Consider the following 144179-nt stretch of genomic DNA (forward strand, 5'->3'; position numbering starts at 1 on the left):
CAGGTTTCGAACCTGCGACCGTAGCAGTCGCGCGGTTCCGGACTGAACGCCTGAACCGCTAGACCACCGCGGCCGGCTATTGGACCGGAACCTGTCTTGACAATCACCGAGGCTATGATCAAATTAGAACTACGGAATTGGCTTAGGAAACAGCAGGTAGGATATTGGACCAAGGTCCATAAACAAAAACATGGTAAGATAATGATGCCCTAGTCATGTTTTAAAAGAAGCTCTGTAATCCTGGGATTGAACAGGAAAGAGATCAAACTCATGACTGGACTGATGACCGGCCATGGGAACTTCAAAAAACACCTACACACAATGGAAGAGGACCCTAAATGTAGGATCTATGATGAGGGTGAAGAAACTGCATCACGCCTAATCTTTGAATGCATGGCATTGGACAGTAAAAGACACAGAATCTTCGGAACAACTAGACCTGAAGAAATTGTGTCTAACAAAAAACTGGTAGATGGACTCCTTGCACTATTTAAGGGCACTGGTTGGCTTTACTAGATATACAGGGAGCGATACCGCACAATAAACCTAGTTTCGGTGCGGGCAGTGGCGCGTCAGACCTAAGCTGTTTTAGCTCTCCTGTTAAAATCAATCAATCAATCAAGATTAGCAATATCATCAGCGAATCTTAATCACTGATATTCTTCTACCCTGAACCTTAATGCCACTCCTGAACCTACATTTTATTTCCGTCTTAGCTTGTAGGATGTATAAGTCCAACAGTAAGGTGAAAGACTTCATCAATCCCTGTACTTTGTTCTTGGTCTTCCACTCTTCTTGTTTCTTCTTGTGTATTACCTTTATCTAAGGCTTATACCCATTTTCTGAGAATTCGGAACACCTTGCACCACTTTGCATTGTCGACCGCTATTTTTAGTCCGACAAATCCTGTGAAGTTGTCTTGATTTTTCTTCTGTATTGCTTCCATTACCATGTGCAACGTCAGAACTGTCTTCCTGGTTCCTTTACCTTTCGTAAAACCAAACTCATCGTCATCTAACACATCCTCAATTTTCGTTTCCATCAGGCTGTAAATAGGATACTCACACGGACGTTGAACATTGATATCTGCTTACTTTGGATAAAATGGCATGAAGACATTAATGAAAGTTTTGACCGCCTCGCTAAGAGGAGCATTACGACTGAAGTTCTGAAATGCACGTATCCCTTCACTATGACACCGGCCACCTGGTAGCCATGCAACTGGAGGTCTCTTTTCGTTCATGGTTCACCTCGATGAAGCTTAGTAGACCTCATGTGGACCTCTCTCACCCGCATGAGACTGGGATATGAGTGTTACCCCGCCCACATATACAGGTTGAAAATCATTGCTTCTGGACACTATGACCAGGACACATCGGCAGTGGCCGATCTGAACCACGTCATACTGGCGTGTGCCAGGTATCCTACTCAGGTGGTCTTGTATAAAGAATTGGTTGCGTCAGGCTACCCCCCCCCCCCTCCCCCTTACCAGTGTAACTGCTTCACTTCATCGGTTCGATACATGTAGGTATTATTTGCTCATCAACTGTTTGAAAGACGCCGGCATCCTGCTTTGTCCTACAAGTTGGTGGCTCTTGTCCTCTGGTTAGAGAAGTAGGACGTCTGTTTCTGTATTTACTTTGCATTAAGAACTTACCTTTGTAAACGACACCGTTGTCCTGTTTTTGATCATAAGTTGCCATGGATGTCATTCTCCTATGGAACCGGACCAGTTCAAAGCCTGGGTCGTAATTTTGTGTTTTTTAATTTATATAACGAGCTTATCTTTGTACGTCACATTTTTATGATTGTTCTGTTATTTTATATAATGAGCTTATCTTCGTACTTCACACTTTTTTAGCGTTGTTCTATTGTGAAAGTTGCACTGATGTTAGTTTGACACTGTTCTAACTGGTGCTGACTGTCGGATGTTCGTTCTTTTAAAGTTTTGATTTTACGTTAAGAACTTATGTTTGTACATAGAACTCATTGTTGTTCTACTGAGGAAATTGCTATTGCATTAAGGACAGATGTAGAGTAAAACTGCGAAAAAATTTGAATTTTTTTATTGGGTAATTTTTTAGATTGATTCTTTAAGAATAACATCGCAAACATTAATAATCTAATTATGGCTACAAATAAGTTTTAAAAGAGTTTGTTTGGGCGTCTGCAACTGCCACGCCGCTCTTCGTATGCTGTGATCCTTAACTTCTCTACACTAGAAATTTTTTGTGCGTTAATTTATCGTTCACACAATCGAAACTAACTGCAGATAAGTCTAGTTTGCTTGTTCCTTTGTCAACGAAGCGTGACGGGACAAAGCTCAGGAAGCAAAAGAAAAAATGCAAAAGATGGCTGCGAAAAGGAGGCAGGAAAAGAGATTACGGCAGGAAGACGAGGAAGAGAATAAAGATTATGGATATGGACAGCATTAGTCACTAGAGATACAGCAAAATTTTCAAAAATTGAAATAAAAACTTTAAATGTGAGTTTCTGTAAACTGACTTTTTTGAGCTGTACTGTACCTTTTCTCACGAACTATAAAAACTAACATCCTAAAATTTAGCATAGTACTTAGATATTACTTACTGAATAATCCTGTGCAGGACTTTTACGTTATCTTTTCTCTGAGAAAAGTACATTTTTAAAATTTGAGAAAAATAGAGTAATCCTGAGTAACAAAACAGAAAAATTAATTTCAAAGCGACTATGACCTTAAAGGAAAATCTGTTCCACACATTTTATTAGTCTCGTATGCAGATGTAAACTGCGAAATTTCAGTTTCATTGCTTGATTAGTTTACGAGAAAAGGTAATTACAGAAACAATGGCAAACAACAATTCAAATTCTTGTAAACTGTTTGCCAACGCGCATTTTCAGACAAAACTTGCACAGCATATCAAACATTACGTTGTACACAATAGTCTCAAGTTTTACTATTTCAGCTGTAATATTTTTGGAGATATACACTCCTGGAAATGGAAAAAAGAACACATTGACACCGGTGTGTCAGACCCACCATACTTGCTCCGGACACTGCGAGAGGGCTGTACAAGCAATGATCACACGCACGGCACAGCTGACACACCAGGAACCGCGGTGTTGGCCGTCGAATGGCGCTAGCTGCGCAGCATTTGTGCACCGCCGCCGTCAGTGTCAGCCAGTTTGCCGTGGCATACGGAGCTCCATCGCAGTCTTTAACACTGGTAGCATGCCGCGACAGCGTGGACGTGAACCGTATGTGCAGTTGACGGACTTTGAGCGAGGGCGTATAGTGGGCATGCGGGAGGCCGGGTGGACGTACCGCCGAATTGCTCAACACGTGGGGCGTGAGGTCTCCACAGTACATCGATGTTGTCGCCAGTGGTCGGCGGAAGGTGCACGTGCCCGTCGACCTGGGACCGGACCGCAGCGACGCACGGATGCACGCCAAGACCGTAGGATCCTACGCAGTGCCGTAGGGGACCGCACCGCCACTTCCCAGCAAATTAGGGACACTGTTGCTCCTGGGGTATCGGCGAGGACCATTCGCAACCGTCTCCATGAAGCTGGGCTACGGTCCCGCACACCGTTAGGCCGTCTTCCGCTCACGCCCCAACATCGTGCAGCCCGCCTCCAGTGGTGTCGCGACAGGCGTGAATGGAGGGACGAATGGAGACGTGTCGTCTTCAGCGATGAGAGTCGCTTCTGCCTTGGTGCCAATGATGGTCGTATGCGTGTTTGGCGTCGTGCAGGTGAGCGCCACAATCAGGACTGCATACGACCGAGGCACACAGGGCCAACACCTGGCATCATGGTGTGGGGAGCGATCTCCTACACTGGCCGTACACCACTGGTGATCGTCGAGGGGACACTGAATAGTGCACGGTACATCCAAACCGTCATCGAACCCATCGTTCTACCATTCCTAGACCGGCAAGGGAACTTGCTGTTCCAACAGGACAATGCACGTCCGCATGTATCCCGTGCCACCCAACGTGCTCTAGAAGGTGTAAGTCAACTACCCTGGCCAGCAAGATCTCCGGATCTGTCCCCCATTGAGCATGTTTGGGACTGGATGAAGCGTCGTCTCACGCGGTCTGCACGTCCAGCACGAACGCTGGTCCAACTGAGGCGCCAGGTGGAAATGGCATGGCAAGCCGTTCCACAGGACTACATCCAGCATCTCTACGATCGCCTCCATGGGAGAATAGCAGCCTGCATTGCTGCGAAAGGTGGATATACACTGTACTAGTGCCGACATTGTGCATGCTCTGTTGCCTGTGTCTATGTGCCTGTGGTTCTGTCAGTGTGATCAAGTGATGTATCTGACCCCAGGAATGTGTCAATAAAGTTTCCCCTTCCTGGGACAATGAATTCACGGTGTTCTTATTTCAATTTCCAGGAGTGTATTTGTGTTTAAGTACAAGAATGCATTCTGCCCTACATATGTTCTTAATGTGATAATTTTGTAACTACCGTTGGCTGTATGGTCATTGCTGCCCGAAGTGTAGTGATTGAGAAGACGGTAGAGCAAGCATGGGGTATGATAGTCTCTACGCTTATTGGCACATAGCCATTATAATTGTTTGTAGCCAGGAGTGATATGGTCGAAAAATCGAATGTTACAAATGTATTGTGCACAAGCATTCATCGCCAGTCCAACCTGCATGAGCTTTCATATGAAAGTCCTTGGAGAATAGCATCACCATAGTCGAGTATAAGGAGTATAAGTGACTCTACAAGCTTCTTCTTAAGCTCAAAAGGAAACACTTTTTTGTATTTCTCTAGTGATACTTTCTTACAGACTGCAATTGTGTATTCAGTCCAGTCTAGATGATGGTCCAGAATTATCAGCAAGTACCTTACAAAAGAGGAAATGCTTATATCTGGCCGTTTAGGATCAGTGAATGAAGAGATTCTCTGTATTGAGGGGTAATGAGTCTTTTATGAGCGACCAAGATTGCTTGTGTTTTAGATGGGTTAAGTTTCAAACCTAATTTCTGCGTCCGGACTGGCATGTCAAGTAAATCAGCATTCACATGCTGTATTGCTGTACACCCGTTTGTTGGGTTTGCACTTAGATATAACTGGAGATCATCAGCGTATAAGTGATATTTACAATGGGAGAGAAGAGTTGAGAACTCATTAACATATAACGGGAATAGTAGTGCATGCCTGGTTTGGTTTAGCGACAAAGCTCACTTTCATTTGGATGGGTTCGTCAATGAGCAGAATTGGCGCATTTGGGGGACTGAGAATACGTATTTCTCGATCGAGAAGTCTCTTCACCCCTAACGGGTGACTGTAGTGCGCAATGTGCAGTCACGGAATAATGGGTGCGATATTCCTTGGTGGCACCGAGACTACCGAACAATGCGCGAAAATTTTGGAATGTGATTTCATCCACATTATCCAAAGTCACCCTGATTTCGAAAAGATGTGGTTCATAAAAGAGAGAGCTCGACCCCATCTAAGCAGAAGAGTGTCTGATGTGCTGGAGTAGCACTTTGGGGACCGAATTCTGACTCTGGGATACTCAAAGGCCACTGGCATGGGCCTCGATTGGCCGCAATATTCTCCGGGTCTGAACGCATGCGACTCCTTTTTGTGGGTCTATATTAAAGACAAGGTGTACAGCAATAACTGCAAAAACATTTCTGAGCAGAAAACAGCCATTCAGGAGGTCATCGACAGCATCTATGTGCTCACACTTCAGCGGGTCACGCAGAATTCGTTTGCGTCACATCACCGCCAAGGATGGCAGGCACATCGGACATGTCATAACCTAAATCTGAATATCTGTAGTGACGTTTACGTTTATTGTCTTATATTTCAATAATTGTCAGCCTGTATTTTCTTTGCTGCTCATATTTAACCCATTTCTTTTGGGAACTTCGTATATATTATTAAAACTAAGAGTTTTGACCCCTGTCAGCGCAAAACTTGAAGTTAAATGGGAAGAGGAGAGACGTGGAAAAATTTATTTTGTAATCTCCCATACATTACCATCCGACCGTCTGGCTGCCGGGTGACGTAACAAGACACTGACCAATCCGAGTCCGCTATCCCAATCTGGCATACCTTTTGTAAGTAGACTGTTTAGGTTTTTACGTTGGTAATGCCACGTAGTGCTCTGTATGAAAATCGCTGATTGGACTCATTGTTGGATTATCCGCTAGTGTAGCGTTGGGCAGTATGAAACAAGAGGAAAGATCTATGGAATGAAGTTTTGGTTTGGACTGCAGTACCAAATGTCACACTGAAAACAAAGCCTGTCCTTACCTTTTGTGTTATTCCGCCATGTGTTTGTATACCCTTGTGTACTTGTGTTCTTCCTGTCTTTATGTGTTTATCTGATAAGAGTTATGTTGTAGAATTTTCTAATACGAAGCTACATTCACTATGGTGAGGAGTACTGGTATCCTCAAATACTTTGGAAAAATGTTTAGATATTATTTATTCTGTTATGTTTTCCTTTAATGATCATATGTCAAATTAATGTTTGAATATTCTCATTTCTCACTTATTTACTTATGTTACAATTCCTGTAATACTCATGTATATGCTTATTTCTATTCTTTTGTAAAGCCTGTATTATTGCAAATGTCTGTAGTATTATGTTCTTTAATTATGTTTTCTGTACCTTTATAATTGTATTCTTATGCCGTAAATTTGTAATTGTATAGACACCAGTTCTTCAAATTAAGTGAATAGTAGGTATTCATTTTACTGCACACATTTCTGTTGGTCATACTGTATGTGTAAAACCTCAGATGCTAAATGACTGTCTTAGTGTTTGGACGAGTGTTGATAATTCACTAAGGAACTGGTTAACGGCATTGCTGTTTCTAAGGACATTCCAAAAAGTTTGTGAGTGAACAAGTAGTGGTTCATGGACTTGCTGTATTATCTGCAAGACTCTTCGATGGTGATTGTGCACCCGCACAGTCGCAACGGATGGCTGCTGGCCATCTCTCCACGGACTACAGTGGGTCTGCACCTTTGATGGCCCACCGATACCATTATCTCTACAAGAAATACTGTGGGTCTGCTCTGTCCTTCGTTGGAAGGACAATACTACTTCTAGACTGCATGGAACTCCACTACTTCCGTGCGCATTGTCTTTTATTGCTCAGACTTTGTGCATAAAACTGCAATTACTACTGTGATGAATGATCAGAACTGTCTTTATGGACTGTGAGGACAATTTTTGCTTTTGACCAACAGTGTATCAATAAGTGTGTGCGTTTGATATTTTTGCTATCGTTAATATAAAAAAATTTAGCAAATAAGTATTGGCCACTGTCCAAAACAATTTGTAAAATTTTTTGTGGGGAGCAAGGGGGGTATGTAAGTAGGCTGTTCAGGTTTTTATGTTGGTAACACACGTTGTGCTCTGTATGAAAATCGCTGACTTCACTGTGTGCAGTCTATGTCTGGTTGGACTCATTGTTGGATTATTTGCTAGAGTAGTGTTGGGCAGTTGGACGTGAACAGCCCGTAGCGTTGGGCAGTTGGTAGTGAGCCGCCAGTAGCGGTGGATGTGAGGAGAGAGAAGCCAGAGTTTTGAGAGGTTGCTGTGAACGGAAGATCTGGACGTGTGTCCCTCAGAAAAAGGAAATTTGTTTAACTGGATGTCATAAAATTTTATATATATATATATATATATATATATATATATACTTTTGAACGCTATTAAGGTAAATACATTGTTTGTTCTCTATCATAATCTTTCATTTGCTAACTATGACTATCAGTAGTTAGTGCCTTCAGTAGTTAGAAACTTTTATTTAGCTGGCAGCATTGGCGCTCGCTGTATTGCAGTAGATCGAGTCACGAAGATTTTTGTGAGGTAAGTGATTTATGAAAGGTATAAGTTATTGTTAGTCAGGGCCATTCTTTTGTAGGGATTATTGAACGTCAAATTGTGTTGCGCTAAAATATTGTGTGTCAGTTTAGTGATGATCAGAATAAGCAAAGAGAACAGTCTGAGAACGTTGCGTTTTTCTCAGCTGTTTAAAAATCAAATAATGCAAGGGTTTTTCCAGCGCTGTCATTCAATACATACAAGGGGAAGTTTCACTTTGTTATTCTACGCTCCTTGGTTGTGAACCAAGCTGTGTCAAGTAGTGGAGACGCTGCCGTGGAGTGCCAAAATTGCTGTCACAAATCGCAATCGAAGCAATATTTCTATACATCAAGAATTCACATTCTCCATGATGTTTTGAAGGACAGAAAAGTGTGCGCAAAAGTTTAAAAGTTTGTCCCGCACAACTTGACTCTCAAACAAGAACGACGACGCATGGATGTCTACTGCAACTTGATTGAAATGCGAATCGTGAACAATTCTTTTCTGGAAAAAATCATCACAGTTGACGAAACTTGGTGTTAGCAATACGAAGCTAGCACAAAACGATAAAGTACAGAAATTCGTATGAATTGTCTACGCTTTGACCACATAACCGACATTCAAGTCATTTTGAGGAGCGAGTTCAACAATATCCCAAAAAAGAACTTTTCTTCTGTTTCACGTGGTTGTATTAACGTTCTGTGCGTTACACTTAAGCCGAGTGGAGCGGGGAGGGGAGGGGGGGGGGCGTGTAAAACACTTTAAGCATTAAAACCTCCATCTTGACATTTCTGTACTCGTTATTAATCCAGTCTCGAAACATCGACGGGATATGCTCCACGCTGGTGTTCTATTCAGCCTTCCTGCAGTGAACGTGAACTGTGATCTTTACAGTGCAATTGACAGTAACAACGCGTCACGTAAACGCCAGCCAGCGCTATTATTCTCTCGTAACGAAGTCAGCGTTGTTCATCAAGCTTCCATTAGGGGGCAATATACTGCGTCATGGAATTTCGCTGCTACGTCACGGGGGAAGAGCTACTTTCTTTCACCCTATTACGCGTGAGCAAAGATAACGCGAACAGGTTGTGCGAATTCGGTGCTAAAGCAAATATAATCGTGAGACATAAAATGAGTGTCTTCGTACTCAAATCACGGCGTGCTAAAATATGGTAATAGAAATAATACAATCTGTGATCCAAAAATTTCACTGAACAAAATACGGATCTTTTCAGAATTCATATATGACAGAATATTTGAGAAATGACTAATAATTGTTAAGGGATTGGTGCGTATTGGTCTACAATGCAAGGCCCAACCCTGTACAGATAGTATTATGGATTGTGAACAAAAAACTTCGTATGAACATATGCCGTATTCCGAATGATTTCTTAGATAGAACAGATTTAGTATCACTTCTGGACGTATTTCTTGAAAAACTTTAAAATCACACACTCCAGCGAAAACAGTACAAAATGAAATTATATTAATTTTTTTACAAAAAAGGCCCTATTCATTTTTTCTACTCGACTAATAGTTTGTGCGAAGTGAGCGCGAATATACTGAATGTCTGGCGCATCGTGCATGCGCTGTAGTTTAGGTAATTTTGGTATGCTGATTTGACGTAATTTCCCGACGTAGTGTCCTGTATCAATTTTTTCGTCTCAACTTCTTCTACACTACTGTGGTATATTTAAACAATGACATTGTGTAAATAATACAGGAAACAAATAAGAATGTATTCTACCTTGGAAACCATTTGGAACACGGCATATGTCCATATGAAGTTTTTTGTTCAGAATAACTACCATCCCTCGAGGTATCTACCTTTCCACCTGACTCACTTTGTATATGTTTTGTTTATTATTTCCCAATATGCTCTAATTTATTTTGTAATTATAACCAAAATTAAAGAAATAGAAAGTGTTACACCATGAAGTATTTGTCCAGTACTTAGGCTACCAAACAAACTTTGTGAAGCTGTTCATCATATCACAGTTGATATCAGATTATGAAGTGTTGTAAGGGATCCACTTGCACGTGGAGCCCGATTTTGTACTATAATTCATAAAAAATGGCCTGAAACGGTTGTCGTATGTAGAAAAAATTATATCTTTGACACCACTGAACCAAAGATATTGCCTGAGTGGCAGAATCGATTGTAAGTAGGAGTGTGCACAGCGCAGTAACAGTTGCCGTTGCACTCTGTTATAGTTAGGGTACAAGACTTAGAGCTAGTGGCTAGCTGTGAAAATTTAGTTGTTGGTCTATGGACTCAGCATAACACAGTTTTTATAAAATGAAGCGATGAATGATATTGTTTGTGCTGCTCACACAGAGCCAGTAAATGTTAGATCGTAGTTATTTCTATAAAAGTGTAAAGTGTGTATTATTAGTTTGTATGACTATAAGATTAACAAGAATTAAAGTGATACTGATCGTTAACAAATAGTGACTATTGTCCATGGCAATTATAGAAGAATAATGAATTTATATTGTAACACAAAGGAAAAGCAACTAGAACAATTTGTAAGGTAATGAAATTTTGTACATTTAGTTTTAAGTATGCAGCAATTCGGTATGTGGATTTGGCTGAATTTTATAGTACTTGCCCTTGAATGTAGGAACCAAGGATTTTTCATTAGATTTAATGTATAGGTTGATTAGGTATATTCGATTTGTAACATTTTGTGTGTTTTGTAATCCTGATACAGAGAAGTTAAATTTTGGAATCTATTTTGTCAAACGATGTCAGACTTTTTCTCATATAACGATCAAATGGTTCAAATGGCTCTGAGCACTATGGGACTTAACATCTGAAGTCATCAGTCCCCTAGAACTTAGAACTACTTACACCTAACTAACCTAAGGACATCACACACATCCATGCACGAGGCAGGATTCGAACCTGCGACCGTAGCGGTCGCGTGGTTCCAGACTGAAGCGCCTAGAGCCGCTCAGCCACACCGGCCTGCATATATAACAACCCAAGTGTTTTTAATTACCACAGTAAGTGAGAACTGTAGAACAGTTGAGAAGTTCACTGATTTTGAAGTTAATGTAAAATGTTTCATATCATATTTTGTGTAGGTGAAACTTTATTTCGAATACAATTTTCAAACTGAAGCATTCGGTTTTATCATATCCCCTTATCAGTACCTCATCCTCTTCCATGTCATGTTTATTTAAATCCAATCCCATCCAATCCAATGAATATTTTTCTACAAGAAATCATTTTTCAATTAGAATCAGAAAATTATATTAATGTGCCAAAATCAGAAAAATATTAATGTTCGTAACAGTTTAAATGCGGGCAGTATTGCAGAGCGCTGAGTTATATCCTATGTTTTCACTGAACATTTGCAAGGTTATTCATTTATCAGCCAATCTGTTATTCGTACGAAGCTACTTTATGGCTGGCATTGCACTTCGATGAGCCAAGATTGCATATTTTCAGTGCGTACTGTTGAGAGAACAGAATACCAAGCTTGCATCCGTTGCGACTCTAGAGCTAAGGAAAATTTATCTCATTGTTTATTTGAACAGGTGCTCACGAGACTGGGTAAATTTCAGAGGGACTGGTTTCACTACGGGGATTGCGAATTGGTTTACCAGATTAAGTTGTTTAACTTTTTTGGATTACAGTAAAACTGATTAAGCACACAGTTTGCTCAACAACACACCACACAGTAAATTTGCGTAACACAAACACTACGCATTGCATATTCATTCGCAAACAAACACATAAATTTACAAAGAACGTTACAATGTATTTTAACCGTTTTCTGCCGTTATTCCTTAGTTACCTCTAAATTTGTGAAGGTGTATTCCGTTTTTGAAAGTAAATGAAAGTCAAATTCTTGTTTTTTCCAAAACGGTTTTCGCTTCTTTTATTTGTGAAACATTTTCAGAGGCCTGTAATATACGTTTGTTTTTGTGTATAATAAATGAGTTATAGGTACAGTAGTTGCAAACGTGTTCCCATATTAGGTTTTCTCTTATTATCTTGTTTTCAGGTTAGAAACGACTTTTGCAGCTTAAGTTTCGTGAAATCAAATCATCTTTGGCATTACTTACAATTCCTGGTGTTGTTAATTCATTTGTGTCGTCCTCAAGACGCATTTACTCGGTCTCCATACTCCAGATGGCTGATTTTCTGATGATTAAACTTTCATTTTATTGCCATCATTGACAGCAGTACGAGATGTGACCCCCCCCCCCCCCCCAAATACGAATACACCCCTGTATTCATTGTGGCGTGGAAGCAAACGGCCTCCGAAAGTCACCATGAGGAATTTATTGCCATGCCTGAAAGACATTCTGTGACAGTTCATGAAGATTGCTTGCTAGAAGCTTGTATGAAAATATACGTCTTCCATCACATTCCAGATATGCTTTACAAGTAACAAATAAGAGAATCAGGCAGGCCATTAAAGGAACCATACGTTGCTCAAAACTGTAGTAACAAGTTTAATGTTGCTATCATGTCAGTCCTCAGTAGATGTTAACATTATACTAATGACTTTTAGATTAAGACCGTCTGTATGCGGCTGAATAAACACAATTTGTGGTTTGGAAAACTAGTATTGCTTTTATTAGTTGTATACGGACGGTCCCAACATAGAAATCAATAATACAGTTCGGTAGTGTGGTGTGAAATGCAGTGTGTAGCCTTGCATTATCCTGCCAGATATTCCGCGGTCAATAAAATCTTGCTGCAAACAACATCATATCGTGACTCATTATTCGATATCCTGATAGTCGAGTGAGCAACAATATCTGTTTGTCTTCTTGGGTGCTGGTTGCCTGGGACTACTGAGATCCTGTATAGCATTGAGTATGACTTACGATTCCATACTGGCATGACAGTAGTGCAATCCGACCAGAACTTCAAATTAGCGGAACAATAAACTGCAGCGCTAAAATGTCACGATCCTGTCGCTACCGTATTGCGACTCTTGTTAGTATACACTGGTCAGCCAAAACGTTATGACCACCGACCTACTATCGATATAAACCCGTCCAGGCGATAGCAGCGTCACCTGGCGAGAATGACAACTAGCCAAACACACGCACGGTGCATGTAGTATCAGTGAGCGAGCTGTCCGTGTGTAGAACGGGTAAGGCGCGCAATCTATCTGAGTTTGACAGAGGGCAGAATGTGATGGCCCGGAAGCTCGGCACGAGGCTTTTGGAAACTGCGCGATTTGTCGGGTGTTCGAGGATTGCTGCGGCGAGTGTCTTCAACACGTGGCGAAACCAAGGTGAGACCACGTCCAGACGTCGTGGGATTGGGCAACCACCATTCATTACAGGTGTCAGACGTCGCAGGCTGGGCAGACTGGTAAAACAGGACAGACGGCGAATTGTGGCTGAATTAACATCAGACTTTAATGTTGTGCAAAGTACAAGAGTGTCTAAACAACCGAACACTCCTAACAATGGGCCTCTGCTGCCAACGACCCACGCACGTGCCATTGTTAAACACCACCACATCTGTAACTACGACTGAAATGGGTACGTGACCATCGGCACTGGACCTTGGTGCAGTGGCAGAGCGTTGTACGGTCTGGTGGGTCCAGATACCTTGTTCATCAAGTCGATGGGAGGGCGCGAATCCGTCGTCTTCCAGGGGAGCAGGTCCTTGACACGGGACGGAGACAAGCTGGTGGCTGCTCCATTATGCGCTGGGGAACATTTACCTTGGCATCCATGGGTTCAGTGCAACTCGTGCAAGGCACCATGGCAGCCAAGGAGTATCGTACACTGGTTGCAGACTACGTACAGCCTTTCATGGACGATCCTGTTTCCCGACGGCAGAGGCATTTTTCAGAAAGATAATGCGCTTTGTCACAAAGACAGGAGTATGATAGAGTGCTTCGAGGAACGCAGTAGCGAGTTCCAACTGATGTGCTAGACCCCCCAACTAGCCAGATATGAATCCGATCGGACAACCTGGGATGTGATTGAATGTGGCGTCAAAGCTCATCGCCCCCTCCCTCCCCCTCTGCTCGGAATTTACGGGAATTAGGTGACGTGTGTGCAGATGTGGTGCCAACTCCCTCCAGCAACCTATCAGGGCCTCATTGCTTCCACTCCACGATTCGTTGCAGCCGTTATCCGAGCCAAAGGTGGACATAATGGCTATTAGGTGGGTGGTAATTCAGCACAATATAGAAAAATAGTCATATTTTTGCAAAACTGTCAGTCACCATGAAATATTCCGTGACACTGTAAAAAATGACCCTTATTCAATGTGATAAATTTTGAAGCAATCGATGTTCTTCTTCAAACACAGAGCTACTACACACTTTTCACACTGGACTACCGTAAATGTCTTGCAGTTGACAAGCTTACGGCGTCGACGCTTTTCCGTCACTTTTGGCCAATGACCAACACCATCTCTCCGTACATCAACTGTTGGCTGAGCTGCAACGGGAGACTTTTTCACTTCATTCTGAGGACTGGATGTTGGTCTACCTCGCTTTCCTTCTGTTGCTCCTACTTTGCAGAGACTTTTCCCAACGGCCATCGAAAATTCAGACAATTTCAGTGTTTTTAAACCTGTGTTTTGCTTTGCAACACGCTTGTAGAGAATCCAGGCATTGATGGTTGCAACATCTATTAGATGATAAAATAGTATAAAGTACCATTTTCGCAACTCATTACAGTTTTGTACCGTCCAAGCAGACTTCATGAAGGTCCACACCCCCATATATTTGTTATATTCTGTATCACATAAGGAACACATATCACTTCCCTCTGTTTTTTCTTGCGATTGTACCTTTCGGCTGCACACCTCGGTAGTTTCCCTGCATACGTTGATAGTAACGTTACACATTTATTGTCTTTCCACACTACAGAGGATACATCTGTTCCACTTATGTTTGTCATATACTCCACACGTTACCCTTGACTCCCATCACAAACCATCATCCCTTAGAAGTTTACGGTTTGGAATTCTGTTTCTCCTAACAGTTCCCAGAGACAAAATTCCTTGAGAAGCGAAATATTCATTAGAGGTAAGGATGTGTAGTAGTTGTCAAAGTACAACTTATGACCCATATGCTTGGGAATAGATCGTTCTAATCTGACAACCACATTGCTACTGACACCCAAGTCCAGTTCATCTTGCAAGCGGTGTATTGGAAGATTTTCCTGTCCGGTATAAATTTCAAAATCATAAGTGAAGCCAGATACACCACAAAATATGAAAATTTTGTAGCCTCATTTGTGTGGCTTATCAGGCATGTATTGCTTTAGATGGTGCCTTGACTTTGTTGGACGAATTTCATGCAGCTTGTCACAATTCGGCTGGTCGTGAGGAATTTCCTTGGTGTTGCCATTGAAATGCAAAAACTGCCTCAATTTCTCAAATTTATTCACTGACATTATTTCACGTATCACAATTAAGCCCACGGCTGGGTTCCAATACAGCCTAGTGTTTCTTTGCAGACATGACTCATGATACAATACAGATTCGTATGAATTTTGCTAGATCTTCAGAATTCGTATTATAAGGCTTTGTTGGATCTTTTTGAACACTGTATAATATTGTTTGTTCTGCAATGTGATTCAGTAACCCATCTGTAAACATATATTTGAAGAACTGAAATGGTGTTTGCAAAGCATAAGCTTCATCTGGTAGATAGAGGTTTCCCTTGAATATTTTTTATCAAATGGAAAATCAAAACTACACAGCTTCCATGTTACATGATTTCTTCTCAGCTTTTTCCTTGATGACTCAGATTTATCATTCATATTAGGCATATGAAGCAAGGAATCTGGTGCTGGAACTATGGAGACATGTGAAGTGTCATTATTACAACCGTCTGATTCAGAGTCTGTTGGACAACGTTCCTCAATATTGTCAACTATTGTGTCTATGTTTACAGTTGGGTCAGCAATTGAGTCATCAGATGAGAAATCATCTTCACTTCCAGAAGGCACCTCAAGGACGATAAGAATATTATCTTCCTCTAACCTTCTTTTCCGACCTTCGTCGTCAATGAATTGTAGGTCCATACCTCTAAAAAACATCCATTACTACTTCCATTAGCAACCAAAACTTTTATTTAGATTCAAATAGCGATTATCTATGTAAGAAACAACTAAAAAATAAATGAATCTGGCAATTACTGTACACAGTAAAAAATACCTTTGTTTCATGTTGTAGCAAAAACGCTACACTTATACTTTTGACATATTTTCCCCACTAGAACCAAAAGAAAACACAGATTCAACATTGATATCTATAATTCCATACATTTTCTGTAGAAAAATAATTCTTGAAGCCTTCAAAATTCCGTATTTGCTTCGTAAATGCACACACTAATTCAGTATCGGTAGACAGCCGCCATTACAGATCACAGAACACGTTTGTCAAAGATACAATAAACAATACAATAGAGCCAGAATGAGATTTTCACTCTGCAGCGGAGTGTGCGCTGATATGAAACTTCCTGGCAGATTAAAACTGTGTGCCCGACCGAGACTCGAACTCGGGACCTTTGCCTTTCGCGGGCAAGTGCTCTACCATCTGAGCTACCGAAGCACGACTCACGCCCGGTCTCACAGCTTTACTTCTGCCAGTATCTCGTCTCCTACCTTCCAAACTTTACAGAAGCTCTCCTGTGAACCTTGCAGAACTAGCACTCCTGAAAGAAAGGATATTGCGGAGACATGGCTTAGCCACAGCCTGGGGGATGTTTCCAGAATGAGATTTTCACTCTGCAGCGGAGTGTGCGCTGATATGAAACTTCCTGGCAGATTAAAACTGTGTGCCCGACCGAGACTCGAACTCGGGACCTTTGCCTTTCGCGGGCAAGTGCTCTACCATCTGAGCTACCGAAGCACGACTCACGCCCGGTCTCACAGCTTTACTTCTGCCAGTATCTCGTCTCCTACCTTCCAAACTTTACAGAAGCTCTCCTGCGAACCTTGCAGAACTAGCACTCCTGAAAGAAAGGATATTGCGGAGACATGGCTTAGCCACAGCCTGGGGGATGTTTCCAGAATGAGATTTTCACTCTGCAGCGGAGTGTGCGCTGATATGAAACTTCCTGGCAGATTAAAACTGTGTGCCCGACCGAGACTCGAACTCGGGACCTTTGCCTTTCGCGGGCAAGTGCTCTACCATCTGAGCTACCGAAGCACGACTCACGCCCGGTCTCACAGCTTTACTTCTGCCAGTATCTCGTCTCCTACCTTCCAAACTTTACAGAAGCTCTCCTGCGAACCTTGCAGAACTAGCACTCCTGAAAGAAAGGATATTGCGGAGACATGGCTTAGCCACAGCCTGGGGGATGTTTCCAGAATGAGATTTTCACTCTGCAGCGGAGTGTGCGCTGATATGAAACTTCCTGGCAGATTAAAACTGTGTGCCCGACTGAGACTCGAACTCGGGACCTTTGCCTTTCGCGGGCAAGTGCTCTACCATCTGAGCTACCGAAGCACGACTCACGCCCGGTCTCACAGCTTTACTTCTGCCAGTATCTCGTCTCCTACCTTCCAAACTTTACAGAAGCTCTCCTGCGAACCTTGCAGAACTAGCACTCCTGAAAGAAAGGATATTGCGGAGACATGGCTTAGCCACAGCCTGGGGGATGTTTCCAGAATGAGATTTTCACTCTGCAGCGGAGTGTGCGCTGATATGAACCTTCCTGGCAGATTAAAACTGTGTGCCCGACCGAGACTCGAACTCGGGACCTTTGCCTTTCGCGGGCAAGTGCTCTACCATCTGAGCTACCGAAGCACGACTCACGCCCGGTCTCACAGCTTTACTTCTGCCAGTATCTCGTCTCCTACCTTCCAAACTTTACAGAAGCTCTCCTGCGAACCTTGCAGAACTAGCACTCCTGAAAGAAAGGATATTGCGGAGACATGGCTTAGCCACAGCCTGGGGGATGTTTCCAGAATGAGATTTTCACTCTGCAGCGGAGTGTGCGCTGATATGAAACTTCCTGGCAGATTAAAACTGTGTGCCCGACCGAGACTCGAACTCGGGACCTCAGGCTGTGGCTAAGCCATGTCTCCGCAATATCCTTTCTTTCAGGAGTGCTAGTTCTGCAAGGTTCGCAGGAGAGCTTCTGTAAAGTTTGGAAGGTAGGAGACGAGATACTGGCAGAAGTAAAGCTGTGAGACCGGGCGTGAGTCGTGCTTCGGTAGCTCAGATGGTAGAGCACTTGCCCGCGAAAGGCAAAGGTCCCGAGTTCGAGTCTCGGTCGGGCACACAGTTTTAATCTGCCAGGAAGTTTCATATCAGCGCACACTCCGCTGCAGAGTGAAAATCTCATTCTGGAAACATCCCCCAGGCTGTGGCTAAGCCATGTCTCCGCAATATCCTTTCTTTCAGGAGTGCTAGTTCTGCAAGGTTCGCAGGAGAGCTTCTGTAAAGTTTGGAAGGTAGGAGACGAGATACTGGCAGAAGTAAAGCTGTGAGACCGGGCGTGAGTCGTGCTTCGGTAGCTCAGATGGTAGAGCACTTGCCCGCGAAAGGCAAAGGTCCCGAGTTCGAGTCTCGGTCGGGCACACAGTTTTAATCTGCCAGGAAGGTTCATATCAGCGCACACTCCGCTGCAGAGTGAAAATCTCATTCTGGAAACATCCCCCGGGCTGTGGCTAAGCCATGTCTCCGCAATATCCTTTCTTTCAGGAGTGCTAGTTCTGCAAGGTTCGCAGGAGAGCTTCTGTAAAGTTTGGAAGGTAGGAGACGAGATACTGGCAGAAGTAAAGCTGTGAGACCGGGCGTGAGTCGTGCTTCGGTAGCTCAGATGGTAGAGCACTTGCCCGCGAAAGGCAAAGGTCCCGAGTTCGAGTCTCGGTCGGGCACACAGTTTTAATCTGCCAGGAAGTTCCAATACAATAGAGATTTAAGAGATTTAAGAAACAACAATGTTACACATAAGCTCAAAGAAGTCAAGGAGACACTCTGACAAAAGCGCTGCTGCCATCTGTTGGAATTCTACAGATCTACAAGCAAATAACTTACATGTAGGAAACATCCTACATTATGCAGTGTAGGGTTCAATCTTTTTCTAGCGGTCCCCTCCCACTTGGCAGTCCCCTTCCGGAGATCCGAATGAGGGACTAGTGCGGTATATTTTGCAATTGGAGAGATCAACATGACACTTTTTCACTTAAAGGTCACATGTCATGTGGACATACATTAAGTGTCTTTAGCACAGTGGTTTCCATTGCCTTCTGCATCGTCATGCCGTCGATTATTGCTGATTCTTCCGCCTTTTGGGGGCAGTTTCCCACCACAAGGGCCAATGAGTGTCCTGATCTTCCGTCCGCTCCTCCGCCCTCTTTGACAAGGCCGTTGCTGCAATTAGAGTGACTTCCTACGCCGGAAGTCTTCGGCTGTCATTTGCTGATGATCATTATTCAAAATTTAAGTAGTGACGGTGTTCGAACCAGGACCGTGGTCGGGTTTCGATTACGAAGCAAAGACGCCACCCCTAGACACTTTCATGGCGTTGCAATTTTAATGGTAAGCAGTGCAGATGGCGGAATTTTTGAGTGAATTCTATAGTTTTATATGCCAGCAACGTCAGTTCCTTAATGGGAACGAGTGTAAACGGATCCGCGATTTTTTCCATACACGATGCATATCGTAATGTCTTTAACGAGGCAAGACACTTCTCTCTCAGTTATTTAGCATCACGGAATAATTAAATGTCGTCTCTGAAAACTATGGCGCAAATGAAATTAAACACATGGCTGTCTGTCACTGTTACGTCAGTGAAGTTGTTCAGAATGCGTCTGCTAATGATCTCGAATGTATTATGTGATGGGAGAAATTAACATGCATAGATATCTACGTACTAGGCGTCAAGTGCATTCTGTCGTCACATCATCAGATGCCTGTGCAACCTGCATGTCGTGCATACTGCGATCGTCAAAGGGGGGAAACTGAGAACCAGAATGTTTATTCATTTATTCAATCCTTTGGGCTATAATAAATTTTTGTGTCACTTACAAAATTTAGGCCTGGGCGGTGTGGCCAAGCGGTTCTAGGCGCTTCAGTCTGGAACCGCGCGACCGCTACGCTCGCAGGTTCGAATCGTGCCTCGGGCATGGATGTGTGTGATGTCTTTAGGTTAGTTAGGCTGAAGTAGTTCTAAGTTCTAGGGGACTGATGACCTCAGATGTTATGTCCCATAGTGCTCAAGCCATTTGACAAAAATGTAGTTCTTGTGGCATTACACGTCTCGATATTTACCAACACATTTAAATAAAAATGGAAATTTTAACATCTTGTTACTTCCCCGCCTCCCCTGGAGAAATTTTTGCAGATTTCCATGGTATTATGTGTTAAGTATTTTGTTTCCGTGGTCGGATGCAAATTTGCTGAGAACATACACAATATTCATCTACCATACATACATCTCAAGCACGGAACTAGCAGATGATTTTCTTCAAGATATCGTAATTGAAATGAATATATGTGCACTGTCAAAACACACGCCACTTTACGTAGACACTTCGCTGATACTGGCGGCTAAACTAGGTAAAGCAAGACACCCACTCCCAAGCTATGTTGAGTTCCAAGTAAAACGTTATCAGCGTTGGTGTAGAACACGGGAGCGCAAAGTCTTCTGCTTATGGGCTGGTTTCTGACGGCTTGACTCTAGCCCTGCTCGAAGGGCCACATGCCACGAAGAGAAAAAAAGTGAAGAATTTAGCGTACAGAGAGGCAGTCCGATTTGGGGGGATGTGTGCATCTGGGGTTGAATACATTCTTTTGTCTAAAGAAGACAAAAATTTGGATTATTAATAGAGTGCACTTGGTTTTTGTAGTGTAACGACGTATGTTTTGTATAAATGATTTTCTTTGGACATATGACCATGTGCAGACTTCGTCACCTACGTCAGTTACAACACACTTCAAAATTATTTAAACTCTTTTTAAATTGTCTCTGAATGGTTCTTGAACGAAACTGTAATTAAAACATCATCATTTGAGTCGTATGCGCAGAATTACGTCACTCAGTCCTATTGGTTTGGGCAAACTTTTTTTCAATTTAGATGTCGTTTGTTTCTTCTCAGAAGTTATATTAATGCAGGTTATCTAATTTAACAAATATTATACCCACAATGAATAAACTTTCAAGACTCAAACTCGCGATGAATATTGTCAAAAATTAATAATCATGTCAAATAAATCAGTCATCCTTCTTCCTTAATATAATTCTTCATAAATAAACTCTCGGAACACGTATTTAAACTTTTGTAGTATACACTACTTTATTATCTTCATACATATAGGCGTGAACCTGAGCCTTGACAAGATAGGACTGAGCATTTGCACACGATTAAACTTTCTATGACGTCATTGTTGTACAAAACATTAAAAAATCTCAATTTTTCAATTTTTAGAAGCACGACGCAACAACTCGGTTTCAGGATCTTCTGTTGCTCTTTGGCTGTCGACCCGCGACGTATAGTGGCCAGCAATTTTCTCTCTAGTCCCGGCAACGAAGATGCTGTCTCCGTTCGTTGCGCCGCCCTCTCCGTACATGAAACATAACAAATAAATACAAAACTTTAGATAATTCACAGCCATTACAAATATTACAAAAAAAATACATAAACAAAACTAAATTAAACTTATATTCACCTGCAAACTGGGCTGACACTGGTGGAGGAGTGACGCTTCAATTTCGCGTCCCACTACACTTTTCGATGAAGGGACAGTACTGAACCTGCCGAAAGTAGTTCGTGAGTTACAACAAAGTTGCCTTCAGCACCATGGATAAAATTAAGATATTCCAGAATGAGATTTTACCCGTGAAAGGCAAAGGTCCCGAGTTCGAGTCTCGGTCTGGCACACAGTTTTAATCTGCCAGGAAGTTTCAATTAAGATATTGTGTGGTGTCAGTTAGGTTGATACTTTCATTAGCTGTGAGACCATACCGGGTACGTTTCTCTTACTGATTCATCAGTTTTTCAAACAAGTGTGTTCTATACCGTCTCTTTGACTCATCGTTGCTCTTATAGGCGAGCTGATTTCCGGACAGCAGATTTAGGCTCCATCAAGAACGCATTTCGCAAAGAACACACTGTACGAAAGTGCCCTGTACTCGTTTTGCAGTATTATGTACCAAAACATAATTAGGTTTTGTTATCGTCTGATCGTTTTTGATTTGCAAAATCAATTTGCTGCTTCCTCAGCAAATAAGTTTTGGAATAAGTCTTATTTTTATGCACTACATTCCCTTTCCAGGGGAGTTATTTGGGCTAATGCGTTATAGGACTTCGACCTTTTCAAGTAAAAGACTGTACTGTTTCTCCTGGGTGGACATGAATGTGAAATGTACAGATTACATGTTTTTACGATAAGTATTGTATTAGTAACTTGCGAGTTTTACCAAGGAACAATATACACTTCTGGCCATTAAAATTGCTACACCAAGAAGAAATGCAAATGATAAACGGGTATTCATTGGACAAATATATTATACTAGAACTGACATGTGATTAAATTTTCACGCAATTTGGGTGCATAGAGCCTGATAAATCAGTACCCAGAACAACCACCTCTGGCCGTAATAACGGCCTTGATACGCCTGGGCATTGAGTTAAACAGAGCTTGGATGCCCGTGCAGCTTCATCACGATACCACAGTCCATCAAGAGTAATGACTGGCGTATTGTGACGAGCCAGTTGCTCGGCCACCATTGACCACACGTTTTCAATTGGTGAGAGATCTGGAGAATGTGCTGGCCAGGGCAGCAGTCGAACATTTTCTGTATCCAGAAAGACCCGTACAGGACCTGCAACATGCGGTCATGCATTATGCTGTTGAAATGTAGGGTTTCGCAGGGATCGAGTGAAGGGTAGAGCTACGGGTCGTAACACATCTGAAATGTAACGTCCACTGTTCAAAGTGCCGTCAATGCGAACAAGAGGTGACCGAGACGTGTAACCAATGGCAGGCACCCCATACCATCACGCCGGGTGATAGCCAGATAGCCAGTATGGCGATGATGAATACACGCTTCCAATGTGCTTTCACCGCGATGTTGCCAAACACGGATGCGACCATCATGATGCTGTAAACAGAACCTGGATTCATCCGAAAAAATGTTTTGCCATTCGTGCACCCAGGTTCGTCTTTGAGTACACCATCGCAGGCGCTCCTGTCTGTGATGCAGCGTCAAGGGTAACCGCAGCCATGGTCCCCGAGCTGATAGTCCATGCTGTTGCAAACGTCGTCGAACTGTTCGCGCAGATGGTTGATGTCTTGCAAACGTCCCCATCTGTTGACTCAGGGATCGAGACGTGGCTGCACGATCCGTTACAGCCATGCGTTTAAGTAACAGCTTTTGTGCACTAATTTTGTAGCTACAGACGCAGACAGAAGAATGGGAAAGGAGGATCAGTTACTTTTCGTAGGTATGTGCAACGAATCTGAAATTGCAAATGTCATATAGAGATGACGCAGTTTATATGTTGAAAATCGAGACATGATAATACACAGCCTTGTATCGTAAAGAGAATTTCTGCGTATTTACGGACATACGTTTACGAGAGAAGTGGCAGATAAATCTGCAGCTGTTTCTGAGTAAACTGCCAGCCAGTGTATACATATCGGTGCTATGTTCATATGCAGATAAAATTTATACATGAAGACGTATTACTTTCCTCCAATTTATGCAGATTCTCAAACTCTTCCGTGTATTAAGTGTTTCTGTACGAGATGGTTTCCTATACAGCGTCATTGTGACGCAATTAATTAGAACTGATCCGATAATACGAATCCGTGCAATAGAAAACGTAAAAAAATAATGTTGGCTGTCACTTCTTGTATTGTTTCAAAATTCGAGCACTGATCTTTTTCACTGAAGCGCCAAAGAAACTGGTATAGGCATGCGTATTCAAATACAGAGATATGTAAGCAGCCAAAATACGGCGCTGCGGTAGGCAACGTCTATATAAGATAACAAGTGTCTGCCGCAGTTGTTAGATTGGTTACTGCTGCTACAGTGGCAAGTTATCAAGATTTAAGTGAGTTTCAACGTGGTGTTATAGTCGGCCCACGAGCAATGGGACACAGTTTCTCCGAGGTACCGATGAAGTGGGGATTTTCCCGTGCGACCATTTTACGAGTGTACCGTGAATATCAGGAATCCTGTAAAACATCAAATCTCCGACATCGCTGCGGCCGGAGGAAGATCCTACAAGACTGAAGAGAATCGTTCAACAAAACAGAAGTGTAACCCTTCCGCTAACTACTGCAGATTTCAGTGCTGGGCCTTCAACAAGTATCAGCGTGCGAAACATTCAACGAACATAATCATCTATATGGGCTTCTAGAGCCGAAGGCCCACTCGTGTACCCTTGATGATTGCACGACACTAAGCTTTACACCTCGCCTGGGCCCGTCCACAGCGATATTGGACTGTTGATGACTGGAAACATGTTGCCTGGTTGGACAGGTCTCGTTTCAAAGAGTATCTAGCGGATGGACGTGTACCGGTATGGAGACAACCTCATGAATCCACCGACCCTGCATGACAGCAGGGGACTGTTCAAGTTGGTGGAGGCTCTGTAATGGTGTGGTGCGTATGCAGTCGGAGTGATATGGGACTCCTGGTACGTCTAGATACGACTCTGACAGGTGAGACGTACGTAAGCATTCTGTCTGATCACCTGCTGCCATTGATGTCCATTGTGCATTCCGGCGGACATGGGCAATTCAAGGAGGACAATGCGACACCCCACAAATCAAAATTGCTACAGGGTGGTTCCAGGAACACTCTTCTGAGTTTGAACACTTCCACTGGTCACCAAACTCCCCAGATATGAACACTATGGAGTATATCTGGGATGCCTTGCATCGTGCTGTTCAGAAGAGATCTTCACTCCCTCATACTCTTATGGATTTATGGACAGGGATGCAGGATTCATGGTATCAGTTCCCTCCGTCGCTACTATAGACATTAGTCGAGAGTAGTAGTAGTATAATGGGGTCCTCAGCCTATTTTGATATCAAATTGATATGCAAATTCATTAAATTGATCAATTAATCACCCCCGCTCCCACCCACCCCCGTCCACCCCTGACCACCGCCACCCCTGGATGATGTCTCAGCCTGCACGTGTGTCCCAGCCCTCCCCACCCTTCCCCTCCCCCCAACCTACCCTATTGGGGGAATTTCGAGTTTTGGGGGCAATTCCGAATTTTCGCTGTACACATGAACTGTCATTTCAGAGGACATGATATTAACAGAACTTATTGATGGAAATTGTTTATAAAACGGGAATAAATAGTAGAAATCGGAAAAGAAACGATTCAGAGAATGGGAAATCTGAGAAGGACATAATTTGCATTTCATAAGACATGGGTACTCTTGTTTAACTTCCGATCGTTTCATCGCTTTATATATTGCGATCGCAAAGTCATTAAAACGCTGCGCGATGCGCTGCTGACCACCGTCGCCTAGTGTAAGGACTTCGCTACTGTAGCTTCTGAGTGGCCACCAGCTTTCCCTTATAGCCCGGTCCACACGCAACGATCTGTCTGCGCAGACATCGGCGCAGATGTCTGTGCATGCAAAAGATCGCTGCAAATGTGGTGCGTTCACACGACACAAACCTCAATCTACTACTCGCCCGCCATCTGTCGGTGTAGAAAAGAAATATCAGTGGCAAGCGACTACGCCCCCCGTAAACGTCAAAAATTTAATTTAATTATTTTCAAATATAGAAATGGAGGAACATCTGTTGTGGTCTGTGTTCGCAACTTGTGTTGCAAAAAACATTCAGACCAACCGCAGGAAACAGAGAAAGTGGTCAAAATGGTGTAGACAGTGGCTGCTCAAGCGAAAGCAGTTTTCTCACGTAAATTTACTGCGAGATTTGCAGGGCGAACCTTAAGAAAGCCAAACAGATCAAAATACCATAACGTTGGCTGGTATACTTGATCTACTCCTACACCAGATCTTCTAGATTTCTGAACTTTGGATAACTCTTTTCGGTAAACAGTTCGAAACGAATTTTTCAATTAGAGCATTGTATGGTGCTGTCTTTTTGTCTCGGTCACTATATTCTTTACTTTTAATCTTCCACAAACTTTTTTTTTTTTCTTTATTGTATTTCAATTCCACATCGGGGCGGGCTGGCAGCAGCATATGCGCTGCTCTTCAGCCGAAAGACATAGAACAAAACAAGAGAAGACATTTAAAAACAGCAAAGGAGAGAAGAAGGCGAACATAGATATAAAAAGGGAGAACATCATGGAAGGCAATATACAAAAAACGGGGTGACTGTAAAATGGAGATAAAAAACTGTTTAAAAGTAGCACACACAAAAAGCCACACACTGCGACGATTAAAAGAACACAAGGCACAGTATGACTGGAGCATAAAGGTGTTGACGGATGGCATAGCACACAGCGTAGCACTGACGGCGAACCTCAAGGCAGTACACAAAATCACACCTCTTGACGCACACGAGAAACAGCACGAAACACAACACTGACGTGGCACACTGATGATGAGCAATACAGAGGATCTGCCAGGTTCAAGGAGATGAGGGAGACCTGAAGAAGGGAGGGAGGGGAAGAGATGGGGGAGGGGAATGGGGGGCGCTCGGAAGAGGGCCAGGTAGGGAGGGATGTGGGAAGGAGAGAGGCAAGTATGGGGTGCAGGGTCTCAGGGGAGGGGGGGGATGGAGGAAAATCCGCTCTGGGAGAAGGAAGAAAGAGGAGAAGGGGGCCCTGGGGAGGGGGGGGGGGAACAAGGCCGGGTTATAGTTGGAAGGAAGGGTATATGTCACGGCGAAGTTCGTCATCCGGGAGGGGAAGGCGTTGGAAATTGCCCTGATGAAGGAGATGGAGGGTGTGGAGGTGGAGAGAGGGAGGGATACAGCGATAGAGGCGCGGCAATGGGCGGGGGGTGGAGAGGAAGGAGGAAACCAGAGGGTGGGGGGGATCAAGCCTGCGAACAATGTAAAGGATGCGGAGATGTTGGAGGAACAAGAGGAGGTGGGGGATTCCACAAACATGGGTGGTTTCTATATATTTCAATGAATTCACTAACAAACTCTCGAGAACACTGACGAGTATCAGCCATTTTAATGCCATGTGCGCACAAATACAAACACTAGACTGAGCAAACAGCTGTTTCGCGCCAGATTTGCGGCGATCTCCTGTCCACACGCTCCAGCTTGTCTGCGCAGATGTGGTTTGATTCCACAGATTTGAGAGGTTTCGCTCAAACCTCCAACTCCAACTTCCAGGTTTGCACACACCTCAGGTTGGTGCAAATCTTCTGTCCACACGCAACGATCTGTCTGCGCAGATGTGATGTGCGCAGACATTTGCGCAGACAGATCGTTGCGTGTGGACGGGCCTTATCAGGCAGCAGTCCCTTGCCAGCGCTGGAGGCGCCCCACTGCCGCCCCGTCCCCTTACTAGCTGCGAGCAGCTACATCCAATTTGCGATCCACTTGCCGACAAAAGCAGGATGTTTTTGGAAAGGGGCCTCTACTTGTTTCACAGATTTTTTTGTGTCCCCTAGCAACTGCCCGCATCAAGTAGAAAAAGGACGCAAAGTTAACGTCTTCCTCCCCAGTGGAACAACGAACCCTCTGCCATGCACCATAGGTGGCTAATGGAGTACGTGTATAGATACAGATACAGATGTCCATAGCTGGGACGTACAGAAGGCGGAGTGCTGGTGCAGTGTTGAGTGAGGTCGTTCCCGGTGTTGCGCAGGTTCTGCACGGAGCGTGACTCGGTGGATTCCTGCCGCTGCTCCGTCAGCGCCAGGCCCCAGCTGTTGAGGCAACGACCGCAGCAGTGCGCGTGCGCAGAAGCCGTCACAAACAGGCCACTTTGCCGCTGTACGCCTCAATTATCAGAGCAGGGCGGAATGTCGCCTTCATCCTCCCGACTGCGAAGCTGATAAAGCAGCTTCCCGACGCGTAGCCAATTATATCATCAAATCGATACAGCTGCCAATTATAATTACCTACTTCATAGTAACAGAAGGGCAGGAAATGTGTTGTGAGAAGAGCAGCCCGCCTTCGGACCAGAAACGTCCACAATAGGTCCAATTCTTGCAGTAAGACAACTTGACGGGTACTGTTACGACTATGGAAAGGATGCGACAATAGACGGCTATCTTACAAGTGAACCTCTCCAACGTACCCCCCTCAGATTTAGTGGTAAAAGGACCGAGTCGATAGCCCGTCAAAACCTGAACACAGGTCACGTATAAAGACAGGTGCAACATTCAATAAATTGTGACAGCTATGGTGCCGCGGTTAAGTGTTGCCATTTCTATACAAAATGCCGGCATGGTAGCATAGCGTGTTCGGTCAGAGAGCTGGTTAGCCTGTGTAATAAAAAAACTGAGTCGAAGGATCAACAAACGAACTTTAACGGACGTCATGTGACGTCCGCAACGACCAAACACAACGATCAACAACGAACAAAATGGAAAAAAAGAAAGAAAAAAAAGTGTTTACGGTGATGAATTGCGAAGCGGACGAACCGGGTTCTAAAACATCTCGTGCCACTTATTTTTATTTTATTTTTTCACAGCTTTATGAACTGTGCGTCCGGCCACTAAAATGTTTGTTCTCTTTCTATAGTCTTGGCAGTTATCATTTTATACGAGAGTGAGTCAAATGAAAACCTTAAATATTTTTAAAATATTATTTATTGTGCAGAAGTGGTGAACAGCAGTATCACTTTTCAACATAATCTCCCCCACGCTCAATGCAAGTCCAAAGTGCATAAATTCCTTTAGCAAAAAGTTTTTTTTGTAGTCCGCGCAACCACTCACGCACCACGTGGCGTACCTCTTCATCAGAACGGAACTTCTTTCCTCCCATTGCGTCTTTGAGTGGTCCAAACATATGGAAATCACTTGGGGCAAGGTCTGGTGAGTATGGTGGATAAGGAAGACACTCAAAATGCAGGTCTGTGATTGTTGCAACTGTTGTACGGGCAGTGTGGGGCCTTGCATTGTCATGTTGCAAAAGGACACCTGCTGACAGCAAACCACGTCGCTTTGATTTGACTGCAGGCCGCAGATGATTTTTAGGAGATCTGTGTATGATGCACTGGTGACAGTGGTCCCTCTAGGCTAATGCTCCAAAATGACGCCTTTTTCGTCCCAAAAGAGAGTCAGCATAGCCTTCATTGCTGATAGTTCTGTTCGAAAGTTCTTTTTCGGTGATGAGGAATGGCGCCATCCTTACTCGCTCTCTTCGTTTCCGGTTGGTGGAAGTGAACCCAGCTTTCGTCCCCAATAACAATTCTTGCAAGGAAGCCATCAGCGCCGAATAAGTTCTTCACAAGCATCAACACGTCGTTCTCTCATTTCAGGAGTCAGCTGCCGTGGCACCCATCTTGCAGACACTGGTGCATCTTGCAGACACTGGTGTGCTGACCCATGACTAATCTGTAAACATACTGCAATGTTATTCAGTGTGACTCGGCGATTTCCCTTGACTATGGCTTCAACTGCTGTAATGTTATGTGGAGTCACAACTCGTTGTGCCTGACCTGGACGAGGAGCATCTTCAACTGAAGTCACACCATTTGCGAACTTTCTACTCCATTCGTAGACTTGCTGCTGTGACACACATGTATCAACGTACTGAACCTTCATTTGTCGAAGAATTTCAATAGGTTTCACACTTTCACCACGCAAAAACCGAATAACAGAACGCTGTTCTTCCCTGGTGCAAGTCGCAAGTGGGGCGGCCATCTTTATACTGATACTGCGCCGGTATGTGTGCATCTGCACTATGCTGCCACCTACAGACCATTCTGCACGCTGTTTGTAGCACGCTTACCAACTTACAGCATAAGGGCGCGAAATTTCGATTTGTTATTACAAATTTAAGGTTTTCGTTTGACTCACCCTCATAGATTGGTTATAGAATATAAGTCATGTGGTGAGAATACATTACCGTCGCAAGTAAATGTGATGAATAGTGAGAGCGGGCGTGATACCAAAAAGGCGTCTCACAGAAACGAAAACAACAAATAAAGGGATGCGAACTATGTTACAATAAAGGAATTCAAGAGTCGAAACTTCCAAAACAGAAAGCAACTTCAAAAACGTTAAAAACATATGTTCTGGGAAATCACAGAGAAACTGAGTGATTGTGAAACTCTTGCGTTCATTTGTTGAATCTTATATGACAAGCTGTTACGTTTTCATCATTTTCTAGGGAGTGATCAGTCACATTCACATTCATACGAACACCTAAATCGGGCAAGGTGGCATACAATTTAGGTGCGTCGATAACAGATTCCTATCATATGACACACATACTGTCACCAATGCCGTGTATGACACACCAGACGTGTTTTCCGGTGAAAGATTCGGCTCACTTGTCGCCTTGTCATCAAAAGTTTGCCGTTCCCATTCGAAAGCCACTTCCTTTCGGTTGTTAAAACTCTGCTGTTCGGCGACACCAAATTGGTGTGAGCGTAGCATCGCGCAGTGGCGACAGCACTTTAGTAGAAATGGTTCAAATGGCTCTGAGCACTATGGGACTTACTTAACATCCGATGTCATCAGTCCCCTAGACCTTAGAACTACTTAAACCTAACTAACCTAAGGACATCACACATCCATGCCCGAGGCAGGATTCGAACCTGCGACCGTAGCGGTCACGCGGTTCCAGACTGAAGCGCCTAGAACCGCACGGCCACTACGGCCGGCTAGCATTTTAGTATCTTTTGCATTATGTTGGTGCTTCATTTAGGTAAATATATAAGTACTTGTGCCCTTTCATCATGGCAGACGAAAAAGACGATACATGATTATTTACGATGAATGCGCGGAGCAAAACTTGGAGATTGCCACTACATGGCATACGTCTCATGATCCGGTTGACAGACTACCCGGTCACATAAAGCAACACCAGATAATAGGCCTACGTATTTCCGAAACGAATAAACGAAAACGAAGAGACTGCCATGTATGTTCAAAAAAAAAAAAAAAAAAAAAAAAAAAAAAAAAAAAGAAACAACAAACCTAATGTGCAAGTCCTGTGGAGTTGCGGTAATCTTGGAGACTGTTTTGCTGCATATCATATGAAAGAGAAATACTAAATACCAAAGACAATGCAAATAAACAAATATATGAAACAAATAAATTTTCTACTTAATTACGTAGGCCCATATATATATCTTCGAAATTTCATGAAGGTAGGGGAACATGGTTGAGAACTTACGAGAATTAACGATGAGATTAGTAAAACGTAACAATTTATAATCTTCCGATAATGTCAAGAACGGCCGGCGACAAGCCAAGTAATCCGAATTAGCGCTGCCGGCGCCAAGCGAATAAATTTGTACGAGACGTGCGGTCGGCAAAATGTTAATAGAGTGATTGGGCAGAATCAACTATCATTGTCGGTCCCTTCCTTACACCCCTCTGTTGCAAACTGACGTTACACCACGACACAGACACAAGTTTGAATACAGCGGAAAAAGTGCACGAGGAAGTTTTGAACACGGCGCGCCTGCTTGGCAGTCTATGAGGCCGTTGCTTCTCGTCTTTCCTCAACGTTGCACTTTGTTAAGGTTGGAGCGTTCAACTGTCTCTATTTATTTATTTTTCACAGTTCAATACACCTTCTTCCTGTTTTCATGCTTGATCTGTGTTCAGTTTTTCACGGGCTGTCCACTGGGCCATCTTACCACTAAAGCTGAAGCGGGTGCGATGGGGAGTTTCCTTTGTTGGAAGTGAAGTAGGCACATTACAGAACCATTTGTTGCAAAATACCGACGTTAATTATTGACAGCAATGTGAAATAACTAATAGAATTCGACCTTGGGAAAGATCAGTTTGGTCCCATGAGAAATTTATAAATACGCAAAGGCGTAACACTGATCGTAGACGATAGTTTGAAGAAAGGCAAACCTGCATTTATTGCGGATTTTCAGAAAGCTGTTGACAATTTTGACTGAAATATTGAAATATAATCCTTCAAATTCCAAACACAGCAAGGTTAAAATACAAGGAGCAAAAGATTATCTACAGCTACCACAGAAGCTAGAGTGCAGTTGTGAGTCGAAGGACATGAAAGGGAACTGAAAATTGAGGAGGGAGTGAGACAGAGTTGTGGATTATCGTAACTGGTGTTATTCAGTCTATACAATGAGCAAGCAGTAAACAAAAAATGAGGAAAGGGAATTAACGTTCAGGGAAAGCACAGGCAGTCTTTATGCACTGACAGGCTGGGACTCTCAAGAACTGCAGAAGGTGTTTGTAAAAAAAGCGCACTAAAGCAGCAGAAGGGATCAGCCACTAGTTCCAAAGAGCTACCTGCAGTCGCGCTAGCACAACGAGTGCGCATAGGGAGATAAAAAGAATGGCATACAATGGATGAGCAACTCCTCATGAGATACGTAATCCTATAATCTAAGCTAAGTGGTGATTGGACAATGAACGACTGGAAACGAGCGGTTTGGAGAGATGAATCACGGTATGCCCTGTGGCAAACCAATGGAAGGGTTTGGGTTTGGCGAATGCCTGAAGAACGTTACCTGCCATCTTGCATAGTGCCAGAGTGACGTATGGAGGAAGTGGTGTTACGGTATGGGAGTATCTATCGTGATCTGGTGTGGCATTAGTGCCCCATGTTGGTCCACATTTTATTACATTTCATCATACAGCAGAGCAAGGTTCAGGCTGCTATAAGGGGCACTGAAATGAAAAAATGACAGGTGGAAAAATCTAAGCAAACCGTTTACTATTCCAAAAATAATCGCCATAACTGTTAATGGAAATGGAAATGAGCATTTGGCGTCATTGGCCGGGAGGCCCCTTGCGGGGCAGGTCCGGCCGCCTTGCTGCAGGTCATATTACATTCGACGCCACATTGGGCGACCTGCGCGCCGGGTGGGCATGAAATGATGATGAAGACAACACAACATCCAGTCCCTGAGCGGAGAAAATCTCCGACCCAGCCTGTTAATATATTTATCTCACTGTTAGACAAGATGGTCAACTCCTTCATAAAAAAAGAAAAAAAAATGATTGCGGTTGCCCGCGGAATCATGACTATACCCAGGCGTGCACTCTCCGACCGAAGCAAATCGACGGCCACGAATATCTTTCTTCAGGCCTCCGAAAACATGGAAATCGCATGGGGAGGGATGAGAACTCTATGGAAGAAGTGTAATGTTTTCCCAGAAACACTTCAGCAGCGCACTCGAAGGGACAGGCGCTCCAGCTTCAGGAATGTCATGGTGACCTCTTTCCTTGGCTGCAAGGGCCAGTTGCTCACTGGCTTCCTGGAACACAGTGCAACAATTAACGTACACAGGAACGTGGACACATTGCACAAATTGACTCGCGCTAGCAAGTCCAAACGCCCAGGAATGTCGACGAACGGCATCATTCTGTTGCTGGGTGATATCCACCCATATGATGCCAAGGCTGTTTCGAGTACACTGCAGAATTTTCGCTGGAAAGCCCTAACACATCCTCGGTACAGTCCATCTGTCCCATTTGTTTGCTGCAGACGAATAGCTGTACAGCTGGGTACAGTCATGGTTCCGTAGTATGTCACTATTTTACTTTTGTAAGCCAGTAATGCTCGTTGACGCAGTAAACAAACCATACGGTGTATATATACATATATATATATACATATATATATATATATATATATATATATATATATATATATATATATATATATATAATGTAATAGGATCTTCCCACGTCTCTGTTGTACACCTCACATATTTGAAAGGTGCGATAGGCAATAATGTCTCTATCATCGAAACTCTCAAGTCTTCCTACTTTGGACACTTTGTCTCCTGGATACCGTACTACGGCTACAGTAACCTAACCATTACATCTACATCTACATTTACATGCTTACTCTGCAATTCACAGTTAAGTGCTTGGCAGAGGGTTCATCGAACCACAATCATACTATCTCTCAACCATTCCACTCCCGAACAGCGCGCGGGAAAAACGAACACCTAAACCTTTCTGTTCGAGCTCTGATTTCTCTTATTTTATTTTGATGATTATTCCTACCTATGTAGGTTAGGCTCAACAAAATATTTTCGCATTCGGAAGAGAAAGCTGGTGACTGAAATTTCGCAAATAGATCTCGCCGCGACGAAAAACGTCTTTGCTTTAATGACTTCCATCCCAACTCGCGTATCATATCTGCCACACTCTCTCCCCTATTACGTGATAATACATAACGAGCTGCCCTTTTTTTCACCCTTTCGATGTCCTCCGTCAATCCCACCTGGTAAGGATCCCACACCGCGCAGCAATATTCTAACAGATGACGAACGAATGTAGTGTAAGCTGTCTCTTTAGTGGACTTATTGCATCTTCTAAGTGTCCTGCCAATGAAACGCAACCTTTGGCTCGCCTTCCCCACAATATTATCTATGTGGTCTTTCCAACTGAAGTTGTTCGTAATTTTTACATCCAGGTACTTAGTTGAATTGACAGCCTTGAGAATTGTACTATCTATCGAGTAATCGAATTCGAAGGGATTTCTTTTGGAACTCATGTGGATTACCTCACACTTTTCGTTATTTAGCGTCAACTGCCACCTGCCACACCATACAGCAATCTTTTCTAAGTCGCTTTGCAACTGATACTGGTCTTCGGATGACGTTACTAGACGGTAAATTACAGCATCATCTGTGAACAACCTAAGAGAACTGCTCAGATTGTCACCCAGGTCATTTATATAGATCAGGAACAGCGGAGGTCCCAGGACGCTTCCCTGGGGAACACCTGATATCACTTCAGTTTTACTCGATGGTTTGCCGTCCATTACTACGAACTGCGACCTTCCTGACAGGAAATCACGAATCCAGTCGCACAACTGAGACGATACCCCATAGGCCCGCAGCATGATTAAAAGTCGCTTGTGAGGAACGGTGTCAAAAGCTTTCCGGAAATCTAGAAATACGGAATCAACTTGAGATCCCCTGTCGATAGCGGCCATTACTTCGTGTGAATAAAGAGCTAGCTGCGTTGCACAAGAACGATGTTTTCTGAAACCATGCTGATTACGTATCAATAGATCGTTCCCTTCGTGGTGATTCATAATGTTTGAATACAGTATATGCCCGAACACCCTTCTGCAAACCGACGTCAGTGATATAGGTCTGTAGTTCGATGGACTACTCCTACTACCCTTCTTAAACACTGGTGCGACCTGAGCAATTTTCCAATCTGCAGGTACAGATCTATCGGTGAGCGAGCGGTTGTAACTGATTGCTAATTGGGGAGCTATTGTATCAGCGTAATCTGAACGGAACCTAATCGGTACACAATCTGGACCTGAAGACTTGCCCGTATCAAGCGATTTGAGTTGATTCGCAACCCCTAAGGTATCTACTTCTAAGAAACTCATGCTAGCAGCTGTTCGTGTTTCAAATTCTGGAACGTTCCATTCGTCTTCCCTGGTGAAGGAATTTCGGAAAACTGCGTTCAATATCTCCGCTTTAGCGGCACAGTCGTCGGTAACAGTACCATCGGCACTGCGCAGCGAAGGTATTGACTGCGTCTTGCCGCTTGTGTACTTTACATACGACCAGAATTTCTTCGGATTTTCTACCAAATTTCTAGACAATGTTTCGTTGTCGAACCTATTAAAGGCATCTCGCATTGAAGTCCGTGCCAAATTTCGCGCGTCTGTAAATTTTAGCCAATCTTCGGGATTTCGCGTTCTTTTGAACTTCGCATGCTTTTTCCGTTGCCTCTGCAACAGCGTTCGGACCTGTTTTGTGTACCATGGGGGATCAGTTCCATCTCTTACCAATTTATGAGGTATGAATCTCTCAAATTGCTGTTGCTACTATATACCTTGGATCTTATCATTATTTTGCAAAGTAAAATTCAGAACACACCCACAAAACACTGAAGGACCGTGCAAAAACACTTGTCCATTGACACCATTTTCAGTGCTCATCTCGATGTTATCTACAGCTTTATACACTGTAAGATGCGAGAACGCCTTCTCCTCCCATATTAATGGGGCATCTCTCAGTAAGTCGTCAAATGAGATTGAGACATTATTGCCCATCGCACCTTTCAAATATGTGAGGTGTACAACAGAGACATAGGAAGATCCTATTACATGTCTACTATGCCTTTGGTTCTTAGGACGAGGAATCATTGCAAAATAAACGAGTATGAGTATGTGTGTGTTTGGGTGAAAGGAGCACTCAATTGTTATAAGATTAAACTTGTTGGTGATCTACCTCATTATTATAGAAATTAAATAAAGTTCCTTTCCTTATCCTTATCTCCCGTGAGATTTTTTTTTAACAAAAACATTGATCCACTTATGCAGTCTGCGTTTGTTGCAGTGTGACATTGAGCGGGACTTAGCCGCTGGCGCGCTCAGCAGTAGTCGCGCCGAGCTCGCATTGCTAGTAGTGGCTTGAGCCGTTTGAGAGGAAGGTATTACTAGGCCCGTCCGAGGCTAAGAGTCGGCAACCGGAAGTAGATGACTGTGCTCGCTCCTCGCAACCGGAAGTTGCGGTTACATCACGTGGTACTACACTACTGGCCACTAAAATTGCTACACCAAGAAGAAATGCAGATGATAAACGGGTATTCATTGGACAAATATATTATACTAGAACTGACATGTGATTACATTTTCACCGGCGTTGCCAGGTGAAACGTTGTTGTGATGCCTCGTGTAAGGTGGAGAAATGCGTACCATCACATTTCCGACTTTGATAAAGGTCGGATTGTAGCCAATCCCGATTGCGGTTTACCGTATCGCGACATTGCTGCTCGCGTTGGTCGAGATCCAATGAATGTTAGCAGAATATGGAGTCGGTGGGTTCAGGAGGGTAATACGAAACGCCGTGTTGGATCCCAACGGCCTCGTATCACTAGCTGTGTAGATGACAGAAATCTTATCCGCATGGCTTTAACGGATAGTGCAGCCACGTCTCGATCCCTGAGTCAACAGATGGGGACGTTTGCAAGACAACCATCTGCACCAACAGTTCGACGACGTTTGCAGCAGCATGGACTACCGGCTCGTAGACCATGACTGCTGTTACCCTTGACGCTGCATCACAGACGGGAGCGTTTGCGATGGTGTACTCAACGACGAACCTGGGTCCCCGAATGGCAAAACGTCATTTTTTCGTATGAATCCAGGTTCTGTTTACAGCATCATGATGGTCGCAACCGTGTTTGGCGACATCGCGGTGAATGCTGATTGGAAGCGTGTATTCGTCATCGGCATACTGGCGTATCACCCGGCGTGATGGTATTGGGCGCCATTGGTTACACGTCTCGGTCACCTCGTGTTCGCATTGACGGCACTTTGAACAGTGGACGTTACATTTCAGATGCGTTACGATCCGTGGCTCTACCCTTCATTCGATCCCTGCGAAACCATACATTTCAGCAGGATAATGCACGACCGCATGTTGCAGGTCCTGTACGGGCCTTTCTGGATACAGAAAATATTCGACTGCTGCCCTGGCCAGCACATTCTCCAGATCTCTCACCAATTGAAAACGTCTGTTCAATGGTGGCCGAGCAACTGGCTCTTGATGAACTGTGGTATCGTGTTGAAGTTGCATGGTCAGCTGTATCTGTACACGCCATCCAAGCTCTGTTTGACTCAATGCCCAGGCGTATCAAGGCCGTTATTACGGCCAGAGGTGGTTGTTGTGGGTTCTGATTTCTCAGGATCTATGCACCCAAAGGTTTATAATGTTCTAGGGTATTCCGAATCTTTGAATTTTCTGCCACAACTTACCTCTGGATGTACTGACAAAGACTTTCTTAAAATCAGCAAATAGTATTGCCATTTATAATGCCAATACTTGTCTATGGGTTCTTTCGGTATGAATAGCTGGTCAGTAATTGAACGATTCTTCACAAATCCCGCTTGTTTCTCTTTTATTATCTCTTTTAAATATGGTTCTAATTTTTTCTGGAGGATCTTGGAGAACACTTTATAGGCAGTGGTAATTACTGAGATGCCGTTATAGTTCCTGCGTTGTTATTTGTGACCCTTTTCATGAATTGGTATTATTGCCGCTTCTGTCCACTAATCTGGCATTCGTTCTTCATTCCAGATGTTCGTAACAAGTTTGTGTAATTGTTTTGCAATTTTTATTCCTCCCTTCTTAAACAATTCAGCTCTTATGTCATCTTCCCCTGGAGCCTTATTGTTTTTTAGTATTTTCATTGTCGGCGGCTCCACGACGGGATTTACACACTCATAATTACGTTGTTGCCCCATTTCCGCACTTCTGCCTATACATTTAGAAGCTCCTCAAAATATTCCCTCCAAATTTCCATACCTTTGGATCTTTCCAGAACTATATTGCACTTTTATCTTTGACGCCACATATCCGTGGTATTTACCTTTTTCTGAAAAATCTGATTGATCTGTAAAAATCATGTTTCCCTGCACTTTTATCCTCCTCTGCTCTTTTGATTAAACTATCCACATGTTCTCCCTTTTTCCTTCTGATAAGATTTTTAGTTTCTCTATTAACATTTTCATATTCTTCTTTACTTTCAACGGACTCCTCTTGTAGGTGTTTTTCCTTTGCAGCTCTTCTTTCTTTCACTTTTTGCTTACATTCTTTCGAAAACTATGAATTTTTCGTCGTTCTTTTTCTTTTTCCGGATACTTATAGTGCCGCTTCTTCCACATTTGTTAATATCATTTGCCAGTGGTCTTCAACGTCAAGATTGTCTCCAATTGATAGAACATCAAATTTGTTTTGTAGCTTAATCACAAACACCTGTGCTTTCCCGTTATCCTTCAATTTGTCAATGTTATGGTCTTTCATGCTCTTTCCCTCCATTTGGCTTTTCTATGGTTATTCTTTGGCGTACCTCTGTTACGACTAGATAATAGCCTGTGCTTGCCTCGGCTCCTCTTATGGTTTTCACACTCATTACACTGCTTTCATGTCTTTGATCTACCAAGACATGGTCTATTTGGTCTTTTGTTCTTCCATCTGGTCATACCCAAGTTACCTCGTAAATATCCTTCCGAGGAAAGCATGTGCTCATAACCTTTAGGTTAGCTGCAGTTGCACAGCTTAGTAACCTCACTCCATTATCATTACTTTCAACATGTAGACTTTCAGTTCCAGCTATTCCTTTCCAACTTTAGCATTGGCATCTCCCACACTGAACTTCATATCATATCCTGGTGTCTTACTAATTACCTCTTCAAGTATTTCATAAAAACTATCTTTCTTTTCATCCTCCGCTTCCTCGGTCGGAGCACATAATGTAACTATTGTTATATTTGTGAATCTACCTTTTAGTCTCATGTCAACTATTCTATCATCAATCGGTTGGAAATCAATTACTGCCACTGCTAAAATTTGCTGACCATAAAACCTACACTCTTCTGGAACTTTCCATGTTCCGATCTGCTGTAGTATAGAATGTGCCTGTCCGTTTCCAGTTTTCCTGTTCCTGGATGTCTAATTTCTTGCAGTGCTACAAGATCTATTTCATATCTGCCGAGTTCTTATGACAGAATATTGAGAGTTCCAGATGTTGTCAAAATCCTAATGTTCCACATTCCAACATTGTTCGTAAGGCCGGACGCGGTGGTCTAGCGGTTCTAGGCGCTCAGACCGGAACCGCGCAACTGCTACGGTCGCAGGTTCGAATCCTGCTTCGGGCACGGATGTGTGTGATGTCCTTAGGTTAGTTAGGTTTAAGTAGTTCTAAGTTCTAGGGGACTGATGACCACAGCTGTTAAGTCCCATAGTGCTCAGAGCCATTTGAACCATTGTTCGTAAGTCGTTTTCTATATTCCTTGTTTCTGCTTCCCTCCGAGGCATTTGCCTGACGTTTCGTAATAGGTTCTTTTTTATGGGACGTGTTGTTAGCCCAGTGTCCAACCCCCAGTCCAGTTATTTTTTCGCGGTGAGTATTTTATTTCTACACTATCGTCCGACTCCACTGGCGGCAGGGCCAGCGAGCTTTCCCCAATTGCAATGGGGACGTGCCCGATAGAGGTAACTGGCAAATCCCCACACGGGGCACTTGCAACCTACTGTATGTCTTCAATTATTTGCTGGGTGTATTCCGATCTCTGCCTTCCTCTACAGTTTATACCTTCAACAGCTCCCTCTAGTACCGTGGAAGTTATTCCGTGGCGTCTTAGCAGATGTCCTATCATCCGGTCGCTTCTTCTTGTCAGTGTTTCCCATAAATTCCTTTCTTCGACGATTCTGAGGAGAACCTCCTCATTATCAGTCCACCTAATTTTCAACATTCTTCTGCAGTACCGCATCTCGAACGCTTCGATTCTCTGCATTTATGCCCACTGTTGTCGTTGTTGGTTTGATGTCACAGTAACTCACTTCTGTCTTACCTTCCTGCCAGCTGGTGTGGCCGAGCGGTTCTAGGCGCTACAGTCTGGAACCGCGCGACCGCTACGGTCGCAGGTTCGAATCCTGCCTCGGGCATGGATGTGTGTGATGTCCTTAGGTTATTTAGGTTTAAGTAGTTCTAAGTTCTAGGTGACTGATGACCTCAGAAGTTAAGTCCCGTAGTGCTAAGAGTCATTTGAACCTACCTTTCTATTCACAACGAATCCTACTCCCGTTATACCAATTTCTGCTGCTGTTGATATTAGTCTATACTCGCCTGACCATAAATCCTTTCCTTATTTCCATTTCACTTCGCTGAGTACAGCTATATGTAGACTGAGCATTATCATTTCCCATGTCGGATTTTCTAGGTTCCCTACCACGTTCAAACTTATTTTCCACGTCCTGTCTCGTATAACGTTATCCTTTCGTTGGTTATTCAGTCTTCTTGTCGCCTGACCATAAATCCTTTCCTTATTTCCATTTCACTTCGCTGCGTACAGCTATATGTAGACTGAGCATTATCATTTCCCATGTCAGATTTTCTAGGTTCCCTACCACGTTCAAACTTATTTTCCACGTCCTGTCTCGTATAACGTTATCCTTTCGTTGGTTATTCAGTCTTTTTGTCGCTGTCACCTCCTCCTTGTCATCCCCTCCCAGAGATCCAACTGGGGAACATCATGACACTTTTCAGTAACAGGCCAAATGTCCTGTGAATATGCATCATATGTCTTAAATGTAGTGGTTTTCACTGACTTCCTGCAACGTTATGCCACTGATCATTGCGGATTCTTTTAGGGGCCGTTTCCCACTCCAAGGACAAGAGAGTGCCCTGAATCTCCGTCCGCTCCACCACCCTCTTTCACGATGCAGTTGGCAGGACCAGGTCACTTCTTATTCTAGAAGTCTTCGGCGGCCATAGCTGACGATTTTCATTCAGAATTTAAGTACTGGTGAGGTCTGAACCCAAGCCCCAGTACGTTTTGATTACTAGTCAAATACGCAACCCTAAGACTACAGGTGCCTTACGTCATTATGAGACGCAATTATATAATGTCGTTGTTAATTTGGATAATGAAGTAAGTCCAAATGCATAAGGCATACTGACATAATAAAATTGTGGTCAATACATCTCAAAGTGCTTAAGTGCATCCACTGTCAGCTTCGTTTCACAGTGCTTTTATGCAAATTGTAGCTGAACTTCTACGATGTTTGGAATGTAGCACAAGAGGTACTGGCAGAAGTAAAGCTCTACGGGCGCGTCGTGAAATGCGCTTGGGGAGCTCATTCGGCAGAGCACTTGACCCGCGTAGGGCAACAGTTTGATTCCTATTTCATGACAAAGCTTTACGTGTTGAGAAGTTTCAAATCATTGCACTCTCCGTTGGGGACTGTAGATTCATTCTAGGGACATTACTCATTGGATGTAACTTTAGAACTTGTAGTCTGCAGCCTCCATAAGACGGAATGCCATTGACGAGGTAGCTTCATCTACTCTTCGCTGCTCTAGAAACTTACTCGACTGTAATGTACCCACGTAAATGAGAGAATTCCACTAATTAACGGCCCTGGAATGTTCCAGCAGTATGCTGAAAAGGAAGAAGGAAAGAAGTAGACTGAGATTTAACGTTCGGTGCACGACGAGATCATTAAAGACGGAACAGCAGCTCGCTTTATGCGAAGACAGGGAGGGAAATGGACCGCGTTCTTTTCACTTGAAACGTACCGACGTTAGCCATAAGCGCTTTAGGGTAACCACGGAGAACATAAAACTGGAATGCGAGTCCAGTGTCTTAAGACTGCACCACTTCCCTCGCTGCTGCTGTGTGTAACTAGACCGAAACATCGCCTTCCGTTTTAATACAAAGATCACTTATCGTCCACCGATGACCTCAGCAGTTTGGTCCCATAGGAACTTACCACAAAATTTTCACTTCTCGTCCACACGTTAGACCGTTTGTCATCTGGATGGCTGTTGTTTCAAAGGAGGTTCAGATGGTATGTGATACAATTGTTACATCCTGGCTGTACTCTGCCTGAAGAATCTCTGTTTATACATGTTAGTCTGTATTTATCGTACTGCGCACCTAGTTGCTGTTCCCTAACGTATGTCATACATACTTTATCCCAAAAAATTATCAAAGGCACATACATTATATCATTTCTCTGTGTTTTTCTACGTAACTCAGTCAATAGATGTTTGCTTGTTCAATGCGAAAGACAAGCAACCAGCCATCACAAAAAGGGGGGTTTATAAACTCACATGCCGTGAGTGTCAGTCTTGCTATATTGGACAGACGGGGAGGTCAATCTGCACCTGGCTTAAAGAACGTCACAGAAGCTGGAGATTGAAGAAACCTGATTCAGCTTTTGGGGAACTTCACCTGAACAATAACCACAAATACATAATAGATGTACAAGTCTTACAACAGAGGAAAAGAGGGCTAAACTCAACCAATTAGAAATTTTACAAATTAAAAGACAGATGTGTACATCCCTACACCGATTATTAAACGATCAAACCCAATTCATTTATTCACCTCGTTTAGACGCGTTTGCAACCCCAGGATAGAAACAAAACTGTGGACCTCAGTCCATCACTAAATAAACGCTCTTGGCTGATGCATAACTTTAGTCCTGTCACGTTAATTTAATTGCTGAATTGGGTTATTACATATCTAATTTGTTAAAAAATGGCCATTGACGTAATTTTGCATTGAGCTATGGATTGATACCTTAAGAAATTGAGGTGATTATCTTTGCCTTGTTATCGTGTTTATCTGTGCATTATCGTGTTTGGGAATCAGTAATGTACTTGAAAATGGGCTTATAACCCGAAACCTAGGTTGTGCAGTAACATTAATAATAAAATTTGTGAAACAAGGCAAAAACAGTCTTTGTTTAGTACACGCATTAATTAAACGCAATGGTTTCCATCTTCCCCTGATTTGGATTGCACAATAATGTAAATAAAAATGATCCTCAATAATGTATTACCACTCATATGGAATTATCTACGTTTTATGCTGTATAGAAGATGATAATCCAATCAACCGTCACAGTGCCTCCGGATGGGCGTAAATGGAACTTGTCTTGTTTTCACCACTTTTGCCAGCTGTCAGTTGCTTGTGAACATAAATACCTGTAATCGGCAAAATGTAACTGTGATCTCTATGGTGGTGAGAAGTGCGTATGTAATGTGAAGCGACTGGTGGATATGTTGTAAAAATTCAGAAGCATAACGTATGTTATAATTTCATAGATTATGTAACAAGAGAGTTTATCAAGTGAAAATACTGTAATTGTTAAATATTTTCGTATCAACTTCTGTTCATCCTCTTACAGATCCGATGTTAACAGCATAGCCCCGTCGAAACCGATCATCCAGTGAAATGCTTTTTTAGCGATCTTGACCTGAGAAGTTTTCTTCAGTTACCATACACTGCAGACCGCGTCCAGACTGATAATGTCAGGAATATATATAAAGAAAGCTAAAAGGTTAAAAGTAGCCATGTACGATTTGTTTTCAAAAAACGTCACAAAGTATCCCACGAAGTCAGCGACAGCTGTTCCCATTATCAAAAGAATTGCAGATGACTACATTCCGCAGCTTGGCATGTCGGTGTCCGTTTATCTGAAAAAGCATTCAACTTAACAGATAGAAAATGGAAAGTCTCCTATAGCAAAACAGCAAATTTCATTTAGAAAGTAGCCCCACAGGGAGAATAATTAGGGAATTTAGTAGATTTATATGTAAATATGCACCAAACAAACAAAGTGGGTAGATTATGCAGCACCATTTGAAGAAATAGTCAACGCTCTAATCAATCGAAGACATAAAGTCTGAAAATGAGTCCCTCATCATACTGTGGGACTTTATTTTACAGCTCCGTCTTGATCACACAAAAGCCTTTACACTTCACTATCACCGGTTTCGGCTACTGACATCTTCAGATATGTTTTAAAAAAAAGACAGAGATGTAACCAACTAAGTTCAGTTTGTTGAAGCTAAATCTGTAAAAGGCCTAGTGCTACATAAGATACATATAAAATATTTTCATGATTAACCGCCATGCACACCAGCCATGGATACTATAAAATATTCTGGTGAAAACATCACCGTCAAATTATACATGTAAGTACATAGTAAGTGCTGGTGATGATCTGGATGCGTCTGATATTTATACAAATAACTGAGACCAGCAGAGAGCACTGTAGCTAGGATACGTGAGTAACCAGTATCGAAAATTTAATAGTTAAAATGCAATATGTGTAGTCATTAATTAAAATGAATGCGTATGGCTAAATGAGCGTCTAATAATAAAACATGTACTGATATACAATATGTGCACATTAAAAGTGCAAATAGTAATAATGGGTAGCTTCTAGCCTTGCAAAGTAAAATATACTACTAGCCATTAAAATTGCTACACCTCGAAGATGACGTGCTACAGACGCGAAATTTAACCGACAGGAAGAAGATACCGTGATATGCAAATAATTAGCTTCTCAGAGCATTCACACAAGGTTGGCGCCGGTGGCGACACAAACAACGTGCTGACATGAGGAAAGTTTCCAACCGATTTTTCATACACAAACAGCAATTGACCGGCGTTGCCTGGTGAAACGTTGTTGTGATGCCTCGTGTAAGGAGGAGAAATGCGTACCATCACGTTTCCGACTTTGATAAATGTCGGATTGTAGCCTATCGCGATTGCGGATCATCGCATCGCGACATTGCTTCTCGCGTTAGTCGAGATCCAATGACTGTTAACAGAATATGGAATCGGTAGGTTCAGGAGGGTAATATGGAACGCCGTGCGGGATCCCAACGGCCTCGTATCACTACCAGTCGAGATGAGAGACATATTATCCGCATGGCTGTAACGGATCGTGCAGCCACGTCTCGATCTCTGAGTCAACAGATGGGGACGTTTGCAAGACAACAACCATCTGCACCAACAGTTCGACGACGTTTGAAGCAGCATGGACTATCAGCTCGGAGACCATGGCTGCGGTTACCCTTGACGCTACATCACAGACAGGAGCGCCTGGGATGGTGTACTCAACGACGAACCTGGGTGCACAAATGGCAAAATGTCATTTTTTCGGATAAATCCAGGTTCTGTTTACAGCATCATGATGGTCGCATCCGTGTTTGGCGACATCGCGGTGAACGCACATTGGAAGCATGTATTCGTACTGCCATACTGGCATATCACCCGGCGTGATGGCATGGGGTGCCACTGGTTACCCGTCTCGGTCACCTCTTGTTCGCATTGATGGCACTTCGAACAGTGGACGTTTCATTTCAGATGTGTTACGACCCGTAGCTCTACTCTTCATTCGATCCCTGCGAAATCCTACATTTCAGCAAGATAATGCACGACCGCGTGTTGCAGGTACCGTACGGGCCTTTCTGGATACAGGTAATGTTCGACTGCTGCCCTGGCCAGCACATTCTCCAGATCTCTCACCAATTGAAAACGTCTGGTCAATAGTGGCGGAGCAACTGGCTCGTCACAATACGCCAGTCACTACACCTGATGAACTGTGGTATCGTGTTGAAGCTGCATGGGCAGCTGTACCTGTACACGCCATCCAAGCTCTGTTTGATTCAATGCCCAGGCGTATCAAGGCCGTTATTACGGCCAGAGGTGGTTGTTATGGGTACTGATTTCTCAGGATCTATGCACCCAAATTGCGTGAAAATGTAATCACATGTCAGTTCTAGTATAATATATTTGTCCAATGAATACCCGTTTATCATCAGCATTTCTTCTTGGTGTAGCAATTTTAATGGCCAGTAGTGTACATAATTGTGTAAATGCTAGTATATAAAAGTTTAAAAATAAATTCCTGTCTATAAATTGAAATCTTTCAGCATGACAAAACAATTAACCATAACCGTAAGTGTAAGGTAATTAACGAAACAGTGACTATTAATTAAGAAGTCGATAGTCGATAATACGTCCGGAGTGGGAGCTCAATGGCGCCCCTCGTGGCTCCTCTGTATGACGTTTTTGTTTTCCTGCGGCGGAGCTCGCGGAAGATGGCCCAGTCTTCCCGCCGCCGCTGGAAGGCGCACGCTGCTGCACACCAAGCTGATGAGACGCTGGACGCTGCTCAAACTGGTTCGTTTCCCAGTGTTGCCGTTTTCTGTGTACGTAAATCTCCATTTCCTCGAGTAGGTTTAGTAACCGCTCCTTTGGCGCCCTATGCAACATTTTCATATTATCCTCTATGTTTCGTGCCGAATGTTTTTCACTGTCCTAACGTGTACCGAAAGCGCTATTATTTTGGTTATACATTTGCTTTCTAAAATGAGTTTTGAAATTCCTTCCTGTCTCAGACGCCCTTATTTCCAGTCAAACAAGTAATTACGCAGACGTTAAAAATGATTCAAATGGCTCTGAGCACTGTGGGACTTAACTTCTGAGGTCATCAGTCGCCTAGAACTTAGAACTACTGAAACCTAACTGACCTAAGGACATCACACACATCCATGCCCGAGGCAGATTCGAACTTCCGTCCGTAAGGGTCGCGCGGTTCCAGACTATAGCGCATAGAACTGCTCGGCCACACCGGCCGGCGCAGACGTTAAATTTTTATTATTAATATTAATGAGAAAACTGCTATCTATAATATATTTAAAAATCTATAAGGTTATTGTTAATAAAAATAAGATTCTGACTCTTTGGGGTAATAATAAATAGGAATCGGCTATATAAAAAACGTGTAGACGCAATGTGTAAAGAGACTTGAGAAATTTGTCACAGTGGACATCATATTGCGAGTAAAATATTTGTTTAAATATCTTCAACATTTCGCGGTCCTGTCAGCAACTGTATAAATATTAATTTTAATTTTAATAATCAACAGCCTCAGTTGCACCGTTTACGTAGAATTTACCTAGGTTTCAGTCGGGATAACCCAACCTTCTTCAGAATAACAGGAACTACCGTTAGTCCATAGTGGTCATCATCAAGTTAAAACTACAAATTCATAAATTATCGTCAGACTATAAAACATATCTGGAACTGACTCGGCCCCACTTCGCAGACGCGACGGCAAAAAGGTCTAATTCAACAGTGATTCTATATATATATATATATATATATATATATATATATATATATGTGTGTGTGTGTGTGTGTGTGTGTGTGAGAGAGATACGTTACATGAGAGAGAGCCGCTGGTACACTGGTGTGCAAGACTTAAAGACGAAAGCTAGTTTCGCATGGTGTGTCACTGCCAAGAAACATAGCTCACTGAAACTTGGATCATAGCTACACAGATCTGCTACAGTACAGTACAAAAGATAACTGAAGGAAATATATAAGTATTGGAACAAGGCGTGTGTGCAAGACTTAAAGACGAAAGCTAGTTTCACATGGTGTGTCACTGCCAAGAAACATAGCTCACTGAAACTTGGATCATAGCTACACAGATCTGCTACAGTACAGTACAAAAGATAACTGAAGGAAATATATAAGTATTGGAACAAGGCGGATTCTGCCGCAAAGTACCGTTATCCAAAATGGCGGCGATGACGTCATCCAAATTGTCGGCGATTACGTCACCCAAAATGGCTGCCATGGCTTCAGCTGATGACGCAAGTACCGTTATTCAAAGTGGCATATTTTGGCGGGAAGTTTGAATCATGACGGGAAAGTGCCACGTGCCCCTCTCCCAGAAAAATAGAAGTTCCAAGAGGATAACGCACCACACCACGGTTATCTATACTAAGTAAAGAAAATCATGGCAAGATAGCTCACTTAGCCTACCTCGGCTAACCTAAGTCATTCGACCGCCATCTCGTCCTACCAACTGATGCCAAGTTTGAATTCCAACAGGATAATGCATCAGACGCCAGTTATCTCTACTAAGCACAGAAATTCACGGGACGATAGCTCACTTGGGCTACCTTCACTAAACTAAGTCACCTGACCGCCACTTCCTCCTATGAACTGGTGCCAAATTTCAATTTCAGCAGTAAACAAAGGTCACTTGTGGTTTCACTGCTAAGCTAAGAAAATGGCACGAAAGAAAGGACACTTGTACTAACCTCCGTCACCCGACCGCCACATCCTCCTGTGGATTCGTGGGAAAAAAGGAGTAGGAGATAAGTCTGTATTGTTTAACCGATTTTGTGCAGATGTCCTCGCGACGAGGTCCAGACTCCAACTGCCTTAGTACACATCGCCACCAGCAGAGGGCGCTCTCATCTGTGACGTAATCCAATATGGCGGCACCCAATGTGTTCACCACGAAGTCCAAAGCACAACTGACTTAGTACATTTCGTCGCCGCCAGAGGGCGATACTGTGGCGTCAGGTGATGACACAAGTACCATTATTCAAGATGGCTGCATACATTTTTTTCGCCGTGTGCTCTAGGACGTAGCCACTGCACGATTCCATTACGTAATCCAAGATCGTCTGTTTTCTCTCTCACGCGTTTATAACGGGATACGCGGCGTGTGTATGGCCATCGAGCGTGCGACTGATGACGTCACAGCCTCCAGCCCGCATGTTCATACTCCCGCCACAGATAGTCTTCTGGAAATATCCTAACGAATGTAAGTGAACATATGTGACACCCACATCACACATCTAATGTATAAATTACCTAAGTACTTAATTCCATTTCAATTTTAATGATATTCAGTAACTGAATGTACCGTTTCAATATTCAATGATCAAATGAGAAGTTCCACATTTTCCCACTAGGAGGGCAGCATTCTCCCAACTGCCTTAGTACACATCGCCACCAGCAGAGGGCGCTCTCATCTGTGATGCAATCCAAGATGACACTCAATGCGTTCACCATAAGTTCCAGAGCCCAACTGACTTAGTACGTTTCGCCGCCGCCAGGGGGCACTACCATAACATCAGGTTATGATGCGACTGCCATTATTCAAGATCTACTACACATTGACACTACCAGAGAGCGCTACAGTGAACTTGGAATTAATTTTCGAGAATGCCACGCCCACCTGGACTTGGAAGGAAATACTTAAAGTCTCCACTACGATCCTCAACCGACCGCTATGTCCCCTTACCGACCAATGTTGTCGGGCTAACTTACACTAACATTCACTAACATGTACTAAAGTGTGCTAATCTGCACAGCACATGACGTCATGCAAGATGGTGAGGTGGAATGGTGGGAAACCGACTCTACCTATTATGGACATAAGTCTTTATTATTTTGCAAGCAATGTCTCCACCAAGAGATCTAGACTCCAACTGCCACCAGAGGGTACTGTCATCCCTCCTGTGACCAAACACCAGATGGTGGTCTGTAGGAGGAAAATGGCGCAACAATGACTCAGCCTGCCCTGAACTGCTGTATAGAGTAAGGAAGGAGTGCACTCTATTTATTTGGCAACATTTTAATTAGGGAATGAATATATTTATCGCACTGACACAAAACACTAGCCCTGATGCGCTTGGGGTCACAATACACAGTCTGCAGACATGCAAACAACTCCTAGTTTTCTGAAATAATTTAAGTACAGACCTGTCAACTGCTCCTAAATAACGCAGTACACATATGTGCAGATACCAAATCAACTCGTAAACTGCCCAAATAGCGCTGAGCACAGCCTACAGGCCCTCTCGCTAAATAATGCAACAGACACGCATTCAACACATGCCACAGCCCCGTGAAGTGATGCGGCTGTTAGCTGTCAAAGCACACACGCACATCGGATCAGGACTGCACACACTGTCACAGCCACGACCCGCCTCCGGACATGGGGGAAAGTTGTCTCTGGTTGGTTGGTTGGTTTTGGGGAAGGAGACCAGACAGCGTGGTCATCGGTCTCATCGGATTAGGGAAGGATGGGGAAGGAAGTCGGCCGTGCCCTTTCAGAGGAACCATCCCGGCATTTTCCTGGAGTGATTTAGGGAAATCACGGAAAACCTAAATCAGGATGGCCGGACGCGGGATTGAACCGTCGTCCTCCCGAATGCGAGTCCAGTGTCTAACCACTGCGCCACCTCGCTCGGTAAAGTTGTCTCTATTTCCGAGTATACAGTCACGGTTATCCAGACGTCACAGAACTCCAAGGCGCGTTCACGGCTGTCTCATACTCGAGACACCTCAAGGCAGCACTTGTCTTTACTGCTGATGAGAGAATAGTACAAGCTGCTTTCCCCTTAGCATTTGTAGCAGGCCATGCATGACGTGTTCAGCCGTTTGTACCCGCCCCAGCAAGGCTCACACATCACCTCACCGCGAAACGTCTGCGTGGCGACTCGCCATCTAAAATGTTCTCAATGCTATTCTTACGTCATATGGTTTTGAAAAAAATAACAGCGAAGTCGACCTGTCGGGAATTGTACAGTGTCCCAGAAATAGTTAACACTCTCTTTCTTTATGTCTCAGCTTGTATGCATGAAAACTCTTACCCTAACAGAACCTGTTTACGAAAATAGCGCTGAAGGCAGTCTTCCTCGCAGACGTAATGCGATAGCCTTCCTGCTCTCAACATAAGCAAATGTTCTCATCGCTGTGTAGAGGTTCCTATATCCCAGCGCAAAGGATGTCAATGAATCGAGCATTATGATTGGCTCTTATCGAATTTACCCACTGAATTACTGATACCGCCGATATCGAAATACTACCTGCCTTTTTTTCCATCTGCAGACGAGGCTTTCAGCGGTTATTTTACACAGATCGCCATATTGCACTGACAATTAAGTCATTCAAACTACCATACATATCCTCAAATACGGAAATACTCTTACAATAGGACACACAGTCATCCTCTCTACTCAGGTCATAACATAAACCATACTAACTTTACAATGCAATATACACACATTTTACACATCGTAAACCACAGTAAATTTACAGTACAATATACACACATTTTACACAAACAGTGCAGTTATCTTTTATATCTGTACAGCACCCGAAAAAAGTATTTTATACCTACGCTCACACTAGGTATATGTCACGATGCTACCTAGTCCTAGGGAAGCACCATCAGCCTTTTCTTTCTTTCTACAGATGTGACATTCTGCGTCATACAAAAGCATCCCTTTTACATTAGAGCACCCTCAGCAGACCGAAGTCGCTCTGAGAAATCTTCTACAAATTCGAGATCGTTTCCCCTCCGCACACACGCGTTACTGTTTGTGCTCCGAACCTGCTCGCTTTTCTACAGACATCTCCAGACTTGGGGATTACAAGAACATACCTATTTTTACATGGTTCACTATTACTTTATACCATTTTCGCGGTACTTATCAATATCAAGCACTAGACGGCTTCGATCGTCGATCGGCGATCGCCGATCACTAAAGTGCGCATCATTTATGTTGGCCGCCGAGTTTAGGTTCGTTCTGCGCATCTGACGTCGCAAAACACAATCAGCCAATGAACAGAGAACGACGTTGCCAGATCTCAATAGCAGTCCAGAGCACGGATGAGTGTCTTCAGTTTTAGATACTTTCAGTCATAAATAAAGTAATGGAACAAAAGCAATGTCTTGATAGCAGACTTCCTTTTATAGAAAGTTTGGAAAATGCATTCCTTATACCAATTGCTTCATATTCTATTAATTAATTAAACCAAACAAGCAATAACACTGCTAATTCAGGCGATAGCAAGGAAAGGTGTTTGTATCAATCTCACAAACCGCATTTTCGCAATAAAGAACAGCAGTAATTGTTTATTTCCTACTGTACTTCGACGAAGTGTGAGTAATTCATAGTCATACCAACAGTGTTTGTCAGTATTTTGCGTGACGTGTTAGATGCCTCTGGCATTGTGGCATCAGACGTGTTGCGATAGCATAACGGTCAAGGTGTTGGGCTTCTACACGAAGGGTTATGAGTTCAAACCTTGTGCGGCGCTTAGAATTTTAATTCTTTAAAAACAATATCGAAGTGCCTTTCTTCATGAATTATATTCGTTTGAATGCCATTTTTTGAAATTTCTAGTGCTTTGTCTCTTCATTAACCCTTTCGCTACTGCAGACACGTGCTCTCCGCATTCCGCGCTGTGCGTGATTTTGTCATCACTGCACTGCTCGCCTGTGCAGACACATGATGTTCTCACTGCTTTGACACACTTATCATTCGATTTCACAAAAACTACTTATCCCAAAAATTTTATTTTTACAGGTCTTCTTGACTGATACCTTCCCCCCATAAATGACTTAATTTTGTTTCGATGTTCAACGCAGTTATTATGCAGCATTAAATGTAGTAAACCATTGCACGAAATTTTGAAGAGTTTGCAGAGGTATAAGTCCATAGCGTATACTTTCCATATGGCCGATTTTAGTTGCCACAATGTTGAGAATGAAATGTGGACAAGATACCTAAATTTCATATAAAATTTACTGTATAACAATATCTCATTTAATTTAAGTACCACATATGTGTCGTATGTAATATTGAGAAATATTCCGTCATTCGCGACTCTAATAAAAGTTTTATTTACACCGGACGCGTTTGGTTTTATTTTAAAGAACTTCAATCAATGAAAGGTATGGCACATACACAATGGTACTCATGTTCTCTTTCTTCTTTTTGTTCCACAGTCGCAGTTTTACCAATGGTACTGAAATATATTCCTCTTCTGCAGCTTTAGACCAGACGCATTTTTCTCTTTTGAAGCATCTCCAGTGGACAGTATTTTGTCTCCTCCACTGCCAAGTCACCTTTCGTAGTTTTGTGCTGCGGTAACACAATATTCAACGTTTTTGTTGGCTGATCAGTGTTTTAGCAAATACATGATGTTTGTGTGTGCCACACAGAAAAATTATATTTGACATAGCTCAGGGCACTTCACTGATAGACGGGATATTCAAGTCCTAATGTTCTTGTAAGTCCACAGTTTTGTTTAATGTATTTTGTCTACTTCCTTTTGATTGGCCGGCCGAAGTGGCCGTGCAGTTAAAGGCGCTGCAGTCTGGAACCGCAAGACCGCTACGGTCGCAGGTTCAAATCCTGCCTCGGGCATGGATGTTTGTGTTGTCCTTAGGTTAGTTAGGTTTAACTAGTTCTAAGTTTTAGGGGACTAATGACCTCAGAAGTTGAGTCCCATAGTGCTCAGAGCCATTTGAACCATTTTTGAACCTTTTGATTGATTGAAGTGCCTTAAAATAAGCCAAACGTGCTCAGTGTGAATAAAACTTTTGCTACAGTCGCGAAAGATGGAATACTTCTCAATATTACAACCAAAACTGCCTTGCTGTGCTGGTACTGCGAACGGCTGAAAGCAAGGGGAAACTACAGCCGTAATTTTTCCCGAGGGCATGCAGCTTTACTGTATGATTAAATGATGATGGCGTCCTCTTGGGTAAAATATTCCGGAGGTAAAATAGTCCCCCATTCGGATCTCCGGGCGGGGACAACTCAAGAGGATGTCGTTATCAGGAGAAAGAAAACTGGCGTTCTACGGATCGGAGCGTGGAATGTCAGATCCCTTAATCGGGCAGGTAGGTTAGAAAATTTAAAAAGGGAAATGGATAGGTTAAAGTTAGATATAGTGGGAATTAGTGAAGTTCGGTGGCAGGAGGAACAAGACTTCTGGTCAGGTGACTACAGAGTTATAAACACAAAATCAAATAGGGGTAATGCAGGAGTAGGTTTAATAATGAATAGGAAAATAGGAATGCGGGTAAGCTACTACAAACAGCATAGTGAACGCATTATTGTGGCCAAGATAGACACGAAGCCCACACCTACTACAGTAGTACAAGTTTATATGCCAACTAGCTCTGCAGATGACGAAGAAATTGAAGAAATGTATGATGAAATAAAAGAAATTATTCAGATTGTGAAGGGAGACGAAAATTTAATAGTCATGGGCGACTGGAATTCGAGTGTAGGAAAAGGGAGAGAAGGAAACATAGTAGGTGAATATGGATTGGGGGACAGAAATGAAAGAGGAAGCCGCCTGGTAGAATTTTGCACAGAGCACAACATAATCATAACTAACACTTGGTTTAAGAATCATGAAAGAAGGTTGTATACATGGAAGAACCCTGGAGATACTAAAAGATATCAGATAGATTATATAATGGTAAGACAGAGATTTAGGAACCAGGTTTTAAATTGTAAGACATTTCCAGGGGCAGATGTGGACTCTGACCACAATCTATTGGTTATGACCTGTAGATTAAAACTGAAGAAACTGCAAAAAGGTGGGAATTTAAGGAGATGGGACCTGGATAAACTAAAAGAACCAGAGGTTGTACAGAGATTCAGGGAGAGCATAAGGGAGCAAATAAAGGGAATGGGGGAAATAAATACAGTAGAAGAAGAATGGGTAGCTTTGAGGGATGAAGTAGTGAAGGCAGCAGAGGATCAAGTAGGTAAAAAGACGAGGGCTAGTAGAAATCCTTGGGTAACAGAAGAAATATTGAATTTAATTGATGAAAGGAGAAAATATAAAAATGCAGTAAGTGAAACAGGCAAAAAGGAATACAAACGTCTCAAAAATGAGATCGACAGGAAGTGCAAAATGGCTAAGCAGGGATGGCTAGAGGACAAATGTAAGGATGTAGAGGCCTATCTCACTAGGGGTAAGATAGATACTGCCTACAGGAAAATTAAAGAGACCTTTGGAGATAAGAGAACGACTTGTATGAATATCAAGAGCTCAGATGGAAACCCAGTTCTAAGCAAAGAAGGGAAAGCAGAAAGGTGGAAGGAGTATATAGAGGGTCTATACAAGGGCGATGTACTTGAGGACAATATTATGGAAATGGAAGAGGATGTAGATGAAGATGAAATGGGAGATACGATACTGCGTGAAGAGTTTGACAGAGCACTGAAAGACCTGAGTCGAAACAAGGCCCCCGGAGTAGACAATATTCCATTGGAACTACTGACGGCCGTGGGAGAGCCAGTCCTGACAAAACTCTACCATCTGGTGAGCAAGATATATGAAACAGGCGAAATACCCTCAGACTTCAAGAAGGATATAATAATTCCAATCCCAAAGAAAGCACGTGTTGACAGATGTGAAAATTACCGAACTATCAGCTTAATAAGTCACAGCTGCAAAATACTAACACGAATTCTTTACAGACGAATGGAAAAACTAGTAGAAGCCAACCTCGGGGAAGATCAGTTTGGATTCCGTAGAAACACTGGAACACGTGAGGCAATACTGACCTTACGACTTATCTTAGAAGAAAGGTTAAGGAAAGGCAAACCTACGTTTCTAGCATTTGTAGACTTAGAGAAAGCTTTTGACAATGTTGACTGGAATACTCTCTTTCTAATTCTAAAGGTGGCAGGGGTAAAATACAGGGAGCGAAAGGCTATTTACAATTTGTACAGAAACCAGATGGCAGTTATAAGAGTCGAGGGACATGAAAGGGAAGCAGTGGTTGGGAAGGGAGTAAGACAGGGTTGTAGCCTCTCCCCGATGTTGTTCAATCTGTATATTGAGCAAGCAGTAAAGGAAACAAAAGAAAAATTCGGGGTAGGCATTAAAATTCATGGGGAAGAAATAAAAACTTTGAGGTTCGCCGATGACGTTGTAATTCTGTCAGAGACAGCAAAGGACTTGGAAGAGCAGTTGAATGGAATGGACAGTGTCTTGAAAGGAGGATATAAGATGAACATCAACAAAAGCAAAACGAGGATAATGGAATGTAGTCTAATTAAGTCGGGTGATGCTGAGGGAATTAGATTAGGAAATGAGACACTTAAAGTAGTAAGGGAGTTTTGCTATTTGGGGAGCAAAATAACTGATGATGGTCGAAGTAGAGAGGGTATAAAATGTAGGCTGTCAGTGGCAAGGAAAGCGTTTCTGAAGAAGAGAAATTTGTTAACATCCAGTATTGATTTAAGTGTCAGGAAGTCATTTCTGAAAGTATTCGTATGGAGTGTAGCCATGTATGGAAGTGAAACATGGACGATAAATAGTTTGGACAAGAAGAGAATAGAAGCTTTCGAAATGTGGTGCTACAGAAAAATGCTGAAGATTAGATGGGTAGATCACATAACTAATGAGGAGGTATTGAATAGGATTGGGGAGGAGAGAAGTTTGTGGCACAACTTGACCAGAAGAAGGGATCGGTTGGTAGGACATGTTCTGAGGCATCAAGGGATCACCAATTTAGTATTGGAGGGCAGCGTGGAGGGTAAAAATCGTAGAGGGAGACCAAGAGATGAATACACTAAGCAGATTCAGAAGGATGTAGGTTGCAGTAGGTACTGGGAGATGAAGAAGCTTGCACAGGATAGAGTAGCATGGAGAGCTGCATCAAACCAGTCCCAGGACTGAAGACCACAACAACAACATTACATACGACACCTATGTGGTACTTAAATGAGATATTGTTATACAGTAAATTTTATATGAAATTTAGGTCTCTTGTCCACATTTCATTCTCAACATTGTGGCAACTAAAATCGATCTTACGGAAAGTATACTCTATAGACTTTTATCTGCAAACTCTTCAAAATTTCGTGCAATGGTTTACTATATTTAATGGTGAATAATCACATCGAAACAAAATTAAGTTATTTGTGGGGGGAAGGTATCCGTCAAGAAGATGTGCAAAAATCTGATTTTTGGGCCAAATAGTTTTTGTGGAATCGAATGATAAGAGTGTCAAAGCAGTCGGAACACGATGTGTCTGCACAGACGAGCAGTGCAGTGACAAAATCGCGCACAGCGCGGAACGCATGGAGCACGTCTTTGTAGCAGCGAAAGGGTTAATGCGGCCGTGGTGGCTTTACTTCACGAACTGCGCGCTCCCCCCTAAACGTAAGATTGCGAACTATGCTATACTATGGCGCTGCTTCTATTGGCGCGTGCGTCATGTGCAACTGGCAACGCAGCAATCTCCCGCGTCTGGGCGGGCATGCGCGAGCCGCCAAGATAAAAGAATTGAACTATAGTGCAACATAATTCCCAAGATATAGACTGGAAATTATTTCTCTACAAACCCTAAACTTTAGCGAGGTGCAGAGTGCTGCAAACCACTGAGTAACTAGAAACAAATAAATTAAAGTGTTATTTCCACTCTCGAATACCGATGTCGGCGATGTAACAGATTCCAAATCACCCCTATAATTGACAAGCCAATTAAGGTCTTCCCCATGTCTAGAGAACAGGCAAACCTGTCTTCCACATGCCTGATGCACACGCCACACTCGATCTTCTCTCAACTACGTAAAGGCGTGAAATGTTCAGAAGCAGTCAACCAAACAATTTACATGGGTGGGAATAAAGGTCCAGCGCAAACGGACCTCCATGCATAAATCTTTTCAAATTTTCACTTGATCACGAAAGCCGCCCAACACACACTCGCTGTTCGATCGTCTATAGAACGGTAAAGTTAACTCAGATACATTCCTATACTCCAACAGGCCTCTGCATTCCGGACAGCTGCTGCCGTTAACGGGAAACGTGAATCATTCCCACCACAGGCCATACATACACGGAATTATTCCAGAAAGCCGTTAACATATATTTTTGTCATTATACTTACAATTAAATGTTACGATCGCGGTCTCAATTGAAAGGCATTCAACAGTGAGCGAAGTATCGTAAATACACCGTGATGTCGACAGTTGCTCTGGAAATGGAAGGATCACTACCTTTCTCATGGCATGACATATTCTTCCCTTTGCTATCACAGTACTCCAAGTCAAATCCATACCCTCCTTACGACTGGACATAGTCATTTCCGTTCCACAAACACATACTTTCTAAACCTGACGCACCCACCTCTACTACTAAATATAATACTTCGTCAATAACTGATTGCGTACAATACTAAGTAATACTGATCGAAAATCAACAACATGTGGGCATCTCTGTTATGTTTTTCTTGCAAGTGCTACCACTGTGTGTTAGAAAGAGGGACATAATTGGCCAGATTTTAAAGAAAAAACCGAGCAAAGCAACTACCGTATGTTACTGTCACAAGCGATCTTGGCTCTACAGGTGCACAAAAAAGTGATCATAGGAATGCATATAACCAGACCACGATACAACCTTGGGATAAAATTACAGCATTTTCAAAGTGATTCGGCGAAGGAACGTAGTATGTAAGCGGTATTTGCGATTACCTCACTCCGCCCCAACTAGATAATTAAATAGTATTTATAGCGCATTCTGTCTCGATAGTGTAACCTCCCCGCAAAAATGTAAAAGAAAATATTTTAAATGTGAATATTCATTCTGCTAAGTGTAGCCTCCCCATAATTATTATTAAATGATATGAATTGGATAAAAATGCAAATAGTGGCAAAAGTTAGCTTCCCACAGTAATAAAACTCAATGATAATAACAATGTGCAAAAATATTAAGTCCCTACAAAATTAACATTAAGATCAACCTGATAAATTGATTCTGGGAGGAAAATCAAAGGAAATATTGTTTCAATTGTAATGATTATTTACTTAAAAGATTGCTTTCAGAACAAAATTATTATTGGGGCAATTCTCGAACAAATTAATTACAGTTAACATACATTACATTATCAGATATGCGCAATGCTGCTTCATTACCTTATTTAAAAAATATACCTCGTCCTGAACCTTGACCAGAGAGCCATGTCGACGCCCGCCGACTCCTCACACACGACTCCGACTGTCTCTCGCGCGCTACAAACACGAACGAACTACATGCTTTCGCGACTCACTACGTACAACAACTGCTTCGCAACTGAACTGGACTACTACTGTCGACCGAGTGCAACTGGCAACTGCACTCTCGCGCGGTCAAGCGCAGACTAGCAACGATAAATAACTCTCTGGTCAGAGATTCTGTCATGCCTCGCCATCGCTGCTACATAACATACGTATTTCATAACCCTCCACTGGGGGGGGGGCAAAAATTTGGCAGCGATGGTGAGTCATTTGGACTTGCCATGAGCAACAAATTTTTTCTCAACTAATTAACTTTACAATTACAGCATATATACAGATATAGAACATGAAGGAAATATGGTGCACATGCACCAAGTACAAAACATATTAGACAATGACAAAATGTGAGTACAAAACATACTAGCAAATCAGAAAAATGTGTATACAAATTATTTGATAGATAACAAAAGTGCACACGCACTGAAAAACTCTTTAGCATTTTCAGAACAAATAAACAGAATGGCAAAAAATCATGTTGACAAGTGACATGAGTGCACATGCACTGCAGTTCAGAACATATCAGCAAATGAGGAAATGTATATACAATGAGTAACAAATGCCATAAGTGCATACGCACTGAAGTATTGAACATATCAGGAAATCACAAAATGTATACAGAATGAGTACAGATCATATTGAAAAATGAGAAAAGTGCACAGGCACTGAAGTTCAGTAGAAAAAATATTAACACATGACATAAGTGCTCATGTACTGTAGTTTAGAACATATCATCAAATCAAAATAAATGTATAGGTCATGAATACAAATCATGTTAGCAAAAATTTTTCTTTTTTCACTATGCTACAAGAATTAGGATAGGAAAGGGAAGGATTGCATCATGGTTGTAGCACTTTAGGTTGCACACAGCTGCACTGAAAGTCCATATCTTTCCACAGAAGTTCAACACCAAGTGAGACAATCTGAAGTTCTTTTCCCAGAAGTATTTACCAGCGTAGCCACGACACTGAAATGTCGTAGTAATATTCCATGTTTTCATTTTGGCAGTACATTAGGTACACCAAACAGTGGGACCATAATAACGTCTCCATCGCTCACGGTGGTGGACAGCATGTCGTGTCAACACCACGCTCTTACAAGGCACACCAACGTAGAATTAGTGCAAAAATCAAATATAGTGCTCCATGATCAGGAGGATGTACAGGACAAATGGATATTGCAGTAGTTCAGGGTAGTTAGGTCAGTAGGTGAAGGACATTAAGTCACATACTAGTCTTCATTGAGAATTACATTAGTCTAACAGCTGATTTAAGTAATTGGTGGCACTCATCGCCCAGTTACTGAACATTTCTGTACCATGTATGAAGTATTACAGAATAATGTTCATTAATTGTTTTACATAGAATATTGGCATTCATTGCCCAATTACAGATCATCAGAAGCCACTAGTTTTACAGAGAACATTGAAATTCGTTGCCTAATTACAAATCATCAGAATTCATTAGTTTTACAGAGAACATTGAAGTTCATTGCCTAATTACAAATCATCAGGAATCATTCGTTTTACAGAGAACATTGAAATTCGTTGCCTAATTACAAATCATCATAAGTCATTAGTTTTACAGAGAACATTGAAATTCGTTGCTTAATTACAAATCATCAGAATTCATTAGTTTTACAGAGAACATTGAAGTTCATTGCCTAATTAAAATAATCAGAAATCATTCGTTTTACAGAGAACATTGAAATTCGTTGCCTAATTACAAATCATCATAAGTCATTAGTTTTACAGAGAACATTGAAATTCATTGCCTAATTACAAATCATCAGAAGTCATTAGTTTTACAGAGAATATTGAAGTTCATTGCCTAATTACAAATCATCAGAAATCATTCGTTTTACTGAGAACATTGAAATTCATTACCTAATTACGAATTATCAAAAGTCATTATTCAAAATGAGAGTCAATTATTGGCATAGCATTAACGTAATTCATTTAGTTATACTAATTATCGGCACTCATTGGCCAGTTACAAAACATCAGAAGTCATCATTGAAAACAGGAGCTAATGAATGGCATAGTATTAACATAATTCATTTAGTTATACTAATTATTGGCACTCATTGGCCAGTTACAAAACATCATAAGTCATAATTGAAAACAGGAGCTAATGAATGGCATAGTATTAACATAATTCATTTAGTTATACTAATTATTGGCACTCATTGGCCAGTTACAAAACATCAGAAGTCTTCATTGAAGTGACATATTATTCAGAGCTGATCAGTATTATTGAGAACTCTCTCAAACTAGTAGCATTATTTGGGACTGGTAATTACTTTGTTTGCTTTTGAGTTATTGCTGCAAATGAAGATGTGTAACGTCTTTCGTCATGAGTCAGCTGTAGCAAGGTTATGAAACAAGTAGAGTATATGTAATCACATTCATAAATGACATAGATTTAATGAACAAATGCTTATAGCACATTAATTCTCCTGCAAAAATATATAAAAAATGGATTATTAAGCTGAAAGAAGAAGCGCATTTTATGCTGAAAAGTAGTGAACTTCGAATTAACAGGTAGTGTGAAACATCCCCTTTGAACAATTATACACGACTGTGCTTATACTGACACACAATATTTTTAGCGCAACGCAATCTGACTTTCAAAAATCCCTACAAAAGAATGGCCCTGACTAACATTAAACTATACCTTTCACAAATCACTTACCTCACAAAAATCTTCGCTGCTCAGGCTACTGCAATACAGCGAGCGCCACTACTGCCAGCTAAATAAAAGATTCAAACTATGGAAGGCACTAACTACTGATAGGGATAGTTAGCAAATGAAAGATATTAATAGAGAACAAACAATGTATTTACCTTAATATCATCACAAGTCATAATATATATATCAGTTCATGACAAATTACAAATCTCCGCCATCTCTCTCCCCACATCCACCACTGCTGGCGGCTCACCTCCAACTGCGCAACGCTACACGCTGTTCACATCCAGCTGCCGCTGCCCAACACTACAATGGCAGACAACAATGCAAACTAGCCACAGACGGCACACAGCACAGCCAGTGATTTTCATACAGAGGTGGCGTTACCAATAAGAAATCCTAAACAGCCTACTTACATAAGAACCTAAACAGCCTACTTACATAAAGAAAACATAAACAGCCTACTTACATAGCCCCCATGCTCCCCACAAAAAATTTTTACAAATGGTGTTGGGCACTGGCCAATACAGATTTGACAAAAATTTTTCACAATTACAGTAACAAAGATATAAAATGCACACACTTATTGATACAACATTGGTCAAAAGCTCAAATTTTCTCACAGTCCATAAAGACAGTCCTAATCGTACATAACAACAGAATAGCAACATGCCGACTGATAATGGGCCACAACAGAGCAAACCCACAGCAGAGTCAGTCATAGTTTGGAAGAATATTGGTAGGTAGGTCATCACAGAGCAGACCCACTGTAGTCCTGGTAGAGATTGTGGTATTGGTGGGCCACCAGAGGTGCAAACCCACTGCAGTCCTTGTAGAAATAATGGTATTGATGGATCATCAAAGATGTAGACCCACTGTAGTCCTTGAAGAGATGGCCAGCAGCCATCTGTTGTGACTGTGCAGGTGCACAATCACCACTGAAGAGTCTTGCGGATAATGTAGCAAGTCCATAAACCACCACTTGTGTACTCACAAAGTTTCTGGAATTGTCCTTAGAACCAGCAATGCTGTTATCCAGTCCCTTGCTGAATTATTAATACACTTGCAAACACTGACAGTCCCTACTGCTCACATATTGTCCATATACTATGACCAACAGAAACGTGTGCAGTGAAATGTAACTTACAAGTTAATAATGTCATGAACTGGTGACAATTACAATTTTATAACATAAGAATACAATAACAAAGGTACAAAATACATCATTAAAAACATAACAATACAGATAACATTTGTAGTACAGGCTTTACAAAAGAATCGAACTAACATATACATCAGTGTTACAGGAATTATGACATTAGTAAATACATAAAAGATCAGAATAACTTGCGAAACATCAACTTCACACATGAGCATTTAAACAGAATGAATAATGTCTAATATCTTTACAAAGTAAATAACATATTATTAATGCCAATTATATTCGAGGATAACAGTATTCCTCATAGTGAATGTAGCTTAATATTAAAAGAAGAAAAAATTCTATGAAACTACACAGAGACAGGAAGAAAACAAATACACAAGGGTACACAAACACATAGTGGGATAACACCAATAGGAAAGGACAGGGTTCGTTTTCAGTGTAACATTTGGTACTGCAGTCCAACCCAAAACTTCATATATCTTTCCTCTTATTTCATCCTTTGTTTCCACCAAAAAATTCTATCTAAACATGCTATCTGTATTCATATGTTCACACATTTCTTACCTCAACATTTATTTCCAAGAAAATTCTACCTAAACCTGTTTTCTCAATGCATTTCTTCCAATTCATCGCAACTCATTCTCTTAGAGGCTACCCCCTCTTAAGCTAACTTAAATCTACTGAGCTCAGACGCTAAATTAAGGGATGAGGCAATGCAGCATCACATAACAATTAACACAAACAGCAATGAGAAAAAAATGGAAATTTGCAAAGCAAGCTACAGCAAATCTAAATTAACAAGCAATGCAACATTACAACTAATATGAGCCAATGCGCAGTAAACAAAAAATTAAATCTGGCTTAGCAGAGTAACACAAATTAAAATTCAGTAACACTATGCCTGGCAAACAGCAGTAACTTATACCTAAACATGACATAGCTCAAGCAGAAAAAATATTACAGTAAAAACAACAATGCAGATAAGGGAAATGTATATTCACATCTTAATATCTATGTAATTAAAGTGGTGCACCACAAGAAGTTATTCTACCAAAAAGTTACCAATTACTTGAAAAGAAAATAATGAATGCAGTTACTAGTTCCTTCATATTGTTCTTTCCTTTCCAAGTGCTCCTTTTTTAAAGAATATGGATCATAAAATAATTATTTAATAGATCTGTTGACAGAAAGTGTTCACATTAGCAAATGCATTTCATTTTATAAAAGCAATGCTGCAACACAGCTGGAAACCAGATATCAAAAGTGAAATAAGCAACTACGAAAACAAAGCATGAAAATATCATTCAATAGTCATGTGGCATTTCGTAAGTCAGTAGCTCTCAACTCTCATAGAAAGACACTTGTCATTATCAGGTTTGCAGATGTAAGAATATTTCCGAGGATAATGGCCTCCCCCTTTTTTTTTCTACCTGTGCCGCTGAAGGCTAATGGCTTTTTTTTTCGGGCGGCTGTCGCCCAGGTGGGTGCCCGCGACGCATTACGTGCAGGTGGTCACTTAACTTTCTTACGGAAATATTTACGACAGCAGTTTCCGCTACAGTGACAGTCTCACATAAAAACATTTCACAGGTCAAGAATTTGCGTTACAAATCTGTAGAAACAAAATGCTATTGATATAACAGTGTCCAAAAAATTTTCGTCTGCATTGTAATACATTCATGCATATACACACACATTTCATAACTCTTAAAGTACGATTCTTGGTTTCCAACAACCTTTTCCACAAATCAGAGTCCCTAAACACTACTCATTATTCCTTACCTTATTCGTCGACACTTCTTCAGTATTTCATCATAAGAAATACGTAGCATAATAAACATTCCTCAACAACATAATACACATCGTCGTCGTAATAATAACATCATAACACCTCAGTCAAATCTCAAAATCGTTGTAGCTTCCTCCAATAATTAAAAAAAATTCTCTGCTCATGTCAAAAGTGTCATCTGCCACAAATGTACTTTAAAAATCATGAATCCATACAAAATACATCATTCAAAGCTCTCATAGTATCACAATGGTTCCGAAAAAATATGAACAGTTTACAAAGTACAGACAAAATACAGTTTCATAAGTGTGAAGTTACCCAACTGTGTATTGCGTAAACATATGTCACTGATGTAATAAAAAAAGTTTATCTCTCAGTTAAATGATCAGATCGCTGTGTAATTTGTGTGTTAGAGAAATATGGTACCAATGTGTAAAGTTGTATAAGCAAATACCATATTAGCTAGGGTTCCTTGTGGTTGCCACACACATGGTACACAAAGTAAGCGTGTACCCCCCTGAGGATAAATGTAATTATACCCTCAGGTGTTACAGATTACAGCAATGCAATGAAATGTATCACGGAAAACTTTCTTTGTAATTCAAAAATCTTTAAAAATAAATGTTTTAAGTACAAAATTGATCACTCAAATACGTGTACTGTAGCGCTAAATGTGCGTCTTGTTGCAACATAATCTGTGTGGAAGTGTCGTAGTTATCGTCCTCCGAAAGCTAAGTTCTGCATAAGTCAATGTACTTACCTCATAATACACAAAAGTGAAATGCTTTGCGTATAGATATCGTAGTTATTACGCTTATTGTTGTAATGAAGAAAGTACTGTACAGTAACGTATTGTTATGCCACGAAAAAGGCTGTCTCATTGTTGCTATACCACAAAAGTTACTACTAAAACATGTTTTTCTTCCTAGAAGAATTCAGAAAACTGTGCTGATATAAAACAGGTACACTGCAAAAGCAACATTGTGAATTGTCACTCATTAGTAGCGTCGTGATAACATCGTGTAGCTGTCACATAAACTAACCACTGTGTCCTCTGGTATCTCACAGAAAGTACTTTAAACCCAGAATGTATTTTCAAGTAAACCAAAAGTTGCATTAAAATCTCATTAGCAGTACCAGTATGTGTACTAAGTATGTAAGCCTGATAGTCGTTACGTAATCGTGCAACTAACAAGCAAGAATGTACAAATACAACACTGTGTCGTCTGTTCACTATAACAATGCATTCGTAATTTCTGTTTAAAAATGTTCCCTAGGTTCTAGACTGGATATTTAACTTCAAACATTGTCGCATGTTAACAATTTCTTAAGTCTGACAAAGCACACTAGAAATGTGAAGTGAGAAGTTTTATGGCAAAGACAAAGTTAAAAAGCAGATTATCTTTCAATAAACGGTTTTACATGTGAAATGTGGTGTAAACCTTTACTCTTCATAGTACTCAGAGTTTGAACTTGAATGCAATTGTCACGCGGTATACGTCGGTAAAGAATACTGGAGTTTTTCTCAAGGCTAGCGTCTATGTTATTTTTCTCTGAGCCACCTGGCGCACGCGGCTGCCTGCTGTGCGAGTCATTGTCTGTCTCTTTGTTGGCGCGCGTCGTTATTGGGATTAGGAGACCTAACTTCTACAAATTCGCCTTGCCGAGAGGGCCCAGCTCTGTTTTAAGCTCGCCAGTTCTGATGGAATTCAGGTCTGTCGTTTTGTCGGTAGTTTACACAGTTTCTTTCGTGTCGGTCATGTGGTGGAGAATTTCTCCCTGAATCGTAACTGCGCGCTGGTCCGTTGCGTCTAAAATTATTCTGTCTCCCTTGATAATAATAGTTCTGATTACCATATTGTCTGTTTCTCTGATTGTCTCTGTGATAGTCATTACTACGGAAATACGATCTTTCTCTGTAACTATTATTACTCTGCCAGTGGTTGTCGTACGGGTGGTGTCTATTTTGGTCACGATTTGCGTTGTAAGAATAGACCTGTCGTGTCCAGTTATTGTTTCTGTCGTCACGGAATTGTGACGGAAGTGACCTGTAGTAATTGTTTTCCTGTTTTCGCATCCTGCGACTGTCTGTGTCAATTTCTAATTCTTGTAACAGTCCCTGAAAAGCTTCAATGTCGTCTTTGCAACGTCCTGCCAAAATAATATGTCGTAAATGTTTAGGCAGTTTGATTAAGCAAATGCGAATGAGTTCTGAGGGGCTGTATGGGTTTGACAGGTATTGATTCTTGTGCAACATGTCTTCAAAATATTTCACAAGACTGGAAAATTCAGATTGTTCGAAGTATTTCATCATTATGATGTTATGTTTTACACGGTCTTGTGTAGCTTGAGACCAATACGCTGAGAGGAAGGCATGATAAAAATCTCCTTCACTGTGACAATCGTGAATGACCGATCGCATTCTTACACCTGGTTCATTCTCTAAGTAGCCACACATAAATTCTAACCTGTGCTCCAGTGACCAGTTGGGAGGGAAACAATGAGAGAATTGATGGAGCCACGCTTGTGGATGAATGTCGTTGGCAGAATTCTTAAATGTTTTGAATTTACGTGTAGTAATGAACAGCTTATAGTCAAAATCATCATGTCGGCGAGTCGCATATCGGTCATTGTTAGGTCGTGTCGGCCGTTCCATCTCGAAATTCGGTGCACATTGCCAGTTTCTTTCATAACTTCCGAAATGCCCTGTGTTATTATTTTGCGGCTTTTCCGTGTTTCTAAGTCCCTCTTCCCGTGTTGGGGCACGAGTATCCTCTGAAATACGTAATTCTTGTATTAACTGTGTCAGCTGATCTTGTACTTCCCGGATTTCTCTTTTGTACTGTGTATTGATTTGATTTTGATTCTGTTTGAATTTCCTAATTTGTTCGCACTCTTCAGTGTCAGTGAAGGCTACAGGTCTTGTGTCATTCAGATCATCATCTACCTTTGTAGATAAGTTAGTGACCTGATCCGAAAGTTCGGCTACTTTCTCCGATAGTGAACACATTTCCTCAGTGTGTTTTTCTGAACCAAGTTTCAGAGTGTCCATTTGTGTTGAAATCGAATCTACTGTGTCCTTTAAGTTTTCCTGAGTTATTGCAAGTTGCGTAACCGAATCGGTAGATGCAACTGAGTCAATTTTAGCCCACAAGGTCTCATGATTTTCATGAACAATGGCTTGCAGTTCTTTTATGGCTGCTTCGTGATTCTGTAATGCATTTTCATGCCGCGAAAAAATAGGTTGAAAATGCTCACAAATTTGTGTTTTTACGTCATTACAGACTTTTTGACATTTCGATTCAATGTTATGTAACTCAGTAGTTAAATCTTCACGTGTTCGTTCAAGTGTGGTGTCTAACTTTTGAAGATTTTGTTCCATTGTGTCTAACTTTTTAAGATTTTGTTCGACTGTATCTAACTTTTGAAGCTTTTGCTGTGTTTGTCTCTGATTTTGTTCCATTGTGTCTAACTGTTGCTGTGTTTGTCTCTGATGTTGTTCCATTGTGTCTAACTTTTCAAGCTTTTGTCCCATTTGTTGCATTAATTGTAATAACAATGCATTGGTGTCTGAAACATGTTCCTCAGTGCTTTTCGGCAGTGAATTTACACCGGAAACATTCACATTTCGACAAGCAGAAAATGTGTCTTGACTTATTTGAGAAAACGGTGAGGATCCAAAACCTGAATCTACAGTATTTGCAATATTGTGTTCTGTCATTCCCGATTCCTGAGGCGAGCTGTTGCCGACCAATCGATCGATAATGCTTCCCTCTTCACTAATTGTTTCACTGTCCACACCATTGTTTGACGCCCGCTCCATTTCCCTGTGCACAGTTACCAAATTACTACTTTGAACATTAGTAAACTCATTACTCGGCGGCGCTGATAAGCTACGCTCGTCATCACTATTATTTCTCAGTTTAGTTTGGAGCCTAGTGTTACGTTTTTCACACGCCCTAATTGTCACAATATTTCACACGATAACACAGAAAAGCACAATTTTAAGTGCAAAAATAGGAGAACACATTAACATAGCACTGAAAATAATATGTAGTTAATTGCAAGCATAGCTGCGAAATACTTGGTGCAAATCTACATGCATGCCACAACTGTTTTACTGTACAACAATGAAAGGCTACAACTACAAAGGAGATTCTCTCTACAATTACGCGCTAGCAATAAACAAAAGCTACACTAAATACACAAACTACAAGAAAAAAAATCAGAAGATTCCAGTGAGGTATCCTCGGCTAAGGGTCGACATATGAAACGTCCCCTTTGAACAATTATACACGACTGTGCTAATACTGACACACAATATTTTTAGCGCAACGCAATCTGACTTTCAAAAATCCCTACAAAAGAATGGCCCTGACTAACATTAAACTATACCTTTCACAAATCACTTACCTCACAAAAATCTTCGCTGCTCAGGCTACTGCAATACAAAGAGCGCCACTACTGCCAGCTAAATAAAAGATTCAAACTATGGAAGGCACTAACTACTGATAGGGATAGTTAGCAAATGAAAGATATTAATAGAGAACAAACAATGTATTTACCTTAATATCATCACAAGTCATAATATATATATCAGTTCATGACAAATTACAAATCTCCGCCATCTCTCTCCCCACATCCACCACTGCTGGCGGCTCACCTCCAACTGCGCAACGCTACGCGCTGTTCACATCCAGCTGCCGCTGCCCAACACTACAATGGCAGACAACAATGCAAACTAGCCACAGACGGCACACAGCACAGCCAGTGATTTTCATACAGAGGTGGCGTTACCAATAAGAAATCCTAAACAGCCTACTTACATAAGAACCTAAACAGCCTACTTACATAAAGAAAACATAAACAGCCTACTTACAAGTGAAATGTGTATAAAAATGTGTTCCATAGCTGTCCTTTCCAAAACCTTCCGTCATCCTACTATGCAATATAACACCTGCTGTCAAAGCAAACTGCAACAAATACTTAAATAACTACATAGCATAAATACATATTTTCAACAATATTCTCATCTGTAAAGAAAAAAACTTCATTATCCATCACTTCATTATCTATATTATCAAAACTCCATTATTATCATCACCTGTAAAGAAAAACTTCATTATCCATAGTAGCATATTCTTCATCATTATTCATCAGCATTCATTATCATCTGCAAAAAATCACCTCATTATACAACTATTCCTTATCTCTAGCATATTTCATCACTAAAACTAAGATGTGTAGTTCTGTCTGACAGCCTGCATCAACCGCTTCGCATTCTGAAAAAAAAAATTACTTAAGACTGCTATTCTACGATGTGTATTGTATATTCTTGTTAATGCTTGTTAATTCTGATCCATTTACTCTTCCTCACAAGGTTTGCATCTTCTTCCGATCATTCCGAAGGTGAAATTCCCATTTCTGTTTAATTTATTTCTTTCACGCATCATTTCTTTCTGAAATTGATGAACAGAGATTAATGTCTTGCATTTAAATCATATACTCATTAAATAATGACTGGTTTATGGTACCATAATTAAGTATACAGCATAACATGACGGAAAACGTAATGTGTCAAAAAACTTAGATAGTGGTCAGAGGCAAAAAATGTTTTCAGTGTATCACAATGTAACAGTAAAGTAGTCACGATGTTGAGAAATCATAAAAAATGCCAAAGTCAACTGGTGTTTGCTGTGTCTTAACCATTTTATAGTGCATACAAACAAAACATGAAACAATAGTATATACATAAGAAAGACAAATAATGTGACGTTCGTTGTGTTCAGCTTGTATGTAGTGTAGTTAATAGAGGCGAGAATTAAAGACTTTAATGGAGAGAAAATGTAACAAAACTGACATGTCACTGGATAACATTGCATAATTATTCAAAAGATACGTAAGTTTCTCTAAAAAAAATGTGCACAGTCTGATATGTAACGACAAAAAGAGCGACCTGCTAACCTTACCTTGCCGGGCACTTGCCGAGAAAAAATACGATAATCATCAATAATTAGTCACATAATTATAATTGCATAAATGGTCATACAATGTGTAAGTTCATCTAGAAAAATATGCACGGTCTGATGTGTAACGACAAGAAAAGCAATGTGCTAACCTTACCTTGCCAGGCACTTGCCAAGAAAAAATACGATAGTCATCAATAGGTAGTCATGTGAATATAATTGCAAAAATAGTCATAAAATGTGTAAATGGCATCATAGCAAGTTAAATCATAAAGTGTATTCATTCAATAAAGGGTTTAATGTTAGAGACATGGTGGTTGCCTTTACTTTTTCTGGTTCTCAGAGTTTCGACATGTACTACATTGGGGTGAGGAATGCTGCGAATCCGATATGGACCTGCGTATAGAAGTTCAAATTTACTGCACTTACCTTTTATTGCGCTGGATAAATAGTGTGTACGTACTAATATCTTCTGACCAATGTGAAAGTCTCGGCGTGTACAAATCTGTTTTTGCTGTCTTCTCCGGCGCTCTGCAGCACACTTGATGTTGTTCAGCGCAATGTCAATTATTTCGTGGTGTCGTAATCGACGAGATGTAGGAAAATTTACTAATTCTGTAATTTTGTTTGGTGGTTCAACGTTTTTCAGTATAACAGACGGAGATAGCATAGTGGATTCATTTGGAATGGAATTAATTACATCTTGGAATGAGAATATGTGTGTGTTCCAATCAATATGTCTTTTGTGACAGTATATTCTACACAGTTTACCAATTTCTTTCATTAATCGTTCACAGGGGTTCGAAGAAGCATGGTACTTGGATATATAGATCGGAGAAATGTTTCTAGCTCGTAACATGCGTGTCCATATAGCAGAACGAAATTTTGATCCATTGTCAGAAATTACTTTCATCACATGCCCTACATGAAATAGAAAATGTTTTACAAATGTTTTCGAAACAGTTTTAGCAGTAGCTTTGCGTAACGGAGTGAAAGTAACAAATTTTGAAGTGAGTTCAACAGCGACAAAGATGTAGCAAAAACCTCTATTGGTTCTGGGAATCGGACCAAAAATGTCTACAGCGGCCATATGTCTCAATTTAACAGGTTCAATGGGATATAATGGAGGAATATGTGAAGTCGTGTCTGACTTAGCTTTCTGGCAAATTTTACATGACGCTAAAACTCGTCGTATACGTTTCTCCATGTTGGTAAAATAACAGTTCTGTCTCCGTATAAGAAAACATTTTCTGGCTCCGTAATGTGCGTAACTTAAATGAGTATACCATATTAATTTGTTAACCAGTTCGTCAGGAATGCATAATAACCAATTGTTGCTGTCAGGATGAGAGCGGCGAAATAGAATGTCATTGCCTGCAGTGTAATGATTTCTAATCGTAACATTATTCTTATCTTGCCAAAGGTGTTTAATTTCTTTCCACACATTGTCTTTACTTTGCTCTTATGCTATGTCCTGTAATGACGATGAAATAAAATTTTCAAATGCAACTTGCTGAATGTACATAACGCTGAAATTTGCTTCGCAGAAGTTTGTTGCGACGTCTTGCTGATTGTTGCTGAGAGAACGGGATAGTGCATCTGCTACAACATTTTGTGTGCCGGGAATGTGAACTATTGTAAAATTAAATTCTTGTAAATAAAGTTTCCATCTACTTAACCTGTCGTGAGTAAATTTAGCTGAAAGTAAAAATTGTATAGCTCTATGGTCTGTGTAAACGGTGGTGTGTCTTCCATAAACAAAATGCCTAAATCTCGTAAAAGCCCATACAACACATAATGTTTCTATTTCTGTAACGGAATAATTTCGTTCAGCAGGTGACAAAATGCGGTTTGCAAATGCGATGTTTTTAATTACTGTTGAGCCATCTTCTTCAATTTCCTGGAAAATATGTACGCCTAAAGCGGTGTTGGAACTGTCGGTGGCAATTGAAAAATTTCTAGTAAGATCTGGGTGCGATAAAAGTGGAGCATTCAACAAAGCATGTTTAAGGTTCATAAATTCAGAATGTGCTTGCTTATCCCATGACCAAATACTGTTTTTACCTGTTAATTGGCATAATCTAGGTGTGTCTAAAGCAGAATGATGAATAAATTTACGAAAAAAGTTAACTAAGCCCAAAAAACTGCGTAGTTGTTTCTTCGTCGTAGGAACAGTAATGTCACGTAGAGCTTGAAGTTTTTCCGGATCAGGCGCAATGCTTTCTGCTGAAATTACGTGTCCAAGAAATTTTATAGAAGTTTTGCCAAAGTGCGATTTAGTAAGATTAACTGTGAGTCCTTGTGCACGAAAAGTTTGCAACAGTTGTTCTAGAATCAGATTGTGTTCAGTCCAGTTAGCTTCTGCGATAAGAATGTCATCTACGTACGTCGTAATTCTGTCCTTAATTTCTGTCGGAAGTATTGTGTTCAAACCGCGAATAAAAGCTGCAGAAGAAATAGTTAAGCCGAATGGAAATTTGCAAAATTGATAACAGTCGCCAAAACAGAGAAAAGCTGTATACTTTCTGCAATTCGGATGAAGTTGAATTTGCCAAAATCCCGATTTCAAATCTAACGTAGGATAAATAGCAGTACCGTGAAATTTCTGTAGCGGTTTCTCTAATGTCTGTGGTCGATCTGTTTCATTAATAATTATGTCATTAATGTGACGTGAATCAAGTACGAGGCGAAGTGAGCCATCTTTTTTCTTGACAATATGTAGCGGGTTTATGTACGGACTAACTGCCGGTTCAATAATTCCTTGGTCGAGCATATCTTGCAATTCTTTTTTAACCTGTTCTCTGTGGATATACGGAATGGGATAATGCTTGGCTTTAAATGTGTCGTGCTGTTTGACCTGAAATTCATACATAAAGCCGGACATCGTACCAGGAATGTTGTCAAAAACTGGAGCTTGCTGTCAAAGAATTTTGAGTAGTTGCGTCCGTTCGTCGTCTGTATTTGCACTGCATTGTTTAACTTTATCAGAAATCATCTGCATTACGTCGTAGTCACCTTCGTCTGGAGTATTATAGTTATGTACGTACGTATCCGTGAACAATGTGGAATTACAGTCTATGTTACGTGTTGCGGAAATGACCTCTGTGCGATTAATTGTTTGTTCTTCCGCAGATAGTGAGTGCTGAAATTCTAAAGCCAATCGTACATTTTCATCCTTCAACATTAAATAGGAATTCTGAAAATCAACCACTGCGTCGTGTTGGACGAGAAAATTAGTACCTAAAATAACGTCTGTTGTCAATAAAGGAACAATCCAAAAATTTGAGTGAAATGTGTGACCTGCAATACAAAATGATAAATGCGTCTGTAATTTAACGTCTACACCTTTACTCGATACCGCTCCTTTTACTTTCGTTTTGCCTAATGGTAATGTAGGATATGTATTCTCTTTGTTACACTCGTTGAAAGTCTCCTCATTTATAACTGACATAGGTGATCCACAATCGTTTACTGCTGAAAATATCGATGAACCAATTTTAATTTCGATGACAGGATGTGAAATGATTTTTTGAACAACTGGTCTTTCCTGCAAAAGAGTGTTTCTGATATCGTCAAAGGTAATTACATTTTCGTGAATAACATTCTGCGTGTCTAAAGTAGTGCTTGTGTTACTGGAAGATGCGACCTGTACAGTATCTAGTCAGATTCTATCTGACGTGTTATTATTATCAGGAGGATTCTGTGGCATTTCTACTATTTGAACTGCTCTATTACTTCTTCCAGACGTGTTACGCTCTGGTTGATACCTACTGTCGGGTTCATTCATGAGAATATGTTCTTGTGGATAATTTTGTTGTTGGTATGACCGACTGTTGTTAGATGTACGCTGAAAATTGTTCTCATTATTTTTACGTCTGTCGTAATAGTCATTCCTATACGGTGCATTGCGATAGGAATTGAAATACTGTGTTTTCTGTACGTAGTTGTTCCTTTGCTGCCGTGCTTTACCATTTGTTGTACCAGGGACTATACGTCCACGCGGCGAAACATTAAAGTTATGTTGACCTTGTGCATTACATTGTTGGTTAGGTTTGCTAATCGGCTGGTTTTGTTGCTGTTGTTGTGAAAAACCTCTATTGTTACTAAAATGTGGTTCCTGTTGCTGCAAATTTTGACGATATTGATAATCAAAATTTGGTCTGCTATTAAAGTTCTGGTAGTTGTTGTTCCTAAAGCGTCTGTTACCTTTTCTATCGAATTTACGTGTCTGATCGTAATTGCTGTACCTTTGTTGGTCTTGGTTGTTATATGAAAAATTTTTGTTTACGAAAGAATAATCAGATTGCTGCACTTCTAAAAGCTGTAACAGATCTCTGAATGCTGAAATGTTTTCCTTCTGCTGACCCGTTAGAAGTGACACTCTTAATAACCGTGGTAATTTAGAAATGCATAATTGTATAAGTGCAGATTCACTGTACGATTCACTTAGGTACTGGTTTTGTTGCACCATGTGTTCAAAAAATTGTGTTACACTGGGAAAATTTGAGTTCTCATAATTTGGTAAACTACGAGGGCAGTTCAATAAGTAATGCAACACATTTTTTTTCTGAAACAGGGGTTGTTTTATTCAGCATTGAAATACACCAGGTTATTCCCCAATTTTAGCTACACAACACTATTTTTCAACGTAATCTCCATTCAATGCTACGGCCTTACGCCACCTTGAAATGAGGGCCTGTATGCCTGCACGGTACGATTCCACTGGTCGATGGCGGAGTCAACGTCGTACTGCATCAATAACTTCTTCATCATCCGCGTAGTGCCTCCCACGGATTGCGTCCTTCAATGGGCCAAACATATGGAAATTCGACGGTGCGAGGTCGGGGCTGTAGGGTGCATGAGGAAGAACAGTCCACTGAAGTTTTGTGAGCTCCTCTCGGGTGCGAAGACTTGTGTGAGGTCTTGCGTTGTCATGAAGAAGGAGAAGTTCGTTCAGATTTTTTTGCCTACGAACACGCTGAAGTCGTTTCTTCAATTTCTGAAGAGTAGCACAATACACTTCAGAGTTGATCGTTTGACCATGGGGAAGGACATCGAACAGAATAACCCCTTCAGTGTCCCAGAAGACTGTAACCATGACTTTACCAGCTGAGGGTATGGCTTTAAACTTTTTCTTGGTAGGGGAGTGGGTGTGGCGCCACTCCATTGATTGCCGTTTTGTTTCAGGTTCGAAGTGATGAACCCATGTTTCATCGCCTGTAACAATCTTTGACAAGAAATTGTCACCCTCAGCCACATGAGGAGCAAGCAATTCCGCGCAGGTGGTTCTCCTTTACTCTTTATGGTGTTCGGTTAGACAACGAGGGACCCAGCGGGAACAAACCTTTGAATATCCCAACTGGTGAACAATTGAGACAGCACTACCAACAAAGATGTCAAGTCGAGCACTGAGTTGTTTGATGGTGATCCATCGATCATCTCGAACGAGTGTGTTCGCACTCTCTGCCATTGCAGGAGTCACAGCTGTGCACGGCCAGCCCGCACGCGGGAGATCAGACGGTCTTGCTTGACCTTGCGGCGATGATGACACACGCTTTGCCCAACGACTCACAGTACTTTTGTCCACTGCCAGATCACCGTAGACATTCTGCAAGCGCCTATGAATATCTGAGATGCCCTGGTTTTCCGCCAAAAGAAACTCGATCACTGCCCGTTGTTTGCAACACACATCTGTTACAGACGCCATTTTAACAGCTCCGTACAGCACTGCCACCCAGTGTTGCCAACTCTAAAAAACCAGAGTCGCTAGATTCAATATCAAAAGTCGCTAGAAAGTCGCTAAAACTGATTTTACTAGGGGTGTACTGAAAATTTCGTGCTGTGAATGGTGCAATAAGCCAGTATGTGTGTGTGTGTGTGTGTGTGTGTGTGTGTGTGTGTGTGTGTGTGTGTGTGTGTGTGGAGGGGGGGGGGTAATAAAATATTAATAAAAATTCTCTCGTATGTAATTGCTATATTGTCTTAATTAAATGACGCATCGCTTGCAACAACATACATATAAAATCCGCTAACGTTTAATTAAACATGTTATCATAATTGACGCAACACATAAATTGATGTTTCAGTCACAGTAGTCACTGCTTGAGAAATAAAAAGATATCTAGTAATTTAGTGGAGTCATTGTCTTCTCCTTCAAAGGCTTTTATTGCTATTTGTACGTCTTTTAAAGCATGTTTAAGGTAAAACATGTAAAGATGATTTGAGTCGTCACAATACATCTTGTACAAAAGATCGGCAGTGTAACAATTGTCTTGAACCATGGCAAGTGATAAATGTAGCTTTAGTTCTTCCCACTGCTCCAGAATTCTTGGTATTGCTGGTTCAATTGAAAGCCAACGTGTTGCACAGCCCTTCAAAATTTTTAGTGGCTGTTTTCCACAATTTATTGTCTCATAAACCTTTTTATATTCCTCTTGTCTTTTGGTGAAATGGAGAACCAATTGTAGGTTTCCCGTATAAAAAACTCTATGTTTCTATTGTATGGTATTCACTGAGACGTACGAAACTGCAAGCTGAAGAGAGTGACAAATGCAACAGATCAATACCAAATGCTTCACACCATATTCTCTCTTGAGTTGTTCGAAAAGCCCATTGTATATTCCAGCCATTGCAGGAGCATTATCTGTGCCAATTCCTACCATATTAGCGATTAGAAGTTTGAGATCTTTCAAAGAATTCACAAGAACAGCAGCCAGATTTCTTGCATCTGCAGTTTCTACTACAGCGAGTTTGAGAAATGCTGCTCTAAGCCTGGAGAATAAACTTGGCACAAATGGAACTGCACAAAGTGTCATATTGAATGGACCGATTTTTTTCCGTGGATGTCGAGTTAATTTCAGTCTTGACGTTGCCACAGGGAGTACTGGAAGTGGATGGTTTACTCTCGCTATCGTGCGATGTGAGAATGCCTCTTTACGTGGATTGGAATCATTTGCCGACCGAGATGTCATCGCTTACAAGACCTGGCATTGTGGAATAGATGCTAAGACTCAATCTAGACCTAGTTATGTATATAGTAATATGCCTTTTACATTGTATACCCGCTCCTGTTGTAAAGTTAGTAATGATGAAAAGATACATGTATGGACACCTAGCATTTTAGATATTGATACATCTGTGGATTCATCTATTAGTACACTGTATTTTTGGTTACCTATATCTTCAACCAATGATTGTGTAAAATATGGAGCCAAAACTTCAGTTATAAGGTGAGTGCACTTTGTACGATGCAATTGCATGTTTTTGCGCCCTCATTACCGGAAAACACCTTCTTGCACAGAACACCTTCTTGCACAGTATTCCTAAATGATTTACAGCTAAAATAGAACAATGTTCAGCAATAAATAAAGAAAGGCCGCCTTCCGCTCTGCTTGCTATTCTACCTGTAGTTTTCGGAACAATTTTCACAGGTAAGGTGGTTTGTGTTTTTTTAAATCAATTTTTTGTTTATGCTTAATAGTTTTCGAATGCTTTCTAATATCACACAATTTAGCATAAAACTCTGTTGCATATACTTGACATCTTGCCTTGGATAAGTCTCCAACGACTGGTTTCAGCCACTCATTGAATTCAGGTTCTGCTTCCCACGTATCCCGATATTTTTGAGCGTACTGCTTCTTCTTCTGCGGTAAATCCATTATGTAAGCCACCACAACATAAGTTTCACCAATTTATAATCACTGAAAATACATTAAAACTTAGGCGAACTAGAGGTCATGAAACAATCTACTCACTCGATAACTCGATATCAGCCCTATTGTTCATTGTTTAAAACGTAATATTGAGATACCCCCACCGAATGGTTCTTGCGTTACCACTGAGAATGTGGTGATAATTTGACTGCGAGTTAACACTTCGAAAAATTAGAGGTTGCTGGACAGAAATGTATTTTATTATACTTAATATTACGTATGTTTTTTGTCAATTCGGAAAATAAAGGGAGTTCAAAAGTTGAAGAATTATAGATCGATACGCTATCGACGATGACAGGCTGGTGGATAATGAATAATGAATTGTTCTATAGTCAAGGTTTTCTTACTCTGTAGACAATTCCCACATTCAGGTTTACTATATGCTGAACAATACTACATGATCTGCTAAGAACTTAATTTAACTTAGTAAATTTAGAACAAAGTCAGTGTAGTACCCATTCTATAGTTAAAATATTAGTTTTGTTAATGAAAATACTGGCCCAAAATAGTTTTGATTTGTACTTCAAAAGTCGTCAGTACTCCAAAAGTCGCCAGATAAGTCGCTAAATAATTTTTTTCGCCAAAAAGATCTTTTTTGTCGCTAAGATGAAGGCAAAAGTCGCCATTTGTAGCGACAAAGTCGCTAAATTGGCAACACTGCTGCCACCTGTCGGAGGTCAATGAAACTATACGAGACGAAGCGGGAATGTTTGAAAATATTCCACAAGAAATTTCCGGTTTTTTTCAAAAAAAATTGGCCGAGAAAAAAAATGTGTTGCATTACTTATTGAACTGCCCTCGTAATTAATTGATCTTTTATTCCGCGCTGTGTCGTCTTCGACCAGTACGCTGACAGAAAAGTATTCTGAAATTCTTCTACTGAGTAGCATTGTCGTTCGTTTACATACCTTATTGCAACTACGCTGGGTTCCATTTCTTTCCTGATGTAAAGCCCTACACCCCATTGTGCTATTCCTGCTTTGACTCCTGACAGGTAGACCTTGTATTCTCCCACTTCCTCTTCTTTCTCACCCCTTACCCGAATGTCACTAACAGCTAAAACGTCCAGCCCCATCTTACTTGCAGCCTCTGCCAGCTCTACCTTCTTCCCAGAGTAGCCCCCATTGATATTAATAGCTCCCCATCTCATTACCATTTGTTTGCCAAGTCGTATCTTTGGAGTCCCTGGTTTGTCAGTTAGAGGTGGGACTCCGTCACCTCCAAAGGTCCGAGGCATTTTGCTCTGATTGTTGCCCGCAAAAATGTAAAAGAAAATATTTTAAATCTGAATATTCATTCTGCTAAGTGTAACCTCCCCGTAATTATTATTAAATGATATGAATTGGATAAAAATGCAAATAGTGCCAAAAGTTAGCTTCCCACAGCAATAAAACTCAATGATAATAACAATGTGCAAAAATATTAAGTCCCTACAAAATTAACATTAAGATCAACCTGATAAATTGATTCTGGGAGGAAAATCAAAGGAAATATTGTTTCAATTGTAATGATTATTTTCTTAAAAGATTGCTTTCAGAACAAAATTATTATTGGGGCAATTCTTGAACAAATTAATTACAGTTAACATACATTACATTATCAGATATGCGCAATGCTGCTTCATTACCTTATTTAAAAAATATACCTCGTCCTGAACCTTGACCAGAGGGCCATGTCGACGCCCGCCGACTCCTCACACACGACTCCGACTGTCTCTCGCGCGCTACAAACACGAACGAACTACATGCTCTCGCGACTCGCTACGTACAACAACTGCTTTGCAACTGAACTGGACTACTACTGTCGACAGAGTGCAACTTGCAACTGCACTCTCGCGCGGTCAAGCGCAGACTAGCAACGATAAATAACTCTCTGGTCAGAGATTCTGTCATGCCTCGCCATCGCTGCTACATAACATAAGTGTTTCAATACCATGTCAGAGGTTCTGCGATATATCCGCTAAGTTATAGGCGATGACTGACTGAGAAGGAACACAAACAGTAGTAGTAGATGATGTGCCGATTCAGATCGTATGAAATGTACACTAGCTTTTTCAGATGTTACGCTATCCGCTAGAAATGATGTCCATCATTTGGAATCAGGTCCTTCCATTCAAGAACATACCTGCATCAGATCACACCCACAAGTGAATCATATTTGTGGCACTCTCATATCTCGAAACCAGCCACCTTCCTCGAACCTGTCTGCTACAGTAAAATTACAACCCGGTTTAGTCACCCCCTACACATCTTGCAACTTTCCACATGTGATCGTTCCAATTTACGTCGAAACTGAGCAGAAGTCGGAGAAAACCATACCCACCACCTTCTGCAGCCCATGTAGAAACAGAACGATCTGAGTTAGTTCAACAGGACAGTGTTTTGACTATTTGGCGGAAATGCGCGCAATGTGGTATGTCCTCAAACTAGATACAAGTACAATAGATCTACGTCCATTCAAATCAATCAGCCCATCGTGCTATCGTCGTTATTCTCTACCCCCGACGTAGAAAAATTACGAACTATAAAACTTCATCCGATTAAGGAGTCACCGAGGCACCGATGCCAACGCAATGACACAAAGCTGCAGTGGGCCTCCAGCACGGAGATGGAGATTCTGCAATGCTTCCTAGAATGGCGTAGCATGCAGCCATCCAAGTATTCCTAACGGTAAACCTCGTCCCTCACCGAATTTACACCTCAAACTGCTGCTGCTACTGCCGCCTATTAAATATACAGGCACTGCAGAGGCCACCTTAAAGTTTGATTACTTATACTCTAGGCGAATGATCGTATCCCATAGACCTTACTAAGTCGCAAGAGATGCTCCCTCTGGTCATGATTCAAACACTGTATTCTAACACCCTTTTGTACAGTGCCAAACATTTCGTTTTTCTGCCATGACTTCGAGGCCAGTGTCAAGTTCTAAACTGACATTAAGAAGTTCTGATCCAAGGCTTTTCACAGGAAACTAGGCGTTGCATGGTGTAAATCATATTCTTGCAACGGATAGTATTACACGCCACACATCGATTGATTTTAAATAAGAGACAGCTACAACATAAGCAAAGTGCAAGAGTTTTGCTGCCTTGGCGTAGGTCTCCAAACTACAGTCCAAAAGTTTATATGTTAGTGGAATGGAAATGACTATGTCCAGTCGTAAGGTGGGTACGGATTTCACTTGGAGAACTGTGATAGCAAAGGGAAGAGTATGTCATATCATAAGAAAGGTAGTGATATTTCTATTTGCAGAGCAACTGCCGACATAAGGTCGTATTTCCAATACTTCGTTCATTGTCGAATGGCGTTCAATTGAGACCGCGATCGTAAACATTTAATTGTAAGTATAATGATAAAAAATATATGTGACCGGTTTTCTGGAATAATACCGTGTATGCATGGCCTGTGGTGGGAATGATTCACGTTTCCCGTTAATGGCAGCAGCTGTCCGAATGCAGAGGCCTGTTGGAGTGTAGGAATGTATCTGAGTTAACTTTGTCGTCCTCTAGATGGCCGTTTCGTGGTGAGGTGATATCTGAGCCATGCTGGGGGCGGGTACGCACGGCTGAACACGTCACGCGTGGTCCGTTACAAACGCTAAGGGGAAAGCAGCCTGTGCTATTCTCTCATCAGCAATGAAGACATGTGCTACCTTGAGGTGCCTCGAGTATGAGACAGACGTGAACGCGCCTTGGAGTTCTGTGACATTGGGATAACTGTGACTGTATACTCGGAAATAGAGACAACTTTCCCCTGTGTCTGGTGGCGGGTTGCGGCTGTGACGGTGCGTGCAGTCCTGAACAGACGCCTATGTGTGCTTTGACAGCTGACAGCTGCATCACTTCACAGGGGCTGTGGCATGTGTTGAATGCATGTCTGTTGCATTATTTAGCGAGAGGGCCTGTAGGCTTTGCTATGCACTATTTGGCAGTTTACGAGTTGATTTGGTGTCTGCACATCTGTGTACTGCATTATTTAGGAGCAGTTGACAGGTCTGTACTTAAATTATTTCAGAAAACTAGGAGTTGTTTGCATGTCTGCAGACTGTGTATTGGGACTGCAAGCACATCAGGGCTAGTGTTTTGTGTCAGTGTGATAAATATACTCATTCTCTAAATAAATTGTTTAAAAATAAATCGAGTGCACTCCTTCCTTACTCTATACAGCAGCTCAGAGCAGGCTGAGTCATTTTCGCGCCATTTTTCCCCTACAGACCACCACCTGGGATTTGGTTACAGGAGAGATGACAGTACCCTCTGGTGGCAGTAATGTGTACTAGGTCAGTTGCAGTCTGGGTCTCTTGGTGGAGACATTGCTTGCCAGATAATGAAGACTTATGTCCATGCGAGGTGGAGGCTGTGATGTCAGTCGTCGTGCACTTGCTGGCTGTACACGTGCCACGTATCCCATTATAAATGTGTGAGAGAGAAAGCAGATGATCTTAATGGGATCGTGCAGTAGCTGAGTCCTAGAGCACATAGCGAAAAAAATGTATGCAGCCATCTTGAATAATGGTACTTGTGTCATCACCTGACATCACAATAGTGCCCTCTGGGGCGACAAAATGTACTAAGTCAGTTGGGCTTTGGACCTCATGGTGAACACATTGGGTGCCGCCATCTTGGATTACGTCACAGATGAGAGCACCCTCTGCTGGTGGCGATATGTACTAAGGCAGTTGGACTCTGGACCTCATGGCGAGCACAAATGCATGAAATAAACAATAAAGACTTATGTCCAAGTCCTTTTTTCCCACAAATCCATAGGAGGAGGTGGCGGTCAGGTGACTGAGGTTAGTACAAGTGTCCTTTCTTTCGCGCCATTTTCTTATCTTAGCAGTGAAACCACAAGTGATCTGTGTTTACGGCCAAAATTCAAACTTGGCGCCAGTTCATACGAGGAAGTGGCAGTCAGGTGACTTAGTTTAGTGGAGGTAGCCCAAGTGATATACCTAGCCACTATTTTCTTTGGTCAGTAGAGATAACCGTGGTGTGGTGCATTATCCTCTTGGAATTTGAACTTCCCGCCATTTTTCTGGGGGAGCGGGCATCGCACTTTCCTGCCAAAATTCAAACTTCCCATCAAAAACCACCATCTTGGATAACGGTACTTGCGTCATCAGCTGAAATCACAGCAGCCATCATAGATGTTGTCATCGCCAACATCTTGGATGACGTCTTCGCCGCCATCTTGGCTAACAGTACTTTGTGGCAGAACCTGCCTTGTTCCAATACTTACGTAATGAGAGAAACGGAAATGACATTTTTATTCGGAAATTATAATTACACTTAAGTCACTGCGATTTATGATTGTCTCCTGGACATTACAAAAAGCAGAACGTGTTTCATAATATGGTGTGTGATCACCAATGATGTGCAATGTGCTCCCATGCTAGGCACAGGGTAGGTAAGGAGTTCTTGTGGTAGAGCGTTCCACTCCTTCACTAGCACAGTTGACAACTGCTGGACAGTCGTTGGTGCAGGTGGTCGTCCCCACACCGCATCCCACGGATGCTCCATGGGATTTAGGTTGGGGCAACAGGCAGGCCAGTCAGATCACCGAATATCCATTCCTTCCAAAAGCTCCACCAAGTTCCAACTACTCTGTTAGATCTAGTGCACGCTGGATTAGCCGAGCGGTCTAGGGCGCTGCAGTCATGGACTGAGCAACTGGTCCCGGCGGAGGTTCGAGTCCTCCCTCAGGCATGGGTGTGAGTGGTTGTCCTTAGGATAATTTAGGTTAAGTAGTGTGTAAGCTTAGGGACTGATGACCTTAGCAGTTAAGTCCCATAAGGTTTCACACACAGTTGAACTTTTTTATGTTAGATCTAGTTGGGCACTGTCATCCATAAAAATGAAGTCAGGGCCGAATACTCCCCGAAAAGACGCACATGGGGAAGGAGTAAAGTGTCACAATAACATTGACAGGTGAGTGTACTGTGCTCAAATATTTACAGTTCTCTATGCCCATACAACATTATGCCTGCCCACACCATAACACCTGGACCAAAAAACGATCGTGTTCCGCAATGTGCCTTAGTGCATTACCTGCTCTCTTGCCATATGAGGGTACGTCCAGAATCACCACTCAGAGTGAATCTGCTCTCACCTGGGAAGAGCACGCCACCCCACTCTAAGTTGGTCCAGTCCTTAATCTCTTGGCACAAGTGCGCACGGTGCCGCTGATGTCTGGGTGTCAACCGAATGCAACCTGCTGGTCGTCTGACAGAGACACCCCCCCCCCCCCCCACCTCTACTGCGACCGCTACGGTCGCTGGTTCGAATCCTGCCTAGGGCATGGATATGTGTGATGTCTTTCGGTTAGTTGCGTTTAAGTAGTTCTAAGTTCTAGGGGACTGATGACCTCAGATGTTCAGTACCATAGTGCTCAGAGCCATTTGAACCATTTTTGAACTGCACCTACAGTTTGAAGAGAGTACGATGTGGCGGTCTTCTGTTGCTGTAGCTGACCGTGGCTGACCACCTCCTCTCCTACGGACGTGAAACAATGTTGTCAGCTGTATCAAACTCATGGGCTACACTTGTCACATTTCGTCCTTCTTCTACTTTCCCGATGTTTCTTCCCCATTCAAAGTGTTGTTTCCCAGCCATAGTCACTCTAACCTCACGCCATGTAACGTACAACTTCCGTGTTTTGTTACTTTATGTATCTCATACTTAAGTTTCGCAGAACAGTGTATATGTAGACTGTTTTCGGTGGACAGGACGGACTCTTAATATACGCTTGTATCAGAGCGATTCCCGTCTTAAGCTGTTATCTCAGGAAATAATAAATGCCACGATTCTGGCACTGTGGAAAGACAGGTGTGCTAAGTGAACAGTTTAAATGTAATGAAGTATACAGTTTGAAGTAAACATGCCGCACTTGGGAGGTCGGCATTTTGATTCCTCATCCAGATTCAGGGCAAACATCTGCGTTTAATGCGTAACTGCCAAAAAGTTTCATTGTTGTATTCCTGTTAGTTATTGTTCAGTACTGTATTGAATACAACGTTGTGTCCACAGTTTGCGAATTTCGAGATGGCAGAGTTAGCGGAGCGAGGCGTCTGCATTAAATTTTGCGTAAAACTCAAGATTACCTTTACAGAGAGACATCAAATGTTGCAGGAAGCTTACGATGATGAGTACTTAATCCGTACTAGGTTTTACAAATGGTTAAAGCACTCCGTCTTCAGGCCACGAGTGGTCTACCGGGACCATCCGACCGCCGTGTCATCCTCAGTGGAGGATGCGGATAGGAGGGGCGTGGGGTCAGCACACTGATCTCCCGGTCGTTATGATGGTATTCTTGACCGAAGACGCTACTATTCGGTCGAGTAGCTCCTCAATTGTCATCACGAGGCTGAGTGCACCCCGAAAAATGGCAACAACGCATGGCGGCCTGGATGGTCACCCATCCAAGTGCCGACCACGCCCGACAGGGCTTAACTTCGGTGATCTCACGGGAACCGGTGTATCCACTGCGGCAAGACCGTTGCCCACAAATGGTTAACACAGATTAAAAATGGCCGGATGGAAGTTAAAAATGGCCCTTGTTCAGGACGCCCTTCAACGTCTATCGTTAACGCTTACGTCAGGAATGTCAACGAAATTGTGCGTACCTATCGGAGACTCACTATCCGAGAGATTGCAGAAAAATGTAACAGTTCAGTTGGATCACGTCATGAAATCCTGACACAGCATCTTGGAATGCAACGAGTTGCCGCCAAGTTCGTCTTACAGGTCAAGAAGCAGGACCAGAAAGACCTCCACCTGGCAATCTTTGAAGAGCTTTTGGATCGCGCAAATGAGAACGACATGCTCCTTAAGGGAATCATAACTGGTGATGAGACGTGATTCTATGGCTATGATGTTGAGACCGAGGTTCAGTCTTCACAATGGGTCGGGAAGGGTACTCGAAGACCAAAAAAAAGCTTGTCAGGTCAGGCCAAATGTCAAAGCCATGCTCATAGTTTTTTTTTTTTACTTTGATTAAGTCATAATGAATTCGTGCCACAGGAACAAACTGTTAACTGGTGGTATTATCGGGACGTGTTGCGACGTCTGCAAAAAAATATGATAAGTAAACGGCCTGTAACGTGGCGAGACATCATTATCTTGCATCACGATAATGCACCCGCACATTCATTCCTCTTGGTGCGTGACTATTGCACAAAAAACGAAATCTCTGTGATGTTTCAACCTCCGTACTCTCCAGACCTGACCGCTGCGGTCTTCCTTTATTTCCAAAGTTGAAAACCGCGGTGAGAGGTCGAAGATTTGCAACGATAGACGAGATAAATGAAAATTCGCAGACGGCGCTTCGCGTGATCCAGCAAGAGGCGTACAAAGACTCCTCCCAGAAGTGGAAACGGGGTTGGGAGCGGTGCATCAATTGTGGAGGAAAGCGTTTCGAAGCAGACCATGCACAGTAAGTAAAAGGTAAGCGTAGAAAAATTATGTGGACAAAGTTCAGGAATTTTTTGAACAGACAGCGTATGAAAACGTGGAGTTGCCGAAACGGTCACATCGTGCAGCATAACAGTGTACAGAGGAACAAGTACCACCACACACAACCGTACCAGACGTCGGAGCACACTGAGTAGACTGCTGGGACATCCATATCCACCGTGGAGCTGTGGTTCAAATCCTCATTAGACTCCTTTATTTTTAGACGTCCGTTCTCTAGTTCTCGTCCTTTATAAGCAGGAAATCATTTTGTCACATGACAGTGGGAGCCATTAAACTGCTTGCTGTACTAACCATGCCGTACACAACCCAAACTGGTTCCGTCAAGTTCATGTGGTATGGCTTCCGATGGAGTACCCAAATGATGAATACGGTTATATACTTTGGTGCTGGGTGCATCCGATAACCAAGCTGCTGCTGCTGCTGCTTATGTGTATGCTGCACAGTACCCTCAAAGGTGCCATCCTGCTAAGAATGTTTTTCGTCACCTGGAGCAACGACCGAGCGACGTGGCGCAGTGGTTAGCACACTGGACTCGCATTCGGGAGGACAACAGTTCAAACCCGAGTCCGGCCATCCTGATTTAGGTTTTCCGTGATTTCCCTAAATCGCCTCCGGAAAATTCCGGGACGTTTCCTTTGAAAGTGCACGGCCGACATCCTTCCCCATCCTTCCCTAATCTCATGGGATCGATGACCTCGCTGCTTGGTCTCCTACCTGTAACCAATCAACCTTCGGGAAATCGGCAATTTTTGTCGACAAGTAATGGACAGAGATCATCCGAGAACTAGACGTACTTCACAAAGTGAGAACCCGATTCTTGAAACCGTTCAAAAATGGTTCAAATGGCTCTGAGCACTATGGGACTCAAGTTCTGGGGTCATCAGTCCCCTAGAACTTAGAACTGCTTAAACCTAACTAACCTAAGGACAACACACACATCCATGCCCGAGGCGGGATTCGAACCTGCGACCGTAGCGGTCTCACGGTTCCAAACTGTAGCGCCTAGAACCGCACGGCCACTCCGGCCGGCTTGAAACCGTTCACCAGTTACATCCACGAATTACCCGTGGTTTTATTTAGCGTATGGCTAATACAGACATATCATGAAATTAAGTGACATATACATATGTACATATTGACACACAAGTTTGTCTTTACAACTGAATATCCAGTCCTTCAATCCAGCGCACTGCATCTGGAGTTGCTAGCAGGAAGTCCTCTTTGGCGCCGTTATAGGTTCGAATTCTGCATTCACTGACAATGTGGTGAACAGTCTGGTATGGAGTCGCGCAGTCACAGGCTGGATCAGGCAGCTTTTTCCACTTAAAGAGAGCATGCCTGCATCGGCCATGGCCGGTACGGATTCTGTTGAGAGTAGTCCAGGTCTTGCGTGGTAGGTCCAATCCACTTGGAAGTTTAGCACCTGAGAAGATGTTATGCAGGTGCACATCTGCCACTGCTTCCCACCGATCTTTCCATTCTTCAAGAGGTTTGAAATCCTTAGCAACCATGTCAGCAGCATCGCACAGAGCTGGATGGCGTGATTTCAGTCTCTTACGATTTAAAAGTGGCAGGTCGCTATGCACGGTAGGTTAGAATTTCTGGTGATCTTGTGGAATTCTCTCATAAGGGCAGTAAATCTGCGTAGATCAGGAGGCATTATACCGGTTAACAGTGGAAGACAATAAACTGGAGTAGATCTGATTGCGCCAGATATTATGCGCATTGTCGTATTCAGCTGGGTATCAACAAGCCTTGTATGATGACTGTTCGTCCAAACAGGTGCACAATACTCAGCACTTGAGTACAACAAGTACCTGTGGTATTGCAAGGCAGCTTCAGATATGTTGAAATACTGGTTGTTGAAACGTTGCACGATGAAGAACTGCATCCATACCATTCTACATCTACATCTACATCTACATCTACATTTATACTCCGCAAGCCACCCAACGGTGTGTGGCGGAGAGCACTTTACGTGCCACTGTCATTACCTACCTTTCGTGTTCCAGTCGCGTATGGTTCGCTGGAAGAACGACTGCCGGAAAGCCTCCGTGCATGCTCGAATCTCTCTAGTTTTACATTCGTGATCTCCTCGGGAGGTATAAGTAGGGGGAAGCAATACATTCGATACCTCATCCAGAAACGCACCCTCTCGAAACCTGGACAGCAAGCTACACCGCAATGCAGAGCGCCTCTCTTGCAGAGTCTGCCACTTGAGTTTGCTAAACATCTCCGTAACGCTATGACGCTTACCAAATAACCCTGTGACGAAGCGCGCCACTCTTCTTTGGATCTTTTCTATCTCCTCTGTGAACCCGACTTGGTACGGATCCCACATTGATGAGCAATACTCAAGTATAGGTCGAACGAGTGTTTCGTAAGCCACCTACTTTGTTGATGGACTACATTTTCTAAGGACTCTCCCAATGAATCTCAACGTGGCACCCGCTTTACCAACAATTAATTTTATATGATCATTCCACTTCAAATCGTTGACTCAACGCCAGTGTTCAGAAGAGCCCATTCGACCAGTACAATTTTGTGATTGGCTTTTGCACCAAGTGGAAGATAATGAACTAATTATGAGTAACGTGATATGGACTGACTAATCTAACTGCGCTCGTGAAGATATTTTCAACCTCCAAAACAGTCATTGTTAGTCAGTACACAATCCACATGTCACCCGCGAACGTGACTTTCAGACACCCTTTGGCGTAAACCTGTGGGCTGGAATCATGTGAGGAGTGGTTTTTGGCCCTTAGCTACTGCTGGACAAGTTTAAGGCGCCCCTGTACCGTACCTTTCTTTGCAGTACTTTGCCTGGTGCATTAGAAAACGTTCCATTTGGTGTTCGGCGACAGCTATCGTTTCAGTTAGATGATGCATCGCTACACTTTGAAATGAATGTGTATAACTATTCAAATGGAGCGTTTGCATGGAAATGGATTGATCTTGCAGTTCCAATGTTCTGGCCTCGACGTTCCCCAGATCTTAATCCATTAGATTTCTATTTGTGAGGACACTTAAAAGAACAAGTTTATAGTATTCCACCCATGGATGTACACACCCTAATAGCTCGCGTGCATGCCGCTTCGGCAATGGTGGCTGCAGATGTGTTGCGTAGGGTCCAACAAAGTATGGTCCAGTGAATGGCGAAATTTTTCAAAATACAAGGTGGTCATTTGAATATCTTCTCCAAAGTAAACGTTGCTCGTATATGTACGTACCGGCACTATGCAGGTAACCCCGTATGTCAAACGTGCAGAGTGGAATTGTTATGCATAGCATAATGTGTAATCTAGTGTAGCCTACCTGCTATGTTTTTCTAACTTCGTTGGATACAGACGATTTTACTGTATCCATTATTGTTTTCTGTTGACTTTATTTGTGTCATGGACGAAACAGAGTGGTCGTTTACGGATATTATGTCTTAATGTTTAAGTAAAGCTAACAGTTATCAGCAAGAAATACAAAATATACCGCATTGTGAAGCTGTAAATTGCATACAATGTGACGCTTTAATTGTAAAAAGGAAATGTTTCTGCGCGAATGCAACTCGAACAAGGGGAGTCTGCATGTCCATTCCCCATGGCATTGCCTCATCTCACTCAGATAATTGCCAGCTCTGGCACAGCGTAGAGTTGATGCTACCTGTTCTTGCCCACGCGGCACGCAGTTACAGCTTTGCCACAGCCTCGCTTTTCAAGTCACATTCCTATTAAACCTACTGGCGGGATTAGGTTTTGCTGGATATACTTTTCTCTTGAATATGGATGAGTAATCGCATGCCGATCGCCAAATGTGTCATTTTTTCTTCAGCCTGAACAAATAAGAAACACAGCATTTGAAGAGCTGTGACAAATGTTATTAAGAGCAGTGGAGATGGCGGACAGTACGTTTTCTGTCAGAGCTGCGTGCGTTCTACATCGTTGACTAGATTTATTTCAACCAGTAAGGTGGCCATAAGCAATGCATGTTCTACTGGTTCGTGATGTAACTGACCTTGTTTCACAATTACGTCTGCAGTCTTAATACGGATTGCAGTAACGGAATACTGTTCGTGGTCAGCCAAATTAGGTTATTGACTCGCCGTTTCCAACACCAAAGTGTTTTCTATCGAGCATTCTGATTCTCAGGGTCCTTCCCCCTCAGAAATCAGTTTGAAAATAGATTTGACTAATAAATGTATAATTCCTTTACTGAATTTACACGTACAACTTCTCGTTGTGGTTACCAGCCGCACACAAATTTATTCCAAGATCTTTTTAATCATTTTTAGTACTTTCAGGAGCTGGAACTGAAACTAAATTTTTGCCAGTAAATACTTCTTCATAATAATACGAAACCTATGGGCAAATGGTTTCTTTTGACACTGGTTTCATGCTGTTAGTGTTCCATTTTCTTGAGCTTTCTGTAGTGATACGAATTTTTCCTACTTATGTTTTCATCGCCTTTCATCATATGCTTGTACGTATTTGTACTGTTTGTATGTGTTACCCACTTATTTGTGTTTAAGCAAATTTCATTTCGACTTTGTGAGTTTGCTGATAAAAAAGCGTGTCGTATGGATACGTCATTAACTCGGTTGGCTTCTCCCAATCAGGAAAGAACAGGTGGGATTTCGCTCGTTAAGCGTTTAGATCGTGTGCGAAAACTTTAAATCAGAGTGATTTAGCGCGGCCACTTTAACTTGGTTGTTTTAGATGGATGGGCGGAGGTGTTTCGAACAACAGTTGGGTAAGGTATCGGTAGAGTTCGCGCCTGAACTACAATGTTTACCACGCTACCAACCTCAATTTCTCTGTAGTCGTTTCCAAGTGTTTTGTGTAAGCTACTCCACTTTGTTTTGGGTTATGTGCGGCTCGTTGCATTCTTCACTCATTTTGGAATGAGTGAATGGTCCATCATGGGGTTCGATTACGGCACTCCTTTAGAAGAAACACACATCGTGGACGTAGGTTGGCTGTCCTGCGAGAGGGGGGGGGGGAGGAGAGGGGGGGGGGGGGCTTCTTACCCCGAACCGCTCCTATCCCCTCCGTCGCTCAAAGCTCTCACTTGCTTAGGCCGGTATTACACTATCAAATTTCTTTGTCCAATATCTTTGTCCAAAATCTTTGTCAAAGATTTTTGATGGTGTAATAGGGACTTTGTCAAATGTCGTCCAATATTTGATCAAATCTAGGGCCTCGCTGTAAATTTGATCAAAGAAATCGCTTGTCTTCTGTTCACATTTCACTGCAATGTGACATGTTACCATATAGAGCGCTAGCATCGCTGTAGCGTTCTGTCGTCTGTAGTGTTTTTATAAACATTGCCGGTAAATACAATTGGTGTGTGCCGACAACTACAAAATTAATAGAGATGTATGAAGCTGATGAGGCGCTTTAGAACGTGAGGCACCCTGAATACAAAATTAGATTAAGAAGATTGGAGACAACCTGACCTAACCTAACCCTCTCCTGTAGCAAGGAATCGGAGTGTTACAGTGAGCCTGTCTTCTGAAGAGGGGCAGTACTTAAGTGAATATTGTGCTTTGTGATATGAGGATACACTTAACTGAGCACATACAGAAATGTATGCTCATCCATTCTTAAGTAATTGATGTACGGCTTGACGTCATCCACAGTAAGCTCACATAACAAGTTTTGTTGAATGCTTTTATCGTGTCGTCGTAAAACCCACGGCTTCACCCAGATTACATTAGTTTTTCGTTCCATAGCCCCGTGGTGAGGAGATCCTCGTGGATGTGGAAAATGTCAATTTTTTTAAAGCTGAAACAACGATACTAATAGTATGAATATATACATCATTTGTTTCTATTAAAAATTTCGTCAATGGAGTAGAATGAGTTGGCCACTAGTGATTCTTTCAGGCTCCTTTTCAACTGATCTTTATTTGTAACTGAATTTTTTATGTTTGCTGGCAAATTATTGAAGATGAGTGTTCGTGAGTAGTGGACCCATTTTTGAACTAAAGTAAGTGCTTTTAAGTCCTTGTTCAGATCATTTTGGTTCCTGGTATTGTATGTATGAACTGAGTTGTTTGTTGGAAAAAGAGATACATTATTTACGACAAATTTCATTAAGAAGTAAATATACTGAGAGGCAGTAGTTAGTATACCCAGTTCTTTGAAGAGGTTTCTGCAGGACGTTCGCGAATTTACTCCACAAATAATACGTATTACACGCTTTTGGACTCTGAAAACTTTTGTTTGACTTGAAGATTTACCCCAAAATATTATCCCATATGTCATTATGGAATGAAAGTAGCCAAAGTATGCAAGCTTTTTCATTTTTATATGGCCTATGTCTGCTATTAACTCCCGAATTGCAAATACAGATTTGTAAGGCGTTTCTGCAGTTCTGTGGTGTGCTCCTCCCAACTAAATTTATTATCAAGTGGTAATCCCAGGAATTTAAGACTGTCAACCTCATATGTATGGTTCCTTTTTTTCCTCCACTTCTTTTCCTCATGTGCACACAATGCAATTGCGGTACGTGCAACTGCTGCGGTTAATAACAAGTTGTTGTCAGCCATCTTGAACTTTGACGAAAAATTTGATGATAGTGTAATCCCCCTTCTAGCGCTACGTCAAAGATCTTTGTCAGATATATTTGACGGAATATTTGATCACATCCTTGATCAAATCTTTGACAAAGAAATTGGATAGTGTAATACTGGCCTTACAATCACGGTGAAACTCACGTTATAGCGTCCGCACTTGCCCGTGTTGACTAGACTTTGCATCTCGCAACTCGTCATACTGCTGTATTTCAGAGCCTCTGTGGAAACTTTCTTACATTCTTTGAATGCCAGTAATAGATCCAGTCTAACACCTGTAGGCGTATATAGTGAACTGCGGGAAAATTAAAAATTTCATATTTTTATTTGTTCCATGATTACGTGTATGAGATGTTGTGCTCATTTCAGTACTAATGCGTCAGATTTCTTCTTCACTTTAAATTTTTTGTTAGATTCTTCTTTAGCTTGAAGAACCATTTGCGTTTTTGTAAAAATTTAAGTCAACACAGCCATAGTGTGCTTGTGTTGCGAATCTCTCGCCCAGCGCAAAAGTCCGAAGCGACTAGAAAAAAGCGCAGTTGACTCCTGTACATAAGATGGATAAGAGAACGGACGCGCAAAATTACAGCCGATATCCTTAACAGTGGTTTGATGCAGCATTCTTGAGTTATCCTAAATTCGATATAACAAATACCCTTGAGACATAAAAGCTTCATTCCGCAAATCAGCACGGATTTACAAAGCAGCGCTTGTTCTAAACTCAGCTTGCTCTTTTCTCCTACGACATCTTGGCAACTGTGGATGAAGAGCAACGGGCAAATTCCAAATTCCTAGATTCCGTGAAGCGTTCGACTCAGTGTCCTACTGCAAACTGTTAATGAAGGTCCGAGCGTAGCTATAGGTTCCCAGATAGTCCGAGCGTAGCTATAGGTTCCCAGATATGTGAGAAAAAAAACTGTACGTTCTCTTGGCGTGTGTTCATCATAGACAAAGGAATCGTCAGGAGTGTCCCAGGGAATTGTGGTACATAAATGACCTTGCGGACAAAGTGGACAGCAATTTACGCAGTGGTGTACGGGAAGGTGTGGTCGTTGAGTGTCTATATGATGGTACATTATGACTTAGATAAAATTTCTAGTTGGTGTGTAAAACTGGCAATTTGTTCTACATGTAGAAAACTGTAAGTTAGGGCGGATGTGTAGGAAACTCAATCCTGTAATGTTCGAATTCAGTATTAATGGTGTCTCATGTCAGTTAAATACAGGGTGTTACAAAAAGGTACGGCCAAACACTCAAGAAACATTCCTCACACACAAATAAAGAAAAGATATTATGTGGACATGTGTCCGGAAACGCTTAATTTCCATGTTAGAGCTCATTTTAGTTTCGTTCTTCCACCTACGCTCAATGGAGCACGTTATCATGATTTCATACGGGATACTCTACCTGTGCTGCTGGAACATGTGCCTTTACAAGAACGACACAACATGTGGTTCATGCACGATGGAGGTCCTGCACATCTCAGTCGAAGTGTTCGTACGCTTCTCAACAACAGATTCGGTGACCGATGGGTTGGTATAGGCGGACCAATTCCATGGCCTCCACGCTCTCCTGACCTCAACCCTCTTGACTTTCATTTATGGGGGCATTTGAAAGCTCTTGTCTACGAAACCCCGGTACCAAATGTGGAGACGCTTCGTGCTCGTACTGTGGACGGCTGTGATACAATACGCCATTCTCCAGGGCTGCATCAGCGCATCAGGGATTCCATGCGACGGAGGGTGGATGCATGTATCCTCGCTAACAGAGGACATTTTGAACATTTCCTGTAACAAAGTGTTTGAAGTCACGCTGATACGTTCTGTTGCTGTGTGTCTCCATTCCATTATTAATGTGATTTGAAGAGAAGTAATAAAATGAGCTCTAACATGGAAAGTAAGAGTTTCCGGACACATGTCCACATAACATATTTTCTTTCTTTTTGTGTGAGGAATGTTTTCTGAAAGTTTGGCCGTACCTTTTTGTAACACCCTGTATATGGCCGTAAAGTTGCACGTAAGTTGGTAGTAACTAAGCTGAACGGCAGACTTCGGTTTATTGAGAGAATTTTAGGAAAGTTTAGTTCATCAATAAAGGCAACTGCCTATAACGCATTTAAAGGCACATTTACAGGATCGGCGATGATATATTCAAAAACGTATATACAAGTTGAGAATATAAATAAAGAATTACTTAAGATATTAATTAGTATAAGCGGTTGTATCGATTCTGGCTTGAAAATCACTGAAATATGGGAATAGTTACGCAGTTCAGTTGGCTTGCTGAGAAGACGGCACATTTTTTGTTCTTGTAGCCGTCCAGATCGGACGCATATCTACCACCGTTGCAGATAATTATTTGGCACACCGCCATTATTACTACTTTACTGAGACGCAGTCTCACTAAGCGTACTCATAGTTGCACACAGCAACAGAATTAATGGAAGTGTCTGTGTAATTTAAATTATTGTTATATTTTGTAAATACAGTGGTATTATTTAATCGTGTGTCATTTATGTTGCAAGCAATTGTTCCAATTAAAAGACTTCTTGGCATGGACTAAAGGTTCCGTGTTACAAATATTATGAATGGTCCAGCACGAGCCAATGCTTTGGAATTATTCAATCTACGAAGTCCGATAAGGAAATATTTTCAGAAGAGTCACTCATGGTTAAACTTACAACGGACGGAGCATACGCAAAAAAGCCATGGGAAAGCGTCCAAACTTTTTATTAAGCGTCATTAGAAATTTATACCCTGATCACATACTACTATGAAATGATAATTAAGTGAAACGCTCAGCTGCCAACAGGTGTTGTTGATATACTTCCATGGGGACAGTTGAAAGTGTGTGACCCGACCGGAACTCGAACCCGGCATCTCCTGCTTACATTGCAGACGCTCTATCCATCTTGTAAGTAGGCCGTTTATGTTTTCTTATTGGCAACGTTACGTAGCGGTCTGTGTGAAAATCACTGGCTGTGCTGTGTGCAGTCTGTGGCCAGTTTGGACTGTTGTCTGCCATTGTAGTGTTGGGCAGCGGCAGCTGGATGTGAACAGCGCGTAGCGTTGCGAAGTTGGAGGTGAGCCGCCAGCAGTGGTGGATGTGGAGAGAGAAATGGCGGAGTTTTGATATTTGTAAGAATGGATGTTATGAACTCCTATATATATTATGACTTTTGATGATATTAAGGTAAATACATTGTTTGTTCTCCATTAATATCTTTCATTTGCTAACTATCCCTATCAGTAGTTAGTGCCTTCCGTAGTTTGAATCTTTTATTTAGCTGGCAGTAGTGGTGCTCGCTGTATTGCAGTAGTTCGAGTAACGAAGATTTTTGTGAGGTAAGTGATTTGTGAAACGTATAGGTTAATGTTAGTCAGGGCCATTCTTTTGTAGGGATTTTTGAAAGTCAGATTGCGTTGCGCTAAAAATATTGTATGTCAGTTTAAGCACAGTCATGTATAAATTGTTCAAACGGGACGTTTCATATGTCGACCCTTAGCCGAGGATACCTTACTGGAATCTTCTGATTTTTTTCTTGTAGTTTGTGTAATTAGTGTAGCTAGTGTTTATTGCTAGCGCGTAATTCTAGAGAGAATCTCCTTTATAGTTGCAGCCTTTCATTGTTGTACAGTAAAACAGTTGTGGGATGCATGTAGATTTGCACCAAGTATTTCGCTGCTGCGCTTGCAATTAACGAGATATTATTTTCAGTGCTATGTTAATGTGTTCTCTTATTTTTGCTCTTCAAATTGTGCTTTTCTGTGTTATCGTGTGAAATATTGTGACAATAATGCCGTGTGAAAAACGTAACACTAGGCTCCAAAGTAAACTGAGAAATAATAGTGACGACGAGTGTAGCTTACCAGCACCGCTGTGTAATGAATTAACAGACATTCAAAGTAGTAATTTGGTAACTGTGCATAGCGAAATGGAACGGGCGTCAAATAATGGTGTAGATAGTGAAACAGGTAGTGAACAGGGAAGCATTATCGATCGATCGGTCGGCAACAGCTCGCCTCAGGAATCGGGAATGACAGAACACAATATTGCAAATACTGTAGACTCAGGTTTTGGGTTCTCACCGTTTTCTCAAATGAGTCAAGAAACATTTTCTGCTTGTCAAAATGTGAATGTTGCCGGTGCAACTTCACTGCCGAAAAGCACTGAGGAACATGTTTCAGACAGCAGTGCATTGTTATTACAGTTAATGCAACAAATGGGACAAAGGCTACAAAAATTAGACACAATGGAACAAAATCTTCAAAAGTTAGACACAATGGAACAACACCAGAGACAAACACAGCAACAGTTAGACACAGTGGAACAAAATCTCAAAAAGTTAGACACAGTGGAACAAAATCTCAAAAAGTTGGACACAGTGGAACAAAATCTTAAAAAGTTAGACACAATGGAACAAAATCTTCAAAAGTTAGACACCACACTTGAACAAACACGTGAAGATTTAACTACTGAGTTACATAACATTGAATCGAAATGTCAAAAAGTCTGTAATGACGTAAAAACACAAATTTGTGAGCATTTTCAACCTATTTTTCCGTGGCATGAAAATGCATTACAGAATCACGAAGCAGCCATAAAAGAACTGCAAACCATTGTTCATGAAAATCATGAGACCTTGTGGGCTAAAATTGACTCAGTTGCATCTACCGATTCGGTTACACAACTTGCAAAAACTCAGGAAATCTTGAAGGACACAGTAGATTCGATTTCAACACAAATGGACACTCTGAAACTTGGTTCAGAAAAACACACTGAGGAAATGTTGAAAGGTGGCTACACTGAGCCACAGCGCCAGAGATTGCGCCAAAGAGTATTATTCAGCCGCCTCCACTGGCACTGCTTGGGGAGAACTCGTAGTAGTCAGTGCTTGGGGAGAACTCGTAGTAGGCAGTGCTTGCTGAGATGTGATACTGAAAGGTTCTTGTTGAGATGTGGTAGTGGCGAGTCGGTGTGGAGATATTGTAATGATTAGAGTGCTTTTGATCAATGTACATGAAGGTAAAAGAAAAAAGTTTTTCCTTTTCTTTTTATTATCTCAATGTTTTACATAATGCGTCACTACAGATTCAGTCAACAAAGCATCTGGCGTGTGTTCTTGTATTAGAGTGTAATTCTGGTTTTCTTGCGCAATTATAGGATTTCTATTTTTCTTAATTACTCCAGTATAAATGATATTTAAAATTTCTTGTCTTAGTGAGGAAGAACCGTGCCAGATGTGTACGTTGAGTCACACTCCCACACACAGAACAATTACATTTGTGCTTTGGTTTCGTAGGTTTTATAGTTGCTGGGGACTTAATTAATTAATTGTGTTAACGAAAATTTTCATTTCATTCTTTGTTGTTGTTCTATGCACTCAGATTGCGTAATAATACTAGTCAGGGCCAACCATTTACGAGACTTGCGCAATCGGACCTACAGCTACCAAAATTAAAAATGATTTACAAATTTAATAATAATTAAGCCCCATGCACGTGGCGACTGCTGGTTCGCATCGTCCCTTGAAATCTTCTGATTGTAAAAATAGTAGACAGTAGTATTGTTGTAGTAATTTGTAGTTTAGTAATTATAGTCTATTTTGCATGTGTAGATTTGGTAATCGTCATTCTTCTAATGGTATTTTTTCTCAGAATTTGATTTGTTGTCTTGTATATGCGTTTGACAATTTAGTGCAATTATTTCAATTGTTCGTTAATCGTGTTTGAGGGAAACATTTCGTGTGAATAGTATTGTTGGAGATTAAGTGTCATTGCGTGCAATTTTCATATAGTGACGAGTTTTGTATATTTTGTAAATGATTACGCGATCAATGAAAAAGGCTAAAAAGATGAATAGTGATAATGACGAAATTGTTAACATGGCGAACTCGCCAACACAGGAGAACAGTATGATGAATAATGAAGTTGAGAACAATTTAATAAGTCGGGAAAATAGTCCGGAAACAGTTCAAAATTTTTCACAATCGAAAAATTTTCAGAATACGTTGTTAACGACAGAAGATATGGAGCAGTTGATGAGTGTAATATTAAATTTGGAATCTGAATTAAAAACACGGTTAGACTCACAAATAGGAAGAATTGACACGAAGATAGAAACTTTGACAATGCGTTTAGGCTCACAAATAGGAACAAGTAAAACCGAGATGGAAACAATGGAAACACAGTTAGGCTCACGAACAGGGACATGTTTCAAAAACTTGAAAGATGAATTAAAGAAAGAAATCAGAGAAGAAGTACAACCGATTTTGAATGCTCACAATAATAGATTAGTTGCAGTAGAGAATAGACAAAGGGAACAGGATAGAGAACAGGAAGAAAGAGATCGCGTGATAGTACAGAAATTTTCAGAGTTAAATTTACAACGTGCAAAAGATAAGGAAGAAATATTTGAGAGAATCGAGGAATCCGTATCAAATGACAGATTAAATAATCTAACACAACAATATGAACAGTTAGCTACCAAATGTGTTAATACTGAAACCCGAGTCACGTCACTTACGGAAGACATAAATAAACAGAAAGAACAAATAGGTGATTTATCGGAGAGAGTTGAGGAGATTTCAGATAAATTGACAAGTCTTAGTTTAAATGGGGACAGAGATTCACATGATACAGCTCCATTGCCATTTTCAGAAACCGAAGAGTACCAGAACATAAATAAGCATGTTGAAAAACAGGGAAAATTTAATGAACGCGTTAAAAGGGAAGTTGAGGCATTACGAAAGCAAGTCAAACAAATCGAAGGCGAAATTGTAGGAAAAGACAGTAGAAGAAATTTAGAATCACAGATAGCAGAGGGGTTTGAAGAAAGTAATTTATTTCATTTACGAGAAGCAACAAGAGGGCGCCAGGCGCGTGAACTTGACAATAATCGACATTCGGACTGGGACAGACGCGGTAGGTCTTTGTCGCCACGAGGCGAAAACTTTGACTATAAACACTTTTTGACTGTTCGGAAATTTAAGATCTTCCGCAATTCTAAGAATGACATACATCCATGTGCATGGTTAGATCAATTTATGTACGCACTCCCACCAAATTTGCCACTAAGTCACAAACTAGAAATTATGTGCGGCTATTAATGTCCTCAGGGGATTCACTACTCAAAGTGAATATGTGCCGTAGCGTGCATAGGGCCCCGAGCTGTAGTGGTGCTATTTCCCTTTTAGTTTTCTGCACCGCTGCCTACTCTTTTACTATTCTTTGCATCTGTCAATACAACTCTTCAACTATCAATCTATCTAGAGAGTAAGTAAACAATAACCTGATATGACTATTTTACCCAAAAGTGATTTCGGAAATTACCATTTGGACTTACTGTATCTTCTGCAGCATTCATTCGTAGTTTAAATGAAATTTTACCTGTTTATCTTCGTGACAATATTACTTCATATGTTGACGACATTCTTATTGCTAAACGTTCTTGGAGTGAGCACAACAAAATTTTGGATTCATTATTACGTATTTTTGCAAGAGTTGGCATTACAGTGAACTTAGAAAAATCTGAATTTGGTCGTTCTCAGGTGAAATTTCTCGGTCACATTATTTCTACAGAAGGTATTCTTCTTGATCCAGAGAAATTAGACGCTATTCGTAACTATGCTGTTCCTACCACAAAACGTGATGTTCGTAGTTTCCTTGGTGTCTGCAATTTTCTTAGACGCTTTGTTAGATTGGACGATTTGGCCACACCTCGTTTATGTGAACTATCTGGAAAGAATTCTAATTGGTGTTGGGATGAGGAAGCTCAGTCTGAATTTGAACAACTTCGTGATGCTTTAGTTGCTGCTCCACTTCTTTCACATCCGGATTTATCTAAAGATTTTTGTTTGGCGACGGACTCAGAAACCAACAGTTTACGTAAACATGCAGAGAATAAAAGGATACCGCGCTGTGTTTTGGCGGCGGCACAGACTCAAAGCAACAGTCAAGTCTGCGCGCCGCACAAGGCAGTCGTTGACCGCAAACAATTACTTCCTACGTCACGCGTCTACAGCTGATCGAGCGCTCAGTGCGAATGCACTGACAGGCGAAAACAAATACACAGTTTAATTTCTCCGATTAAATTCAGTATAAAGCTATAGTGACTTGATGAATTATGTTATTAACGTTCAGTATTTTTCAGGATACGGTTCTATAAAATATTTAAGAACTTCAGGTAAATTCTGTTTGTCTCCGACGTTAAGACGACTTGCTATCGAGAAATTTTCAGGAAGAATGTAATTTCGAAGAACAAACTAATAAACTAAAAAAGGTAACTATTAATTGAGTTCATTTTTCAGGTAACATATTTCCACTTAGGTACGTACTTTAGACGTAATTTGCTGCTCGCAATTACGTGATTCATACTTTGTGCTAATTTCATGTTCTATGAATTTACTTGTGAAGCGACGTGCTTGCGTACGTTAACTGATTTTGACAATGATTATTAATGAACTGGGTTTTAACTTGTGTATATTATGCATCGCTTGGCTGCACTGCTTTTTCACGGATGTCATATTTTTTTAATTATGTGCCTGCTGTGCTTATTTATTTAAATTATAATTGTAACCTGATTAATTGTGCTGACTGTGATTATGTATGTAAGTTATACTTTGTGATTTATCTGATTGCGCCTTCATGTTTACTTATTAAGATTACATATGAACATTTATTTGCTTATGCTGATATGATGCTAATGACCTGTTTATTATGTTAGATAACATATTTGCTGCCTTGCTTATGGATTGCATATTTATACATTTCTGTTTTGTTGTCATAACTACTCTTTAATTTGGTATATAGAAATGCTGATATACTGTGTATGAACATAGAGTTTAGGTCACACTATTGTATTAATTATAGATTGTTCGCTTGGCAGAGCCTCGTTGTAAGAATCGTGCTGCATCCACTTGTTGACATTCTGTTCTCTACTGGTACATTTACTCGCTATTGCATGTTTTGCTTACGCTCAGTGCCTTATATTTTTAAGATAAGAAAATGAACTGCTAAATCGACAAACGACATTAGTACAAGAAACTTCATAGAAGTCACATGAGCTGAGGTTTTATGGAAGCTGTATAAATTTATGCTAATAGGAAGGAAGCTAACGACATGACATACCAAAACTAGGTTTAGACCATTGACAGTTATTACACTGCATTTTTCGTGAGCAATTGAAATAGGAAGTGACACTTGACACAAGAAATACTCCACATGTTTGCTTCTGTTTGCCATAATTCTTGAAGTGGTGTACACACTGTGAAATATTATGATCATTCACACTCCGTAATCGTACTTAATTACTGAGAGTTATTCGAACTAAGTCTGTTAGAGGTCATGTATGCATTTCTTTTGTTTATAATTCAGAATGAGTAGAAGATTTGGGTCAGATGGATTACACAGAGGTTGTGTGTTGACAATGTGTCTTCGGATTGTATGGGATGATGAGGTTTGCGTTAAGATTTTATCTGTACTTGTTCGAGAAGACTGACTAGAGGAAAGAGTTGTTATGGAAGTGAAATGATATTGGTAATAAGGTTTATATGTATCGACGTATTGAAGAGGTATTATTGAGGTATTGAGATTATATGAAGTTGACGATTATTGGAGTTTTTGTGGACAAGAGGTAATGTAAATGATATTGATGAAAAGATTTATATGTATCGACGTAAGAGGTATTATTGAAGTATTGAGATTATGTGATGCTGATGATTATTGGAGTTTTGGTGTATAAGAGGTAAAGTAAGTGAGGTGCACATTTTTTTTTTTTTTGTTGGTCTATATGGAACAAGGAGGATAAAGATAGCAGACTAGAACACTAAAGTAGAAGGAAGATTGTCTACACACACTTGTTAAATCAATAAGCAGTACATATTTTTTTTTTTTTTTTTTGGAGAGAGGAAGTAATTGCATATCTTGGCTCACTGACAGTTGTTCAGCAACCGTACATTTTGATCTGGCTTGGCAAACATTGGTCTTGACATGATGACTATGACGTTGACTTAAGTATTATTGACTGTTATACATTGCTGCCACTACTACTTGATACACATGATGAACATTAAATTTTGACAGAATTGCATTTACACAGTTAACACTATTCAATTACACAGTAGTACTTAATGTGGATGAAAGATGAGTGACTGTGTTTTGTGTGTTTTCCTTTCCTAATCCTACCAACCTATCTCCTAAATATTATTTTATTTGTTTGTAGTGGCTTGCACTGACACCCATAAATATTATAGGTTTACTGATATTTGTGTATTTGTAATAATTAATATGACAATGATCTGATATCATTTGTGTGTTTATTAGAATCTGTATGTTTAGTGTAAGAGCATTGTAAAAGCATTTGTATGTGGATTCAAACTATTGTTCATGCCTGAACTGTCTGATTAGTGATGGTGAATATTATGAACTGTTACCTGCACTTGTTCAACATTGATGTGTGACACTTAGAAATGTTTAATTTCTGCTGACGAACTGTGTGATTAGTGATGATGAATATTATGGACTGTTACCTGCACTTTTTCAACATATTGGGTGCCACTTAGAAATGTTTAATTTCTGCTGATGAACTGTGTGATTAGGATAGTGAATATTATGGACTGTTACCTGCACTTTTTCAACATAATGGGTGCCACTTAGTAATGATTAATTTCTGCTGATGAACTGTGTGATTAGGATAGTGAATATTATGGACTGTTACTTGTACTTTTTCTACATGATTGGTGCCACTAGGACATGTTTAATTTCTGCTTATAAACTCTGATGAACAGTGTGATCAGTGATAGTGAATATTATGGACTGTTACTTGTACTTTTTCTACATGATTGGTGCCACTAGGACATGTTTAATTTCTGCTTACAAACTCTGATGAACAGTGTGATCAGTGATAGTGAATATTATGGACTGTTACTTGTACTTTTTCTACATGATTGGTGCCACTAGGACATGTTTAATTTCTGCTTATAAACTCTGATGAACAGTGTGATCAGTGATAGTGAATATTATGGACTGCTGTCTGGACCTGCTCAACATAATGGGTGCCACTGATGGACTGTTTCTACTGAATTGTTGCTGTCTGCACCTGCTCAACATTGCTGGGTGCCACTGATGGACTGCTTCCACTGAAATAATGTCACTTGTTGCTGTCTGCGTCTGCTCAACATTGCTGGGTGTCACTGATGGACTGTTTTTACTGAAATAATGTGACTTGTTGCCGTGTGTACCTGTTCAACATTGCTGGGTGCCATAGATGGAACTGCTTCTACTGAAATAATGTCACTTGTTGGTGTCTGCACCTGTTCAACATTGCTGGGTGCCACAGATGGAACTGCTTCTACTGAAATAATGTCACTTGTTGGTGTCTGCACCTATTCAACAATGCTGGGTGCCACTGATAGACTGCTTCTACTGAAATGATGTCACTTGTTGGTGTCTGCACCTGTTCAGCAATGCTGGGTGTCACTAATGGAATTGCTTCTGCTGAGAAATGTGACTTGTTGCTGTGTGTACCTCTTCAACATTGCTGGGTGCCACAGATGGAACTGTTTCTACTGACATAATGTCACTTGTTGGTGTCTGCACCTACTCAACATTGCTAGGTGCCACTGATGAGCTGCTTCTACTGAAATAATGTCACTTGGTGGTGTCTGCACCTGTTCAACACTACTGGGTGCCACTGTTAGAACTGTTTCTACTGAAATGATGTTACTTCTTGCTGTCTGCACCTGCTCAACATTACTGGGTGTCACTAATGAACTGCTTCTACTGACATAATGTCACTTGTTGGTGTCTGCACCTGCTCAACAATGCTGGGTGCCACTAATGGAACTGTTTCTGCTGAGTGATGTCACTTGTTGCTGTCTGCACCTGTTCAACATTACTGGGTGCCACTGATGGACTGTTTTTTACTGAAATGATGTGACTTGTTGCTGTCTGCACCTGCTCAACATTGCTGGGTGCCACTGATGGATTGCTTCTACTGAAATAATGTCACTTGTTGGTGTCTGCACCTGTTCAACAATGCTGGGTGCCACTGATGGACTGCTTCTACTGAAAAGATGTCACCTGTTGGTGTCTGTACTTGCTCAACATTGCTGAGTGCCACTAATAGAACTGCTTCTGCTAAATGATGTCACTTGTTGGTATTTGCACCTGTTGACCATTGCTGGGTGCTACTGCTGGAACTAATCATTGAAAGCATTTTATGTGAACATTTGTATAAACTGATTTTTTGTGTATTATGTAAACTATTATGTAAAGTCATATGTATGAAAGAATTTGTATTGCTAACTGTATTTTATATATTAGATTATTGAAAGGTCAGTGCAAAGCCAAAATTTTAACTAATTATGTGATATTTAGGTATTAATATTATCTTTTATTTTTGTGGACGAATTTGGTTGTATTTTCACCACCAATGCTGGCAAAAATACCATCAAATTCTGGCCCGTGGAGGAGCGGCATAAACAGTTGGCCCTGACTAGTATTATTACGCAGTCTGACTGCATAGAACAACAACAAAGAATGAAATGAAAATTTTCGTTAACACAATTAATTAATTAAGTCCCCAGCAACTATAAAACCTACGAAACCAAAGCACAAATGTAATTGTTCTGTGTGTGGGAGTGTGACTCAATGTACACATCTGGCACGGTTCTTCCTCACTAAGACAAGAAATTTTAAATATCATTTATACTGAAGTAATTAAGAAAAATAGAAATCCTATAATTGCGCAAGAAAACCAGAATTACACTCTAATACAAGAACACACGCCAGATGCTTTGTTGACTGAACCTGTAGTGACGCATTATTTAAAACATTGAGATAATAAAAAGAAAAGGAAAAACTTTTTTCTTTTACCTTCATATATATTGATCAAAAGCACTCTAATCATTACAATATCTCCACACCGACTCGCCACTACCACATCTCAACAAGAACCTTTCAGTATCACATCTCAGCAAGCACTGCCTACTACGAGTTCTCCCCAAGCACTGACTACTACGAGTTCTCCCCAAGCACTGCCAGTGGAGGCGGCTGAATAATACTCTTTGGCGTAATCTCTGGCGCTGTGGCTCAGTGTAGCCACCTTTCAATGTGTTCACTATCGGAGAAAGTAGCCGAACTTTCGGATCAGTTCACTAACTTATCTGCAAAGGTAGATGATGATCTGAATGACACAAGACCTGTAGCCATCACTGACACAGAAGAGTATGAACAAATTAAGAAATTCAAACAAAATCAGAATCAAATTAATACGAAATACAAAAGAGAAATCCGGGAAGTACAAGATCAGTTGGCACAAGTAATACAAAAATTTCATATCTCAGAGGACACTCGCGCTCCAACACGGGAAGAGGAACTTAGAAATACGGAAAAGCCACAAAATAATAACATAGAGCATTTCGGAAATTATGAAAGAAATTGGCAAGGTGCATCGAATTTTGAGATGGAACCGCCGACACGACGTAACAATGATCGATATGCTACTCGCCGACACGATGATTTTGACTATAAGTTGTTCATTACTACACGTAAATTCCAAACGTTTAAGAATTCTGGCAACGACATTCATCCACAATCATGGCTCCATCAATTCTCTCATTGTTTTCCTCCCAACTGGTCGTTAGAACACAGATTAGAATTTATGTGTGGCTACTTAGAGAATGAACCAGCTGTAAGAATGCAATCGGTCATTCACGATTGACACAGTGAAGGAGAATTTCATCGTGCCTTCCTCTCAGCATATTGGTCTCAAGCTACACAAGACTGAGTAAAACATAGCATCATAATGATGAAACGTTTCGAACAATCTGAATTTTCCAGTCTGATGAAATATTTTGAAGACATGTTGCATAAGAATCAGTATCTTTCAAACCCATACAGCCCCTCAGAACTCATCCACATTTGCTTAATCAAATTACCTGAACATTTACGGCATATTATTTTAGCAGGATGTTGCAAAGACGACATTGAAGCTTTTCAGGGACTGTTACAAGAACTGGAAATTGACACTGACAATCGCGGAACGCGAAAACAGGAAAACAATCACTACAGGTCACATCCGTCACAATTCCGTGACGACAGAAACAATAACTGGACATGACAAGTCTATTCTTACAACGCAAATCGTGACTAAAACATACAGCACCCATATGAAACCCACTGGCAGAGTAATAATAGTTACAGAGAAAGATCGCATTTCTGTAGTAATGACTATCACAGGGACAATCAGAGAAACAGACAATATGGGAACCAAAACAATTATTATCAAGGGAGGCAGAATAACTTCAGACGCAACAGTTCGGCGCACAGTTACGATTCAGGGAGAAATTCTCCACCATGTGACGGACAAGGAAGAAACTACGGAATCTACCAACATGACGACAGACGATATATTCGTAACGACAGACCTGAATTGCATCAGAACTGGCGGGATTCAACCACGGCAGGGCCTTCTCGTCAGAGTGAATTTGTAGAAGTTAGGTCTCCTAATCCCAATAACGGCGCTCACCAACAAAGAGACAGACAATGACTCGCACAGCAGGCAGCCACGTGCACCCGCTGGCTCCGAGAAAAATAACATAAGACGCTAGCCTTGAGAAAAATTTTAGCATTCTTTACCGATGTATACAACATGATAATTGTATTCAATTTCAAACTCTGAGTACTATTAAGAGTAAAGGATTTCACTACACTTCACATATAAAACCGCTTATTGAGAGATAATCTGCTTTATAACTTTGTCTTTGCCATAAAACTTTTCACATTTCTAGTATGCTTTGTCAGACTTAAGAAACTGTTAACATGCAACAATATTTCAAGTTAAATATCCAATCAAGAACCAAGAGAACATATTTAAACAGAAATTGCGAATGCATTGTTATAGTGAACAGACGTCACAGTGTTATTGTGTGTGTACATTCTTGCTTGTTAGTTGCATGATTATGTAACGACTATAAGGCTTACATACTTAGAACATTTACCAGTACTGCTAATGAGATTTTAATGCAACATTTTGGTTTACTTGAAAATACATTCTGGATTTAAAGTACCTTTAGTGTGATACCAGATGACACAATGGTTAGTTTATGTGACAGCTACACGATTTTATCACGACGCTACTAATGAGTGACAATATACAATGTTGGTTTTACAGTGTTTCTGTATTATATCTGCACAGTTTTCTGTTTTATTCTGGAAAGTAAAACATGTTTTAGTAGTAACTTTTGTGGTATAGGTACAATGAGACTGCCTTTTCCGTAGCACAACAATACGTTACAGCACAGTACTTTCTTCATCATGGCAATAAGCATAATAACGAAGATATCTATATGCAAAGCATTTCACTTTTGTTTATCATGAGGTAAGTACATTGACTTCTGCAGAACTTAGCTTTCGGAGGACGACAACTACGACACTTCCACAGAGATTATCTTACAACAAGACGCACAGTTTAGCGCTACAGTACATGTATTTGAGTGATTAATTTTATACTTAAAACATTTATTTTTAAAGGTTTTTGAATTACAAAGAAAGTTTTCCGTGATACATTTTATTCCATTGCAATAATCTGTAACACCTGAGGGTATAATTACATTAATCCTCAGGGGGGTACATGCTTACTTTGTGTACCATGTGTTTGGCAAGCACAAGGAGCCCTAGCTAATATGGTATTTGCTTACACAACTTTACACATCGGTACCATATTTCTCTAACACAGAACTACACAGCTATCTGATTATTTGACAGTGAAACAAACATTTTTTTACTACATCAGTGACAGATGTTTACGTAATTACACGGTTGGATAACTTCACACTTTTGAAATTGTATTTTGTCTGTACTTTGTGAACTGTTCATATTTTTTCAGAACCATTGTGATACTATGATAGCTTTGAAGATGTATTTGGTATGGGATCATAATTTTTAAAGTACATTTGAGGTAGATGACACTATTGAAATGAGCAGAGAATTTTTTTTAGGTTTCGAAATTATTGGAGGAAGCTACGACGATTTTGAGAATTGACTGAGTTGTTATGTTATTATTATGATGACTATGTGTATTATGCTGTTGCGGTATGTTTATGATCAGTAAGCTGATGCTATATGAGTTATTTGATTATGCTACGTATCTGTTATGATGAAATATTGAAGAAGTGTCGACGATTAAGGTAAGGAATAATGAGTAGTGGTTAGGGACTCTGGTTTGTGAAAAAGGTTGTTGGAAACCAAGAATCGTACTTTAAGAGTTATGAAATGTATATAAATGTGTGAATGTATCACAATGCCGACGAATATTTTTAGGACACTGTTATATTTATAGGATTTTGTTTCTACAGATTTGTAACGCAAATTCTCGAACCGTGAAATTTGTATATGAGACTGTCAGTGTAGCGTAAACTGGTGTTGTAAATATTTCGGTAAGAAAGTTAAGTGACCACCTGCACGTAATGCGTCGTGGGCACCCAGCTGGGCGACAGTCGCCTGAAAAAAAAAGGCCATTAACATGTGCCTTTCAGAGGTACAGGCGAAGAAAAGAAAAGGGAGGCCATAATCCTCACTATTGACATTCCTTTGTAGAAAGCATCGCAAATACGACACGATCATAACTTGGAAACATTCTTACATCTGCACACCTGATTAGGACAAGTGTCTATCTACGAGAATTGAGAGAATTTCTACTAACTTATGAAATGCCTCATGACTACTGAATGATTATTTTATGCTTTACTTTGTACATAGTTGCTTATTTCATTTGATATCTGGTTTCCAGCTGTCTTGCAGCATTGGTTTCATAAAATAAAATTAAATGCATTTGCTAATGTGAACACTTTCTGTCAACAGATCTATTATATAATTATTTTATGACCCACATTCTTCGTAAAAGGAGCTCTTGGAATGGAAAGAACAATAAGAAGGGACTAATAACAGTAACTGCATATATCATTTTCTTTTCAAGTACTTGGTAACTTTTTTGGTAGAATAACTTCTTGTGGTGCACCACTTTAATTACATAGACATTAAGATGCGATTATACATTTCCTTTATCTGCATTGTTGTCTTTAGTGTACTATTTTTTCTGCTTGAGCTTTGTCATGCTTAGGTATACGTTATAGCATTTACTGCTGCTGTTTGCCAGGCATAGTGCTACTGAATTTTGTGTTACTCTGCTAAGCCAGTTTACTACTGATTTATTTTTCTTGTTTGCTGCTCATTGCCTTATATTAGTTGTAATTTATGCTGCTTGCTTCGCCATTTGTATTTTTGATCATTGCTGTTTGTGTTAATTGTTTTGTGCTGCTGCATTGCCTCGTCCCTAAGTTTAGCATCTGAGCTCAGTAGATTTAAGTTAGCTTAAGAGGGGGTAGACTATATAAGAAGCTAACTATGATGAATTGGAAGAAATGCATTGAGAAGATATAAGAAAATGGTTTGGCCAAAAAAAAAGGTAGTGTACAGAGGAGAAAAACTATTTTGAAAGAGGATGTGAACAGAATACAGAAAGCAGGCTTAGGTAGTACTTTTGGGAATAATGATGAACAAAGGGAGATCTCCATGCAAAATACTGCAGTAAAACAAACCCTGTCCTTTCCTTTTGTGTCATCCCTCTATATGTTTGTGTACCCTTGTGTATTTGTGTTTTTCCTGTCTTTATGTGTTTAGCTGATGAGAGCTATGTTGTAGAATTTTGTAATACTATGTTATTTGCTTTGTAAAGATGTTGAGACATTATTTATTCTGTTTTGTTGCTCATATGTGAAGGTGATGTTTCAAAAGTTATTCTGATCTTTATGTATGTACTTATGTCATTATTTTTGTAACACTGATGTATATGTTTATTTCTATTCTTTTGTAAAGCCTGTACTACAAATGTTCTCTGTATTGTTATGTTCTTTAATGATGTATTTTGTACCTTTGTAATTGTATTCTTATGTTATAAAATTGTAATTGACACCAGTTCATCAAATTAAGTAACTTGTAAGTTACATTTCACTGCACACGTTTCTGTTGGTCATAGTATATGGACAATATGCGAGAAGTAGGGACTGATAGTGTTTGCACGTGTGTTAATAATTCAGCAAGGGACTGGATAACAACATTACTGGTTCTAAGGATAATTCCAAAAACTTTGTGAGTGCACAGGTGGTGGTTATGGACTTGCTATATTATCCGCAAGACTCTTCAATGGTGATTGTGCACCTGCACAGTCACAACAGATGGCTGCTGGCCATTTCTACAAGGACTACAGTGGGTCTACACGTTTGCTGACTCACCAGTACCAATATCTCTACAAGGACTGCAGTGGGTCTGCACCTTTGATGACCCACCAATACCATTATTTCTACAAGGACTACAGTGGGTCTGCATCTTTGATGACCCACCAATACCATTATTTCTACAAGGACTGCAGTGGGTCTGCACCTCTGGTGGCCCACCAATACCATACTCTCTACTAGGACTACAGTGGGTCTGCTTTGTGGTGACCTACCTACCAATATTCTTGAACTTGGACTGACTCTGCTGTGGGTTTGCTATGTTGTGGCCCATTACCTGTCTGCATGCCAAGAGTAAGCACTGTCTTTCCGTTGGAAGGACAACACTACTTCTTCAAGACTGCATCGAAACCCACTACTTCCGTATGCATTGTCTTTTACTGCTCAGACTTTGAGAAAAGAAACGGCAGTTTTAGTGTGATGAATGATCAGGACTGTCTTTATGGACTGTGACCAAATTTTTGCTTTTGACCAACATTGTATCAATAAGTGTGTGCATTTGATATCTTTGTTATTGTAATTATGAAAAATTTTATCAAATCATTATTGGCCACTGCCCAAAACAATTTGTAAAATTTTTTGTGGGGAGCATGGGGGCTATGTAAGTAGGCTGTTTAGGTTTTCTTATTTCCACTACTTACGTGTGCATTTTCTTTTACTGCTCAGACTTTGAGAAAAACACTGCTATTTTACTGTGATGAACGATTAGTACTGTCTTTATGGACTGTGAGAAAGTTTAGCTTTTGACCAACATTGTATTAATAAGTGTGTGCATTTGATATCTTTCTTACTGTAATTACGAAAAATTTTATCAAATCATTATTGGCCACTGCCCAAAACAATTTGTAAAATTTTTGGTGGGGAGCATGGGGGCTATGTAAGTAGGCTGTTTATGTTTTCTTATTGGCAACGTTATGCAGCGCTCTGTGTGAAAATCACTGGCTGTGCTGTGTGGAGTCTGTGGCCAGTTTGCATTGTTGTCTGCCATTGTAGTGTTGGGCAGCGGCAGCTGGATGTGAACAGCGCGTAGCGTTGCGCAGTTGGAGGTGAGCCGCCAGCAGTGGTGGATGTAGAGAGAGAAATGGCGGAGTTTTGATATTTGTAAGAATGGATGTTATGAACTCCTATATATATTATGACTTTTGATGATACAAGGTAGATACATTGTTTGTTCTCTATTAATATCTTTCATTTGCTAACTATCCCTATCAGTAGTTAGTGCCTTCCGTAGTTAGAATCTTTTATTTAGCTGGCAGTAGTGGTGCTCGCTGTATTGCAGTAGTTCGAGTAACGAAGATTTTTGTGAGGTAAGTGATTTGTGAAACGTATAGGTTAATGTTAGTCAGGGCCATTCTTTTGTAGGGATTATTGAAAGTCAGATTGCGTTGCGCTAAAAATATTGTATGTCAGTTTAAGCACAGTCATGTATAAATTGTTCAAAGGGGACGTTTCAATCTTTTTCTTTTCTTTATTTTGTTCGGTATTGTTCATTGCGTTTGGTCAGATCGGACATCACAAGACATCCGTTCAAGTTGATCGTTGATTCCTTCACTCAGTTTTTTTATTACAGAGAGCACGGAGCCCTCTGACCGAACAAGCTGAGCTACCGTGCCGGCAACCCATCTGGGCCAACGAGGGCACAGGGAATAGAACGACTGCAGATACTTATCCCTTGCTCGCCTCCCGTGAGACCCACATTTCCAACTGTCCACAACCTATATTCGCAATGTTCCTAAAGGATATTTGCCCATTCACACATTACTAGCGCCAGCTAAGGTGACGATTCCCATAAGAGTTCGGGCAAAGTGTGCGCATTTGTACAGAAGCCTTTAACTATATGAAGATAGTAACTGTTCTGAAAGAACAGATACCAGTGATGGCCATGCAGCTTCTCTAGAAAGAAATGATAATTAAACGAAACCCTCAGCTGCCAACAGGTGTTGTTGATATACGTCAATGGGTCTTACGGGAGGCGAGCAAGAGATAAGTACCTGCAGTCGCTCTATCCTCTGTGCCTTCGGTGACTCAGCTGGATAGAGCGTCTACTATGTAAGCAGGGATCCCGGTTCGAGTCCCGGTCGGGGCACACAATTTCAACTGTCCCCATTGAGGTATATCAACAACTGCCCAACTGAGTGTTTCGTTTAATTATCATTTCTTTCTAGAGAAGCTGCAGGGTCATCACTGGTATCTGTTCTTTCGGAACAGTTACTATCTTCATATAGTTCATAACCATTGACCTTCTGTGTGAATGCGCACACTTTGCCCGAACTCTTACGGAAATCGTCACCTTAGTTGGCACCAGTAATGTGTGAATGGGCAAATATCCTTTAGGAACATTACGAATATAGGTTGTGGACAGTTGGGAATGTGGGTCTCACGGGAAGCGAGCAAGGAATAGGAAACTTCACTCACTCTATCTTCTGTGCCTTCGGTGGCTCAAATGGATAGAGCGTCTGCCATGTAACCAGGAGATCCTGGGTTCGAGTACTGGTCGGGGTACACATTTTCAACTATCCCCATTGAGGTATATCAACAACACCTGTTGGCAGCTGAGGGCTTCGTTTAATTATCATTTCTTTCTAGAGAAGCTGCATGGTCATCATTGGTATCTGTTCTTCCAGAACAGTCACTATCTTCACATACTATTATCATTATCTATTATTATCTGTCTGTTGTCCGAGACTCTCAAACCAGACCGGAAAGGCCTATAAATTAAAGACACTAGTGCAATCTAATCTTGAGTAGTGCTCTAGTATTTGGTATCCTCACCACACCGGATTAAAGGAAGACTTCGAAGCAATTCAGATGTATGCTGCTAGATTTATTACCGGTTGGTTCGATCAACACGCGAGTGTTATGGAAATGCGCCGTGAACTCAAATGGGAATCCCTGGATGGAAAATGACCTACTTCTCGCAAAACACTATAGACAAAATTTATAAAATCGAGATTTGTGGCTGACAGCAGGATGATTCTACTGCCGGCAGCTTATATTTCACGTAAGCACCGCGAAGGCAACGTAAGAGGAATTAGGGCTCATACGGAGGCGTATAGATAGTAGTTTTTATCTCGCTCCATTTGTGAGCGGTAAAAGGAAAGGAAATCGCTAGTAATGGTACAAGGTACCCTCCACTATACACCTTACGGTGGCTTTCCGTTGCAGCCTCCAAAGATGATTCTCTGCACAGATGTGGCCATGGGGAAAAAAAATAACATCAGTCCGATGGAACTTTGCATATTACGTTGACCAGGCGGCAAAACCTGCTGTGGCAGTTGGCTAACGGGTTCCCGGTGTAATTACGGATCCTTGGTCCGGTGCATAGTATTAAGCACAACAGGAAATTTGACCCGTGCACCGCTCCAGATACTTTTACCGGCTGCTCTCACGTGTCCCAGAAACTGACACCAGTTCCTCAGTCATCGAGTGTCTTAAGAATAGACGGAAATATTGGCAAATTCTGGTGATTCACTGACCTTTCACACAAAAGCAAAATATTTACTTTCATCTTTAAACATAAGCATATCAGGCTGGAAGTTATCAGAAACCGAGGATTTTTCTAAAGCACTCAGTTGGAAATTATTGTGATGTAACATTACTGCATCGTGTTCGTATATACATATTCCGGGTTTCTGTTAATGACGGCATAAATATAATGTGGTAGTTCCAGTTTCATTGCTTAACTCTTAAATTACGGATACGTTTTAGTGCCATCTTGGTAGCTCACATTAACTTTATAGACGTCATAACATAGTTAATGTGATAAAATTCGATAGATGGTCTATTTAAATTCCCTAATTTGTCTTCGCCAGTTGTACTACTGTGGCGGCGTGTTAACCCTAGTACTCTTTAATTTTGGATAACAAAGACAGAATGAGTCACTGTACTAACATCGCACTGCCTTCTATTCGACTTCCTGCTGCTCTAACACCAGGGTACACTTGCCTTCCACTACACCATAAATAATTAAACGTACAATGTTTATATTGGAGTAGATGTTATTTACTCATAACAGAGAACTAGCCTCAGAAAGTTCAAGGGGTATTGAGCCTTATTATTATTCATAGTCGAATGAGTGGAACAAGGTACAACACCAACCTACACAATGACAAATATTTTCAATTTCGACGTCAGGATATGTACTGATGAAGATAATAAAGCCGAAATAAGCTTATACACAATATAGCAAGCAGTATATTTTCTTCTAATTCTCTGCATAAATATATTATATTTAGCTTCACAGACTGCAAGGCTAAGACCTTTTCTGTGCAGTATACAACAAGAAATAGACTTTCGGAAACTCAAAACCTTACATCACTCAGCGACACATATTACAGCTTAAAGGCGCATATTGGAATCTCATCTGACAAAGAAATCCTACTCACAATGAATACGAGTCTCTAAAAATTCTGATTATCTCGTAATAATCTTATCCGCGCATTAGCTTAGGCGACAATAACTTTAAAACGATTTCTTTAAGAATTCTTCTGATATGTCGTAATAAGTCGCTACCATTTGTTCAATCCGTTAAATCTGCTCGCATCAAATAGCAATATCTTTCAATGCTGCTACAGAGATATTACTCGTATGTAATTAAGCATAGCGACAGTTATTAATTATCAATAAATCTCTCTTTCTTTATTTTCTGAGAAGTAGTTAAACGTAACAGAAATATATGAATATCTTTTGCTTTCTAATTCCTTTCCGTTTAAACACTACGTCGTAATCAGAACTTTAGATACCTTGCCAACTGTTCGTAATGTATAGCAAAGATAACACAATCTTTGAATGTCAACGATAATGTGTAATTACCACTAAACTTCTTTATGAACTGTTATTTGCTCAAAAGAATACCTTGCCAAATGTTCGTAATGTATAGCAAAGATAACACAATCTTTGAATGTCAACGATAATGTGTAATTACCACTAAACTTCATTACGAACTGTTATTTGCTCAAAAGAAACTCACAAAATACCAGCCTTTTTTTACTTTCTGTTACCTTTTCCTCTATCTTTTCGTTAACTAGCCGAAAATATCAAACAGATTCCCAATTGCGTATTTAGTTTCATTAAAATCCGAAATTACGACCAACGAGCAATAGCTAAGCTGGCTTGTTTCAGCACTTGCAGATTACTGTATTCTTTATACGAACCTCTACCTTCTAGCAAATTTAGTTACTGGTTCTGGTTACTATACCTGAATTACGTAAATCTTACGAATACTAACTCTATATCTGACTTTCTATTTCAACCTAGCACATTAATTGCAAATCTATGATACAGAATTCGGAGCTACCTCATGTACCTACAATAACTATAATTCAGAACAAAATCTCTCTTTCATATTTCAGTCACATAGTATCAATATATTTGAATCTTTTCATGTATTTCAGTACAATTTCTCGACGTAACTGGTCGTGTGCCAGCAACAAATTAACACCCCAAACATAGGTAATAATACAATCAACAAAAATAAAATAAAAATCGTAAACACCACCGCCTCTTTGACCCTGACAATCAACGGTCACAGAAAAGCTCGGCCTCTTCAGGGGTTGGCGTGACGTCACCCGTTACCGTTCCCTGTTTGAAAATAAGCCACTCGTCACTTTTCACTCTGAAAGTCTCAGTTTAATTACTTGCGGTTCGTTAACGGTTCCACTTTACTACGTTGCGCTCTAAACATCGGCTACAGGTACGATCTATTTAACCATCTGTGGGCCATTTCTAACTAACGAGCCAAATGATGCCCGCCGTATATATTAGGGCCCAAAATTCCACCAAAACTTTGCTCGATGCGCTTCAAACAATCTAATTCACTACTGACAGACCAGCAAACAACCCAATCACCAATGGGCGAGTTGTAAGCCACTAACAATACGTAGCGGACCAAAAATTTGCATACCTCCGATATCCTCACAAAATTCAATTATTGTTATCGCATCAACATTTCACTCCAGCTGTGCCTTCCAACAAAGCCTAAATTTATCACAATTCACTATAATCGCCCACAGCACTAAAACTCTAGGAACAGATCACCCCTGGCAGTTTTACGCCAACTCAATGGCTAAACTGTCACTATGGCAACTCATAAGAACCAAAACATTCCAAGGTAGGGGGAGAAGAGAAGCCAGTTTACGCAGCTACGATGATTCACGATAGTGTCTTGTCAAACATCTGACTTACAGCACTCGTAAGCCTTCTAGACAAGCAACCTGGTTACACCAGACAATTACTTCAACCATACCCCAGCCTAGCTAAACTTTAACGCCTTGTGACGATCCAAATTGCGCAATGACTGTTCGCAGATGGATTACGAAATACATCTGGACTGCCTGAGGCCTATACGTGAACTAACTATCACTCTCATGCAAATCGTGTGGGAACCGTTAAAAACGAAGAAACACCCAACGCCACAGGTAGCATTACCGGCAGCGGCCTTCGGTAAACTCGAGCGGCGGCCGGCTACTTCGTAGCGCTATTGTACCATCGCTGACTCTTGCGATGGCCAGTGGTTGCTTCACAGCTACAACATAGTCAGCCTTCTGTCATCTTGACGCGTACCGTGCATCTAGAACATTGTTTTACACTTAGATGTCATACACATAACATTATACATTTTCACTTAGTTTTAATACACATTTAAGTTTGGATGCCGAAGGTAATATACGCCATGCGTTTTGCACAGCACACATTATTTTTGTTCGCACATCTGGAATGTCATTTGAAAATATTGTTACAGACTCATTCTTCTTATTGCTTGACAGTGAACCTTGTAATCCTTCTTGTCTTCATGTCTGTACATGTTGCCCCGTCTTCTGCTTCATCTGCCAAGATTTCTCAAATCATACAGGGCGTCCATAAAAGAATACCTAATTTTCAATGGTCTATTATAATAGTATAATTGAGACTGTTTACAGTAAGCTGAAAGTAAACTAACCTAACTTTCCTTACAAATGTGCAAAATTTGCACCTTTAGTTATAGGGCATACATCCAACAAAGAATCCAGTTCTTCAGACACTTCGGTTAAGTCCAGAGTGTTGAAAGCAATAGCCTCTTCAGTTCTGTGCCTGAACTGTGGTAATTCATTAGGTAGTGGCGGAATGTAGACACGATCCTTTATAAAGCCCCAAAGGAAAAAAATCCCGTGGCGTGAAGTCAGGTGAAGGTGGAGTCAAGCAGAAAAAAGTTCTGTCTTGCTGACCATTACAACCAATCCAACGGTCAGAGATTTCGACGTTCGACCACTCTGGTACAAAGACATGCCAGTGCGGAGGGGCTCCATTTTGTTACCAAATAAAGTTTTCCGGCTCACCTTCTAACCGGGGAAAGTGTCATTCTTGCCACGTTTTCAGATAAGCTACTCGTGTTACGGAAACTTCAGCGGAAACAAAGGTTGTCCGTACTCTTGAAGTATGGATACAGAGCAAAAACGTTTAAATTTGGGGAATCTCTTTGATACTGTACAGCTTCATAGGACGTTCTGACCCCCAGATACGAACGTTATGGGTAATGGATCATGACCTTTCCACTTAGATGAAAAGGTGCCTCATCACTGAGCAACACACGATCAAGAAAGTCGTCTTCCCGCTGCAACATCTCACTGGCAATGTTATAACGTACACCATAGTCATCTGGCTTTAAAGCATCTACCAACTGTAGCCGGTATGGACAGAAGTGTAAATGTTTTCTTAAAACCTTTCACATTGTCCTCTATGGCGACTGAACTGAAATTACAGATTCATTCTTAGCAAACTGCAAAACACAAAACACTTTACCTTCAGAGATCGCCATGTTGCGTATGTTTCGCTGAAAGTGGGAAAACAACAACTCGCGTAAGCACTTATCTTAAACTGTTGAGTTACTCTTTAACTGTGACCTCGAACCAACATTGTACAACGCTTACAACTGATAATATTAAAGTTTGTAAATGGGACTTTTTTGTAGTCACCATGCATTTTGTTGGACATCCTACATATATCGTTCCACTATTTGCTTCTACGATCTTTTATTACAAGCTAGTTGGAAGCGACTGTACAATTCACCGTTATTGACTTGCGCAAGAGCCTGCCACGTGTACAGTCAGATGCTTAGTGACCTCGTCACGCAATCTTCCAACCGTCGCAGTGTCAAGCCAGCAGGCAGACCGAGGAAGGGAAGTGCGCTTAAGGAAGACAGTCCTCTCACCTTTACACTTTCACAGACGAACAACAATTACGGAGAAAACGCTCTATTTGTAACTCTCTGAATCAACGATGATATGCAAGGCAACAAGGCTGTCATTTCTCGGTTACGGCCCTCCACAATGTGTGCAGAAAGATAGCTTTCACCTAATCTATATTTGGTCATAATCGTAATTTAAGGTAAGCGAGACTTCTTCCACCAAGCAACCTGTCAGCAACTGCTCTTACTCTTAGTGATGGGGAGAGCATGATATCCTCTCACGTAACAATCTGTTCACCTCCCAGTAGCAGTAACATCCCTCTTTGCCTGTCTGACATTCCTTTTTAGGATTCCGTAGAAACGGAACCCTTACAGGATCACTTTGTTGTCCCTCTCTCTCTCTCTCTCTCTCTCTCTCTCTCTCTCTTTCTCTCTCTTTCCGACTGTTTAGAACACTTTTATTTCTCAGGAAGTGGTAGATGTATCGAGTTGAAATTTATGACAGATATTAATTTCTATGGTCTCTTGCCAATACAAAAAAGTGAAGCTTCTAAGTCAACGCAGTCAAAAAACACGGTGACTTATGTTACATATTTTGATATTCGCAAACTCACTCATCCAAACATACAGGTTAGTTCCCGTTGCTCTGGAATCATGAAATTTTCCAAGAAGCAAGGTTTCACGCTACAACCAAAGGAAAAAATCCGAACGTCGTAAATCTGTAATTATATGACACAAAAAAAAAAATTGTCATTTGTTACCCTGCTTCGAAGTTGAAATTAATATTTTTGGTAACATTTTTGGGGAACACAGCACTTGTAAGCACATAAAATTAGTGAAAAAACAGCCTAGATGGCGATGGTTATTTTATTTAAAATGGCTGATTTCGGCGTAGTCTTAGGCCATCTCCAGAATAGCACAATCAGCTGAAGCTGACAGTGTCCAGAACAATCAGTAGACCTCAGTCGCTGAGACTGCAGTTTCAACGACTCAGGTGTACTGACTGTTCTGGACACTGTCAGCTTCAGCTGATTGTGCTATTCTGAAGATGGCCTAAGATTACGCCGAAATCAGCCATTTTAAATACTATAACCATCTCAATCTAGACCGTTTTTTCACTAATTTTATATAAAATTAAAATATTCCCGGAAGTCTTGGAATCCCTTGACCGATATCTGGCCAGTATCAATGGCGATAACAGACAATAATTGTCGAAATCCTCGTTTCTCGGAATGGGTGAACTGTCTAAGTACATAATGAAGTTCGTACGAAATCTTCCGTGTGCCACGTCCCACTCGCACCTGGACAATTTTTAAGTCCTCTCTGCAGTCCATCACACGTATTAATGACCCATTGTGTCCCGAGGCATCTATAGCTCCTAGTGTTTCGCGAGTTCCTGTTGAGTTTGAGTATCATCTTCATACTTCAGACATTATTCGAGACCATGCCACGTCGTGTTGCGGCACTTCCGCTTGCTCGCGGGGGCCCACACGACATTAGGCAGGCGTACCATTTCTTTCGCTCTTCAGTGTAGTTATCACTGTGTCATTCTCTTATTTAATTCATTTATCTGTTTCGAAGCGGGTAATGAAGTAGTTTCTGTACAAGCGCAGGCACTATCTACAATTTGGAGACGACATTTTCTTGAGATATTTAGCATTTGTTACGTATATGTCTCACTTTTATAATCAGCTATGTATGGGACAGAGGACAATATATGTGTGTAATGGATGCAGTATGTGAGGAACCTGTAACTTCCATCGCATTAATGTTAGAGAAAAATGGTTGAAATGGCTCTAAGCACTATGGGACTTAATATCTGAGGTCATCATTCCCCTAGACTTACAACTACTTAAACCTAACTGACCTAAGGACATCACAAACATCCATGCCCGAGGCAGCATTCGAACCTGCGACCGTAGCAGCAGCGCGGCTCCAGACTGAAGCACCTACAACCGCTCGGCCACAGTGGCCGACTAGTAATAGAGAAAAAGAAATTATTGGTAATGTATACAGGGTGTTACAAAAAGGTACGGCAAAACTTTCAGGAAACATTCCTCACACACAAAGAAAGAAAATATGTTGTGTGGACATGTGTCCGGAAACGCTTTATTTCCATTTAGAAATCATTTTATTACTTCTCTTCAAATTACATTAATCATCAAATGGAAACACACAGCAACAGAACGTACCAGCGTGACTTCAAACACTTTGTTACAGGAAATGTTCAAAATGTCCTCCGTTAGCGAGGATACATGCATCCACCCTCCGTCGCATGGAATCCCTGATGCGCTGATGCAGCCCTGGAGAATGGCGTATTGTATCACAGCCGTCCACAGTACGAGCACGAAGAGTCTCTACATTTGGTACCGGGGTTGCGTAGACAAGAGCTTTCAAATGCCCCCCTAAATGAAAGTCAAGAGGGTTGAGGTCAGGAGAGCGTGGAGGCCATGGAATTGGTCCGCCTCTACCAATCCATCGGTCACCGAATCTGTTGTTGAGAAGCGTACGAACACTTCGACTGAGATGTGCAGGAGCTCCATCGTGCATGAACCACATGTTGTGTCGTGCTTGTAAAGGCACATGTTCTATCAGCACAGGTAGAGTATCCCGTATGAAATCATGATAATGTGCTCCATTGAGGGTAGGTGGAAGAACATGGGGCAGCAACTTCTCTGACGCTGACATTAGGGTTATCATCAACTGCACGTAGAATTGCCTCGTCCATTGCAGGTGTCCTCGTCGTTCTAGGTCTTCCCCAGTGGCGAGTCATAGGCTGGAATGTTTCGCGCTCCCTAAGACGCCGATCAATTGCTTCGAACGTCTTCCTGTCGGGACACCTTCGTTCTGGAAATCTGTCTCGATACAAACGTACCGCGCCACGGCTATTGCCCCGTGCTAATCCATACATCAAATGGGCATCTGCCAACTCCGCATTTGTAAACATTGCACTGACTGCAAAACCACGTTCGTGATGAACACTAACCTGTTGATGCTACGTACTGAAGTGCTTGTTGCTAGTACTGTAGAGCAATGAGCCGCATGTCAACACAAGCACCGAAGTCAACATTACCTTCCTTCAATTGGGCCAACTGGCGGTGAATCGAGGAAGTACAGTACATAGACGAAACTAAAATAAGCTCTAACATGGAAATTAAGCGTTTCCGGACACATGTCCACATAACATCTTTTCTTTATTTGTGTGTGAGGAATGTTTCCTGAAAGTTTGGCGGTACCTTTTTGTAACACCCTGTATAATCAATATTAGAGTCTTACAAAAACGTAGTTATAGTTATGATTTTTTGAAAATAATTTGTTTCCCTGACTCAAACAGAATCGAACCGATTAGTTTTTAATCCTCACAAAATTTCATCTCATCCCTCAGGAGGTAATTACCCCAGGTTGGTATCCACTCATCTACCGTGATGCAGAGGAACTATGAGGCCACAGTATTAATTTCCCTACCGCCACTGGCTTTACGCATCTACTGCGTTGAGGCACAAACGGCACAAACCAGGAGCATGAATTGTGGCGGCTATTATGGCTCGCAGCCGGCCGCGAAACACGCAGGCGTTTCTTAAGCCTGGCATCAGTCTACCGAAAGAGAGAGGGCAGCGGATTTCCTGCGGTGCGTGACGCACTCCACCTATACTCTGCTTATGGGACCCTCGCTGTGCTATTACAGCTGCTGCCAGCAGCAACACGCAGCTCTTTTCTTACATTCTCTAACGTACCCTCTCTCTGTTATTGTTTTTGTTTTTTTTGTTATTGTTTTTTGTTATTGTAGTTGTAGAGATATGAAATTATTATAGCGGTTTGCTTAGTCAGCCGTACTTCGGAATTTTTTTGACATTAAATGGAGCCTGAAACTTGCGTAATAAATACTTCACGTGAACTGCGATTTGCGGCATAAACAAAAATTAATTGCGGAGATGCAGTCCACAGAATATTAACAGAAAAGCTTTAGATCAATGCGCACGACTGACTAGACACATTCAGAGGGTACGTACATTCGCGTACGAGTAGTTGCGATCTGATAAGAAAGATCTATCTTAAATTTTTTGTGTAAAATAATTACGTCGTAACACACTTGGAGATTGCGAACGTACAATCAGGGTAGAGGCACGTACTTTCTATCATTCCCCGTGGCCTGGGTAAAAGAATTGCAATTATTTAAATTTAAGAATATTTCTTTTTCAATTGGACTCCTATTTCTATACGAAAAGGAAGATTTCAGGTTCTGAATGTCTCGGCAAAAACACATCGAAAATAATCTTTCCGGCCACCAAAGGAAAATAGTGAGCACAATCACGTACCTCTATTGTTGAGCAGCGCCGTCGTAAAGATCGTCGCCTCCATCTAAAATTCGCCTTCTCGAATTAACAGAATAATTTGTACTCCATTGGTACGGGACTTAGGCTTGATCTAGACAGAAGTTATAAAACACATTTTTCATCATTTAACACCTTCATTTAACACACACATAGACATGAAACTATACAGTACGTCTTTATGCCAGCACATGAGAACAAAAAGGTAGTTAATACTAGAAGTAATAAAAGAATCTCGAAATTAGTCCTTTGTCTCTCAATGATAAAAAAGTTTTTTAGAGTATTCCTCTGGTATGACAGTCGAACAAATTTTCTTCTTGTATCTTTGAGATTAAATTACAACATTTTTTAGTTCCTTTTCAATTCCAAGTTTGCTGACGAAACGTAATCAAAATAATTACACTGCAGCCCAAATAAGGCCAGATTCTCATTCAAAATGGTCGAAAATTCGATTTCTTAAATCGGATTTTTTGAAAGATGTATGTGTCTAGAATGTAGGGACGACACATCTTTTAATCTGTGCATTACAAAAGTTTCTACAGACCATCAGTCGAAGCAGTGTTGCGGCCGCCGTGGGGCGCTCTCAACAGAAGACGTCCGTCTCATGCAGAAAGCGCACGTTCACAAAATGATATATATTGCAATATGCATCCAAACATATATGCCGAAAACGCTGTGCAGGCTGCCGGACGCAGGAAATCCAGCTCAGCCATACCGGCTTTTCTCGTCAGAAAGAACGAGGGAATTGCTCTCCGGGAACAGTTCGAGTTTATATACAGTCCTGGAATTACAGATTAAACGTAAGTCAAATTCTGGTCAAAATCGGTCAAAAATGTAGTTTTTATGCAATTTGAACTAATAATACACATAAAACTTTGCCTAAACTTTAAACCGATTGCTCTTGAGAAACGATTTTTCAAAACTGCGTGCAGCAAAAATGAAAGCGGTTCAACCTCTTAATTTCTACCTTTGATCCCCGAAAAGTAAACACTTTTCTTGGGAGCTTATACGTATAGTACAGTATATGAAATTTCTTAATATTAACTATTTTCTTATAAAGCCATAGAGAGTGAAGAAAACCCCAAAAATCTATCTCAAAGTACGAGTTGGCAGCATACCGTTAAATTTAAGGTGCTCTCTTTGCTGTTAGGTATAAACTCTCATAAATTTAATGTTATCCATTTTTGACTTCAGATAACTCCTGAGGGTCTACATTGCACGCATCTGCGTACTTCAAACTCGCAGGCCCTTGATCGAACCATCGTTATGGGCGCTATTTTGTTTGTTTGTATTGAAAATCTAAACTAAACTTCAAAGTATGATAATCATAATCCCCAAACAGGTCCTGTATATGTCTTTTCATTGTCTCAAAAAAATTTACAAAGTTTGCCCATTTTTTGATCACTAGAATGGGAACTTGACCTCCTACATGTATATGGACACTCTAAAAATCACACATAAGTGCCTGGCACAGGGTCCATCAAACCACCTTCACAATAATTCTCCATTATTCCAATCTCAAACAGCGCGGAAAGAAACTAACATGCCTTAAATTTGCAACACCAGAAATGGCAGGAAGTAGCGAAACTTTGTTTATTGTGGATATACAGTACGGTAGGAGGAATACATGATCACGTTTGTAGGAGATTTGATGCACACGGGGTACAAAGTTTAGCACAAAGTGCTGCCACCTCAGGCAGCTACAATGGCTCTAACATTTCTAGGCAACAAATCGAACTGAGACTGGATGACAGAAATACGTTCGTATCTCAGGCTGCCTCAACCAGACCTCGTCAGTCGTAGTGAATGGCGGTTGGTGGCGTAGCAGCCGCTTTGTAGCCCACGACTACATGTTTTCAGCGGCGCTCCCGCGTCCGGAATCGCCGCTGGGCGCAACGCTGTCGGCGCAACTCTCCCTGCCGCCGTGTCAGGGGAAGCCACACCAGTGGTCGCCATGAAGAAAGTCCACGATACAGTCCACCCAGAATACCGTGGCCAGCAGATGTGCGGCTGGCAGGGGATATGTGGGGAGAGTGGTAGTGGTGGTATAACGCCGGAAATGCATATCCTCCTATTTCCATCAATTGTACTATAATTTTTTTCCTTATTTTGTTACTTGAAGATATGACATTGCTTTGTCTTTATATATTGTAATTGTTTTACTATTTGTTTATATATATTTATGCATTTATGTCGCTATATAATTGGTTTGTTTCGTAAATATTATTTGAATTTTTACGCTGGGTCTTGCCTAGGGAAAACTATGCTATCGAACGATTACATCGATTGGTCGTGTGCAGAAACAAAGTGTTTAGGATCTTTGGTAGAGTTAACTCTGCCGCGTGGAGCGCGGGCAGAGCGGGTAGTCAGGCTGGAGTAGGGCAGTGGAGCAGGTGTGTTGTGTGACGCTCCCGCGAGTTGCGGCGCTTCCGGGGTTTGGTAGCATGTAATTGCGCTTGACTTGCTATGATAGTTTCTGACACGATGTCGCGGACGGGAAACATTAGCTGGCACACATCAAGAGCCCGTTTTGCCTGGTGACCGTGTCGAGAAGGAGGCGCGCCAACATCCAGCTTCTGCAACAGCTACGGCCGACAATGAGTGATTGTCGCCACCTCCTCGATCGACGACTTCAAACCTTCAATCAACCAACAAGGAAGACTGAAAGCACGTAAAGTTTTAGAACTGTATGTCACACCTCAGCTTTTCAAACTATTCCATTAGCATCACTAAAATACAGCAACTTAGCATGAACCTTTGTTGCTCATTGTCCCAATTGCATTACCAAGCAGGGTCCCTTCCTTTTCCGAAATGAACTCCAGTGTCATTGAAATTCAAACGCCAGCGTTAAAGTAATATCACTCCATTTCACTGCTTTAATTTCAAAGTTAAGTTAAAGTATTCATAGCTGGCTACAATATTTAGATTACACAAGCACAAATTAAGAGTGCGAGTTTTGTTACCATATTTTAACTTACCTGTGACTGCAGCTCATCTTGGTACGTACTAAATTTTACTATTGTTAACTGTTCAGAATCATTTAATTCAAGTTCAAAGTTAAATCTCTTATTTCTAAATTGCGTAGATTCAAGTAGCGTTTGAAATGATTGTTGAGGTAGCCCAAGACTAACCTTATTTTATTGAATTTCGTAGTGTTTCAAAAACAAAGTTCACTATTAATTTCAGTCACTAAATTAACTTTCAATTTTCCGGTTTTATTAATTCTTTTGCTAAATTAAGTCAGAGTGTAGCGAAATTTGTTACTTTGACAACATTCAGTTTTCACACTACACGTGTCAACTTTCAGTTGCCACGCTTTTAGTGCTAATTATATGTGCAATAACCTTTCTTTTTCAGTTATTATAGTAGTTGTCCATAGGACTGGCGACCGTAATTTTCCCCAAATCTCAAATATGTAATTAACGCCAGTTAATTGTTAACCTAACGACCGCACATTTACTTTCTTTATTAACTTTACCACTTTTCAAAATTAATTTCCACCAGTTTCATTTGCATTTTTCCTTTCATTTAGATGTAACCCTTTCCTCCATCTTTACCGGCACATTAACTTCGGTGACAACTGCTTTTCCCAAATTTCCATTAGGTACACCCGGTTTAAATTTTACTGTCAGTGGATGTTACAGGCAGCTGCTGTAGGGGAAATGCCGAAAAATGAAGGGGAAGTGACATTTTAAACTGAAACCTGCACTCACATTTTTTCTACATATCCAGTGGAGCCCTCCAAGTCCACACTTGCGTGGTGGCTATTCAAAAAGCTCTGTCACCTCTGCTTTCATTTGCATCTTAAAAAAGTTCGCCAAAAATGTATTTTCCCATGGTTTGTTAACCGTCTGCAACTGTCAGGAAAGCATCCCATGTGGCGAATTTTGGGTAAAATCTGCACATTACTGTTGTTGCCATGTTAAAATATGCTCCTTTCGCCAAAACACAGTTGAGTTTACACAGTGTCACCTCAGTAACACGTTGTGCAGACAAAATTGCAAGAGAATTCTCAGACAGTTCGTTAAGTTTATTAAGTGAGGAAATGAGGGACAGTAAGGTCAGTAGCTTATGAAAAAATATAATCTCGGCACAAATTCAACATGAAAGTCTTAATTACGTTGTTCCAAAACCAATAGTATTTCTCGTTTCACCAGATATCAATGGGCCTTAAAAATTACATTCTTTCATCGAAAAAGTCAGCAGTTGGTGGAGTAACAGGGTAGGTAATCACGTTTTACATAATAATCATATGGCAAAATAGTCTCCTCTTTGCATGTTATCATTTGATAAAATCTCACTCTGGCTTTATCGCTGGCGTGGCGTGATGGCAAATGAGTGTGCTACATCAGATCAATTTTCCAGAGATTGGTGACACATAGAGACGTCCACCCAAGTCTAAAGAAAAATTCAGTATGTTAGTTAAATTTCATATGTAGCAATATATTATGTAATATGCACCATACGCAAAATTGTAACGCCCCCTATTTTTCATTGCAAGCTTTTTTGAATATACCAGTAATTATAACCATTAAGGAAATGATGGGCACATCATCATGAACCTGACATATAAATCTATAAGTAACGCATTTTTTTTTTTTTTTTTTTTTTTTTTGCCGAATAGTTTCTGTAAAATACTTTATGAAAGATTACAGGGCTTGCGTCTCGATTCGGTCATCGCGGACAGGCCGAAAGGTAGCAAACATTGACGGTGTCTCTGTCTCAACAAACGAATAAGCTCGCCAAGCGCTTTGGACGAAAACTATTCACTGCGCATCGACCACAGTATGCTGCGCGGACTCTGCTCCATCTCTTACTGCAGCGTCCGTGTGGATACTTCTCTTGCTGCACTTAAGTGTGATTTGCAGAGTGTCCATGTAGATGTAGAAGATCAGGTTCCCATTCAAGAGAGCAAAAAATGGGCAAAGTTTGCAAATTTTTTTTAGACAATGAAAAGACATATAAAGGATCTGTTTGGGGATTATGATTGATCATACTTTGAAGTTTAGTTTAGATTTTCAATACAAAAAAACAAAATGGTGCCCATAACGATGATTCGATTAGGGGCCTACGAGTTTGAAGTACGCAGATGTGTGCAGTGTAGCCCCTCAGAAATCATCTGAAATCAAAAATGGATAATATCAGTCGATTCTACATTAAATTTGTGGGAGCTTATACCTAATTGCAATGAGATCACCATAAATTTAATGGTATGCTGCCAACGCACACGTAGATATTTGGGTTTTTCTTCACCCTTTATGGCTTTATAAAAAAAACAGTTAATATTAAGAAATTTCATATACTATACGTATAAGCTCCCAAGAAAAGTGTTTACTTTTCGGAGATCAAAGGTAGAAATTAACAGGTTGAACCGCTTTCATTTTTGCTGCACGCAGTTTTGAAAAATCGTTTCTCAAGAACAATCGGTTTAAAGTTTAGGCTAAGTTTTATGTGTATTATTAGTTCAACTTGCATAAAAACTACATGTTATTGAATATTTTTGATGTCGCTGAACACACATGTGTAGTTAGATTTTCAAAATTCAAAATGGCTAATCCATCATGGCGGACGAAAAACTATGTTTGGACCAATTTTGACCATAATTTGATCAAAAAAAGTGTTTTCGTTTCCTACGTTTAGTCTGCAATTCCAGGACCGTGTATCAACTCGAACTGTTCCCGTAGAGCTCGTACTTCTTGGCGAGAAAAGCCGGTCTGGCTGAGCTGGATTTGCTGCGTCCGGCAGCCTGCACATGTTGTTCGCCAGCTTTTCGGCTAAAACGGTTGCACGCGCGCTGCAATATAAATCATTTTGTGAACGTCTCGTCACGCCTCGACAAGTTTTCTACCTGGACCGGCCGCCTCCGGCTGAGAGTGGCCCACTGCTTGGAACAAGGGGCTGTAGAAACTTTCGTGACGCACGGGTTACAAAACCTTTTCGTTCAACATTGTAGACACCTACACTTTTCAAAAAAATCTTATTAAAATAGAATTTTCGACCATTTTGAATGAGAGCCTGGCCTTAATGGCTTGCAGTGTAATTATTATAATTATGTTTCGTCAGCAAAGCTGGAATGTAAGAAAAGAGGGAAGAGTGGTCAAAATTTTGTCGATTTATTTCATCGCTCTGAGACAGAGTTTATAGCTTGGACTAATTTCCGCGATGCGGCATGCCTCTATTTTAATTTTCGATGTTTTATCCGAACACTTGCGTACAGCGTCGTGTCACGTAGTAGCTTTGAATTACAAGCTCAGATAGCAGCTCTTAACATTTCAAAGTTTTGTGGGGGGTATTCAGTAAGTAAGGAGACATATTTTGGCTGAAAGCAGGTTAATTTTATTCAGGATTCCGATTCGTCATATTATTCCGTGCTCTACTGGTTACGAAACCCTATTTTTCAGTATAATCTCCATTCAATGCGACAGACTTATGCCGCCTTACGGGAGGGCCTGTGTGCCCGCATGGTACCACTCCACTGGTCGACGCCAGAGCCAACGTCTTGCTGCATCAATAGCCTCCCCACGATCCACGTACTGCTTCCCGTAGAGTGCAACTTTCGTTGGGCCAAGAAGATGGAAGTCGGATGGTGCGAAATCAAGGGTGGACGGGGAAGAACAGTCCAATGAAGTTTCGGGAGTTCCTCTAGGGTGCGCGGACGTGTGTGATACTGCCAACAGTTATGTCCCATTGTGCAGCGACGTCTTTGATTGTGATCCGCCGATCGCCTCTAATGAGAGTTTCCACACGTTCCACATTACAGGAGTGACAGCTGTGTGTGGCCAGCCGGCACGCGCTGTGTCGGACAGGATTGCGCGGCCTTTTTTCGATGACAGACGCCTCGACCAACGACTCAGCGTGGTTTTATTCACTGCCAGGTCTCCGTAGGTACTGCGCAAGTGCCTAGGAATATCTGCTCTGGTTTTCCGCCAAAAGAAACTCAAAGACACATCTCTGCTTGGAACTCACCTCCGTTACAGACGCCATTTTGAAGGCTACGTGTAGCTCCATCACCTATCTGAACTTCATGAAAGTATAGTGAGTGGTTGATGTGGGAAAATTCTACCATGTCCTACAACAAATTTCACAGTTTTTCAACCGAAACTGACCGAGAAAAAAAAGTGTTGGCCTACTTATTGAAAGTCCTTATTACAATACAAATGATAACTTTTTTATTTTTTCATTTTTAACAAAAACAGGCATTTTCGAACTTCCATAATGCTGGAGTAGCATGAGTCAACAGCTTCTGTTAATCAGTAGAACGAAAAACCAGTCCAAGTTGCAGATTTTTACTTTTTATTCATTCGATGACTAGTTTCGGGCCCAGACCCATTTCCAACGACGGTTCAATCCCGCATCCGGCCATCCTGATTTAGGTTTTCCATGATTCCCCTAAATCGCTCCAGGAAAATTCCGGGATGGTTCGTTTGAAAGGACACGGCCGACTTCCTTACCCGTCCTCCCTAATCCGATGCGACCGATGACCTCGCTGTTTGGTCTCTTCCTCAAACAATCCAATCCCTTTTCTCTTGTAACCACTACCCCTACCCTACCCATTTCCAAATCATCATAACGAAGTCGAAAATGGCATTTCCGAAGTTATCAAAAATTTGGAATGCGCATTTACAGTGCATACAGATAACTGGGTCTCGGTCCGAAACTAATCATTGAACGATTAAAAAGTAAAAATTTGCAACCCTACTTGGTTTTTCGTTCTACTGAAACGTAGGCATTGCAAGAAGATGACCCTCTTGGCACGTTCTTCAGCCCACGACTTGGCACAAATTACATTCACATAAAATTTTAAGTCATAGTTACATTGAAACACGTATTCGACTTCACAAATTGCTGAAAAGACCAGCAATGATACGACACAATATTTCGTATCACTATATGTCCTGTAAAAGTTTGCATACACCTCGATTGCAGAATCGCGTCGAAATTGCCTGCGAAAATCAGAAAAAATCCCTAGATAGGTACTCATCGCTAAAAACACAGTATCTTTCGCTGCACCCCGTAATGTTGAATCTGCAGTTTAGTAGAGCCGGGGACAATCATTGCTAGAGATTCCAGAGAATTTTGTGTTAAATTAAAGCCTGTACCCAGATTTCAAGAGGAAGGAAGTGCCCTCTCCCCCATTTCCCCGCTCCGGTATTGCGATCGTCTCTGTGTACGAGTATAGGATGGCGAGGTTTGGAAGCCGTCCTCACCTCCAGGTAGTGGGTGGCGCCTGATGTGGTGAGAGTCGGTGTACAGCAGGGCGGCACTGTTCTGCGGTTTGCATACCGATCAGTCGACACGGATTCCTTTTGTTGCAGTCAGAATTTTGATGACCCTCACCGAGCAGTCGTAAAGACTGGTAGGGGCAACGTCCGACAGCGGCCAAGATGTGCGGTCGCACTGTAAGTAGTCGTGAAGTTTTAATTATAGCTTCGAAAGAATAAAGGTAGAAAGTTAATTTTTTTTTTTTGTTTACAAGCGCGTGTGCAGAGCTTGTACACAATGAGATTCCCGCGGCGCACTGTACCGTAGAATGCCGCTAGAGGAGCCAAAACTGCATGGTGCGGCCTATCCATAAAACACTACTACTGCTACTACTACTACTACTACTACTACTACTAGGTTGGCCACACAAACCATAGTCGGTTTCTGGGCTCACCAACCAGCCTCCTCCATTCTCCTCGGTCCATGCACGAGGATTATCCAGACACTAAGGTTGCAAGGAATGTAGCTGTAATATGGGATGTCCGTGGGGTATCCCAACAATCAGTAGCTCGTCGATTAGTGTTTTGGTGACTGTTACAAATGAGCTCCTCATTCCGCCTCCCGCCAAGTGCGAAGTGTGCGTTGAAATTCGCTATCTAAATCCTAAGGGTTGAACGCCGCAGCGATTCGTCGCGAAATTGATTCAGTTCATGGAGAGGACGTGATGTCAAAGCAACATGTGACGAAATGGATTCGGAATTTCAATTTTGAAAGGACGGAAATTCACGATAAAGACCGAAGCGAAAGACCGTCTGTTGTGACTGATGATGTCGTGCAGAAAATTGAAGAATATCTTCTCTCTGATCACCGTTCGACAATTGACGACATACATGCAGTTTTTTCATGAAAGCTTAACTGGTCAACTAAATTACCACAAGTTTTGCGCGCGATGGGTGGCAAAGATGCTTAACACAAAATTAACACAGCCAGTGCCGCTCGCGAATTTCTTGACAGTTTTGAGACTGAATGCGAGGCTTTTCTCAACTCTATAGTGACAGGAGATGAAACTTGGGCTTATCACCATACTCCAGAGAGCAAACGACAATCAATGCAGTGGCGCCAAAGAATTCAAAACTCAGCAAACAGCGAGGAAAATCATGAGTTCATTGTTTTGGGAAAGAAAAATTGTTCTGCTCATCGATTCTTTGGAAAGAGATGAACCAATAAATGCTGCAAGATATTGTGAGATCATAAAGAAACTTCGTACAGCCATGCAAAATGAATGTCGCGTGCGTCCACATATCGCTCATGCAACACAAGAGTTGTTGACTTCATTTGGTTGGGATGTTTTAAGCCACCCCTCTCACAGACCCGATCTCGCACCTAGTGACTATCATCTGTTCACTAAACTGAAGGAACATCTTTGTGGAAAACACTTTTCCAAAGACGACAAGGTGAGAATCGAAGAGAAGAACTGGCTGAAAAAGGGGCGGGAGACGTCTATGACACATGAATCAAATAGCTCGTCCCACGGATGACAAAATGTATAGAGGTAAATGGTGATTGTGTGAAAATATAATACAAGATATATATTATGATGCATGTATATTTCATTAAAATAAATTCATTTTTTACTTTAAAAATTCTTGTAACCTTACTTTCTTAATCAGCCTCGTAGTCTCCTCCAAGTAGTCCCATCTTACACACATCCTCTCTAGTTCCGTCAGTCCAACCCGGCCGTGGTCTTTCCCCCGGTCTGTGGCCTCTGATGTCTTCTTCCACGAGCTGCCTGGTGATCTGGCCTTCTCGCCGCATTACGTGCCCGTACCACCTCAGTCTCCTCTCGCTAATCACAAACATTATGTCCAGTTGACTTGTACAACTCCTGGAATTCGCGGTTTTTCCTTTTTCTCCAGCCGTTTCCATCCTTCATTGCCCAAAATATATCTTAGAACAGCTTTCTCAAACGTCAGAAGTTTTCCTACCTTCTGTGTCACAGTCCAGGTCTCTGCTCCATAATGGAAGTTGTCGTATTTCTGTCCAGCAGGTCCTCATCTTTGTGGATCTCGACAGAAGCCTGGACTTCAACAGCTTTCCGAGGGCAAACCTTTACCTGTTTCCTGTCTGGATTGTCGCCCGGAGTGGCCGAGCGGTTCTTGGCGCTACAGTCTGGAACCGCGCGACTGCTACGGTCGCAGGTTCGAATCCTGCCTCGGGAATGGATGTGTGTGATGTCCTTAGGTTAGTTAGGTTTAAGTAGTTCTACGTTCTAGGGGACTTATGACCTCAGCAGTTAAGTCCCATAGTGCTCAGAGCCATTTGAACCATTTTTGAACCTACCTGGATTGTTGCCGTTATTTCCTGGTCTATCTCATTCCCTTCACTGAGTACTTCCCCTTCACTCAGTACTGCCCCAAGACATTTGAACTCTCCTACCATTTCAAAGGTCTTACCATCTACCAGGCTCGGATCTAGGTGGAGGAGGGGGGGGGTGGCAAAACCGGGAAACTGCCCCGGGTGGCAATTCCAGAGGGAGCCAAATTCTTATTCTTGAAGAAAACATCTTGTTTTACACAAAGCGCCTAGCATCCAGCGCTCGTTGGTCTACCGATTATTTATATGACTTTGAAATACACCCATGTTGGTATATGAACACATTATAAGTTGATATCTGAATGAATCATAAGTTAATTTTTGAATGCTTGCGTAGTGTGCATAATGTCTCTGCCAGGAGAATCCCCGTCGCATCTAGAAATAAAAAGCTTTCCCGCAGATAAAAGGGGACTGGGCTATACGAGCTGAGCCGAATAAATCCGAACGGGTGAAGGCCAATCGCTTTTTGTTTATGTGGTTGATTGGGTGTTAGAATGATAAGCGTTGTTACTAGCGAAATCCATAGATTCAGACAACCAGCGTGAAAATAAACGACTAACAGCAATAACAGGTAAGATTACGTATTATCTTCTCTGCGTATCCAAGAAAATGAAATTTTGACAGAAAATTTTTGCCAGAACGCTACACTACTAAGGCCCAGTTGTACAGTCCACGGTTAGCAGCCGCTTAAGTTTTATTCTAGGAACAGGGCGGAAAACGCGTCGTACGAACATGTAATAAGGCCTAACAGGAGAATAGACGCGGGATAACTAAACCGGTGATTCTGACAGGGTTACTGAAGTTAAGCCGGAGAATAAGTTCTGACAATTGCAGGAATAGTTTCAGAATTAGTAACAGGATTGTTTGTTCGAGGAAGGAGAGGAAATGGGGAGATCACACAAATTGTATGGAAGAATATAACGATTCGAAATGTATAAAAAAAATTCGTGCTGCTACTACTTTTCGATCTCATGCTTGAGAAACTGGAGCATACAAATGAAATGTGAAACTATTTCCTAGCATAAAACATTTTGCCTGCAGTAGGCCTAATAGGCATTTGATATTGGTACTTTGTGAATTATAGTCTGTCGTGTTATTTATGTAAATGAGGTAGATAAGAATGACCACTTGTGCCAAAACAGTCTCGCTTATTTTGCGTGTGCTACGATTGCAGCAATATTAGAGAGACTTATTTCGTTTTATCTAGCAGTAACAAAATAGACGGAGTCAAATCGAGAAACCACACCAGTCTTGTGTACTGTTCGTATTAACAAATTTTTCAGTATTAGACAACGACATTTTAATTTTTCATTTAGGAAAAACGTTTGACGAACTTTGATGAGGTAACATTCTTTCGCAGAAAGGAAGGCACGCCGTGTAAAGCTGTGGCAAGATTAGAGAGGAAAAAGTGCTGGGACCTAAGGATTGAAATGTGTACTGTCTTGCTTGTCACTTGTCGTTACTGCTTTTACGTTTCCTATACTTAATTTTGTGCGATACAAAAGAGAAATTTATTAGCTAATGGGCAATAAAGGGTGCAAATTTTCTGAAGAGTTCTTATTCTCCCGGTCAGAATAATAACACCACTATTAACTGTAAGTTTTTTGTAAGAGGGGTAGGATATCAAAGCGACCGACTGGAAGTGGGAGGGGCACCGAAGGACATTTTAATTTCCTCTGTCCTGAATATAGGTTTGATGGCTTCCATTACAAATATACACGTTTGAATTCTACGGAGTGAATACCCACGATAGAAGAATGCTGTGTGAAGAGGGGTGCCACTGCACTTTGGTACACTTAAAAGCAAATAACATGTCTTACTTTTCCTGGAACATATATGTTTTATATATCAAACTCTTCCGAAAGATGTGTGCTACAAAATGAACATATTTTTGAAAAATCTATTTTTTAAAATTTTTGACGTCCTATCTCAAACGTTCAGGGGGAGGGGGGCGCCACTATCAAGTTTTCGCCCCGACTCGGAAATATCGTAGATCCGGGACTGTCCTCTATATCTAAAGGTCTGTCTACTGTCTGCACACAACAAAGTATTTGGTCTTATCCATACTCATCTTCAGACCTGCTCTCATTGCTTCTTCCATTAACACTCTTGCCATCTGAACCACATCTTGTTCATTCTGTGCTATTAAAACCACATCATCCGCATAAGCCCAGAATGTTGTTTCTCCTACTTAGCTGTATTCCTGTCTCCAGGCTTGTTACCTTTGTCAGTACTCTTTCCAAAACTAGAGCAACGTCTTTCCGTTCACTTTCACCATGCATGTTGTGTCTTGCATTCATGCTTGTATTATTTTTATCAGTTTTCAAGGAACCTGCGCTTTTTCCCGTTCTTGCCGTACTGCTTGCCTGTTCACAGTATCATACGCTTTTTGGAAGGCAGTGAACATATCTGTGAAATTACCAGCTCTTTGATAGCGTTTACTTTATTATATGTAGTTGGTCTACGGTTGATCTTCCCTTTCTAAACCCTTCTTGTTGAATCCAAGAACCTTCGCAACGTATGGTGTTAGCCGAATAAGGAACAACATGCTCAGGATCATATAAGTTGTGTTTAGTAAGGTAATTCTTCTCTAGCCATTGCATTTCATTGGGTCTCCTTTCTTTAGTATTGGGTAGATGATAGACTGCTTCTATTTTGCTGGGATCCCTCTTTCCTCCACAATAAATTGGTTAGATGGTATACTCTCTCTTGTGGGATAACTCTTCTCTCTGTCAGCATCTCTGCAGGAATGCCATCAATTCCTGGCACCTTTCCTCTCTTCAGTATTTTTATGATTTCTCGTATGTCTTCCATGCTAGACAATTCATTCTCCGTCGTTGGTATTGTTACTCTGTCTTCTCTGTGCAGTTCTTCTTCTTCTGATGTTGTTGTCGCAACCCTGTCGCTGGTGTCATCCATATCCAAGAGACTTTCGAAATATTTTTTCCATTCCTCCATAGCTTTTGTTTCATCTGCTATCAACTGTCCTTCTCGGCCTTTGATGACGTCAATCCTCGCCTTAAATCCTCTATTGAAGTACCTGACTGTTACGTAGAAGTCTCTTCCATTGTCTAATGTTCGATCATTTCCTGTCAATGTTATCTTGCTGTTTTTACAGGATGAAGAAAAATTTCCGCTCTCGTACTTCGCAACGCCAATCCTCACATACTGGCAATACGAAAATGTCTGTCACAAAATTTCGTCCTGCGCATATTTCAGGCAATAAATAGACGTTAACGATTGGCAGTCTACATCTACATCTACATCTACATCTACATGGATACTCTGCAAATTTAAGTGCCTGGTAGTGGTTTCATCCAACCACCTTCACAATTCTCTATTATTCCAATCTCGTATAGCGCGTGGAAAGAATGAACACCTATATCTTTCCGTACGAGCTCTGATTTCCCTAATTTTATAGCCGTGATCGTTCCGCCCTATGTTGGTCGGTCTCAACAAAATATTTTCGCATTCGGAGGAGAAAGTTGGTGATTGGAATTTCGTGAGAAGATTCCGTCGCAACGAAAAACGCTTTTCTTTTAATGATTTCCAGCCCAAATCCTGTACCATATCTATGACACTCTCTCCCATATTTCGCTATAATACAAAACGTGCTGCCTTTCTTTGAACTTTTTCGATGTACTCTATTAGATCTACCTGGTAAGAATCCCACACCGCGCAGATGTATTCTAAAAGAGGACGGACAATCGTAGTGTAGGCTGTCTCCTTAGTAGGTCTGTTACATTTTCTAAGTGTCCTGCCAATAAAACGCAGCCTTTGGTTAGCCTTCCCCACAACATTTTCTATGTGTTCTTTCCAATTTAAGTTGTTCGTAATTGTAATACCTAGATATTTAGTTGAATTTACGGCTTTTAGATTACACTGATTTATCGTGTAACCGAAGTTTAACGAGTTCCTTTTAGCACTCATGTGAATGACCTCACACTTTTCGTTATTTAGGGTTAACTGCCACTTTTCGCACGATTCAGATATTTTTTCTAAATTGTTTTGCTGTTTGTTTAATCTTCTGATGGCTTTATTATTCGAGAAACGACAGCTTCATCTGCAAACAACCGAAGACGGCTGCTCAGACTGTCTCCCAAATGTTTATATAGATAAGGAACACAAATGTGACAACATTGTAATCACATGTATGGTAACTACCTCCGTCAGCATATGGCAGTGCAGCGATTACAATGGTTCTTCTACAAAACATCTACAGTTCCGCACTATGAACGCAGAAATAGAAGTGCAATCATTTTCATTGGTCAGATTTTAAAGAAGCTTTTTGCATATCGTGGACGCGAATTGTTTTGCACTACTGCGTGTACTAAAATGGTTCAAATGGCTCTGAGCACTATGGGACTTAACGTCTGAGGTGATCAGTCCCCTAGAACTTAGAACTACTTAAACCTAACTAACCTAAGGACATCACACACATCCATGACCGAGGCAGGATTCGAACCTGCGACCGTAGCGGTCGCCCGCTTCCGGACTGAAGCGCCTAGAACCGCTCGGCCACCAAAGGCCGGCGATCAATGAAAACGATTGTACTTCCAATTCTGTATTCGTAGTACCTAACTGCATATGTTTTGCAGAAGACCCACCGTAATCGTTGTATGACGATTAAGACGCCAGATATTGTACCACGGAGACCGCATTTATCAAATAAACCTCAACCCACAATCGAAGCCTCCACCTCTTGCATGCTAACACAAAACGCTTTCCACTGCAACAACTGCACAGAACTCCTATTGCCTACTGGCAGAGGTAGTTACGTACATGTGATTACAGTGTCACCAGAATGCCAATTTTTAATATCCATTTAATAGTCGAAATACGTGCAGGACGAAATTTTGCGACAGACATTTTTGTAATGCTAGTATGTAAGGAATCGCGCTGCGAAGTCCGACTGTGCGAATTTTTCTTCACCCTGTATACTCCCGCTTTTATGTTCGGAGCACTTTTCTTGCTCCTCTAACTGCCTCCACGTCTCCCAATCTTAATCTTTCGTCTTGTTCGTTTGTCAGCCATAACATTTTAGCCTCTTTTCTCTTGTTGACTGCATGTCTATCTACACTTATCGTTGAACCACCCTCTGCTCCTCCTCCCCCTCTCCAATGGTTTCAGCGCTAAAGTAGGTCATCGCGACGTAATTCGCTTTCTGCATTGAAAGCTGAACAACGGAGCGGCAGTCCGTGGTTCAGCGCTGAAAGTACACAGCAGCGGTGCACCGTCATGTGAGACAGTGGCCAGGTGCAATTGGCGCTTCTGGTGTGTTCAGACAAGTCTGAGTGACAATGAAAGAGCTCACAGAGCATGTCTCTGGGAAGAAACGAGAATCGGTTCTCGGAGAGCGGCGTGTCACAGTCGAGGCGAAAGTGGAAAAAGAGAGAAACAGTAATTCATCAGTTTTCAAGATTCTGCACGACATATTGAGCATGGAAAGGGTCGCCACCCGCTGGGTGATAAACAGATCCTGTAATGCATCTCTGACCAGTGCGAGTGCTGTTGCACGTGCTGCGGGCACATGGCATGCAACCGTTTCAAGCGTTCTAGAGAAGCAGTCTAATTGTGTACCAAATACAGAAGGCATCATTTGGCAGCTAGTGCGCCGGACTGCCTACACCAAAAGTGCACCATCGGGGGAAGTACTGGTATTGTCGGCCTCCAGTGTTGCAGTAGAAGATTCGTGGCTCTGAGCACTATGGGACTTAACATCTATGGTCATCAGTCCCCTAGAACTTAGAACTACTTAAACCTAACTAACCTAAGGACATCACACAACACCCAGCCATCACGAGGCAGAGAAAATCCCTGCCCCCGCCGGGAATCGAACCCGGGAACCCGGGCGTGGGAAGATTCGTGTAACGTTTAGTTTGCCGTGCCCTACGATGTGCTATGGAAGTAATCGAAAGAGAACCCAAGAGGAGACACTATGGAGGTCTATACCGTATGTGAATACTTTTGTTTTTTGTACGAAAAATAGGTTCTTTTCTGAGTATGCTGATGCAGTAGCTCCATACTTAACAATCTTATACAGCGGTTCGCTGGGTGAAAGATGCGTACCCAAAGACTGGAAAGTTGAACAGGTCACACCAATATTCAGGAAACGTAGTAGGAGTAATCCATTAAATTACAGACTATATCATTAACGTCGATATGCAGCAGGATTTTGGAACATATATTGTGTTCGAACATTACATCGAAGAGAGCGGTCTATTGACACACAGTCAACACGGATATAGAAAACATAGTTCCTGTAAAACACAACTAGGTCTTTATTCTCACGAAGTGTTGAGTGCTACTGCCAAGGGATTTCAAATTGATTCCGTATTTCTGGATTTCCAGAATGCTTTTGACACTGTACCAAGCGGCTAATGGTGAAACTGCGTACTTATGGAATATTGCCTCAGTTATGTGACTGGATTCGTGATTTCCTGTCAGAGAGGTCACAGTTCGTAGTAACTGACGGAAGGTCATCGAGTAAAACAGATGTGATTTCTGGTAGCTTTAGGAGACAATCTGAGAATCCGTCTTAGGTTGTTTGCAGTTGATGCTGTCCTTTATCGTGTAGTAAAATCATCAGAAGATCTAAACAAATTGCAAAACGATTTATAAAAGATGTATGTATAGTAAGAAAACTGCCAATTAACGCTAAATAATAAAAAGTGCGATGTCATCCACATGAGTGCTTAAAGGAATCCATTTATCTTCGGTTACACGATAAATCAGTCAAATCTAAAGGCCCCAAAATTCAACTAAACACCTTGGAATTACAATTAGCAACAACTTAAATTGGAAAGAACAGATAGAAAATGTTGTGGGGAAGGCAAACCAAAGACTGCGTTTTATTGGCAGAACACTTAGAAAACGTAACAGGTCTACTAAGGAGACTACCTACACTACACATGTCCCTCCTCCTTTAGAATACTGCTGCACGGTCTGGGATACTTACCAGATAGGATTAAGGGAGTACATCAAGAAAGTTCAAAGAAGAGCAGCATGTTTTGTAATATCGTGAAACAGGGGAGAGAGTTTCACGGGCGTGATAGAGGATTTGGGATGCACACCGTAAAACGAAGGCGTTTTTCGTTGCCATGGAATCTTCTAGCGAAATTTCAATCACCAACTTTCTCCTCCGAATGTGAACATATTTTGTTGACGTCGACCTATAGGGGGAGAAACGATCATCACAATAAAATAAGAGAAATCAAAGCTCGCACGGGAAAGTATAGGTGTTCGTTGTTTCCGCGCGCTATAAGAAATTTGAATAATAGAGAACTGTGAAGGTGGTTCGATGAACCCTCTGCCAGGTACTTAAGTGTGATTTGCAGAGTATGGACGTAGATGTAGATTTAGATGATATACAGACTTTATACTTGATAGGTGTTGAGAGTTGAATATTGACAAAATTTCAAATACAACGGTATCTTGCTAAGATTATACATACGAGTACAATGCGATTCGCAACTTTGCAAAAATCAGTTGCGAACAAGATATTTTAGCAGTCAACAAAATATAATTATTTTAGGAGTTCAATAGCTTCCGACATATGAATTCGTAAATTTGAAGCTGTTTCCTGTTTCAAAAATATTAAGTTAATGCATAACTTCTTGATGCATAACTTCGTAGCGTTTTTGTTTTGCTAGTTGGTATTCTGGCTGCTATGGGTTTATTTATTGTCATTTTGTATTTGTAGTTCACTCTTGCTGTCTGAGTTTACATATTGTCATTTGGAGGTAGTGGGTGGAGTTGTGGACGCTAGAAAATGGCGTGCCAAGTGGAGAAATCGGAAGACCTCCGACGTATTGTTCTGTTTGAGATCAGTAGAGGAGTAACAGTAGCCGAGGAAGCCAGAGATATTTGCGTCTTGCATGAGAATAATGTCATTGGACAGAGCTCGCTAAGAAAATCGTTTTCTCATTTTAAGGGGGATCGTTTTGACATTAGTGACTCTCCACGTTCAGGCAGACCTTCGGGCGTTGATCTACTGACTGAACTGGCAAATGTGATGAACTGTGATCATTCCACCATCGTGCGACTTTTGCGTACAGAGAGGAAGGTTCAAAAATCGTATGTATGGGTACCGCGTGCTCTAAGAAAAAATCAAAAAATCTGCGGGTGGCTATACGTGCATCTCTGCTTGCACGACAACAACTGGCTCGTGAAGACCACCGAACATTCGTTCCTCTATTGTTACTGGTAACGAGAAATGTTGTCTTTATGCTAACATAAGGAAAAGGAAGGAATTACAGAGCCCAAATAAAGCAGCAACTCCCCGAACAAAGACCTGCGCGGATCCACGAGAGATGATGTTATGTATCTGGTGGAACAGCGACACTGTAGTGTACTATGAATTGTTTCCCCGAGGTGTAACCAACAGTACTGACGTTTATTGTCACCAACTGAAACGCCTTGCAGACGCAGTCTACGAAGAACGACCAGGAAGAGTACGGAAAGTGATGCTATTCCACGATAACGCCCGGCCGCATTCTGCTAGGCAGACAAAAAGACACTATAAAGGAGTTGGGTTGGGAAGTCTTTCCGGGCCCACCTTATTCACCTGATCTTGCACCCACAGAATTTCACCCTTTCCGCTCTGTATCGGACAACATTCAAGGAACTCCCTTTCGGGATGAAAATGCGTTCCGAGTATGGCTCCACGAGTTCCTCGCCTTAAAACCACTTGATTTCAAGCTCAATAGCCTGTTGCTGCACTCACGGTCGCTCTCCCACCGATTAGGCTACTACGCACATAGCTGCGTCAAGCGGGTGGCCGAACATGAGGCGTCATCCACCGCAATCGGCACAAGTGCCTACAAGCCAAACAGCGAAACGCGCGCATTTCATATGTTAGTAAACTTTGTGGACAAGAAAGGTCGAGTTGTTGTCCGCAGAATCTCCAGCAGGTGCCACAAGAGGCACATGGCGCGCCGCCAGCAAAGGGCAAATCCGTAACTGTGTTTTACCTCCGCAATGTCACGTCCCCGCAAGTAGGTCGCGGCATACCCATGCGCCCGACAGTATTTATACGGGCGCACAATCACGCAACGGCAGGAGTGCTCTCTGGGCTTATGCCGACTGCGTTAGCGGTTTCTCTATCCGAGTCACTGCAGGAAGAATCTATCATACTGCAGTTACAGCTTCAACTTTGGACTGAGTCGTAGCCAGCACGCCAACAGGGGAGCCGACAGCCTTCTGGTCATCGCTGCGCAGAACTGACTTCTACGACTGTGCATCCCACACTGATACCGTAGTTGACTATTGTGTCTGGATTCAGAGGATCCCTTCCAATTTAGACTTTCTGCTACTCCTCTTTGAACTGGTTATTCATCAAGACTTTTGCGTTCGTTCCTCGTCATTGCATCAGAAACGAGAAGTGTGCATTTATGTTACTACTAACAAAGTTGTTCTGCTTTTTCTCCCTGGGTATGAATCTGTTCATACCGAACTCAACACCAGTTATAAGACCTACACCATCTGCAGAGCTCCAAAGAGACCAGTATTTAAAGCGGTGACCATTACTTTGTGCGGTGAGCTTATGTAGAGGAGCCTGTACACAATATTCGAACTAAAGTTATTTATTGTGGAAACAAGGAGCACCCGAAGGCGATCACTGAACAATACAG

At 41.4% G+C, this 144179-nt stretch overlaps 1 pseudogene; it reads right to left on the reverse strand.

The window, feature by feature from the left end:
- Positions 1–85534: 85534 nt before the first annotated feature.
- On the reverse strand, positions 85535–85652 carry LOC124607524 (annotated as a pseudogene).
- Between the last annotated feature and the right edge of the window lie 58527 nt (positions 85653–144179).

This window comes from Schistocerca americana, chromosome 3, assembly GCF_021461395.2.
Source record: "Schistocerca americana isolate TAMUIC-IGC-003095 chromosome 3, iqSchAmer2.1, whole genome shotgun sequence".
Lineage (NCBI taxonomy): Eukaryota > Metazoa > Arthropoda > Insecta > Orthoptera > Acrididae > Schistocerca > Schistocerca americana.